Genomic DNA, 131,884 nt, shown 5'->3' with positions numbered 1-131,884 from the left:
TGTTTACGTTTTCCGGCTGTTCCTTCGCTTGCCGCACCAATCAATATTTGTAGGCGCCCTTAGGAACTCCCTCTCTTTACCATTGTGCTACATGGCGCCCGCGAAGGCCGAGAAGAAGCCGGCTGAGAAGGCACCGGCGGAAAAGAAGCCCAAGGCCGAGAAGAAGATCTCAAAGGAGGGAGGTGACAAAAAGAAGAAGAAGATCAAGAAGAGCACGGAGACTTACAAAATATACATTTTCAAGGTCTTGAAGCAGGTCCATCCTGATATCGGTATCTCCAGCAAGGCTATGGGAATCATGAATAGTTTCATCAACGATATATTTGAGAAGCTAGCTCAGGAGGCATCGCGATTGGCCAGGTATAACAAGAAGCCCACCATTACGTCCCGGGAAATTCAGACCGCTGTGCGTTTGGTGCTACCTGGGGAATTGGCTAAGCACGCTGTTTCCGAGGGTACCAAGGCGGTTACCAAATTCACTAGCTCTTAGTTTTGTAATTGGATCGTGTTCGAATTTGTTGATTCTGTGTTTGAGATCTAGGGTTTCATATGGAATCATTTTAATTAGATATTATTCTCTAGCCTAGGGTTATAAATTTGTTGTTCTGAACAGTTCTTAATGAAAGTCTAATTTAAAAGTCATTTTTCTCTTGAATGAGCATGCTTCTTTTTCTTTTTTCGGCGGCAAATTATATTAATGGGTTCCTCGGTCTCATTGCTGGATCTGTTGTGTCGGCGCTGGGACCGTTTTCATCTTTTGACATGACGAAACGAATCGGTCAATCTTTACTTTCCTTCCATTCACAGGGCGGTTCCCATTGTCTCAACATACATATCTCCTGAGGTAAAATATTCCTTCATTCAATTCCAGTGAATGCAAACCTCTTAAGAGATATGTTCGGGATAGCCAATTCGTTTAAAATGGTGAATTTATCAGAAACCCTGTGGGTGGTATCGTACATTATCGATTTTCCGGTTGATTACCAAATCATTTGATAGTCATCTGTATCTGGCTGGCTTTTAGCTTTAATTGAAGGCTGATAATTTGTACGATTTCTCTTCATGTGATGAGATTACTTTATGAACAGGAAATTTTGATTTCAGTTCATATTTATGATATGCCTCTAGTCGGCCGCTGACTCGGGCGATGTTGTTATTTCGGTTTCGTTGATGCCGAGGTTCCATTTTTGGCTTGGAACGAATGATCCTTAACTCGGTAAAAAGAAAAAATCTAGTGCTAGTTTATAAATATTGCACTAGATCTGTGAACTAGCTCTTATGTAGCAGTAATTCTTGTTAAGAAATTGACCCCTAAATGATAGGAGTAAGAAGCATCATAAAGCATTCTTTGCTATAGCTTATATTTCATGGTATTGACCCCTAATTATTGCCTTGATTAGAGTTTACAGCCTGCATGCAGAATACCAGATCGGAGTTTGTTTTTCCAGCAAAGCTAACGCTATATTCTACTTTATTTTAATCATTTGTTTTATTCCAGAATCATTATTATTACTTTAAAATTAGAATAAGGCATTAATCCTTTTTTTTTTTTTTATGCTTCTGAACTTCTTTGATTCTTGAAAATATGCAAGATTGTTAATGACTCACGAAAATAAAATTTATATAGTTTAAACTTTAAACTCTTAGTAGTTTTCTCATTGTTTATGCATTATCCGAGATAATTTTGTTAGTCCATTATTTTGGAAAGAAACTCACACTAGAATGTTGTAAACATCATTTTAGCATTTCTCTCATGACTATTGACTATACTGTGTTGAGAGTCCGAAACAGAACATGCAACCCTCCTTTCGGTTTTTCTTTTTTTAAATTTTTAAGGCTTTACCCAGCTTTTACTAAAAACGTGTATTCTTAATAAAGCTAATACAATTTTCTTCAAAATTTAAATTATAAGTTTTTATTTCTCAAACAGCAAAGTGATTTAAGTTTTATTATAAGGATGGATATTTTAAACAAATAAAAAAACTTGAGGAGTGTGAAAATTGTATTTATCCTTCCCGATATATAAATTTTAGTTTGCAATTCAATTCACACCTCATACCGTACGTTGCTACTCTAATTGACTTAATTGGCATGTCTTTTGAACATCTCGATCTTCATTGATCTCTCACAAGTAACCAATCACTCCAACCCATCGCTTACCAACTCATGTTCAGCCACACGATTCCTCACCTCACTTGCTCGGCCTCTTCAATTCCCAACGATTACATTCCTTTTGCCAGGATTCATTAACGCTGTGTTTGGCTCGATAGAGGGAAGGGGAGGGGAGGGATTTTAATCAAGGGAAGGGGAGGGAGGGAAAGGGAGGGTAGCTACAAAGGGAGGAGAGGGAGGAGGAAGGAAGGGAAGGGATTTTAATGATCTCCTGTTTGGATTGATTGGAGGAGAGGGGAGGGAGCAATTTTAATAATACCTTATTTTGTTCTAATAAAAAATTGACTATTTTAACCTTATAAAATTTAAATGAATTTTCTCATTTTTTTATTTTGTTAAGATATAACTGTATATATAATAAAATTCACCAATTTTGATTTACAAGACATAGTCACACACTTATAGTATATCAAGATAAAAAGTCACGAGTGATAGATTTTAATCAGAGAAAAGACCAAAAACCTCTTGGAATTAGAAGAAGAGAAAAAAAAAGTTTACAAAGTTTACAAATGCTCACTAATTTTGGAGACAATTATCTTAATAACCTCTTGTTAGATGCTAAAAAAAACTCTCTTATGTAGAAATGTTTACGACTAATTAGAGGTTAAAAAATCAAAAGGGTATATAAGGAATTAAAATATTATCTCTCATCTCCCCTTCAAAAAACCCCACTTTTGGAGGGGAGACTAGAAGAGAAGGGGAGGGGAGAAGAATCCCTCCCCTTTTTAAAAAACATTTTAACCAAACGAAGGAAGGGGAGGGGCTCCCCTCCCCTCCTAAAAAATTACACCAGCCAAACAAGGGGAGGGGAGCAACTCCCCTCCCCTCCCCTCCAAAAATCCCGTACCAAACATAGCGTAAGTGTCCTTTGATTTTGCCTTTCCCCAAAGTCTAACATGATACTGATTTCTTTTTCTTTTGCTCCCTTTCTCTCTTTTTATTTTTTTTTTGGGAATTACTTCACCCGGTATTTTAAATCAGTTCCTATATCACAAAAAACTGAAGAGGCTCAAATTAATTCGCATTCAGCCATCATAGGACCCCTGGGACAGCTAACCTACCACCAAGTATTTAACACTGTTACATGCCCAAAACTCAAACTCAAAACCTTTGATTAAGTTAAGACAACCCGTTACCAGCCTAAGCGCTTGTGGTTTTCTCTCCATTTTTTCCATCACAACACCGCATATTTTACCACCGAGTCCATGTAAATAGGAGAAATCTCTATCTTTAGCCAAATACTACTCCCGCTTTCAATATATTATTATTTTGAACAATTGATGGCTCAATTCCCAGCCACTTCCATAATTAGGAGATATCAATCCCTAGGGTCTATTGCCACATTATCAAAATTCAAAGAACCGGTTCTATTTGACATTCTTTGCTCTGCCAACAGATTTGCAATTAAACAGACACTTCAGATAGATTCAAGATCTGAATCCTCATTTTAAAACCAGTTAACACCAGCTCCCTATCTCCCTTGATACTCTGGACAAAATTCACAGAATTGAAAGATGGAACTTGAGCATCAAAGAGCTGTCATTTCATTTACTAGAAATAAAAACAAGGATAGTGACACCACGGTTACAATATCCCTACGAACCAAGATACAGGCTATCGACTACATACAGAGATTAATAATTCACAGAATTTATGCCTTCTTAGGCGACTTCGTGGCTTTGGATGGGGATTTAGTTTCCTTGACCGCCTTCTCATTCTTCTTAGGCAGCAAAACAGGATTTATGTTAGGCAACACACCACCATGGGCAATCGTTACTCCAGCTAGAAGCTTCCCTAATTCTTCATCGTTCCTCACCGCCAGAAGAACATGCCTCGGGATGATCCGGTTTTTCTTATTATCCCTAGCAGCATTGCCAGCCAGCTCCAGAACCTATAAAGGAATTAATTGAATTTATGAGATCATCATGCAAATCACTGAATTCAATCAAAGAATTCGATACTCCAATCGATAAAAAGAACCAAGCCATAAGCACTCCAATCATTGTTACCGCCTACACTCCATAAGTCAGAGACAAATTCAATTTTTGAGGTCTCCAATGAACCCTAAGACGGCATGAAGAAATTCAGAAAAAAGACGCTGAAGTAGAACAATAAGCATCGGCGAACAAACTGGATAGAATTGGAGTCCAATACTACCTCAGCGGCAAGGTATTCGAGAACGGCGGCAAGATAAACAGGAGCTCCAGTTCCGACACGTTGAGAGTACCTTCCTTTCTTCAGGTACCTGCCGATCCGTCCGACGGGAAACTGGAGGCCAGCTTTGACGGAGCGAGACACCGGCTTCTTCTTCGGACCACCTCCTCTCCTACCCCCGGCACCTTTCTTCAACTTTCCACCGGCGTCCATGAAGCGAAAATTAGATAATCACTCACACAACCCCAAGAAAGAAAAAGAAATAAGAAATTAATCTTCTAAGCTATTCTAAAAATCTGTGTAGGCTGGCTCAACTTATCAAGGCTGGCATTTATACTACGGATAGGGCCCTCGGGAGGGCGCATGCCGGTTTTGCGCCTGATTGATGGTAAGCCGTCGGATTTTAAAGGAATCTACGGTTTCGAATATAGGCACTGGCAGTCCGTGTGATGGATTGATGACCAATGGTGCTACGCCGCGTGTCCAAGGCCGATGAAACTTCATTAAAAAAAAAGAATATATAGATTTCTTTTCCTGCAAAAAAAGAACATAGAATGGATGGAGAATCCGAATCTCGGGTAATCAGTAGTACTTTTTTCGTACTTAATATAACACATATTTAACTAATTTGATTATATTAAAGAAATTAGGTAAGTTAGTTAATTATAAGAAACATGACACATTTTTCTTAAAACACCATAATCATTTTTCTTAATACCTCTTCTTCCTCTTTTACTTGATTATGGTTGAATGAGTATCTATAAGGGTAATTTAAAGAAAATTGATAAATATGATAAATGAATCTTATATTTAGGACCAAACCCAACTCAATAATTAGGTCTTATATTAAGGATCAGAGGAGTATTTAAGACAAATTTTAATTTTTAATTTAATTATTGCTTTAAACTATCATCTTTGGTTTTTTTAGGCTTAAGTATCCTCTTATTTAAGATAGTTCAAAACACTCCTAGACACTAAACATAAATATTTTTTTCAACAGAAATGTAAACTTTCTTTTAAATTTTTTTTTTGCATATGAACCTTTAAGCTTTTGCAATTGAACAATGCTCTACCTATTGGCAGTGCAACAAAAAGCATCTTCGAGCTTTTGCAATTCAACAATACTCCTTGAATTTACAAATAACTGAACTGAATTATGTAGACAAAAATGTTAAAAATCAATTAAAATTAATTAAATATAATTTTTTTTTATATAGAGTGAAAGGGTAGAGTACTAAAAAGATTAAGATTTATAAAAGGTCGGGGCTGTTTAGTTGAGCGGTAGAACTCATCCTCTCTTAACCAAAATCAAAAATCCCTGTTTTGATATGAAAGGCGTTAAATTCTTTGGCTAATTATCCTACCATTTGAGGTGCCTCCAAATTAGCGAATCCTGATTAGTCTAGGCCATTGACATACCTGAAAGATGGTTTGCCTAGGATGCTGGATGAGATCACTAAAAAAAAATCAGGAGGTATAAAAGTATTTATATTAATTTATTTTAATAATTTAAAACTATATAAGATAATTACGTTAAAAAAATTATCTCCTAAAGGATTTTTTTTCAACAACTGCTAGGCTTATCAAACAAGCTCAGGTGAGGAAAAAAAGCCCTATCAAAGAGGGCACATAGGCTTGAGTTGGGCGTGGGCGCCCACGTGCGAAGAGAGATGTGAAAAAGGATTAAGCTGACTTGTATAGCGGATAAATGGGAGCATTTGTTGGTATTTGGTTCTGTCGATGATTCTATGTTGTTGGGCTTTTAGCCCCATTTTGTTAAAAAGAAAAAAAAAAATTAATAGCAAGACTGGTCTTGACATGGATCAGGTCAAAAATATCCCCAAGAACGCACAGAAAGGCTGCAAGAGGGCACCATACGATTGAAACGTGTACGTTCCAGATTTGGTCTCATCGACAGACCATTGCTCCTACAATTTGATCATTGACCTAAAGATTCCTCTCGTATAAATAACAAATGTGAATCTATCTTTCCTCACCTTCATCCTAATCCAATTTCTGATCGCACTTTCCCGGGCTTCTCGTTCAGACACAGGGATGCCTGTTATCTAATTAGTATGATCCTTAATTTCTCAGTTTCCGAATCGATCCGGTTTTAGGCCTACAATTTGATTTGGAGGTTCAGTTATCTTCAATCCAAAGCTGGTTTGATAGTGAACGTGGAGAGGTTTTTTGATTTGTTGGCTTATGAATTAGGGTTTCGAAGAGCATATAATAATGCCTTCGGTACCCATTGAACTAATGCTAGGCCCTATCTTTCCTTCTTTGATCAATTTCCATGGCGGATCCTCCTCTCATCGTCTGAAACGTCTTGAAAAAGGTGATCGGCGTGGTAATCTTAGTTAACGATAGGATTTTCGTGTCTTTCATTTCTATTTTTTGGGTCTGTTTTGGTTCCCTTTTTGCGGACACCTGTTTTCGTTTCTTCTCGTTTTACGTTTGCTCGTACGAGCTGTAAGGGAATCCATCTAGAGATTGGGGATTGAGGGTCGATCTATTCAGTTTCTTGTCTTCGTGTCACTTTCGACATTTGTGAAAGCTTGCTGGGACGCTTTTATTCTGAGCGCTGTCGATCTGAAAGCCGTTGCTCAAGGTATAATTGCATATGCTCACTGTACTTATTTTGTTTGATTCAGAAATTTTTTTTTAAGGATTGTTGTGAGATAGACTAATTGCTGATTGTTCTCTGTATTGAAGCGACTATCCATTTTATCTGATTTTTACTTCACTAAGTGGTGTGATCGATTATGGATTCAGTGAGAACTTCCCGTTTTGTCTTCTCAACTGACCTGTTAAGTTATGGCTGTTGGATTTGTGATGTTTGTTAGTTGTTTTCACTTCTCACGTGCTGTATAAACTAGCACCTCAGAGCCCAGCCATTGTTTTCAATTTTCGTAGTTGAGAAAAAGGTTTCTTGTTCAGCCCGTTTACTGTCCAAAATTTTAAGAAAATCGGCATTTTTTATTTCTTCAGGAATTATAGACCTAATTATAAGATATTAGGCTTGGTCCAAGACAACACGGAGGTTTTACAAACTACGCAAATGCCTCATTAATAAACCTTCTTACTTCAGGATATTCGAGGTATATAAACTACCGGAGTCTGATGTTAGTCATGAATTATCTTGGAAAAATGAGACTCTAGAACCATTGTCCAAAAGTTATATTGAACAAGAGGCTGTGGCCCTTTATGTTCAGGTAGCACGGGAAACACAATGGAGTGCCCACTTGATTTTCTCCTCATCTCTTACGGCCATACTCAATATATTGCAGTTAACTGGCTAGTTGCTCTTTAGCGATCTGATAATTGGAGTATTCATGTGACTATGCATGTATAAGCATCTCGACATCCAATTTTACCGCCACATTGCTATTTAGTATTTTTTTCAATTTCCTTCCATTTGAAATTTTATGCTTATCACATTGATTACGCATATATTTATCCATGAAATCTCTATTATAGCTTGTGGTCTTGCTCACTATCATCCTACGACCATCCTCTACTATATTTTTATGGCCTTACCATCTTTAGCTCATTCATATCTTCCTAGTTATGGAGAAAAATATGCCTTGCTTGTTTGTGAAGCTTATAATGATATCTCACTATTTTTTTATTGCAGATCATTGGTAGTTATGTTGAGACCATTTGACTTCTTTTTCTTATTATAATAATTGGCCTTCTTTCTTTCCCTGTAGCACTTGATGCAATCGATGGATCTGCATTCTCCTCCTAATGCTGCGGATAACAACTATATAAGCTCCCTTGAAAGTAGTTTCAGTGACTCATTACGTATTCAAGATGACCAGAAATCAGAAATTCCACTGGAGGAGACTTGTAACTGTAATGTGGTGGAGCGTCTGCGTGGAGCTTTTGAACAGCAAGATGTGGAACTAAATAACAAGTGCTTGAACAGGTGTGCGACCTTTCCTCATCCGGGCATGATTTTACCTCCAAGCTCTTCGAATGCTGAAGATGGGAAGGCTAATGCGTCATTGCCAGAGTCCCTCTTTGAGCAGTCTGCACATCAAACCTATGCACGATCAATATCTCTGCCTGTAAGTTCTCAATGTTTTAATGTCCGCATATTATTTTGATCAAACAAAAGTTGTTTGAAATCTCTGTTACTCAATTTTCAATTTATTTTTATCTTATCCTTTGGCAATTGCTGAAGAAAATCCTAGCAGAGTGGAAGTGGACTATTTAATCTGCATACTATTTAGCGACTTTAGGCATTAAATCTGCATAGTCGCTTTCAGATGCCAACATGAATATCATTTATTGCTGTGTTGTACGTTTTGCATCTGCACTAGCATTTTTGAGTAATTTGACGCGTTGAAAATGGGAGTTGCACTCAGCAACGAACACTATTGTGTTGATCATGCGGGATTTGGGGTCATGTGTTGGTATCTCTGTTCAAGTGTTTTGAATGTTTTATTTTCTTGGAATTTGTACATGTTTCTAGCCAGAAAGAGGTAGTGTGGTCTATTTGAACAATATTTTGAGTATGATTTACCGTAGCACGGATGGTTACATGCTTTAAGCGGTTTTATCAACATTTTTGTTTGTGCCGGGATTAGGAAAGGTGTTATATTCTAACGGACAGGCGTGTATTCAGATTTCAGAATGACCTTGCTTTTTATTGCCTAATGACCTTCATTTTTTTGAAATGCCTTACATCAGACTCCTTTGAAGCCTGTGTCTGCAATGAAAGGTAGCCGTGAGAAGCAAGGGGGATCGCAAATGAAATTGACCGTGAAATGGGCCCCTGATGTGTATGATCCAGTGCCTACATCGTTATCTCATACTGTTAAAAACAGGAAACAGCAGAAATCCAGGAACAAGAAGAATGATAAGAAAAATGGAAAGAAAAGTCAGAAGGGAAATTCTTCTCGAGGGGCCAAGGATAAGAAGCAGCTTCGCAAAACCTCCGTGACTTCTGATTTGTGCTATAAGCTACCGGATTCTCGTGATAAGGTGATAGAAACTTCAACTGACTTTGATGCTCTTGATGTTAGTACGCAAGATTCCTATTGCGGAACTAGCTTCTTAAAGAATTCACTTACGAAAGTACACTTTTCAGTTGCCGAAGCCCTGTAAGTCATATCCGAGTTTTTGCTCTTATCTTCCTCATTGTGCATAAATAAATATTTTCTTTCGGTCAGCGTGTCCAAACATTGGATTGTATGTTAGTTCGGTTTTGTTTTCATGCATGAACTAAAACATTTTGTGCTATTTAGAAAGCAGCCTGCTTTGGATTTGCATATCATACTCAGCGTTGCTTTCAAAATTCTGCCACAACAGTGAGTGAACATGTTTCACATTGTGATTATTTTCCAACATCCCATAAAAGTTCGGACCAGCGTAATTAATGAGGCTATGCTAACTGATTACACGGTAAAGGAATCTCACTTCAGTCAATTCGTGCGCCACGCGCTTATCTTATAGCAGTTATCAATGGTTTAAATCACGAATATGAATTTTCTACATTTCTTCTGCATAAAGATTGTCTCGGACGTGGTCGAAGTTTCGAGGTGTTTTCTTAAGAAACATTCTACGTGAAGACAGCTAACACTAAACGATGGTTCTCAAAATATGCAATTCGGAAACCTTCAAAATCACTTTAAAAGAATAATTACGTCTGTCAAAATAAAGCTTATCTTATAAAATTAGTACGATACAAACAGTCCCTAAGTGAATTGGTCATCGACGTCATTAGCGTCACTTGTACGCGCGCCAAACTGCTAGTTCGAAGACAACTCTTCGTTTTGGCCGAAGTTCGCTAAACAATTTGAGTGCAACTGATTAGAGTATAATCCAAGGATATGAAAATAAACGTCTTCGCCTCTGCATTACCGAGACCCCAAACATCTGTGACATACGAGGCAAACGTAGTAAAATTGTCGTCTGAAAATTAATGTTAAGCACCGAAAGTGGACAAGATCGGCTCCGTCGTGTTACCCAGTTTAATTATAATTCATGACACATCCTCAGTGTTCTTAAGATTTTTTTTGGTTGCCTAAGGTCTCTCCCCAACGGAATAAGAAGAGATTAATCTCCTGAAATAGTGTCAGACACCATAGTGAGAATTTCTCCTAACAATATTTTTTCCATACACATCGGCTCAAAATTAAATTCAGGACATAATATTTAAAATGCCCAAACTCTTTCCACTTAGACCAAAAATTATTAGTCTCTTCTTAAGATTAATTCAACAGATTTTGGAGCATTTGCATACAAGTCAAAATATAGCATTTAAAAGGGGAAAATATTAACGAGAAACTACCAAAAGCAGCTCAATAAATCCAATATTTACGCATGTCAAGAGTTGTAATTGTTTTGTTGAAAATAAATCAATTCATTACAGAGCCTATTTGAAATGGGAGATATTAGGCCCATGCAAGCAAGGGCCGAAATTTTTATATCGGTCGAGCATGAGACATCATACCCAACGAGGTATATGTACAACTTACTATGGTTTGAAAGTTACAAAAACGGAGTTATGCATCTTGAACATAAATCAGTTCATCATGAAGCTACACACTAGAAAACTCATAATACAAAAAAGAATTTTAGCCAGCATGCATGCCAATTGGAACAAAAAATCGGGGTCAGCATGCGCTCTCTTTTCAACTTTCAAGTCACGTTGCGTTTTCCCCATCTTTCACCCTTTCTCTTCTATACTAGACGGTACATTAAGAACCAGAGACGGAGCTGGCTGCCTACCTAAAGCTCACAACCCCGACAGCTCTTCCCTCCTTTTTCCCTGTCAAACAGGGAATAAAAGAGAGAAAATAGCAGCAATTACAGCAAGGAATGCAGTCTAAATGAATAAATAATCAGCAGGTGGTCACAACACCAGACACGGGCTTACAGCATCATTCCATCGCCAGCTGCACTGTCTTCTCCAGCATCGAAGTCTTGTTAAAGAGGGTGAGCTGCACCTCTCTGAGATATTTGGATAACTGGCCAATATAAAATATTTGAAATGGTTAGCCACTAGTAAACATATGCCACTGTTTATTAAAGATCGAGCCCACCATAATGAGCATGTACTTTTATCAGGTTCAATATATGACTAAGAAACTAAAAATTGAGACATGTTTTAGTTGCGCCAATCCTCTGGCACAGGTACCTTTGACACACATAGTTTGAATGCAAACACACCAAGTGTTTTAATGTAGTCATACAACAGTGATTCACTACCCTAGCAAAAGATCTTAAAATCAAACATTCACGTCTGAGAAAACTCACAGCAGAACCTAATTTGAACGAGGCTGTCAATATCCATGTATGCAAATATTAAGGCATTTTTGTTGACTCCTTATTATCAAGTTATTCTACACCGACGACTCAAATTCATTACATTCTTAAGCAATCAGATGTTGACATCTACATTTCATGGCCTGTAAATGCAGAATTAATCTAACCTGGTCTTCAGTCAGCTTTCGGAAGCCTAATTTTCTAGTCCAAATGGATTCAGCATCCTCAGCTGCAGGAAGCACTAGCTTTTCCACCTTCAGGGAGAACAGCAGCTTCTCTATGCAAGAGAATAACACTTGAAAATAACCCTAAATAGAACGTGAAATAAGTTAATGAAAGATTATCTTTGCTATACATTTATTCCCTTTTAAAATCAAAGGAAGGTATTTTTGGCCCAAAAAAAAAAATATCAAAGGAAAGTGAAAGGATTGTTGAAGCAAGCAGCCAGTATAAAGCACTCATAATTCAGTGTTTTCAAAATTTGGATCAAGCGTGATTATGCAATGAAACGCTTACTTTCCCTTGATGTTCTCTACTTGTAGCAACCATTGGAAGCTCAGCAACATGACTTCCAAAAATCCTAAGCAGTCCAGCAGATACAACAACAGATCTGTGCAATGGGATACACCTTGATGTCACATACCCAATAGATGATGCCCTATCAGGAGGGAAAAACCCTTTTCCATAAAAAAATTGTAATAAAAAAAGCCACATACTTCACTATCAAAACAACACAATACATCCCACCAAACTCTTGGCCAGAAATATTTCTCCTGCAAAAAATTCAGAATGTTATTTATCAATAGATATGTCATAAGTGGGTCATGAAACCCAAGCATTGGTTGATATGAAATCTTATACAAACAATTGTAGTTTATGTGGCCCCAAAAATTAAACGAGGTGCTCACCCATAGACCATAACAGGAATCAGGTCACGACCAGAGACTGCAACAATGGGATCAAAACACTCCTGCAAATTCATAAATCGCAATATGAGAAAGGACTCGTCAAGACAAAAAGGTTATTCTCAAAACAAAGTTGCCATTATTGTTTATGCAAGACCCATTCTTTATTCTTAATTTGCCACTTTGACCAATTAAAATTATGCGCAGAAAATGAAGGAAAAGATTAAAATTAACATCCACAAAAGCAGTTCTATCAACTTAGAGAAGCTAATAATGTGCAACATGTGCAAATATGATATCATTGTGGCATGTGCCCATATGAAGTCAAATATAACAGCTGCAAAATTAGAAGCCACGGGAAATTTCAATGAGATAAACAAAACTCACTCGAAAAATTGCAGCAGCCCGAGAAAGTAATGGTAGATGTTCTGGATAACGACTTTTTCCGCTTAGAATTCGCCATTGGATATCATCAATGCCTCCTCCATCAATAGGTAAGCCCCTCTCCTCACGCTTCCTATTTATTAGGACTGACAAGGAAGCTGGTATAATCTCTGATCCAGCAGAAACTGAATTTTGCAGGGCCACATATATTCGATTGCAGTCATCACAACAAAACCACTTGTCCTTGGGCAATTCCTGAGGGAAAAAACAACATATAATTAAACGGAATTACAAGTATCATAAAAGAATTTGCTACAAGATTTGATACTTACTTCCAACTCACAGAGCCCACTGTCCCGCAAGCACCCAACATGATACTCCTTCTCACACTGGTTAATAACCAATAAGATGTTTACTGGACTTAAAAAACAAGACACCAAAATACAATAAAAGATTTCATCACGTATACACCATACCTGATCACAAATTATAACTGTTCGCTCATCAAATTTAGCGACACTAAAATCATGCTCCCTGTTCAGAAATCGTAAGAAATAAGACATGAATATAATCCCGTAAATACAGCTTCATAACATGAGGCATCGAAAAAATTTTATTCTACATCCGTCCTGCTACTACATTTATTTAATCGCATTGCTTTAACTACATGCTACTGAGCCACTAATCTCAACCAAGGACCAGTTGTATTCTTTCTCATTTCCTCAGAAAGGACAATGATGCTAGACATTGATTTAGTATTAGTCTTCTGACTGCTTTCTTAAAAACAGAACACATGGAGAGTAAGAGTAGAAAAATCACCCTAACATTACTAGAGCATGAGCTAATTTGTGAAAAGCATGAAAGACCAAAATATCACCTAAAGAAAACATAATGATTAAAATTAATTAGAGCTTCTTTGTCACCCTAACATCACTAGAGCATGAGCTAATTTGTGAAAACCATGAAAGACCAAAATATCACCTAAAGAATACATAACGATTAAAATTAATCAGACCTTCTTTGTGTACTAAATAAATCCTATGAAGAACAGTTAAGTTCACCTATGCCCACAACACAATGAGTGAAGCAACTCAGGCCAACCGTCAACATATTCCATCCCCTCATTGAAATTTGAAAACATAATAAAGCAACTTGAGATATGAAAAGATTAATAATCATGTCTCCACGGTGGCAAGCAAATTCCATAGATGCTCAAAGGCTATTTCAATAATTGCTTTAAGAAGAACAATACAATGACCTACCTACAAACGACACAACCACCCATTTCAAATTCTGGTGCTTTAACAACCCGGGTCAACCTTATCTTAATTGGCCTTGCTGTAGAAGATAATCTGCTGCAGCCAGCAATATCTCTACAAGTTTGACAAAGCCAACAGCTTTCAGGAGCACACTGTAAGCCTAAACAAACTGCAGTTGAAAAAGACGTATTAATTAATCAAATACAAAAACATGCTTAAGCAAGACATTTGAAGTCAAACAAGCGAACACGTTAAGATGCTGTCAAAGATATGCTGCCTTCTTCCCTGATTGTCAATTTATTTAATATACAAAAGGAGACAGGCGGAAAGGCTTATCTGTTATTTCCTTCCTAAGAAAACAAGTAGGAAAATTCTGATATTTACTTCAGGTACCATAAAATAGTGCCTTCAAGAACACCAAAATATGGATACACACACACACAACATATTTTCATACCACGACATTGGCCATTCCCAAAAGGATGCCTGAGGAAACAGAAACTGTAGATTTTAATTAAAAAAAAATAGATCACAGATAAAAAGTGAAGAAAATAAGATATGCATAGCAAACAAGAGAACACGCACTACGTGCCCAAAAAAAGTAAAAATATTGATGTTCTCCACCTGCATGAAAAGCCCTGGGGCATCCATTGCAAAGAATCAAGTCCCCTCCATCTCCACATACTGCACACATATCATCACTATCTCCCGTGGTAAGGTTTTGACCATTTGCTAATGAAAGGGCTATATCATGAAGTGTTAATCCGTTGGAAGTATATATATGGCGATACCTGGAAAAAGAAAAGGAGAATTAATAATTAAAAAAATAAACCAGTCCGTCAAGTTAACTATTTAGATGCTTAAGGGCTACTAACGGTTGACGTCGGGCAGCCATTCCAGCATGAGCTTCAAACTGTGAAGGGCTTATCTGTTCACAAAAAGATGTGAAATTTAAACCAATAGAAAATAATAAGTTTAAACTGGTATCTACATAGAAATTAATGTCCATCTTGCTCTCTTTATGAAACATGATTATCATACCTCTCTATCGCAACAACCACAAACTATACCATTTCCCTGTTTGTAACCTCCAAGTAGTTTCTGAAGCGCATATTAAACAGGTTAAACATTGAAAACAATAAAGATCGATAATAGAGAGCTATCAAGAACACAATATTAAAACACCTGTCCTTTGACATAGTATGCCAATTCAGCACCGTCTGGTAGTCCATTTGGCATAAAAAGTAGCCTATGCAAATCATTATCCCTGAAAAAGGAACAAATTTGTATTACAATTCACAGGGGATTCATAGCAAGCTATCACCTTTAAAAAAAAAAGGGAGGAAGAAGAAGAAGAAGAAGAAGAAACTAAAAGCCCAAAAAGAACCTTCTCTTATTGCAACCATCCGCAGTTTTCTTTTGCTGTAGACCTGAGTTAGAAGCATGGGAGCTTGATCTGCAAAATATATTTGCTATGGTCATCCACATTTCACTATCTAGTTGCCATTAAAAACTTATAAACCACTAAAGCAGATGTTGAACAACCAGCTATAAGGTTTGACTGATTACACACGCTAACATAAGCGCACAGAGCATGTGCATGTGCACACAAAGAAATGCACACTCGCAACTAAGAGAGAGAGACAGAGGGAGGCAGAACAAACTTTTTCACCACATGTTTCCTCTCGTCAGTTGCCTGCTTCACATAACTTTGCTGCTCAACAGGGCTCAGCACATCTGAACAGGACATGTAGCTCATACCATCTACAAATTCACTGAAGCAGCATATTTTAATAAAGGCAAGCAATTGTCAGCCAAATGTAACATAATCCATAGCTTCAATACAGAAAGAACAAAAATCTAGTCACTAAAATCTGGATGATACCACCAAACAAAAACTCACAACAAAATTGAGTTAAAAATCAACAATCTCATATATGTACGAATGTAGATTCTGTTTTAACTAATGCAATATGCCAAGTCCCAAACCTGAATGCACTGACGTCACAACTAGATAACTAATTATTTTATTATGGAAATGGCTGCTAATAGGTCTTGTTTTAAAAACACAAGCAACTGTATTCATTCACAAGCCTAATGAACTGAAGTCAAGCAACGACCCTAGCATAGATGAATTCGTGAGCTGTTATTTTTGCCAAAGAGGCTTTAATGAACATGGAATGCCCTTTCTGATTAAAATTTTAGCATGAAGCAAAACACTTTTTGTGAGAACAAAAATATAAAACAAGATCTGCCTTGTTTACCATATAATTTCTTGATTGAAAATAAGCCAACCACAAAAGAAAGAGGCAAACAAGATGAAGTAATCATCCTCTATGATAAAAGGGGATAAGACAAACAGCAAGAAAGGTTATACATTCATCCAAAAGAAAAAAAAATCTAGCATATACATATATATATATTGGATTATACTAAAATTTTCTTTCGTTTATTCATCTTTTACCTTATGTTTGTATGAGGCATGCCAACAAGCTTGGAGTTAAAATTCCTTTCTGCCTCAACCTGCCCATTGCTTTGCAAAAGACTTGCTGCAGAATCCATGAAAAGCAAGGGTAAGAAAAATCTAAGTCTAATTAACGACAATGGATAATAACTTCTACTATTGCCACAAAACATCTCCATGCCAATGCCTAAGGTTTCTTTCCATGAATGTTGCAGTATATACCAAATCTCTAGCTATTCCTGGATGCTTTATATTTGTAATGCCAACATTCTCCTCAAGGAACAGACCATGTTAGGTTTTAACTCCATATAACCAAAAGTTTGGAATCTTTAACATGTTCCGTCAAGTAAAAGACCTTTCAGCCAGTGTTGATAATGATGTCTTATGGCAGTCAATATCAACAAGCCCCATAACTACCATGTTACCATGGTAAACGGCATAGTGACCAACATATGGAAGAGGGAGGGAAACGAGATATTAGGCATACATATGAAAGAGGGATGGAAGGGTGACAGAACTAAATTAGAAGATTCTAAAACTACGACAGGAAAACCAGAGCTGGTTTGGATAGAGAATAACACAATGATAAAATTTTACACATATTCGACATAGACAGGTATGAATGGCAGCAGTAATTAAGCCAAACTGGTTGATTTGAAATTTAGATACCTGGCAACGAGAATATCCAGAGTATATAGCGTTTTGGACCAAATTATTGACCACTCAACCATATATTAATACAAAAAATAGTACATTTGCCCAGCATAAATATTCAATCACGTATTTTTTAACAAAAATTTTATTACCTTTCCAAACCTGGAAGGACTCTTCATTGACAGATGAACCAGCAACGTTCTTTATAACCTCGTCTAATAAGCTGAGTGGAGCAGTTTTTATCTCCTGTATAATACTATAAATTGGTTTTCCGTTTTCCAGGAATATGTGATTATTTGGATGCCTAGTCTTGGCACCAGCATGCTGCTCAAACTCGTACGCGCTTAGAACCTGTGCATATCATTAAATCATTTATCTGTATATATAGGACAAAAACTTCAATGATAACGTGAACTGATGATAGTAGCTTACTTTGGAGAAGCTGCACAACGAGCAGCCACACATATAGCCACCACCCTGAATAATCCCAGGCAGCTCAATCTGACAACAACTTCAGGATGTGAGAAACCTACCTTACACGAGAACTTTTTTTCTTCTTCTTGTTGTTTTCTAGAGAAGTCTAAATCCAGGACGAGTATATAAGAAAATATAAATGCATGCTCTACCTTTCCCGTGCTATGAGTATAAATGTACTTCACTCGAGCTCCATCAAGAATACCAGTTGCTAGCAGCTTTTTGACATTAGTAGGATAACAGCTAGGAACTACTTTCTTTGACATTTTCAGCTCCATATTTCGGGCGTACAAGTTAAAATCACCAGCTTGAACATATTCCATCCCACACGATCTTTCTAGCATCCCCGACTTGCAATCAGAACTTGGCTCTTCGTCGTAAGGATTCCTATTAGTACTAGCAAGTGACCGATAATCATAGTCCTCCTTCTTTTTACTGAACTTAAAAGTAATCTTTCTGATTCCAGATGTACTGGCATGCTTGGGAATTTCCAGTACAACACGGGACGTCATTTCAGCACTCCTGACACCCTTATCGTTCTGAGAAATAGTATTATGATCACCCCCTCCATCACTCAAGGTTTCATCCGAACTTGAATTCTCCACACAAGTAGACGTTACTTCTCCACACTCTGCTTGATTAGCATTTCCCAACTCGCTCGGCTGGCTACTAATATCTTGAAATGCTAATACATTCTCTTTCGAAGAAATATTGGGATTAGAAACCTCAGAGCGCACGTCATCGTTTGAGACTTCTTTTGCTTGCTTCTTATTTGGGGAGGGGTCAAGTTCAGTATCAGTAAGACATTGGTAGTCCCGCTTCAGGTCCGTTCTCGATATCTCATTGTTTTCATCTGTTCTATCTGCAGGTAATTCGACGCAAACTGCACCGTCTCCCATCAAAGAGTAAAACCCTCTAGGAACTCCAACGCGGTAGCTACCAGAAAAGTGATACTGATGCACAGCATTCAAGTAGGAAATCCAGAACAAGTTCTAATTCAATTGTGGCAGACTCAAATTTGTCTGAGTTTCCTTGAGCATGAAATCAAGCGATTGCCTGAGCATAAATAAAAAACATCAGAAATTAAGTTTGATGGACACAACCCGCTAGAGACACTGAGATCGATATGAAAACAACAACGACAGATTACAAGGTAAGGGAACGAAACATGTTCTGGAATGGGCTTTTTCGTAATCAACAAGCGCTTAACCGTTTTAATTCAATTTGGCAAAGATTAGGAAGGGAAAGACCTTCGTAAAATTATGAAGCAGGGAAGGACTGAGAATTAACCTACCTCTAGCCATGGACCAATCGAATTCATAAAATTCAAAACCAAAAAGACCTTCAAGCCAAAATAATCATGAAAATCTTGGATATCTTAACACCAACTCCAACCGCTATAAATCCAAATTTATATTTACAGATCTGAGATTCGTCAAGAGTACTGAAGTCTTTTATCCGATTAGATCTGAATGATAAAGGATGTAGTAGGGTTAGGGTTTGGTTTGTAACGCTCAGGGCGGCAACAAAACTTCAGACGAAAAGCTTGGTTCCCGGGCGAGATTTAACTTTTGGAAGGCTGAGAAGCGATGAGTTTCAATAAAATTCTGGAATAAAGCAAAATATAAAAATGTCGTCACGATCTTTTGGAAGGGACGAGAAAACAAATGGATAAACGTGATGGGACCCAGGTAACCACCCTGTAATATCACGCAACGTGGCTATACTGCGCTCCAACGACAGCCACCTTAGCCGTTTTTCTTGAGGTGTCACGGAAGCTACACGTGTAAATAAACTAAAAATCAATAAGCTGGATTATTTAAGTGAATTATTTCCCCGCAAATACGAAATTAAATATTAATATTTTATTATTTCGTGTACATTTCACAAAGCCATTCTGGGCTATGGTTACTGGTAAAGAAGAAAAATTGGAGAGAAAGAGGGTGTATTCCCCTACGCTGAAAAAAAAATAAGGAGAAATATTTAATTCAGACTTACAGGGCCTGCTTAGAACCTAGTCCAAAAAAAAAAAAACTCCAGAAAAATAAACTATTTCTGCAGGGCTATGATTTAATACCATCGTTTTTCCATGATAATATCCTCCCCAGAGTTCCATTCGGAAAAATGCAGTTGGGACATTATTTCTTTGGGAACAACCAGATCTATCCAGGTGGCAAATTTACAAGGTCAAACCTCCCCGAGTCTTGAAGCGGAAACGCGCAAATAAATCTTCGGAAAATTACCCAAAAAAACTTAAAAACGCAAGACTAATGAAGGGTAAATTATCATCATTCTTTGAGAAGAAACAAAATCTCCAATTTCTTGGGCTATTAACTTTTCAATCAGCGCCAAACGTCTTGTCGGGTTGTGATCGGACATCTTTCCATTTCAATCTCCTACTCTTCTCCGGCCATAATCTGGATCGCAGACTGTAAAGCTATGGCATCTCCAGTAGGGTCCCACGAGGAAAAGGCACCGCTTGTTTCAAATGCTCTGCCACATCCTCAAAAGCCCAAGGATTGCACCAGAGATGTTTATATTTTGAGCCTCTCATTTTTACTGATCTTTCTTGCCTATGGGGCTGCTCAGAATTTGCAGAGTACTTTAAACACTGTGAGTCTCTGTGAATTGTCATGCTCATCCACCATTTGGAAAGTCATTCTCATCCGGTGACATTTTTCAGTTGAAATTTGGTATTTTGTAACCCAAATTTGATTCTGATTTGGAGGTTTCTCACGGCTCTGTTGGATTGATTTCACGTCAGGAGCGAAATTTGGGCACAATTTCACTTGGGATATTGTATTCATCGTTCACATTATTCTCCCTGGTTTCTTCCTTGATAGTACGAGTATTTGGGTCAAACAATGCCTTGGTTCTTGGGACAACTGGTTATTGGGTTTTCGTAGCCGCAAATTTAAAGCCGAACTGGTAATATCTCGTTAATGGGTTGCCAAACTCAAATTCGTGCTCCTTGTCACAGACGCATTACTTTGGACGGTAAATGAAATAATAATAATATTAGCAGTGCAACACTCCTTATAAGACGTCGACAGTATAATTCATTTTAACACGTCTCAGACTATATAATACATGGGAATCACATATATTTTCAGGATAAAATCACGTATTTTTGGCAGTCACCTAAAAAATATGGTGATCAATAAGTCCTTTGTGAAAATTCATTAGTACAAGTAAAAATGGGGTAAAAGTAACTTCAACTTTAAGCTAACAAAAGCATTTGGCCAAAAATGTATTTGTGCAGGACAAAAGTTGAAAGAAGCGGCGTGAAAGAAGAAGTCGTAGTTATTATTTTATTGAGAGACAAAGTGTGCACTACACTGTTACATACCCTCAAATAAACATTCTTTTACTGCCTTCTGAATCAATTAACCAATTTTATATTCGTTTTGTTACTCAATTTTATTTTATCAATGCCGGCAGAAGAATAGATACATCAGTGGTTGTTTGAATTATAATTCATATTATATTGCAATTATAGATTTTAAGCATAGCCTTTACGACGCTTCATGGCTATGCATGCAGAAATAATGTTCAAGTTATTATGATTACTATTGAGTTGTTCTTACTTCTTCCTCCAGGCATACGATGGTCCCAGCCTCTTTGTATCTTGGGTTTAGTGCTTCAATAATATGGGTTGGACAGGTGTCGCATGTCAAGGTTGTAAGTTCCTTATTCTTCAAGGAGTCACGTTTGCTTTCGTTGATATTTGTTTGACCTTTCAGGGGACATATCTCACTTCTACTGCCCGCGATCATGCTAGATATTGGAATTTGCCTGAAGCAGCCGTAATCGGTCACTTCAATGGGATATTTTGGGCAATCTATGCTCTAAACCAGGTTATGATCCAACGTCTAGTCTAATACATTTGCCTTTTTTTTTCCCAGGGGAAAACAGATAAAGAAGTAACTCCTCTTGCAGATGAGTTTTAACATATAAAATATTGTTTTGCAGTTTGTTGGGAATCTTCTCACATTTGCTCTCCTGAAAAATGGACAAGTATGTCGTTTCTTGGGATAGTTTTTGTCCTAAACATCCTTCTGCCTCTTTTCTTCAATGGGTTCATAATTGTTAGAATGTTAGTATGTTCATCTCACTTATGGTCTTGGTGCTTCTGTAAAGTTTGCCTTCTTGTTTATTTGAATTTTACATATATCATTCATGCTCCTTAAAAAGATGTCAATAGTATATCACGTAAGAGATTTAAAGAACACGTAAAAGTGAGCTGGCTCTCCGCTTTTACCCTTAAAGAATAAATAAACACTCTGCTTCAAACACAAACACAACTGAGGATCTAAATATTTCACATAACTCACCGATTTTGTTCCTTGCCATTGTAGGATGGAACTACCAGCAACACAACTTCATTGTTCACTGTGTTTCTTTGTGTGATATCCTTAGGTGCAATATTAATGTGTTTCATGAGTCAAAGGAGTGGCAATAATATGGGAGATGATGAGCCATCAGATACTGGTGTTAGTGCTTATTCATCCTTAAAGTCTCTGTTTGAATCACTTGCTAGTGCGTTGTCTGATGTAAGGATGTTGTTGGTTGTGCCCCTAATCACTTATTCCGGACTACAACAAGCATTTGTGTGGTAATTTCTGATGCATACAAGGAATTTATTCTCATGTTCATGGTTCTCTATCTTCTGATCTTGTTTTACCTCATTATATCTTCTTTATTAAAGTAAATATGGTTGGTGTCTCAGGGCTGAATTTACAAAGCATATTGTGACCCCAGCACTTGGTGTTTCTGGTGTGGGTATTGCAATGGCAGTGTATGGGGCTTTTGACGGAATAGTAAGTATGAAAATGTAGGAATTTGTTGTTTTCTCCGTAGAGGCAGCCTAATGCTAGTTAATCGGGTGGGTACAAACAAATGCATGCATTTCTTTGGAGAAGGAGATGAATAACATAATGGTCGTACTTGACATATTAATATGTGTTCTTAACTAGATGTGTTTATTTTTGTAAACTATGTCAGAGTTCTTTGACTGCTGGCCGACTTACTTCTGGTCTCCCATCAATCACATCAATAGTTTGCGTTGGAGGTTTTGTCCAGGCAATTACATTCATCCTGCTTCTACTAGATATAAGGTTCATAATAAGCTCTGTTATTTACAGCTTTAAGTCTGTAACTATATGATGCCAATTCTGCTCATTGCTATTCATGACGCAGCATAGCTAGTGGAAGACTCAATACTCTATACCTACTTTTTATGGCCTCCTTGTTGGGGATTGGTGATGGAGTTTTAAACACACAACTAAATGCCTTGCTCGGAATGCTTTTTAAGCATGACACGGTAAAGCTTACAACATAGATACGCATGTTTTCTCTCCAAATGACAGATTGTGATATTTTATGTTTGATCATTTGTGGCCTCTTATATTCTGCAAAGCGGTATTGCTTTTACATATAGTCATTTGAAACATGCATATTAACCTCGAAGTATATGTTGGCATTGTTGGAGCAGGAAGGAGCATTTGCACAGTTGAAGATATGGCAGAGCGCTTCAATTGCTATGGTGTTCTTTCTGAGCCCACACGTCTCTTTGCAGGAAATGCTTCTAATTGTGATTACTTCCTTGTGTTTATCATTTGGCAGCTTTCTGTTCCTAACTCTTAAGGTAGCCAAGGAATGATTTTCCTCCACCAGTTAATGCAATTGCAAGCAACACTGAAGCTCGCGCGTCGTCCCCCGCGAATTGTGGAGAATTCAGTTTAAGATTAAAAATAGAAGAAACTTCATTTGTTTATTTGGTTTGCCAGTGACCTGTGTGGCACTGGATTGCTTTTAAAAGACATACAGGCACAAAGAACTGTGTTAACAGATTTACTTATAACGGAAAGTATGAAAATATTCAAGGGACATTACAGATACAGAAAACCAGGAATTGCGATTGTAACCATATGAGGTGTGTTATTCATAAGGAGGGTTGATAATTCAAGTGAAGCACTCGAATCTAAGTCCTGGAAAGTGAATTGATGACCGTGTTGCTGAAATCCCAGAGTTTGGTGGCTAGCACTTGGTTTCTGGCATATGAACTTGGTTTATGCTCATTGCAATCCTCAAAATATTCCCCACTCACGCCTTTCACTCTGGGGTGCAGAGCAGCATAGCATGTTGTGGCTGCTCCCTGCAACGTTAATCAAAACGAAGATATGTCACCACATGATATTAGTGCTTAAAATTACATAGATGAACATATTGAATTTACCTGTGGGACATTCTTCCATATGTAAAAGGTGAAAACTTTCAGGAGATCTGGCTCAAATTGGACAACAATGGCATTAGACGAAAATAAACACATATGGAAAAAGCAGCCACCCATCTAATTTGTAATACAGGAGACACAAACTTACGCATAAGAAAGGAAGAATGTCTCATGAGAGGAGTCATTATGACTCCTGGGTGGACTGAGTTGGCTGTAATGTTCACACCTTCTTCCTGCACATGATTTCAAGAACTCAAGAGTCAAATACACGAAAAATCGTTCAATCTCTTAACAGAAACTGCTTGGAAGATGGAACTGATAAAAACACTAACAACGTCACCTGTAGGCGGCGAGCTAGCTCATTTGAGTGCAGAATGTTAGCCAGCTTGGACTGCCCATACGCCTTCTTGTCACAGTAACTGAAAAGTAATGGCAATGGAAAAAAATTGGGTTCGTCATTTGAGTAGATTCTACAGGGCGGTTAATGTAATTAAGATGTTCTAATTACCACTGCCATGAGCAAAATTACTCATTTCTATTATCAGAGTGAAAATGAAACGTACCCAGTTCGATTGTTGATCTTGTCAAATCGAATCCCCTTTAAGTAAGTATAGTTATGGGCAACTGATGACAGATTCACGATCCTTCCCTCAATTCCACTGGCTTTTGCAGTTTGTTTCATCTTGTCAAGAAGAAGATTGGTCAAGAGGAAATGACCTGAGAAGTGAAAGGGAGAAGACAGCAATACGAATCAGAATGACTGAAAGCCATTGGCGGCGAGCATAATTTCTGAGACATTACCGATATGATTTGTTGCGAACTGCATCTCAATCCCATCCTGCGATAATTGGAAAGGGCAGAACATAACTCCAGCATTGTTTCTGAAAGGAAAGCCAATACTTAAGTTGGAAAGAAATCAAGTAGAAAATAAGAGAGAGTAATGAAAGTCACATTAAGATGTTGAGAGGAAGATCAAGAGCGATGAAGTTGTCAACAAATACTCTGACAGATTTGACCGAAGCCAGGTCGAGCTTCAGTATATCGATACGAGCAGACTGGTTTTGGTCGAGAATAAGCTTCTTTGCTTTCTTGCAAGCTTCCATATTCCTCGCAGCAATGATGACATGGACCTTTCGAAGAGCTAAAACTCTTGCTGTCTCTAAGCCAATTCCACTTGCTCCCCCTGCATTTACACCATTGTCATCCCTTGCACTTAGATTATTGGCTTCTTTTTTTTTTTTCTTTTTTTTTGGCTTGAAAAAAGGAAGATTACATTTACAATGAAACAGACCTGTGATAATGGCAGTGAGATTAGAGGCATCGATTCCTTGGGTGACCTTCTCTGCAGTTGAAGCAGAGCCAAACCCACTCGGACCTGCCCTCCCTGTGATCAATGAGACGACACCCACCATTGTCTCAGATTGCCCACCAGCACAAGCAAACTTCTCAAAGCTTTTCTTTGAGTAATGTCATGATAACTGTTTAAGACAACATCTATATATAGGCATGTCGGGGAAGTTTCAAGGAGGGCATCAATGAGTGAAAATACAAAGGGGAGAAGTTAAGAAGCAGAGTTAAGTTAGGTTATGGGAGCGTGTGTTCTGGTATCGGAATTCATTATCTGCGATATAGGGTAACATAGGCGTTATGAATTGGAGAATATACAAGACAGGTGTAGCTAGCGGTGGGGATTGGTAGTAAAATGGAAAGGTGGATCTTGCGGACAAAAATGATTTCCTCATCATTGAAGGCTGCTCAAATACCATCCCTCATTCCATGTGAAGGCACGGTGGGCATTAAATAGACATGCATGGTCTCGCTCTCAGTTTTGGGGTAAGTATGGGCTTTTGAGCGTCACTATCCAATCACACCATGCTCCTTGTAGTTATAATTGACACTGCCTTAGGATTCTAAACATATCATTATTTAAGCTCATCCTTTGTTACAAGCTACAGCAAGCGTCCTCATTTTCCTTTTTTGGCAGCTCTGTGCATGAGCTCGTCGCTTTGTTTCGGTGATTAGAATTAGCGAATATTTTGTAATTTTGGAGGTAAGGTTTCAGCATCTAAGTTCTTATGTATAAATTTTATTGGCACTGTTAACAGCCAGGGGTCCTTAGCTCAGTGGTAGAGCATTTGACTGCAGATCAAGAGGTCACCGGTTCGAACCCGGTAGGGCCCTTTTTTTTTTTCCTTTTTCTCCTGAAAGATCGATCATTCCAAGAAAAGATGGAATGGAGCTGTTTCCGAATTACCCCTCTGTGTTATGTTTTTTTTTTTTTTTGCCACATTGCTTGGGCTAGTTACTGGAGCTAAATTTCGATCTTGTTGAATAAAAGTGTCGGCATTTGTTTATTATGATTTTGGTGGGGTGTTTGAATAGACGGACATTAAACCGCATAACTTGCATCTTCATAAAAGCATATGATGGCGTGTTTGAAATTGAAGCAGATGCACGGCGGTCATTGGCCAGAAATAAAAATACACATGCAGTTTTGTGAAACTTATAATGTAGATTATAGAAATCTCCAGGTAGGAGTTTATTTTTATACAGATATGACATTGCATATTTAGACAGACGACTCGATGGCTGTGACAGCATCTGTTGTAATGACGGATCTCATTTCTCTAGCGACTTTTTTGAGGCCAGTCTCGTTTGAATCTGCCAGATCTTGGTCCTGCACAACCAGCACTGAGCACGTAATGCCCTGACCTACAGAACATAAGAGACCTCCAATGGGTCCCAACTCTGCGTGCTCCATCTGTGAATCTTTAAGCTTAGCCTCCATGGCCGATCCCACACACTCTTGGCTCTTCCCCACTATTACCAGCTCGTATTCCATTCCCTTCCCTATTGCTAGTACCTCTTCCGTCGTGTTGCTTTCGTTCTTTTGTATGACTTCCACTCTCCCATTCCACTTAGTTCTGAAATCCGTCATGGCCGCGTCATCCAGCTCCTATGATATATTCATCGCAATCAATTTTTATCGACAAGTTAGTCATAGGTTCTGCTTCTTGTTAGATTCATAATGACAAAAATATATTTATATTACCTTCTCCGTTTCCGCATCGGAATTGGTTGCTGGTGAGTTGTGGTTTGATCTGCTATCGCCAACGAAACTCACAACAGAGAGCTTTATTAAAGGATGTTCTGCCATACGACTTCCCAGTTCTAGAACCTTCCGACCATCTGGCCCACCGGTGAAAACTATGCAGACCCTCTTGGCAGCCCTGGTGGTACCGGCCTGCGCTGCTTGCTCCGGCCGTGGACCCAACCCACAACGGTGGACCAGAACTGAAACAGGGCATGGTGCGTACTGAAGCACTCTCTGATTCACTCTCTCCATCCCTGTCCTATGTTCTCTACTGCGTCTTTCGTTGAACCATGAGGATGGAGGAAGAGCGATCGGTGAGTTCGACGAGATGCATGACGTAGAGTTTGAGCTGAGACCTGGTAGTGGCTCGGATTGATTCGATGAAGTTGATGAGGGAGGGTATGTTACCTGGTCCGTGGATACATGCGAGAACACGAAGGTCCTCTTGCATGTCGGAGAGAGGTGGCAGCCGGCGAGTTTTCTGGCCGTGGCTGATCTTAGAAGCAACAGTTCGTGCGGGTTTATAAATGGCCATCACGGTTGGGGTGGTCATGAAGGTTGTGAACAGAGCCATGAGCACCAAGATGGTAAACATTTCGTCGTTAAGGACCTGCCTCGTCAAATAAACAATGGTCAAAGTCTTACAACATTATTCCAAAATACTTCAGTCCTTAACATAAGATCTATCTAACTAATTTGATTAGATTAAGGAAGATTAGGTAATTAGTTAATTATAAAAAATGTGGCATGTTTTTCCTAAAACACCATAATCATCTTTCTTAATACCCCCTCTCTCTTCTACTTAATTATGATTGAAAGGTAATTTAAAAAATTGATAAATATAATAAATAGGTCTTATATTTAAGATCAAAACTAACTCAACAATTGAGTCATATATTAAAGAGTTGAGGAGTAACGTATTATATAACACCAATAATTAACATGGATTATTATGTCTTCATCGTAGACAATGGGCTTGATCATTTCATAATTAATATCACGGACATTTCTAATTGAGAACTGTTGGGTTAATTTAATTAATTCTTCAATTCTGATCTACCATATCCCAATATAATCTCCGAAGACTGTATCTGCTTTGACAGAATCAGGGGACAAACTGTTATAATCACCTTGTCAATTGTTAATCAGTTGTAGCGTAGCATCTTTTTGGCACCAATTATTACATAAAATGCTATATATCCTCCCACAATCTGTGATGGCGTATCTTAACACAGAAGTGTGAACTCGGTGTCTTGAGTTTTAACTAAAGAGAGAGCATAAATTAGCATGGATCAAAGATTAAAGATATGCAGATTCAATTCTCTTTTCCTTCCACCTACAGCAGCGATTTTTTTTTGGGGGGGGGGGGGGGGAATAAGAATGAGAATTTAAGAAGCTGGTTGATAAAGACCTCCCGTTAATAGCATTTTGGGGATGATCAGTGCATTACTCATGGCATCTAGAATCCATAATGATAGTAATCAATTTTTAATGGAAAGGATGAAAATGACAGCACGCGCTGAAAATACAGTTTTCTGATGCCCATTACAAAAGCAAAAGCCCGCATGTTTGTTCTTTCATCTCATCTTTCACTATGCCCTTATCTTATTAATTTGTATATTAGTTACATGCCTATCCAAGACACTTAACTACAACCTCTGATTTTTAATATAAGGCTCCATTTGATTTTTTTTGATTTTAAATATAAGAGCCAATTCACTTTGTCTCTTATACATATTCATTTTCTTTTTCTAAGATAGTCCTTCTAATAATAATAATTCTAACCAATGAACTTGATTGGCAAGGATATTTTAAGAAATACAACACGAATTTATTACAAATAATTAATTTAGCTTATTTTCTTAATATATTCAAATTAGCCAATTTATTCTTATATTTAAGACCAAAGGTAGTATATAATATCTCGTCCATTTAACAGTCACTTTTCTACCCTCATAAGAACCCACCCACATATATAGTCACTTTTAAAAAGTTCAGTGTTATATATACAACTTATATTTACATCTGAACTTACACTTTTCATCCGAATAATATCATGAATTAAAAAGTTATCACAAGTCTAAAATATATTCCCAGGAATTAATACGTGGCAAAATAAAACATAAAATCTGTAGTTTCCCTGTCGGAGCTAGAAATATATTGCAAGTGTGTTAAATAATTAAATTGTAAAACTAATTATTCATCGTAATCAATTTACTAGAAATTCATCTATTTGTAAAAATATATATATAATTTTTATCTAAAAGAAATTTTTTTCATGTGAACCAGAAATAGTTAGGCTTGTAATAAGTACTGCATTTAAGAAATCCGAGCTTGTGCAATATGGGTGGAGAAAAGATACAAAATACTCCTCCTATCCTTAATATAGGACCTAATTGTTAAGTTGATTTTGATCCTAAATATAAGACCTATTTATCATATTTATTAATTTTTTTTAAATTACTTCTATGGATACTCCCTCAACTATAATCAAGTAGAAGAGGGAGGGAGGATATTAAGAAAGATGATTATGATATTTTGAGAAAAACATATTATATTTTTTTATAATTAACTAACTTATCTGACCTTAATCTAATTAAATTAGTTAAATAGTGACCTAATCTAATTAAATTAGTTATAGTCTTATATTATATATCCAACACAAAAACTCGTGTTAATATTAAAGGGGAAATAAAATTCTGGAGAGACAATTGTACTTGCATGTTTACCCATGGCAATTAATTAACGTACGTACCTTCTTTTCTCTGCCAATGTTGAGAACGATAAGCTCCACCAAGCCTTTGGTGTTCATCAGCACTCCAAGAGCCAACGATTCCCTGGCCGGAATCATCCACATCATCCCCACCAGAAAGGTCCCAAAAATCTTCCCTGCACTCGCCGTCGATATGATCACCAACAATAGCCCCCACGCCTCCACACTCTTCAGCTTCCCCACATCAGTCTTCAACCCGCTCGACGCAAAGTACAACGGAAGCAGCAAGCTCGACACAAAATCCTCAATCCTCTTCGTCACCCTCCCTGCAAATTCACCTCCTTTGGGTATTGTAAGCCCAAACACGAACCCCCCAAATATAGAATGTATCCCTATTAGATCGGTCACGAATCCTGAAAGCAACACTCCTCCAAGTGTTAAACATATATAGGCTTCATCTAGGACCTCGTGTTCTCGTGAACACTGGCGGGCCACCCAGCTCATCATCGGCCGGACGACGAGTAACATGAAGACGACGAAGGCAGCGCCGGACATGAGAACCCAGATGGATATTAACGGGCTTCTGTGGCCTCCACCGGCTAGAGCCACCGCGAGGGCCAGCAAGATCCACGCGGCGACGTCGTTGAAGGCTGCGGCTGCCATGGCGGTTTCGCCCACCTGGGTTGTTAGGAGTTTGAGTTCTGCTAGGATGCGGGCGAGCACAGGGAATGCGGTGATGGAGAGGGAGACTCCCATGAACACGAGGTGCAGGATGTAGCCGTTGAAATGGATGACCTTTTGGAGGAGGAAAGTGACTCCGACGCCGAACAGGAAGGGGAGGAATATTCCGGCAAGGGCGATGCTCAGAGCTTGCTTGCCGCTGCGGCGGATGCAGCGGAGGTCGAGCTCCAGGCCCACCAGAAACAGGAAGAAGAGGAGGCCAATGCTGGCGACAGATTCAAGTATTGGAGTGCTCCATGGTGGGAAGACTAAGTGCATGAAATCTTTGTTGTGACCGATGCCTGAGGGTCCAAGTAAAATTCCGCCCTGCAATATTGCACATAGTATAATATTACATATCAACATCGCGCGTGTGTGTGTGAGATACACACACATGATAATCAGATGAAATGAAGAGTCAAGTTAACGCACAAATCAGAACAATTATAGTATCACTAAGTCCTGATGCAGAAGTTAATTATATATTGTCATGCCGTCACTTAATTCTGACCAAGCTAATGATTGACTACCACAACAATTTGATTAGAAATGGACTAAGATTAAAATATATGGGGGCAGGGCGCGCGTATCTCTTTCAGTGCTATCGACAGAGTAAAACTGAAGGAAGAAATGAGTTACGGGGCAAAATGAAGGCTCACAAGAATCTCGGCTATGACTTTTGGCTGACGGAGGGGTTTGAGGAGGAAGGCGAGGAAGCGGCTGACGGAGATGACTAAGATGGTCTGAACAATCAACAATGGGAAAGCAAAGTTCAAAGGGTTATCGCCCTGCCAGGCTCCGTCCGAGGACGTTTTGACGGTGGTGATGTTGAGCGTCATGGCGGTGCAATATGTATGGATCAGTATGAACACTGGGGGAACTTAAAAGACAATATGGCCAGCTGGGCGAGGGTGGTTAGTAGTGAGGAGTGTTAGAGGAGTCGGGTTTTATAGTGGATGAGCTTGGGAGCATGCATGCCAAATAGTTGCGCAATATTCATCCAGTGGTGCTATTGTTGTGTGATACTATAATGCACAAAAATGGGAAAATGGTGGGGGAATAAAGAGAGGGCCACAAATATAAGGTAAATAAATAGATGCACCCAAAAGCTCGCCCATTTTTCTGGCGTATCATCACCCTGACATCAACATCAGCCAGAGAAAAGGAATGCACTGATCCACTTGCTTGGGATTAATCATATAACCTTCTTCTCATCTCCTTCCCAAGAGCAAGGTTGAAATTCTGAAAGCTCATGATGATGATGATAGATATGCTCGTATTTGGCAGCCTGAGTCTCCTATAATGATGGCAATATCCACAACTACTCAATCCAGATATACAAACACATTATGAGTGTTCAATTACTTCTTGCTTGCTTATATGCAGGAGGAGTGATATATTTTAAGTGGTCAATATTTAATGATAACTTATTTGTAAAAAAATTATTGGGAAAAAACGAGTTATAAATATCAATTCAAATAGTTGCAAATAATGATTATGTTTTTAATCTATTTGTTATTTGCATGGTTACTAGGATCGAAGTATGTTAAAATAGCTAGTGTGGATTATCACTGAGGACAATACTTAAATTAAGTTGCTTATATTCATTATATTAAGTTTTCCCATCATACGTAATCATGTGTTTTATTTTTGAAATAATAGCATTTAGTTATTGGAAAAATCGACATATATAATGGATATGAGCAATTTGGACCCTTTTTTTCAATTATTAATTATTGATAAGGTTTAATGCATGGAATCTATGAAAGGTTAGTCGCACACATGTAAAGACCACAGCGCAAATACGCAATCCTCTGAGGCAAGTGATTTTCTATTACGGTTCGATCATGATGGGGAAAAAAATACTAATTATAAGACAATTGACTTATTTGAGGAATTAAGGAAGTAAGTTAATTTTATTTATATAAATAAATCCTTGCTAATTAAGATGGCTAAAACTATCATTATTAGAAGGATTATCTGGAAAAATGCAAATATAAAGAAAAAATGGATTGGGTCTTATAATTAGGACCAAATAAAAAGTCAAATTGGGTCTTATAATAAGGACGAGAGTAAAACGAGAAACATGATCATTTTTCAGCCATCACTTTTCATAAGAGCCCCAATCACTCTTTTAAAGAGTAGTTTATGTGGAATATTAAGGGGCGAAGACGTGAAGTATATTGTAAAATTTATCTGTTAAACCTTGTGGGTTAGTCATGTTTAATTTAGGCAACTCTAAAAAGTTATCGTCATCTGTACGGACACTTTGATCATAAATGGCTTCTTAATTTTTAATTATGTGCCTTAAGTAATATACTGTCTAGAATCAAGCCATCCATATCATCATTGTTTATTTATTTATTTAATGTTTGTTCACTACCCAGATTGGACGGGTGATAAAATACTATCCACGATATGATAGAATATACACACATACACCCACACATTATTGATTTCTATTCATTAAATAATGGAAGTGCCTTAAGTGCCTGCTTCAATAGAAGCTACACATGCATCCATAGCCTATCCTATATAATAACCTTAAGTGCTTAATCTTAGAGCTAATTTTAATTTTAATTTTAATTTGGTCTTAAACATGAGACCTCGATTTACTTTATTTCTTATATTTATTCATTTTTTTCATGGTAGTGCTTGTAATTGTTGCTCATGTTGAATATGTCATCAAATGATAATTCTAGCCAATACACATGATTAGTAAAAATATTTTAGAAAAAACTTTTTAATCTAATCAAATTAGTCAGCCAGCTCTTATATTAAAGACCAGAGGTATTATTACAATTATAATTATTATAAGAGATCAATCCCCATTTCAACGGTCTCTAGCGTTTTCGTAGAGTCATATTAATAAAAATATCGATAAATAATCACCAGATTTGTGAACATATAAATCATTGTTTAACTTAAGATACGGTGCTCGAATTTAATATATGTGCGGTTGTTGGAGGTGGCCGTGGGTGGTGGCTGGTGCATGATTGTTTAGTTACAATATGCTTCCATATCAAGCAAAATGGCGGTCTGATTTCCACCAAGCCACACAGCCAGTGGACTATGGGTTTTTTTTTAACTGCAAATAAATTCCGACCATGAAGATGCAAGAAGAACACGACAAGAGTTGTCTTGTCAAAACAAAAGGGCAAAATCTTAATTATATAATTAGTATTAAAGTTTAGATACAATCAAACGCATTTTAAACCTGGCTATTTGTCCACATTCGACTAACAGTACCTTGTACGGAAACTTGAAGCATTGGACTGATGGTCCTCAGCTCCGGATATAGAAGTCTAGACAGCTAAGCATGCATGAAATATTTTGACTGGCAGTAGAATTCTCAATGTTCTTAATTTAACAGCGTTAATTAATGCCTTCGTTTAATTACTAACAGAGGCCGGATTTTTAAAAAAGAGACTAATTCATCATAACGTGACGAATTGGTATTTAAATACTAGGAGAAGAAGTACCAGCATTTAGTAATTAATAATACCTCAATACTATTGTCTTCATAAAAAAAAAATGCATGTGCTTATCAAAACGTCTTCGCTGGAATAGAAGCCACCCGTGGTTTAATTAGGAAAGTCGTTTGTTTCATAATAAGACTTTTTCTTGTTTAATTAGGGAATATTTAACAAGATCCAGTTTCTCTTCCCGCATGAGTACTATTTTAACAAAATTCCAAATAAAAAAAAAAAGAAATTTTTAGATTTTCCGGATCATGAATAGTTTTCCCTTGAATATTCCTCGTTAGAATTTTTTTATTTAATTACCAAGAGAAAGAAGTTAAATAGCCCATTAAAAATAAATTATTTTAAAATGGAGGGAAATCGACAATTTGATTGCGAACAAATCTAAAATCAATTTTGCCTTAGCATGAGTTTTTAAATCGCGATTAACTTTTTTTTTTTATAGATTTTCTTGAAGAATAGATGTGGATGATTTATATTTGAAAACAGAGGAAGTAATCGTTTGGATCGATGTTTCTTTGATGGATGACTGGATAGTGTGATGGAGAAATAGACTGCTAGTGCTTGCGTTTGATGGAGAGCATTCATAAGGTCAAGCCAATTCCAACTTCCATGGCATGGAATTCCATTCCCTGTAGTCATGTATGTTTCGGCAAAGAACAACAATATTGGACTGCCAAAATTCCAAATCACTACCTCATATGCGAACATATTCCTTTTCACGGGGCAAAAAAATAACCAAGCAAATGCGATTATGGTTAGTTTCAGCCATATGACTGAACAAGTCACTGGATTACATTTGTGCGCGCGCGCTAATTAAAATTCCAAGGAAGCACATGTTCCCTTTTTCCTCCCAGAAATTAAAAAAAAAAAAAAAGAATTGAAGAGGCTATGTTAGAATATAATGGTTGAAAATGTCAAAGTTTGGCACCTTTTTGTCGTGTTTGGTTAGGGGCATAAATGGGATGAATATGCTTTTGCTTTGGGCGAAGATATTGGTGTCAAAAAGAGCAGAGGAATATTTCGCAGCCACTAGGGCCGCGCCTTCGAGCCGTCCCCTGTTCAATTCCCTTAATTATACATATATATGCCTTCCCTCAATTCTCAACGCCACGCCAGAAGTGCTGATTGGTCCATCGGCCTTCTACCATTTTCTGTCCTCCCGTCATATCATATCTGTTCCTTTGTATTTTACATATCCAGGAATAAGTCCCTCCCAGTTACCCTTTAAATGTTCGAATCCCGTGTTTCTGCCTTTTCACGAAATACAGAGCTACATCACGCATCAGATATTTAATTGCCCAAAATTGTGGTCCAGAATTTGCATGGGCTCCTAAAATGAAAGTTTAATAATGCTCAAATTTCACTTGATAATAATATTGCGTATTAGATACTGTAGAGAGTAGGGGTGAGCAAAACCGAACCGTAACCGAAAACCGAACCGAACCGAATTGAATTTCGGTTTTTCGGTTCGGTTATTTCGGTTTTCAGTTACATATTCGGTTTTTCTTTTCTTAACAATTCGGTTTCGGTGTTCGGTTCGGTTAGTAGAAAAAAAATTTCGGTTATAACCGAAAAACCAAAATAAATATATTATATATTTATATTTAATAAATATTATTATAATAAATATATATGTGGGTTTATGTGAACTTTTTAAATATATTTATATTCAATAAATATAGTTATAATAAATATTATTATAATAAATCACATCGAATGTTGAAATATTTATTAATTATTGGTTATAATTGTGTTTTATTATTATTTTTAATTTAAAATCACTTTTCATATCTATAATTTCGGTTAATTCGATTTCGGTTAGTTCAGTTAATCGGTTTCGGTTCGGTGTCTAAAATTTACTATATTCGGTTATTCGATTATTTCGGTTAGTATCGATAACCGAACCGAAAAACCGAATGCTCACCCCTAATAGAGAGTACATTTTTTTTATAAGTTTTATATCATCGATAGAATAGTTGTATTCGGCAAAAAAAAGAGGGAACATAATATATGTATGTATGTATATGGATTCCTCGAGGGGCGGTGATGGTATTGATAAACCTGTTTTTGTATTAACAGATGTAAAAGCACTTCAGAGATGTAAAAGCACTTGAGAGAATAAAGTTATTTGAGGGTAAGGAGTGATGAAAACAAAACCATAGTTTTAATACTAATTTTATAATATATGAAATAAATATGTAAAAAAATCTATCTCGATGTATAAAAAAAATGTTTTTAGAAAACACTCTTGTCAATAACCAAATGCTATTCTTTTAAAATTCGGATTCTTCCACCTTCCTGACATGATTAAGCAGCATAAACAGGACAGGATAGAGATAAATTAAGTATAGGTATATTAAATTAATTAATATACAATTTATTAACTGTACACAAAATGACAAAATGATTGGCACAGGTATAAGTATTACGATACGGGGACCGTAATTTTGTACGGCGAATGAGAAAGTGTTGAAATTAGGAGCAAGTGCGGGTTAAGTTGCAGGAGGAAGCAAGGCAGTGAATGGGCAAGCTATACACACGTCTCTCAATCCCGTGTAGAGATTCTGGGGGATTTGGGCTTTCTTTCAGGAGCTTCATTATCTATGGCGAATCAATAATGGAGGTCCAACCAACAATTGTTGGTTCAAGTAGAAGGGATTTGAGTATCTTAGTTTGATCTTTAAGGTGGTGTGTATGGAACAAATATTATTGAGAAGGGTCCAGGCTGCGGTGTTTGAATATTTTGATAGATTAGTTTCTCATCGTTTGGGTGGGAGAACACTCTAAGCAACTAAAAAACATAATGATGGAGGTCCAGAGCTGTATTATTTGTATTTACAACTCCAGAGCTACTAAATGGTACCAACAATCTTCCCAATATACTGACCGCTACGTACAATGGCGTGCGAGTGTTGACTTGAGACTTGCATGCCGTTTAATTCATTACACTATATCATTGTGGTTTGCTACTGATGATTCTTTGGCATTACCGCTACTGGAAGAATCCTGATGGTGCTGGCCTTTCAGCTCGCCGGAGGACTTGGACAGGGGGGCCTCATCTGCCAGTGCCACGTCATGTTGCTGAACCACCAGCACTGAGGCCTCCACCCCGTTCCCCGACGACGCCAGAATGTCCCCTATCGGCCCTAACTCCGCGTGCTCCGCTTGCCTCTCCGCCAGCCCCGCCACCATCCTCGAAGGAAACCTCCCCTTCCCCACCACTATCAGATCGTAACCCCCGCCCCTCCCTATCGCCATCACTTCCTCCACTATGCTGCTCCCCACCTTCTCCACGTACACCGCCACTCCTTCCCATTTGCTTCTGAACTCCGCCACCGCCGCCTCATCCAACTCCTGCACCAGCCAACACATCAGATAATAAAAAATTAAAAAAAAATCAAATGTCAAGTATATTTCAATTCTAATAATAATTCCCTGGTTAATTATTGATCTCTCATGGGCTTCATTCTAATTTGGATTACCTGCTCCGTTTGACGGTTCATTTTGGCGGTGGAGAAGCTGTAGATATTGTCGCTGCTGTTCTTCGGTGAATGGCGGAGCACGAGTTCGCTACTTCTGGAGGCATCCCACTCCGGGTCAACGAACCTCACCACCGTAACCTTAACCACCGGATGTTCGGCCATTCTTGAGCCCAATTCCAAGGCCTCTCGATCATCGGGCCCACCAAAGAACACGATACAAACATTTTGGGCCATGCTTACATTTGGGCCTGGAGTTTTGTACCCGTCCCCAAACCCACGGTCCACCAGGACCCCCACAGAGCAAGGCGCGTTCCTCAGCACTCTCTGGTTCACGCCTCTCCACGCATGGCCCACATTCCCCATAATCTCGTGAGAATGACTCCTTTTGTCCTCATCCTCCTGCTCCACCTTCCTCCATTGCTTGTGGAAGGGCAAGATGATCATGGTCACCCTCTTTTCCTCGGCCACGTGGCAAATGTCCTCGTGCATGGTGGCCAGAGAGGAGATGGCGGTCGTTGGCCGAACGGAGACTCGGCCCAGTTGGCTATAGGCCTGGAAAGCCCCGGCCAGCGGGTCGTGCCAGTAGGCGCCGTGGTAATGGCTGAAGAAAGGGAAGCCATTCTTGCGAGCTCGTTGAGCCATGATAATGGAGGAAGAGCGTTCGGTGAGCTCCACGAGGTGCATGATGAAGAGCTTGAGGGAGGACTTCTTGGTGCTGCGAGTGGACTCGATGAGGCTGATGATGGAAGGGACGTTGCCGGGGCCATGGACGCAGGCGAGGACTCGGAGCTGATCGGAGACGTCGTTATTGGAGTCGGCGGTGAGGTCGCCGAGCTTGCGGTGGGTGCGGGAGGAGATGCCACGAGCGGGTTTGTAGATGGCCATGACTGTTGGAGTTGTGATGAAGGTGGTGAACAGAGCCATGAGGACTAAGATTGCGAACATCTCGTCGTTTAGAACCTGTGATGTGAACAAGGGACAGATCATGAGTTAGATGTTTGCCCTGCTATGTCATTTTGTCACTATTGTGCGAAAATGTTGGAAGGGGACTATGGGATTAGGATGTTGTCGTTTAGTGGAGATGAAGACTTGACCCTTCCTTATTTATTTTTTTAAAGAGAAAATAAAAGAAATTAGGCCATGAACGGCACCTGTTCTGTTCTCCGATGATTAATGAACATAGGCGTAAATCAGCTCCAGGAGAAAAAAAACAAAAATTGAACATAGACGTAAAGTCAAAGACGGAAAGAGCCTCACGGGGAACGAGGCGTATTAATTTTGTGTTTTGACTTTGCCACGTGAACCGCCCACTGGCATAGTGCCCTCCCTAGAACCTGGGCGCGCGACGTAGTTACAGCTCACTATAAGACTTCCTTTTGCTTTTTTTTTTTTCTGGCAAAATATAAGAAATGTTGGTGCTGGGATTGAATGAACTAAAATGACTATTTTTTTGACCCTTGACCATAACTATCCTTCAATAAACATAGAGATAAAGGAAAAAACGGTACTTAAATATTCAGACCACTCTTAAAAATTCCAACTACCTAGCCAAGATTAAAGAGGATAGTTAATAATCTAAAAGGCAACTTTTTAAATTCATCCCTGCTTAAGAGCATAAATTAAAAAAATGGTTCTTAAAAATTGTAAATAAAGGTCATTTTTTAAAGGCAAAAAAAAAAACCTCGGCAAGCTTTGTATGGGAAGCAACTAATATACATAAGATCATTAATTTATTTTCATAGATGACTAATATTTAGAACCAGAATATGTGAGCGAATGGGCTTTTGAATTTTCACTTCCAAATTTAATCTTAATCCATTCCACATTTTTTTTTCAAAAAAAAAAAATCAGTTCTGAATAGCAGGAATTAAGAGCGGGTTGAAACAAAGGATGCATAGACGATCCTCTTCCTCTATATGGGATGCTTTGAAAATGCAGACACCACCCAAAAAAAAAAAACCTAAGTATCAGACTTGTACGTCCTCTTCATCACTATTGAGCCAACTGAATTGTCTTATAATCATTCATTGCATATTTGTATGATCATTTACAATCTGTACATGACACAAAATTCATGTTGAGTGCGATGAGCAGAACAGAGCAAAGGAAAGCGTCAAAATACAGCAAAGGAAGCTGACCTTTTTTTCCTTCCCAATGTTGAGTACGATGAGCTCCACCAGTCCTTTGGTGTTCATGAGCACACCCAAAGTCAGAGCCTCTCTCGCCGGCATCCTACACAGTACTGCCACCACGAACGTGCCCAGTATCTTGCCGGCGCAGGCTGTCGATACCACCAGAACCAGAAGCCCCCATGCTTCTGCGCCTCTGATTTTCGCCACGTCCGTCTTCAATCCACTAGAAGCAAAATACAGAGGAAGAAGCAAGCCAGAAATAAAGTCCTCGATCCTTTCTATTAACCTGTCTGCGAAATCACCGCCCTTTGGAATGGTTAACCCGAACACAAAGGCCCCGAATATGGAGTGGATCCCAATGAGGTCCGTCATGAATCCTGAAATCATCACTCCTGCCAGTGTCAAGCAAATATAAACTTCGTCCACCGCGTCGTGCTCCGACGAGCACCTTCGGGCCACCCATTTCATTACAGGTCGGATCGCGACCATCATGAATATCACAAAACCAAGCCCCGATAGCAAGACCCAGACCGATACCAAAGGGCTCTTCTGGTTCCCGGCGTCCCCCGCGAGAGCGACGGCTAGCGCGAGCAAGATCCATGCTGCGACATCGTTGAATGCTGCGGCGGCCATTGCAGTCTCTCCAACGTGGGTGGTCAGCAGCTTGAGCTCGGCTAGGATACGAGCGAGCACAGGGAATGCGGTGATGGAAAGCGCGACGCCCATGAAGACAAGAAATTGAGCGAAACCGACCTTACCGGCTCCGTCGACGGTTTTCCGGATAATGATGGAAACGCCGAAGCCACAAACGAAAGGAAGGGAAATTCCGGCCACCGCAATGCTAAGAGCTCTTCGACCACAGCGGCGAATGGAGTTGAGGTCCAACTCGAGTCCAACGAGAAAGAGGAAGAAGAGAAGACCGATGCTGGCAACGGATTCAAGTATGGGAGTGCTCCATGAAGGGAACACACGGTGCATGTAGGTTTCGTTCCTTCCAAAAGCCGAGGGGCCCAGTACGATTCCTCCCTGTAGAAGAAAATAAAACAAAGTGATCAACAAATAATTTTGTGAGGAGAACATGAAGTTAGAGAGAGACAGAGACATACGACGATCTCAGCGATGACCTTGGGCTGGCGGAGGGGCTTGAGGAGGAAGGCGAGAGAGCGGCTAACGAGGAGGATCAAGGTTGTTTGGATGATGAGAAGCGGGAATGCGTAGTCCAAGGGATTATCGCCCTGCCAGGCTCCATCCGACGACGTTTTGATGGAGGTTATGTTGAAGGCCATGGCTATGCCTCTGCCTCAAGATTCAAGAAGAAGAAGACGACGACGACTTGTCAGAATAGCATGGAAAAGTGATCCTTTGATTTAAGAAGGCATTAAGGCGCGGCGTGTATTTATAGACGGTGGATGTTAATGCTCGCGCTCTTATACAGATTCTGGGTGTCAGCAATTAAGATACCTGACACTCAGCGTTACTTGGATTACCAATAGTAAAAATACCCCTCCAATTCACGATATGGGCTCTCTTTAAAATATATATATATATATATGTTATAATATATATTCGATTTGAAATTTTATCATTCGGTGACTTTCATTTATTTGCCATCTTTGGTCCTTGCACGTAATAGGTAAACCTGACCTTACCTATAGCAACATTTACATTTCCAAGTGAAAAAAGTATTTAATTTTTGTCCTTTCTTGATTAATTTTACCATAGAAAATATTATTGAGAGGTGTTTCCATCCCTAATCTGACTTCTATACAGTATATATGTGAAGGTAGATCCTCCCCGGCCGTATGCTCGATCCCATTTGTGTATTTATTAACTGTTTAATGTTAAATTAGATAGATTAAATAGAAAATTAGACGAATAGATGAGATTAAGTGCAGAGCGGAGTATGAAGAGAGAGTATGGAGAAGATTCAAATCCCACTACACACTGCCCTATTTGTGTTTTAATGCCTCTCAAGAGCGTGACTAGGTAACATTATCGTAATTTGCTCCTAAAACAGAAAGTGGAAGGCAGGAGGAAAGATGCTTCCATTAGCATATCAATGTATTTGAGCCAAAAGCACTAGCAAGGATTATTTTCCCCGCCTCCCGCTTTCTTTTCTCGGAACGCCTGCCTTTTCCTCCTGAAGGAGAATAATTGTTTATGCAGAGCCCATGGTTTTTATTTTTAAGACCAGTAATTAAGACGGATAATTATGTTTATTTTAAACGGCAGAGAAGTGGAGATGTTTCTGGCTGTTGACTTTGGGAGGTCCACTATGATGAGTTATGCATTTGGAAGAAGTAATGATGATGACTGAGACAATATAGTAGCCATTAAAACGAATCTATATATGTACTGTCTTGAGGTGTGAACCCGAGATATATAGAAGCAGTCAATTATTGGGAAGATATACTCCACACGCAAGGGAAAATAGAATGGATTTGGAGCATTGAGCTACGACAATAGAGAACGGAGTTTGAAATCAAATCAAATCAAATGAAAGCCGCCATTGTTGATGTCGCAGACTCCCCCAGTTGATTGGAAACCCTCCTCCACTTTTAAGAGAATTTTGAGGAGCTAATGCGCATTATACCCACAAATCTTAGGCGCGTGTGTCTCCTTTCTAATTAAGTTAACTTTTGATTAAATAGCCCTTCTCTCCTGTAAATTATGGACACACACAAATTTGACGACGTATCTATCATTAAAACTCACGACTTTAACTTTTTTTAAGAACCATGTATTTTGTATGTATGATGTGACCAGGATTGGGGCTGTAAAATGTTATGATGCATGACTAGAGATTATTAATATTTTTGTGACCAGTAGTAAGTCATGTTATGTAATTAAATATTATCCATTTGCCGGACCCTCCACAAAACAGTCCTTGTTATTAAACTGGATGATCGAATGGTTTTTGTAAAAGAAATAAAAATAATCATAATAAAGTAAGAATCTCGTCATGAATAGTCTCTATATAGAGTGCTCCAAAATGTTCCCTGCCTTCTTTAATTGATCATCTATAACTCTGTTGTAAAACATTGAACGCATTATTGACTTTGCTACCCTGAATTTGGAAGGATTTTAATAAGCCAGACATTTTTAGAAGGAATGATATTTGATTAATGAGTCGTTTTAATGTATACTGGATTATTCAGTTTGCATGCCAACAACAATCTCATGATCGATAATGAACGTAATTAAATTTGCACCTGTCTCCACGTGAACAGATTGAACAGTCTTTATTTTAATCTGCGTCATTTGATGTCAGGTCAACCCCACTACTTCCTCTCTTGCATACCACTTTGAGATCAACGCACGTCAGTTAAAAATCAAGCAAGATACAGGAACTTTAGCCGTCTACAACTCAATCGTATGAAATTTTACTTCACATATTATCTCTCATCAGATGCACGTCCCAGCTTTCAAATTCACGTAATTAATTAATTAATTATAGCAATAATTAAGGTAAACAATCACCAGGCTAATAAAATAAAACAAAAAAAGCAAAAATCACATTCTTTACGTCACACGATTCACTCATAAAACACCTGGCGACAAAAACATCAAAAAAAAAAAAGAGAGAAGGGAATGAGATACAAATACATACTCATCAGCATCAGGTCAGTCATCTCATATTAAAAGAGAGAATACTGTTAATTAATATATAAACACAAACGATTAATGCACCTTTTTTTTTTTTTAAAGACACACACACACACATATATTCGTCTTGCTAAAATGGAGGCTTTTGTCGTTTATACTCTGATATTCACCGGCTAGCAATCATAGTAGCTCATCAATATATCCAGTATATGTTTGTAAAAGGACACAGAATATGTGCCAATCAATACGGAGAGCATATAAAGGTTATCGGTGGAGGAACTTGCAATTGTCATCATCAAATGAAAGAAGCTCCATAAAGTTTGATCTGACAACCCCATTCTCTGTGATCTACAATTTTTCATCAATATGCAAGCGCAGCCACATATATCTATATAATCCCTGCCTTTTGGATATATATTGACCGATCAAGAAATATTACAACTTCAAATTAATTAAATTACCTCTCTATCACTATAGTTGCTATCCATCCTAAGCTATGACGTAGATTATGTTTATCCAACCCCATAATTTCATGTGCGTGCATATTTGTGTCGCCGCCAAACGATCGTTTCGCACAAAGCAGCCAAAATACATAATCCAGTTTGGGTAATATTTCATAAACAAAACTTCAACATCCATCCATCGTCACCATCATCGCTCTCAAAACCACTGTGCAAGCGTGCAAGCTGTATCTTTGCAGGGGGAGACGCGCACACACAACACCCACTTTTACGGCTTTTACTGGTGAAAAGAGGGAAGTGTCCGTGACAGAGGGGTTAACCACCATGGATGCTTTCACGAGCTTCCATTTTTTCCAGTAATTATCAACATGCAGATCAACATGTGTGTGTGTGTGTGTTTAGTCAACGCACTATCAAAATTAGTTGAGACTCACAAAAATCACTCGCTCCTTTCGCTATTTGCCTTTAAATTCCATCCATCAAAATGTGACCATACCCTACATATATATATATATATATATATATATACTCTCTCTTTCTTTCATATTTGTGTTCTTTTCTATAGTAAATATTGAATCATTAAAGAGACGTTTATGGCCGCTAATTGCTATAGCATGCAATGCAAGTGCCCCAACAAGGACGGTTCAGGAACCTTAACAACCCACTCTCTCTCATTTGCAGCTTTCACATTAATTTATTTGCATATAATAACATTTTATATGTGCGCATTGTCTGGAGGCGGTTTCCCTGAAATTTCATGAACACACTTTACCACCATAAAGCAACATCAGAATCATCAAAACTCTAGCCAGCTGTGTTGTGTTGGAAGGAAAACTTGCTACTTTTGTTTGGAGCAATCATAATGAATTGAATATATTTGATATGATTATTATAATTATTCATTGTGCCAAAATCCCCTCTCCACTTGTATATTACCTTCAGTCCTAATTATAAGAACTAATTGACTAATTTGATGAGATTAAAAAAATAAATTTAGTTATTTGTAATAAATACGTACTGTCTTTCCTAAAATATCCTTATTAATCAAGTTTATTGGCTAAAATTATCGTTATTAGATGGGCTATCTTGGAAAAAAATACATAAATATGAGAAACAAAGTGAGTTGGGGTCTTATAATTAGGACCAAAATAAAAGTCAAATGAGGTCTTATATTAAAAACCGGAGGTAGTATATAATTTACATGAAACGATTGTATCCTTAATTAATAAACCCTGATTCCAATTCTTGACGCCTTATCAATTGCATATACTACCTCTCTGGTTTTTAATATAAAATCTCGTTTGACCTTTAATTTGATTCTAAATATAAGATATTAATCTACTTTGTTTCTCATATTTATGTATTTTTTTCTTAAGGTAGTCCTTCTAATAATGATAGTTTTAACCAATATACTAAATTAGTAAGAAAAACAACACATTTTTATTACAAATAATTAACCAATTTAACTTATTTTCTTAATCTATACAAATTAGTTAACCAGCTTTTATATTTAAGACCGGAGGTAGTATAATCGATAAAACAAGTGAGCAGTTAATCAATGCCATATACAGTTGATTCGTTGAGCCTTGCCCGGCCCCCTCATTTTGATGATAAAGCGAAACCTAGTTGCAAGGATGCATGTATCGCATGTTTGACTTGCTATATGCAGCCAACCACTCCAAATCGTACGGACAGGGAGAAAATGGGTATTACATTAGCGTTCTAAAGTTATGCGATTCCACTGATCATATCGATGGAGTGCGCATATATAAATGTATATATATAATCTCTTACGAATATAACTCATATGATCGTTGCTGTTGACTTTGATGTTAGCGATAAGGCAATCGATTGCATCAGTTGAAGAGTTCAAGTGTACACCGACAAATGAAAAATGCAGCAAATTAGCTATCAACATATGTAGGGAGGAGAGAAGGGAAGAGGATGTTTTCAAAAGAGTGCATTGTGTAGCCAGCTAGGTATTCAGATTAGCATCAAGCTACTCTCGCTCCTTCATTCCCAGCCACATCTATGATTTAAAAATCTTATTACTACCTAGCTACCAAGTTTCCTCGCCAAGGGCAACAAAATCATGGGTGCATGTCACCCTGACAGAGATTATTTGTCATCTCTAGTGGTTCAGCGTGATCATCGAGGAGAGTTTTGTCCTGCTGCTCAATGAATCCTGAAATAAGACACTGGAAAACCAACGCTGGATTTGACTCCTGGATATGCTGTGGGGACAATGCATGTTTTTTAAGTCCAAAAAAAACAAAAAAACAAAAAAAGGCAAGGCAAAAGAGCCTTAAATCATATGCCTGCTAAGTCAATTGCCAAAAAAATTATACATTTATCATATTTCAAGTTCGATTAAAGAAGCTGATATTAAGAATGAAAAAAATGACATCTGATTTTAATGTTTCGAATTACAGGATGTTCCCATTTTTTCCCCCTCGTTATTTACAGTTCAGATCACCCTTGGTTTCGGCCCTCACAGAGACGATGCAGCAATGGGCCCAACCATCTACCTAATTCTGTGGAGATGTGTACTTTTGGGCCTAAATGTGGACTCAATTGTTGGCAACCCTATTCCTCGCAGACCGTCGAGACCTAACTTCTTTGGACCCCGCTTATGCTCCGTCGTCAAGACGGGGGCGGAAATGCGGCGGACGTAGTTCTTGCTTTTTACACTTACAGCACCACTGTTTTGGGGGGGGGGGGGGGAACGCAGTTCTCCTCCAAGGTCACCTCCAATGATGAATCACCGCCAGCAATTTCGGCTTTGGAGATCCACTCTGAGACGTAAACGTTTACGCTTCCTCACAGGAATCAATATGTTTCGTCGGAGTTTTACTGTGTCTCTCTTGATCGTAAAACAGCTTAATCGCACAATTTATGAAAGTACAAAAAAGCCCCTGCCAATCCTCCGCAAGCTGCTGCTTATTTGGATTGTGGTGTTCTAACCAATGAGACCGTTTGTATAAGCATTTTAAAAGTAATTTTACGTAATTTCTAAAATTTGAAAAGAATTTCGACTGTCCTCATCTAAAAATGCCCCCCCCCCCAAAGTGCCTGTGAAGAAACACCCCAAGACATCAAGGTTAGCGTCTTTTTATTTTGCATGTCTACAGCATCAAGCCTATTTGCTCGTGTCAGCCTCATTCTAATGTGTTGTTTACTGTTGTCTCTTGATGTTCTTTGGTTTCTTTCCGTGGTTCCAAAACAGGAAAACAGGACTATAGGATTATTCGAAACAACGTGCAATATCGCTGACACCGATTGGTTTAACGATCTAACAACTTCCTTCCACGCACGGCAAAGCCTAAAGTAAGCATTTAAACTTTAAAGTAGCAATATGATCAGGTCCTCCTCTGCCTCTCAGTTGAGCAGTCGCTTGCAGCAACTGTAGAGTGCAGTAATTCACACAAGAACCTTCAGTTCAGAACCAGCTAAAAATGTGCCAACAGATGCTTGCTGACCATATCATTCGCTTTTAATTTTGAACAAGATATACCAAACTGTTCGAATTCTTCAGCAAAATTGCACCCAAAAAACATTATATAACAGGTGTCATACCTACGTCTTTTTCAGATTCTACGAGGAAATATGATCTTTCTCACTTTTTAATTCCTCTTACGGAAGCTGTTCAGTTGTAATGTGACCATTTTCTTAATAACGTGACAGAAGCGGAAAATCCCAGGTTCCCTCAAACTTTCGTATCCTTAATCTGTAAAATAAGCATTTGATTCCCCGGGATGGATAATTCATTGTGCAGTGTTTAGTAGTACCTCTGGGCAGTTGATCCCAATTGTCCATGACACTAGTATCCACTTTCACAGTTCGTAACGCACTACATTTTCAAAAATCATACATAATCCATATGTAAATAAAAACCACTACAGTTTCAATTTAGTTAATTTAAATATGGCGCTGAAAAGAAGGCTTTTCAATATTCTGGCCACATACGAGGTATGGAAAATAGGAACACTAGAACACGGTGGGATGACGCCAAGAGGAATTGTTACATACAGCCCACCAACACAATTTTAAAAGAAAGAATTGAATAATTACGACTATATCAAGCGTCCAGCGCTATGCTGGAAAGGAATTTAATCCATCGATTTTGAAGGAAGCTAACGAAGGAAGTGAGAGGAATCAGAATTTCTTCATCATATAGCCATGCAACTGAATTAAAAGCAAATTTCCAATAGGTATTGTTGATTAGAGTTCAACAAATCCATAGCAGATATCCAAATAGCGAACAATACCCAATTCAGACATGATTTACAATGCTAGCAAATAATACACTAGAAAACCCTAAGCAAAAGGGAAATCAACCACCGAAACCATAGAGAGTCCTGCCCTGCCTCTTAAGTGCGTAGACGACATCCATGGCGGTGACCGTCTTTCTCCGAGCGTGCTCAGTGTAAGTAACAGCATCGCGAATCACATTCTCGAGGAAAATCTTCAACACACCACGAGTTTCCTCGTAGATGAGGCCGCTAATCCTCTTGACGCCTCCTCTTCTGGCCAAACGACGAATCGCCGGCTTCGTGATGCCCTGAATATTGTCACGCAGCACTTTCCTGTGCCTCTTGGCTCCTCCTTTTCCCAGTCCCTTTCCTCCTTTGCCACGACCCGACATCTTTCACTGCCAAATACTCTTAACTCCCAGGAACGATATTGCTAGTTGCCAGGACCTTCGAAACGCTGTGAAACCAAAGTGCGGGGACTGGGTTTATATGGAGGCCCGTTTTTGGGTTTCCAAGATGACTTGAGCGATCTGTGGCTGTTGGATTACACCGTCATCGACGGCATCGAATCACGATCCGCGTCATCTTCTATGGTTAATTTTAAACCCTCGATTGTCATCATTCAACGGTGACGATGTTTCTTCTTTTAATTTAATTGGCACCGCTCCCTTGTTACGGATCGCTCACGTGGCTAATACTTTTGTCGTTGATGGTTTCAAATCGACGGTCAGCTATGCAGGATACAATCAAATGGCATGGCGTTATTGTCCCTCAAAAAGCAAACTAGTGGGAAAATATTAATAAATTAACTAGAAATTAATTACAAAATTTTAGTTTTATTTTAGAACTACAGAAATTGCAAATACTCAGTAGAACGATAGGGCGTTTTTTTAAAGCTAACTGTTCAGGAAAAAAAAAATTGCGGCTTCCAGTATGTAGTCTGACAAGAATGAGTTGTTTTTCCACTAATGGATTTTCAGTTAAGTCTGTAGAGAGCTTTAATTAAGGAATGTCAATGGCATTTCAGTGCTATGTTTGCAAAAAAAAAAAAAAAAAAGGAAAAAAGGAAATTCCATTATCTATCCTTGCTTTTGATTTGTGCGCTCCAGTGCCATGTTTTGCGGTTACAGAACTCTGACTTTAAAAATGACTGGGCCGTATATTTATTTTCATTTTTTGAGTGAACTAGGCTGTATTTATTGAAGGTCTTCTCCCCGGCCACTTCCTACTGCGGGGTGTGGGGGTTTTACTTTCAGATGAACCTGTGTTTCTTGTGCATGATATTGCTTAATTAGCAGGCTAAGTCACTTCTAATACACTAATAATTCCTAGTGAAGTCTTATGGAGGGGGGTTTATTCTGAACGCAGAGCGTTGATCTTACAATAAATCTCGTTCAAGTTTATACGACTGGAGGGATTCTCCCATACAAGTAGTTGTTTGACCTCATTTTCAATCTTTATTGCTTCTCTCATCAAGCTCACGATGCAGAATCCCAAGCAGCTGTAGTGAAAAATCATCTGGCCTATAAGTATCTCTTCATCTTTGTTTGTCTCAATCATATTAGCTGCCTCCTCCAGGTGCTGGAGGAAAGAGCCTGTCATTCTATCAGCGTCCTCACTCGCACACGAGATCTTCGATGTGTCGCCATTTGCATGCCCTGATTCAACGTCACCGGGGATATTTTCACTCTTTAAATCTTGTTCGAGTTGGCTTAGTGACTTCATCCTGGTTATCTCCTCAAGGAGCCTCAGTGTAGGGGCAACTTTAGTCTGGAAAAGTTCTATGTTCTTCACCATGTGCTCTTGAAGCTCCCACAAATTTACTTCACCCTCCTCTGAAAATCGTGGGACGTGTTCTGTTGAGTATTCCACAAAATGCAAGAGATCTACCATCCTTGATAACGATTCCAGCATCTTACTGTAGCAGGCACCATGAAAAGGCAAGAACCAGAAACTTGGCTCCGACTTGGCATCTGATGAGAACTGTTCTAGTTGATTCACAAAACATTTCAGCTTCTTCCGTCTTTCTCGAAAAGTCTGGGAAGGTGACCGTGGCATCTGGTTCTCACCTTCAGGGGAAATGGTTATGGCATCAATGCAATCCTGAAGCGACCTCAAGCATTGGGATAGTTCAGATTTTGCCAGGGTTGCTGCTCTTGAGGGGTTCATAAGAATCTCGACTATCATGTAACAAATGAGTCCGATTGTGGCTTCGGTGATTCTAGCAATCGCAAACTGAGTAGGAGTGCCATAATGCTTCCTCCCCAGAATTAATAGGGCCCCTAAAACAGCTGAAATCCCACCAGCTTGCCCATACATCCTGCCATGCATCAGGAAACAAGAGAAAACAACCCACGGCAAAATAGGCAAGAGCCTTAAATCCACCGATCTCTCGAACAGGAAGCAACATAGGATGCCGTAGACTGACCCCATTGCCGTTCCTTGTCCTCGAGCATTAGCAGCCGTGAAGGTGGCCTGCCGTTCTGTGATGAAGCTGATGGCAATGGTAAGTCCTGACCAATACCCGTTTTCTTTGTTATATATCAAGCCAAGTAACACGGCAATGCCTAATGAAAGCGAGCACTTTATTGCAAATGCCAAATTCTGACTCTTGGGCAGCAGGTTCATCGCAAACTCTCGAATCTTCCAGGAGTTATATTGAACGGCATCAGTTTTCTCCGCCATGGGCTGTTCATTGTTTGTAATGTGTGAATCCTTTAGGAGAAGTTCCGCGCAGTAAATAAAGAAAGAAGTTGGGAGATCTTTACAAGCTTTGCAAAGGCTTTTTGGAGACCCTGAGAAACTGTTGGAAATTTCTTTCTTGCTGTCTGGAACTGTGGCTGTATCAGACAACGCAAAGCACTTGGCTTGCTGGTCTAACTTTTGAGTGATCCGACCCTTATAGTCGAGCAAAACACCTCTGAGTTCCTGATCGACGGCTTCAACGGGAAACGCAGAGCAATACGACAGAGCAATTTCCATTCCTCTCAGTGTTAACTCCATGTCTTGCAGATGTTCTTCCGGGTGCGCATAATAATTTGGATCGGAGATTGTCACTTGAGGCCTTTCCCAACGCATGCCGTCCTGTTTGGTTCAGAAGCTCGAAATGTTTAGCTCATCTGCCATCAACCGCCTAATCAATTGGACCTGATTTTATTCTTTTACGAGGAAGCTAGCTTACCAGTTTACATCTTATGCAATCGAGAAGCTTGGACCCTACTGTCGAGAGAGACTTGGCTTCAGTGAACCAATCCAGAGCACTTGCGTTGTCCAGAGCAGAAAGGGCCTGCAGGTTATGATTCAACCTCTCGGAGGCATGCGCAACGTACAATTTGTAGACATTCCGTATCTGAAATCAAAACAAAACGAAGATGATGCGTTATTGTTTCTGTTGTTTTGTTTTATGTGAATGAAATGGGATTGAACGCTCAATTAATATTTTTGACTTCACAGCAAAGCTTTTAATTTATTAGCCGCAACTAGAAGTCCATTATCTCCCAGGTCAATATAGGACAAAGCAAACAAATAGTGGAGGGACAAATACATATAATAACTAATAAATAATAAATATCCAGCGGGGCAATGCAATACCAAAGAAAGAAGTCGATTATGGTGGGTCCCCTCTTCTCAGTTGCTATGCTCATCTCCATTGGTTCCTAATATCTTTTCTCCTAACACGTACGCTCCTGTAGTCCTCTATAACCCCTTTCGATTTTTTATTTCCTGATGTGCGAGGCAGTTCTCGTCCTTTTATGATCTGTTCATCATCATCATCATCCTTTGCTAAATGCTCGACGGGTTTAAGAAAAGGTTGCTTTTAGTTACATCCATGTTTTAAAATATCAGTTGAAAGATTTCCCATAAGATTGTGCTTTTGATAAGTGATCTGCTTGTTAAGATGACAGCGAATATCATATATGAATAGTGACTTCTTCCTCAACATCCTTTACTTATAACACTGTCAGTGCCTCCTTAGTGCTATTATAAATCAGAAAATAGAAGCTTTAACCCAAAACCAAAAGCAAACAAATAGTGGCTTCTTCCTCATCATGCCCAGTGACGAAGACAGGCTCACCTAATAATCTCCCTCTCTCCCTCTCGACAGATTGAGACACGCAATAAAGACAAGGCGTTGGCTTTTTCAGTGCCACACAATCGTGTAAGAATTTGCTTTGCTAAATATAATAACTTTCCGGGGGGGAAAAAATGCGTTACAAATAGGACAGTGTTCAACGAATTAATGTTTATCAATTGTTGCTTTAAAAAATGTGTTCTACCTTTTCCCTGTAAATAAAAAAAATCTGAAAACTGCGAACTGATATGCATGAGTCGGAAAAAAGCTTAATTATCTGCCAACATCGGCATATATATCTCTCATCAGCATGAATCATTAACCTAACATCAACTAGATTATAGCGAATCAGCCACCACTAAAGGCATTATTTATCTGTTCACAACTTATTAATTCCCTCCCATCCTTCTCAATTATAAGAGAATATAATTTTGAGAGTCACTAATTATAAAAAATAAAAACTTTTTGTTAATTTGGTGTACTTATGAATATACTTTTCACGCTAATTATTAAAAAAGAGAATCGTAATCACAATGCACTCATCTTAATCTTTCCATGCAAGAAGAATTATTAGAGTTATTAAAAAATAATATTTTGATAGAGACTGAATTGGTTATTTGTTTCTTGTAAAAACTATACAGGGTTAAGGGAATAAAAGAGAGCGAGCTGATATATCTACCTGGAGACATGCAAGATGAGGATAAGGGAACAACATAGCGAGCACAGAAGCGAGCGCTCCAAGGGCAGTGCTGGAAGCGACATGAATGGGATGCGCCATCACCCCAGCATCTGCTCCATCTATCACTGTCTTCACATACACAATCACCAGCTGCCCAAACGCTATCCTCTTGCTCATCAAGTGGCTCGACTCTGGCATCGCCACCACCAGCGCCCCCACAGCCACTGCCCCCGCTGCCGCCGGCACAGTCAGGTTCGCCGGTCCTATCAACTGTAACCCAGCAATGGACAGGATCATTGCCTGTAGGCTTGCACAGAATACGTGCCAACAACCCCGCAGGGCGTCACCCAGCGTTGCATCCGACACTATGAGAATCGTGGTGACGTAAGAGAAGGCCGGGAACTTGAGGTAGCGGCGGAGGGGCGCCGGCCCGTAAAGGGAGGTGCAGCCCACTATGGTGCAAGCCAGGGTGGTTCGTAGAGCGGAGATCACACGAGCCCGCCATAACACTGCCCTGGCGTTAACAGCGGTGGTGGTTGGTTTTGACATGGTGAGAGATTATTTAATTCGAAATAGAGAAGGAGGTGTGGGAATGTGAGAAGGCTTGGGGTTGATAAGGAGATCAGTGAAGGCTTTTGTATATGTGCGCAATGGAAGCCGGCGGATATGCGGTTGATAATAGGGGAAGCTACGAGAACAAAGAAGTACTAGAATGAAGAAGCATGTGTAAGCTGGAGGGATGGTGCATTAACTCGATCATGTACGGCCGTATTTAAATGACCAACTGGTGTGTGTAAAACGCCCATTACCTTCCTGCTGGTTCCTCCACTTTGGAATAGCTAGAAGGTCTTTGAGATTAACTTATTTTTTGTAAAAAAAAGAAAAGAAAGAAAGAAAAGAAAATTTTCGAGTAGGATGGATGCATCTTTAATTTGATTAGTGGAAATAAAGGGAATTGTGGGGAATTAGCAGACGGTTGCCAGGAGAAGGAAGTGAATACGTCCGAGAAATTAGGTCAAATTAGTGGGATCCTCGTAAAGAGGGATATATGGGTTATCTGGTGACATCAGCAGCACTACTATTATTATCAGTGTTAAGAACACATGATTATTATATTACTAATTACCGCTTTCATATATGTGTGTGTGTGTGTGTGTGTTAACTAATAGTATATATGTGTACTCTAAGAATGGTTGTGGAGGAAAGTAATAGGGCGGGGCGGGCATTAGAATTTAGAAGAAAGACGTGAACGGTGAGCAACAATAGGCACAGAAAAGAGTGCAGAGGGGGAAGATATTTTGGGAGGAGGGAATTGAAGAAGGAGAGAGGACAGAAGGCGTGAGGGACAACAGAGCCACTTGTGAACCAACAACCAACAACAATCATTCTTCCACACCACCCCCAATATTCCTACACCTTGTTTTTTTGTTTTTTTCGGTCTGTGTTTGGTCCTGGCAAGCACAGAAACTATATATGTGTGCGTGCATGTGAATATATATACACACCCCACCATCGCATTCGCATATCGGTTGTTCTTGTTATGGTGCCATTTCATTAGCTCCCCTGGCCTCGTCCTCTGCACAGTGATCTTCTTGTTTGTTACTCCTTCGATCCTTAATGTATGACTTAAAATTGTTGAGTTGATTTTGGTCTTAAATATAACACCTGTTTCTTACATTTATTAATTTTTCTTAGATTACCCTTATGGATATTTCCTCAGCTATAATCAAGTAAAAGAGGAAGGGAAGATAGTAAGAAAGATGATTATGGTGTTTTAGGAAAAGCATGTCATGTTTTTTTATAATAATCTAACTTACCTAACTTTCTTAATATAATCAAATTAATTATATAAGTCTTATAGTAAACACCGGAAGAATATTTAAAAAAGAAGAAGAAAAAAGAAAAGAAAAACGAGGGAAACAACAAATTAAATAAAACAGGTTCATTATAGAGAATCACTGGGAAGATGTGTGTGAAAGCAAGTTTACCGGTAAAGCATGGAATAAAGAAATCTCTAGTTTAACTTGTACGTACGTGCTGTGGATGGGGCGGAGGGATGAGAGCATTGGAGGACAAATAGAAGTGGACCAGCACAATGGGCATGGCAAGTACAATACGCGCCATTTGGTGTGTGAGCGTGACACCCCAGATCTTTAAATGCTCCCTCCTTCAATGGGCCCGCCCCACCAACTTACGTGTCTTCCCCTCACTCTCCCTATTCCCTTCCATCTCCCGCGCTCCATACTGGCTACGCCCCTCTTTACTTTTTATTTTTTATTGCTACTTTCTGTAATTTTCATATCAGTCCTTTTTTACGACCCTTTCACGCCCGCTGCTCACTGTAATTTCTCTTGCGAGATTATATATAGAGTATTTATTTTAAAAATATATGCATTTCATAGCCATAATCCCCCCTCTCTTATTTAACCGGAAAAAAAAAAGCATACATGCATGTGTTGATGAGTGATCGGGGTTTTGATCAGTGATGATTTTAGGATCAAGAATATGGGCAAATTCTAGTTTAAAATAGTTTTGATCACTTTTTATTAGCCCGTGCGATGATAATTAATGAGTGTAGAATTATGTGATGTCATCGTATATTAGGTACCCTAACTTTCCCATACATCATTAAACAAAAAAAAAAAAAAACCATACTACTCGATCGTAAGGCGGGGGCGATGTGACTTGGTAAACCTTGAGATATACATATAGATATTATGCATTAAATTATTATTAATAATCCCTAACTCATAGCACTCGAAAAGGCGTAATTGTATATCCGGCTTGTATGGGTTGTATAGATAGGGCGGCAGAGATGATAATTTCAATTGGTGGGTATCTCGATTCGCCCTGTTTAGAGTTAGACGAGTGTAATCTTTGTTTCATGGGTCCAGAGGAATTCAGGTCCTTTTGGCATAACATGGGAAGGGATAATTAAAAAACGGCAGGGAACTTCATTGTCGTGTATATTTCTGGGAAGCCATCCTCTTTAGAAATCAACAAACTTATTATAATAATAACTTCTATTGATTGCGTACTATTAGCACTACATGAGAGAGTCTCATAATTGTGTGGTTTGCGTGTGAAATGTTTTGACCGACGATGCTCAGTGAAATCCCATGATGTGGAGCCGTCGGAGTCAGAGTCGTCCCCCCTCAAATGGGTGCATCGTTATGATTTTCACTTTAAGAAGCTTCACAGGTTTGTTATAGTTTTTCATCCCCTTAATAGATTAATAATATCCTATAATTAAATTCTCTCTTTATACAACACTGCCTCATAGGATATCTTACATACTGAAACACGAAACTTTGGAAACACTAGTTAACATTTTATTTGAACCGTAAGCAGTAACTCGCCTTGCTCACAAAACAGGTACACCCTCTCCGATCTGCCTCGTAATTACTATATTTCATAGTTGATGGATATTACGTGATTTTTAAGTCTCATGCATGCGAATTTTTAAACTATATTTCTCTGATTCTAAATATAAAATCATTTTTATAGTGTCAATTATACTATAAATTGAGTTTTATATTTAGGATCAGAGAAGTATTTATTTTCTAAGTGTCTCTACGCTCTGCCCAAATCAATATTATCTGCATAGTGCGGGGAAAGTGGGTGCACTCTTTTGAAAACTTTTGATTTAATAATATCATTACACTGCTTTCCTTAAAATCTCCGGTTAAGCAGAGACGAGGGTAATATCATGGTCTTCTGCTATTTGGGTTGCATGTTTCATTTCAGACCAGTTTTTGAAAGCTTTTCTGGGCAACAATCACTGGGATCAACTAAAAACAATTAAAGATGGCATGAAATTATTCCAAACCTGAAATTTGCATCCCTGCCGTGCATTACCAAAATGGGATAACTTTTTCAATTGTTAATTAGCTGCCTATGGAAAAACACTGATCCCGTACACACGTTTGGCAATATGTCATAACCAAAATGTGTCTGCGAAAGTCTCTGGATATATAGACGCCATGATATCAGGTGTGAAAAATACGTCTTGTCAGAAGTTACTCCTCCGGTCCTTAATATAATACTCAATTTTTGAATTGATTTTGGTCTTAAATATAAGATCCATTTCTCATATTTATCAGTTTTCTCTAAATTATTCCTATGGATACTCTCTCAACCATAATCAAATAGAAAAAAGAAAGAGGATGTTAAAAAAATGATTATGGTGTTTTAGAAAAAATACATCTTATTAAAAGTTATACATATATATTCCATATAGATGTACGTTAATGTTAATCATGGCTATAGAAACATATATATCCATCATGACAAAAAATCTAAGGTGCATGCGTACGCCTGGATCCACGTTTCATGTGATTCCAAACATGACTCCTGCAGACATGGTTTAGGGTAATGTCAGATACCACCCTTGCCAAGTTGTCCCCCAGACAATAAATATCTGCAAACTGTACGAGGCCATTTAAGGCAGACTCCGGAAGAACAGGTGCACTTTTTGTCTTTCGGGGGTTTTCTCAAACTGCGCGCGTCATCTTTGACACGGTGTTTTGTGTTTTTAGAAATATTTTTTTTAAAAAATGAGACAAATTCCTCTGCATGTTTATTTTGTAAATCATAAAAATATTTTTAAAACTATAGTTTAGTTTTTATCCAAACAATCCTTAAAAAAAAATCTTTTTTCTACGGCGATATTAATACATATTTGCTTATAATATCATATTTGACATGATTTTGAAAGCAAATTGACTTTTTGTCCAAAAACTACTGTATACTTGTTCCGGTTTTAATATAAGAGCTCATTTATTTTTTTATTTTAAATATAAGATCTAAATTTATTTTATCTCTTATATTTATCTTTTTTTTTTTCAAAATAGTCCTTATAATCATATGAGTCCTAGTTAATATACTTGATTACCAGAAATATTCTAGAAAATACAACTCTTATTCATTATAAATAATTAACGTAACTAATTTTCTTACTCTACTCAAATTAGTTAACTAGTTTTTATATTAAGATTGGAATAAGTATTTCATGATATTCTTTTCTATGCGAGTAAATTGTAGTGATTGTTTGAAAAACATATAGAAATACTACCCCTGCTTTTTATATCTAGAACAGGAGCTAGTAGAGTATAATTTTTGTTTATAATATATTCTGTGCATCCGCACCAAAAACAGATGAAGCTGGCGTTTATATAATGTTAAAAGAATTATAAATAAAAAAATTAAATTAAATTCAATGTCACACTTATTTAGGTAGGGTGGAGTAAGGTTGGGGAAAAAAAAGTTATTAGGCGAGGTTTTTCAGTCATTAATCAATTCAAAAATTTAATTATTAACAAAACACAATAATATCGTGTAATTTATATAGGCAATCATATCTCATAAAACAAGGCTTTACTGTTGATGTATTCATTTAGGTAGCCATGCAGATACCGGCTCCAACGCCAGAATAATTGGTTGCCTTCCCTCTGTTGTCCCGACCCTTGGACAACAGAAAAAGCCACATTTCACATCATTAATTCCTGACCTCCATTTTCGCTTTTGCCTAGAAACTATAGCACCTAGCTATTATCTAATGTTCGTTAACATACGCACACGCACGCAACAAATAGATGACATCAAATGTGGAAAATGTAGCTCCACCGAGTAGACTCTGAGGAGCAGATTTAAATGCGTTTAGATATGTGGTCGTACGAGTCATATGGCAAAACTAGTTAACTCTGCATGCTTTGGCTCCTTGGTTGGATTATGACTCGGATCCATCATTTTTGCTCTCTCCATATTTTGCTTCTTATTTTACATTATCTTCCCACCAACAAGCATTGCCCTCTCATTTTCTTCTCCTTTAACTTCTTGTCCTGCACTATGCTCTATCCATTTGTCACTAAAATAAAGTGCAAGTGTTGCGTCATACCCAATTTTATATTAGGCCTACAAAATTCAACTACACAACATAACATCAAAAAGCTGGTGGAAGAAGTAAGCCTCAATATTATATTATCAATGACCCAGTGTTCTGACCAGAATGCCGTCTTAGTTCCGTCCCTCGCGGCCATTAAAAAGATTAAGAGAGCATGTATAGTGGTCCTCGCACTATTTCCAAACAAGTAAGTTATCCTTTTCCTTTTTTATTCTTACGGCGAAGTATAAGCCCTTTTCCTCAACTGTTTTTTTCTCTAGGAGTTTGGAATCTTTTAAAAAGAGGTAAAATAAAGACTGAGAAGAATATTCAATAAGGTGACTGAATGAGACCTTTTGGTTAACAATCCATCTAAAGATTTGCTTGTTGACAGAGCATAATAACGTTGTGTGATCTATGTAATCGACTCTACATAGTGGGATGAAACTTGTTTTTTTTTTTTTTCCTTGGAAGTTCAAATGGAAGAAGAATGCAAACGGGGCAGAATATGACTTGGGCTCTTATTCCGGGCTCAATCTGATGGGCTTGGATTTTTTATGCTTGTTATAATCTGATGGGCTTCCCTCTGGGCCCAGTAATGGCTCACTAGACCGACTCCATCTAGAGTATCGAGGAAGAAAGTAAACGGAGCAGAATCTGTCGGGCGCGAATCCGATGGGCTTGTCTTTGGGTATAATAATAAGCTCAATTTTATGTTTTGAGGGCGTCAACAAATAATGCACGCGGCACTTCATCTCAAAATTACTCCTTTAATCCTATTTATAAAACAAAAAGAAAATATATTTGTTGTTCCTATTTTTACAATACTGAGAGATTTTTTTACATAGATTTGTAATTTTATTCTCAATTTATTATTGTGTTGATTTTATTTACATAAAGTATAATGCATATTAAATAAGGGTAAAATTAGAAAGTTATTGAATTTTAAATGAGAGTTAACGAAGTTTGAGGTTTTCTTTAGTTTGTATAAAACATATTAGAAGTGACTTATAAATAAAACTAAAGGCATAGGGTTTGCTCCCTAGTGACGGATTACTTGAGCCCCGGCTATTTTTACATATTGTTGGTAGGATTCAATTATCCAGCTAAGGCTCCGCCATGCTGCTCTGTTCCCGACATTAGGCTAGCTGCACCCAATCAAAAGCCAGCAAATTCTGGAAACAAAAATCGTTCTACAATAAACCCGTGATGCACTCATGCTTATTTTATTTACAATTAATAATCATTGATCAATAATTATGTGTATATACACTTTTTTTTAAAAAAAATTAATACTCCTCCGATCCTTAATATAAGACTCATTTAACTAATTTGATTAGGTTAAAAAAATTAGATAAGTTAATTAATTATAAAAAAAGTGACACATTTTTTCTAAAACACCATAATCATCTTTTTTAATACCCCCTCCCTCTTCTACTTGATTATGATTGAAAGAGCATCCATAGGAGTAATTTAAAAAAATTGATAAATATAAGAAATGAATCTTATATTTAGGATCAAAACTAACTCAAAAATCAAGTCTTATACTAAGTACCGGGTAGCTTATAAACAGCGATAACATTTACTAATAGATATAACTTGCTTTTCGCTCTGTGAAATTTATATATTCCTATTCATTTAAAAAATATTTATTTATATCAAACGTAATTTATCATCTCCAAGGTCTCGATGTCCACCGCAAGCTAACGGTATAGGATACAGCGCAACACGTATCAGTATTCTGATTTCAATTTTAGGGAAACGACTTTTGCAGGAGTAATTTTTATAGGATTTTTTAGATATGTTGAATTGTGGGAGAATTATTCATTTCTTAATATATAAAAATAAATAATATTTTTTGTTTGTGCTATGAAATCACAAATAAATGTCATGAAAATAAAAACTATAAACGACAATGACAAAAGAACAATTGAATAAAAATATCATAAATGAATAAATCAAGAAATGCATTTAAAATATAAATCAAATACTTTTTTTTTTTTTGGCCAGAATATAAATCAAATACCTGAAAAATTAGTCTTCTTCAGGTAAAAATTAGCCTCTGCAGGCCTATTTTATTTATACTGGGTATTTGAATTATACAACCGGAGTTGACGGCAACGACCATCAAAGAAAAGTCCGATGCGTAAATCACGAAATTTCGTGGACCCGAGCAGTTCCCAACAAGTGGGTGACAGAACATTCTAGAAGAAATCCTAACCCTAATACTATATAAGCTAACTGCTGCATTTTCACTCCTCCTCTCGCTCGCTCTGCTGTAGTTCGAAAACCAGTGGAGGCTGTGGCCTGTATCCTCTTAGATCTCTCTTCACCCGCCGACACTACATCTTGAAACGCTATGGCCGGAAAAGGAGAGGGTCCAGCCATTGGAATCGATCTCGGTACCACCTACTCATGCGTCGGAGTATGGCAGCATGACCGTGTTGAGATTATCGCCAACGACCAGGGTAACAGAACCACGCCTTCTTACGTGGCTTTCACCGACTCTGAGCGTTTGATCGGTGATGCCGCTAAGAACCAGGTCGCCATGAACCCCATCAACACCGTCTTTGGTATGATATGCTGACTGTCATGTTTGTAGATCTGACTGCCTCATCTGTAGATCCATGACTTTTTCTCTTAATCTTGTTATAGCATAGCATTTTTGGTTCAGTTTATCTTGTTGGCGCATATATTGCTGAATGCTTGATAAATTTTTTTACTCACATTGTAAATGTGGATCCGAGTTTTTAGATTTTCCCTCCTTTGCATCGTTTTCCTATTATGTGAAATAGACTTGGACAAGACGGCGATTATACATTGTCTTGATATTGTAATTTTTCCGAGGCGTATGTACATGTCCTTGTTTGCATTGTCTTTCTTAAAATTTCTGCTGATATTTTAATTCTGAATGACTGTAACGACTTAGCTGCGACATGATCAATCTATTGATGTTTCTTAGATGCCAAGAGGTTGATCGGTCGCAGATTCACTGATGCAACTGTTCAGAGTGACATTAAATTGTGGCCGTTTAAGGTCGTTGCTGGCCCTGGTGACAAGCCAATGATTGTAGTCGCCTACAAGGGTGAAGAAAAGCAATTTGCTGCAGAAGAGATCTCTTCTATGGTGCTTATGAAAATGCGTGAGATTGCTGAAGCCTACCTTGGATCCACAGTGAAGAATGCTGTTGTAACTGTCCCTGCTTACTTTAATGACTCTCAGCGTCAGGCCACCAAGGATGCTGGCGTCATTGCTGGTCTGAATGTTATGCGAATTATCAATGAGCCTACAGCTGCAGCCATTGCTTATGGTCTTGACAAGAAAGCAACCAGTGTTGGCGAGAAAAATGTCTTGATTTTTGATCTCGGTGGTGGTACCTTTGATGTCTCGTTACTCACAATTGAAGAGGGTATCTTTGAGGTGAAAGCCACAGCTGGAGACACTCATCTTGGCGGTGAGGATTTTGACAACAGGATGGTGAACCACTTTGTCCAGGAGTTCAAGAGGAAAAATAAGAAAGACATCAGTGGCAACCCCAGAGCACTTAGGAGGCTGAGAACGGCTTGTGAGAGAGCTAAGAGAACACTTTCTTCCACTGCCCAGACTACCATTGAAATTGATTCTTTGTATGAGGGAATTGATTTCTACTCAACCATTACTCGTGCTAGATTTGAGGAACTCAACATGGATCTCTTCAGGAAATGTATGGAACCAGTTGAAAAGTGTCTGAGAGATGCAAAGATGGACAAGAGAAGCGTCCATGATGTTGTCCTTGTAGGTGGTTCCACCAGAATTCCGAAGGTTCAACAACTTCTTCAGGATTTCTTTAATGGGAAAGAGCTCTGCAAGAGTATTAATCCTGATGAGGCTGTTGCATACGGTGCTGCAGTTCAGGCAGCCATCTTAAGTGGTGAGGGCAATGAGAAGGTGCAGGATCTCCTCCTTCTGGATGTCACCCCACTCTCGCTTGGTCTGGAAACTGCTGGTGGTGTGATGACCGTGTTAATCCCAAGGAACACTACCATCCCAACTAAGAAAGAGCAAGTTTTCTCTACATATTCTGACAATCAGCCTGGTGTGTTGATCCAGGTTTATGAAGGTGAGAGAACAAGGACTAGGGATAATAACTTGCTGGGTAAATTTGAACTCTCAGGTATTCCTCCTGCTCCTCGGGGCGTTCCACAAATTACCGTGTGCTTTGACATTGACGCCAATGGTATCTTGAATGTCTCTGCTGAGGATAAGACTACTGGCCAGAAGAACAAGATCACTATCACCAACGACAAGGGAAGACTATCAAAGGAGGAGATTGAAAAGATGGTTCAAGAGGCCGAGAAGTATAAATCTGAGGATGAAGAGCACAAGAAAAAGGTTGAGGCGAAGAATGCATTGGAGAACTACGCCTACAACATGAGGAATACTGTGAAGGACGAGAAGATTGGGGGAAAACTCGATCCAGCTGACAAGAAGAAGATCGAGGACGCTATTGAGCAAGCCATCCAGTGGCTAGACAGTAACCAGCTTGCAGAGGCGGATGAGTTTGAGGACAAAATGAAGGAATTGGAAAGCATTTGCAACCCTATCATCGCCAAGATGTACCAGGGCGGTGCTGGTCCTGACATGGGTGGGCCAATGGATGATGATGTCCCATCTGGTGGAAGCGGTGCTGCTGGCCCCAAGATTGAGGAAGTCGACTAAGTGCTGTTCTACGGGGTTTCATCTTGCATGCTTTATTTTCCCAGCCACGTTTTCCAAACGCAATGTCCTTATTTTCAATGTTCTAGTTATTATTTGGACTGAGGCAGAATATGCTTTTGGTAGTATCTGCATTTTACGTTTTTGTTTTCATCTGTGAAGATGTCGAATCGTGTTAAACGAATTTTGTCGAAATATTATGCTACATTATAAGTTTGACCTTCAATTTACAGTATTTCTGCTCGGTGGTTTCGAGAGAATCGTTATCACACTTGAATGGCTTGTTAATTTTAATCTGTTTTGCATGAACAATTTAAGTACGCAATGTAAGCTGGAGGCAGTTTCGTATAATGGGACAACATGCTAGATGTCGCAAGGTTGGATCATTTTTTCATTTTTCCATATTAGCTCATCTTTGTTTTAGATCCACTGGCGGCTTTCTCTTGATTCACTTCTCAATACGCCATAGTTTGATTATTCATGACTATTGAAATTTTAACATGAAGTATTACTACGGCTCAGCCAAGGGAAGGTTGAGAGTTTTAATAATGCATGTCCAATTGTCTATAGCTAAACATACATACATGCAAACCTGTTTTATTAGTAATTAAAATATCATCAGATTGATTGATTTAAATAGATTAAAAAAATTAATTATAATAATTTACAGGCTATTTATAATAAGTGTTATTATTTTTAAAATATCTATATAGTTACGGGCTACTTTAAAAAAAATAGATAAATAAAAAATAAATAAATAAAAAGATAGTGAATTAAGATTTTATGTTTAGGATCAAATTAAATGTCAAATTATCTATTATATTAAAAATTATAAGTAATACTGGAGAAGAATCCTTTGGTTCAGCGAAGTCAGAAGGCAAGGCTTTTCGGTAAAGAACGAGAAGATTTAATGTTGAAAAAAAAAAAACCGTGATTGGCAATACATAAATTTGTAGAGCTTCACTCGGGAAACATACGAGAGAGAGGCTGGAGGAATTTAAAAAGTTAGCATTGTTTATGCCGTTCAGACTTCAGACCACTTTTCAAGAGATGTTCTCACGGGTAAAACTTGGAACTAACATGCCGGGGAGCAAGCGGTCACTATGTGTAAGGCCCAACCATGTGTGACTCATACCCAAAAGAAAAGTTAACAGTCCAGCAAGACGTCATCCTTGACCCAGGGCAAATTATTTCGCACTCTAAAGGGTCGCTACCCACTAAAAAGATTAAAAGAGTACTCCTTAATAATTGGTTGCCCGCATTGACCAAGGAATTATTCACGGTGCGCTGGGACCGTACAAATGTACAATTTTTACGTGAGGCCCGTCGCCAAAATCCTCATTCCACCAATCATAAAGCTATCTTTGTCATCTTTTGCCTCTTCGTCAACAAATCAAATCTCACCCTTGGTCTCCTGGCCGTTGGGTGTTTCAACAACTGAGTTAATTTTTACCTAGATTCCCACATATTTCAACCGGGGAAAACTATTACAGCACTATGATTACGCACTACCCCACTAATGCCATAACTAAGAAGGACAACACGGTACACATACACAAGGTTCCACATCTCCATAGTAGCCCTTTAATTTTGGGACCCAAATTTTCCTGTGCTTGTTTCTGCAGCTATGACAAAATTAACCCTATTCTTTATTCAGAGAATCAAATCTCATATAATAGCATATAATGATAACAAACACCCAAAAAAAAAAAATCTCATCAAATGAATGCTCTAAAAAGTGATAGTTTCAAGTACAGCATGTACGTATTGTTTGGGGGTGGAGGGTTACAGAGTGAGTGGACTCGAAATCATTCTGAGGGGGGACTCTTATCCTATCGGAAAGTCATTCTATACTTGAAGATGGATCAGAGTGACAAAAGAAAAATGAATCAGATATTAAAGGACAACACAAAATATAGGATAACAATTATCGCGAAGGAAATCATCTTTAAATATCAATCCAGATAAGTGTATAATTAAGAATGGTGAGAACTGGATGATAAAAGATTAGTAGTCATTACACAATGAATGCCAATGAATGCAAGGGGAAAAAGGCAATTAGTGAGGAAAAGGCTGAAGACAAAAATGAGACGCCTTTAAATATAAATTACACCGTATCATACAATGTTAGTAAAACAATGATATAAGGACCATGGTGGCGACAATCCAAACAACTTTAACGAAATGCATATTTCAAGTTAACATAAAATCATTACCACCCAGTTGAGGGCGACGGCAGACTCGAACTTCGTGCTCTTCAGGTCCATCACGAAGTTTCGGCACCGTGATCTCCAGCACTGATCCTGGCTCATCATAGTATGCTTCTAGCTTGCCATCTTCTGGAATCCGAGTAGAAAGTGGAATCTCTCGAACAAACTCACCAGGAGGGCAGTGCTCTGAAGATGGATCTGCAAGCTTGAATGTCCTATCCTGTCTCTTGATAAATGGTTTCCCAGACATGCTCACACAAGTAACCTTTATGATACCATGAGTAAAAGTATTCCTCCAAGAAACTTTCACGCTCGGGAGATCAACAAAGGGCAGACTGATAATAATTAAGTAGCCCCGTTCATCCTCATAAATAGTTTTTGCAGCCGTAACAGGTCCATAGGCATTTCTCATTACTCCACTGAAATTACTCAACCATTGTGGTTCACTTGGGTGAATTTCCATATCTGGAATCCGATCCGAAGGAGGATTAACAACCAAGTGACAATCATCATCATTAGCATGGGGGAAGAAATCTTTCCTCCTCTTGCTGTTAGGGGATAGATCCATTGCATCGCCATTACTGTGGTTAGAAGGATGAGTTGACAAGTTAAGCCCAGATCCATTAAGCAGTTTCTTTGGGTGTGCATTTGAAGCACCCTTGATTGTGGAATGATGCTTCTCAAGCTCGAAGTCTGTACTGGGAAGAGTCCTCCATGAACTAAAATCACTTGCTTCAGGTGGGATTGTGAAATTGAAATCCCTGCCAGTAAGTTCCATCCACCTTTTCCGCTCATCCTCATCAATTCCCGCAAGGTTAGGGGATGAAACAACCTCAATGCCATGCAAACATTGGGGATTTGATAGGCCTCTATAATGTTTTCGTTGCATCCTGTGAGATCGAACAAAGCCTCTATCGACACTAAATGGAAAAGGGGGCTCCCCTTGGCGAGAATGGCCATTCATGTAACTTCTCAATTGCATCTTGCCCAATGCATTTTCCGGCCTCTCCTTGAAAACCCACATGTACATGTTTTCCATGTCATGTTGAACCATGAAAACATCAAGCTTAAGATCAGATTTATCGAACCCTGAAACACCGCTGCTGTTCCGAACTATCTTAGCCTTGGATTTTTCATTCAATGCAGGCTTAAAATAGAAAGTGAAGAAAAACCATGCTCCCCATATACTATCAACTCGTTTTGAGCACTTCTTTCCACCTTTAGGAATGGGGTTGAGGAAACTCTCAGTCTCATACACTTGAGTGCCAAGGCCAACATCTAATATATCGCACGGGTCAGAATTCCACAACGGTGGAGGCGGGCTGCGCTCTGTTGACAGGGGCAAATTGATATCCGGCGGACGGGAAAGTATGACTTGCCGATTCATCTCCAAATCCAGTTCCTCGTGAGAAGATGCGCTTGAATCCATAGACAAGAGCGTGGATGGGTGATGATTCTCCATTGACAATGATGTGAGAAGAGAATCGCCCATCTCACCTCATCTCGTTGACGAGAATCATTGCTGGTTGATTCAATGTTGCCACCCCAAAAACAATCCAACAAAACAAGCTTATAAACACCTTCGTCATATTAATCCCCTCTATACTTCTCCATTAAATCTCAAAACTTATAAATCAGATAACAAAGTCCTCACGCACACTCAGGGAAATATTTTTAAAAGCCCGTCACTATAAGACTCAAAACATAAACTGTGTATTTACCCACAAATAATTTAAATTACATACTGAACAAATTCTATAGGAAAAGACAGAGAAGAAAGATGAATAGACATATACAAGGTATAAAGTCTCTTTAATCTCCACCCATTAAAAGAGAAAGGAAAAGATCTCGAAAATGCTCAGGGGAAATTAAGCGTTGCCCTAACCCAAAGATCTCCAAAAATCCTCCAAACTCAGGCGGGAAGCACTCAATCAAAACCATCAAATCCACAAAAGCATGTAAACTATATAACTTTTCGCAAAGAGAAAGGTTTAACAATTATAAGAAATTGATGGTTAGCGACAGAGAGACCCGACAAGAAAATCAAAAGGGATCTTCAAAGAGTACCTTTGGGTGTAAGCATATGAGAATCGAGAACAAGAAGAATAGGAAGAAGAACTTGCGCAGCCAACGAGGACGCTGTTCTCCATCATAAAATCGAAAACCATATCCTCGACTCCAGACTTTGCCCTCTACTCTTTTTTTGGGGGGGTGGGGGGTGGGGGGACGAAAAAGTAAACAATCTCCTCCTTCGTAGACTCGTCAAACGAGAACACTGAAGAGGACCCTGTAGGGAATTAGCGGAGAGTTTGCAGAGGCGGGGAAGCTGTCTCATTATAACGACAGGTTTTTGGGGTTAAGACCTTCACTGGATACCACCCGCTCGCGCCACCGTTTGTTAACGGTGATGGTGCATTTCCCTGTCTGATTTTTGTTGGTATTGCTCGTTTGTAACTACTTATAACGCCCTGTTTGGCTTGGGCTATTCCCCCTAGGCTTTAATAGTCTTGGGCACCGAGGGTTTCTGAGTAAGGTATCAAGTCAGGGCATCATGGACTTGGATTTTTATCACTATCCTTCCCTTCCTCTTTCTTTCTGTTACCCTCTTTTTTCTTTCACAATGGTTAGATTAAAATTTCAATAGTTTAATTTAACATCTAATAAAAATAATGTTATAAAAAAGTAAATAAGTAAATTTAAACTGTTCAAATCTAGTTTGAACAGTTCATTACTGTAATAAAAAATTGTGTTGTGATAATAGTCTGCAGCTGTGAATTGATTAGATCAGATTTTAACAGTTTTAATTTATTTATCTATTTTTTACAATGATATTTATCTTTATAAAATGTTATAAAATATTAAAGTTGAACCATTGGAGTTTTGTTCCCATGATTGTGAAGAAAAAAAGAGGATAGTGGAGAGGAAGATAATGCAAAAGGTCGCGGAGAGAATCCGAGTCCATGCAGTAATACTGCTTATCCTAACCTAGTTTGCATCCACTTCTACTATAATATTATCTTCATTTCTTAATATAAGAGCCAGCTGACTAATTTAAGTATATTAAGAAAACTAATTAAGTCAGTTATTTATAATAAATAGATGTTTTTACTAAAATGTTCATACTAATCAAGTGTATTAGCTAGAACTACTATTATTGCAAAAACTATTTTGAAAAAAATAGATAAATATGAGAGACAAAGTAGATTGAAATTTTATATTTATGACCAAAACAAAAATCAAATAAGCTCTTATATTAAAAACCAGAGATAATACTCACTTAAGGATAATTGACATAATCTGCCTTTAATCAAACCAGAACAAGAAAATATTGCAAGTTTTTCTTTCTGCTTCGTGGAGTTATTTTCGTTTTAAATTCATTATTACGTGAGGAAAATGCGTATTTAAATGCTTGAGTCTCATAAGTCAGAACATTACCAACCATGTGTCTTAAAACTATAATTTGTTTACTTATGCAGAATTGGAGTCCTTAAATCCTTGCATCTCACTCTATCCGTTGAACTCGAACCAAACACATTTGTTTGGGGGGGGGGTAATTGAAGTGTCTTTTGTGTGCATATACACTTTCCACTCACAACTCCAGGTTCAAATTTTAAAGGTTTGGTTGGTGCCTAAATACAGCGTGATAGTTCTTCACCAAAAAAATTAAGAATACAGCGTGATAGTTATGCTTTTTATTCTCTTTTTTATTTTTCATTCCTAACCCCCCGGGACTCAAGCTGCTGGCATGTTTTTAATTATGAAACAGTACTTCATCGTAAATGATAATTTCAATGAATGGTAAGTTGAAAAGTCATATATTTTTACAGATTTAAAAATATTAATTTTATTAGCAGGCTTTATGCCATAGTAATTAGAATCGAAGTTAGAGACAGCATACACACTTGGTGGTGTGTGGGGTTTGGAGGCTGCAATTTGTTTTGGAAAACGGCTGATACTGGGAACGAGTTGGAAGAATGGGAGTGGAGGATTGGAAGGAGAAGATGACGTGTCGACATTAGCCGTTACTTAGTTGTCGGGATGTGGCTACCAGTGCCCTTTCCCCCACATGGAATTTTGGCCTTACTTTACGGAAAGTTTGCTTAAAAAAATTAAATACAAAAATTCTTACAAATAAAAAATATTCTACTTATTTAATTACTAAATTATCTTTTTTTTAAAAAATATGTATTGATAATTAAAAGAATATCAACAACTTAAAGTATAACGATCAATAACTATCGTGATAAATTCTAATAACATAGTTTCTTTAACATATTACAAAGATTTAATGCATAGATCATTAATACTTGCTGTGATAATTATTAATTATTATATTTTAAATTATTAATGACTATTTTTTAATTTCAATGCATATTTTAAAAAAAACGATGACACTTTCGCAGCTAAGTAAGTGGGCCCCTTAAAATTTTAAATTAACTTGACAACTCTAAGGGATTTTTTTTAATATAATTTTGAGGCAATTTTTCCCTACGATATTGCCGCTGCCGCCTTCTCTCTCTCTCTCTGGTCAACACACATCCCTGCCATCCGCTTACCCCTGCCCCTGCCTTCTTATCCGAATGTCCCCACGTACACTTCAAATACGGACAACTAAGATTTATTCAGAATTAGCAATTAGTTTTTAAAAATAACTTTTTTATTCACTGGGGTCAACTCTAATTATCACCGCATATCTAATTCTCATCGCGCGTGTTCATGCGCGTACGCGTTCTTCTCTGGAGCAGAAAGTTTATTCTGATGCGGACACTGCTATCCACAGCGCCACCTCTCATGTAAGCTAATTCTAAGGGGTTTCAGCCAAACATGGTTATTAGATTAAAAGCTGGACCAGGGCTGGAGGGATGAAGTTAATTTTTTTGAAAAAAATATTTATTAAACCAGAATTCATAAAGTCCCGCTGATATAATTTCACCCCGTACTTGCCTTTGAAAAGGGTAGTTAATATCGGCCGGAGCTCAGATCTCGTCGACAAATGGTCTCTTCCTAACCTAACGATCGAAAATCAGGATAAGCTGTATACACGGGGAACCAAAATTAATTACGAAGCTCAGGTGGACCTAAGCCATATAGGCCTCCACGCCCAATATAAGGGACGGAAGATGCCATCAATTTTCATTTTAAAAGAAATAAAATGAGAAAAAATTGTTAATTTGTTTTTTTATATGTTTTCTACAAGTGAAACTATACCTAAAAAATAAAACTGCACCTGAGAAAAAAATTAAAGTTATCAGATTTTAATCCAACGGTTCTTATTATGAGACGATTATGCATCCTACCCACATCCTTTTTCGCGGTATGCAGAAATTTCTGTGCTCCAATTCCTATTACTGTTGCTGCTGCCTCTTTTATTTCTTCCTCCGCATCACCCCCCTCCTCCCCTTTCCATTCTGGGCGTCACAAATTTAAATGTTTAGGCGAATCCGCCAATCAGCGTTATTAGTGATTGTTGGCCGAGTAAGAATATGCGATAATACATTAATAATCATCATTTGAGCATGGACTCAAAATAATAGAAAAGTGACTGTTTCTCAGCGATATGGCTTCGTCCTGCGCATATATTTTCAAAAGAGGCGCATTGTCATATGTATGATAATGCAGCCATTCAGGGAATCGAGTGCTCTTTTGATTGGTTGGTGTGACTCAACACCCATTGGTCGAAAAATAAAACACGACGGTGAGGGAGTTGATGTCAACAATTAATAGTGTATGTAAGGGATAGACCAAGGGATGTTTTGAGTAAGATCAAAACTATAGTTTTCAGAAGTGCTTTTTACGGTATACGAAACAAATATATGAAAGAGTTTGTCTCAATTTACAGAAAAATACTTTTAAAAAATGATTATTAGGGTATTTAAACACTCCCGAGTTGTTAACCGGCAGTGAGTTTTACACACACACATGAGTATGTGTGCGTACGTGTCATATACGGAGAAAGAGAAGTAATTGAACAGCGAGACCAGCTAGCGTTTTGTGTGAAGCGTGAACACATCATGGAAAGCAGCGTTACGTTGCAGATTCCTGCGCCCACACGCTGCAGATTTATATTACTATTGAATAATAATTACTCCTCCGGTTTTTAATATAGGACTCATTTAACTAATTTGATTAGATTGAAAAAATTAGGTAAGTTAGTTAAGTATAAGAAATGTGACACGTTTTTCCTAAAATACCATAATCATCTTTCTTAATATTCTCTTTCCCTCTTCTACTTAATTATCATTAAGGGAGTATCTATAGGGTTAATTTAGAGAAAATTGATAAATATGAGAAATGAGTCTTATATTTAGGACCAAGACCAATTCAAGAATTGAGTCCTATATTAAAGACAAGAGGAGAAGTATATATTTTCATTATAACACGAGGATATATATATAGAGAGAGAGAGACTGGGAATATATAGAAAGTAGTAATTAATATTAACTGTAGAGCTCGTACGAAAATCTGTGCTTTTGACTGGTAAGGTGGTGGCACAATTAACATGCATGATGCGAGATAGAGGAGTGATGAGAGCCCACATCCAGGGGCCACTCAGTTTCCCACCCCTCTTTTTTTTAATTTCATTTCCCTGCCTGCGTAGCTTCTTTGCACTCATACACGCATCTACTTTATTATATATTAACATACATCATCAACTCATTTGCATAGTTTGATGATGTGTGCAGTGTGTGTGCGTGGTTAATTCTTCTTAAGCCATATATATATATATATATATATATAGGGGATATCATATATATGGATAGATATTAGCAATTTAAATATACACATTAACATCAAGGGCCCCGTCTCTTCACTTCACATTCACGATTATTAAGTAGTGTATGTTGAACAAGGAGGCACATAGAGGAAGGGAAGGTGGTACCCGCGTGTATATATATATATATGCCTTACTCTCTCGTCCAGTGTCATGCATCAGGATTTAATTTAAAGTTATTTGTGTCCTCACTGTAAACGTCATTATATTGTTATATAAACCCACTTGTATAAACTGTAGTTGTTTGTGCGCACAACTATCTCCGTAAAATTGACTCACTCTGTACAAACTGAAACAAGAGTTGCTAACTATAGAAAAGTAGAAAACCACGCCCATATATATATATATATATATGCGCACAACACACACATACATATATACATATATATACATATATATATTATGCGCGCGCGCGCCCCGGGGGAACACACGCACGAATGTGTGTATGGGAAAGAGAAAGTGGAATACTATGAGACAGGCTTTTGCGGAAGCAGCATGCGCACTACATGCTGCACCCAGACGCTATGCTGGTCCAGGTTAGGTTTCAATACTGAGTATGCAGTTTGATTATCATCATCATTATTCATATATGTGCGTGTAAATATATACTACCTGAAGACCTCATTTATAGATTATAAATAAGATCTTGTAAATAGAACCGAATGTAGTATTAATTAAACACAAAGGATTAACCAATAAAAATTAGATCTAATAAAATAGACTAGTCTTTTATAACATGACGAACTGATAGTTAAATTCTCTGAAAAATATGCTTATTCAGTGTTCCATGATACCTCAAACATAATTACTCTTAATTCAAAAAATATCTGTATGTACCTGGGGGGGGAAGGGACTGGCCGCATCCGCACATGTGATATAGGGAGAAAGACTGGGAGGAGGAGTGACAGCCAGGACACAGGTGGCACCCAGGGGAGGTGTACTGATGGCATATCACATCCATCCGGTGTTCAGTGGTCCCCCCACGCCCAAGGCAGGATAATATTATATAATTTTATTTAATTAATTCGGATGCGTGCGTTCACTGTCATAGATTCTGCCCTTCTCCTGGTTTAATATTACTTCCCGTTCTTGATATAAAACCTGTTTAACTTTTATTTTAGTTTTAAATATAAAATTTTAATCTATTTTGTCTCTCATATTTACACATTTTTTTTTTAAATAGCCCTTCTAACAATGATTATTCTAGTTAATATACTTGATTAGTAAGGATATTTTAGGAAAGACAACACCTATTTAGGACAAATAACTAACTCAACTTACTTTTTTAATCTCTTCAAATTAGTCAACTGGTTAGTACTATGATTATACAACTTCATCAGCTCATTTGTCTAGTCCAGCTTTAGATATATATGCCATTAACTCTTCTTAATTCATAGATAGCTATTTTCCCTTCCCCCCGCTCCCTCCTCCCTTTTTTTTTGGGTGGTTAAATAGAAGGCAAGGCGGAAGAAAACCCGAATGTCGCTTTTGTTCATAAAAATGAATCTAGTCACGTCATAACATCGTAGGCCCCGCCTCCGTTAGTAATAAAGGGGGTCATAACTGGTAGCCAAAAGGGAAGTTGGGAAGGGGTAAAACAACTGAGGCCCCTTTAGTTAGATTGCACATTCTCTTGGCAATGTCATGAAATCTGTTCTTCATCATCATGTCATGTTCAAATGATGTAACAAATTGTGAAATGACTCTTTTTACCCTTCTAAAACAATCTCGACCGCTTCTTTTCCCCGCTGGCGACCTGCAATCAAAGGATCAAATTGAAGATGGGTGGGTCGGGGAGGTCTACACACGAGCTGGCTTCGTTGCTGACGGCATGGAATTTCAAAAACCAAAAAAGAGAAGCCCTGGATCGTGGAGGAAGATCCGGCTTCGTCGTGGAGATCCGGGTGCAGATAATTGGGCCATAATGAGGCCGGAGCCGGACCGTCTGGCAACTGAGCCGTGTTCTGTACTCTTGTCGTACCTTTTTAGTGCGCCAATCGGGCTCAAGCAATGTACTCCTCCTGTCCTTAATATATAATCCAATTAGTGAGTTGGTTTTGGTCCTAAATATAAGACGCATTTCTCATATTTATCAATTATCTCTAAATTACCCCTATGGATACTCTTTCAACTATAATCAAGTAGAAGAGAAAGATGGGGTATTAAGAAATATGATTATGGTATTTTAGGAAAAACGTGTCACATTTCTTATAATTAACTAACTTATCTAACTTCCTTAATATAATTAAATTAGTTAAATGAGTCTTATATTAAGAACCGAAGGAGTATTTTCACTATTAGTATCTACTAGTGCTCTAGGAGGCAATAAGCAGCCAATGCTATTGCTTCCTTACTGATATTCTCCTTAGTTTAAATGAAAACGGATAACAAAATAAATTAAATTTATATAAGTCAATGTATTTTAAATGATCAGCGTATAAATAAATCGATACTCCATCGGGGATCTAATAACTTTTCTAAAAAAGAATAGTATTTGGGGAACAAAAAAAAAAAAGAGTATGAGATGATACCGTAGAATACATGGTGGTCAGCCAGGTGGTTGATTTGATATAATTATTTCGTAGTCTCCTGCAAATCGCTCTTTCTTATCACTTGCAAGTCACATAGCTCTTTTTCAAATACTGATTCCATGTTGTTGTCTTCTGCTAATCTTGCCAAACCTTGTTTTTGGATGCCCATGGAGAGCAGGCTTGGGCTAGCCAGTGTTCTCATAAATTTCACCTCCGGGCTGCCCCGAAACCAAACCCACCACCCTCTTTCTTCTCCTCCCGCTCTGTTGTTTGTTAATTCTTTTCTGCTTCAGTTATACTACCTCTGTTTTCATATATATATATATATATGGTCCAGCACGGCGTGATCTCTCAAGCTATGGAGCTCCCTGAAACTTAGTCTTGCTTTGGGTTTTATCGCTTTCTCTTGTTATAAACACACACACACACACAGAGTCCAGCACGGCCAAAAATAAAATTAAAGTCTAATTAAAAAACTGATACCAACATCGAAGTTGGAATCCGCGCTAACGAAAATTTATGAGGCCGTGGCCCTTAGACAGCTAGAAGCTAGATCGACACTTTAATTAAAGGTGCTTTTATGGGTGATAACTGATGAGATTCAAAATCCAGCAAGCAAAGTTAAGCCTTCTTAATTGTTCAGTTCTACTTAAACCCCATTGCGGTTGTATGTAGGTGCATGCGTATGCTCTTATTGTTGGCTAAAAATGATCTCTTCAGCCCTTAATTCCACAGAACTTTAATCAACTAGCAATTAAATTCAGTAGTACTATGGCATCAGGTTAATCAATCATATCACTCACACATCCACGCTCCGCAATACCCACTAAAGCTCATTTACTATGCTCAACTGTTCCTCGCCCACCATTCTTTCTTTTCACCCTATAAATACATCCTCCCATTCCTATGCTTTATACCACATAACATAGAAACTAGAGTAAGGAAGTAATTATATATAAGCAGTGCTTGAGATGGGTAAGTGGTGTATCGTGGTGCTGGTTTTTGTTCTGGCTGTGGCCGCCGCCGGGAATGTACCAAACGAGGCGGCTGGTGTCAAGGACCAGAAGAACTCTCTCTCCTATGGCGGCATTGGTGGTTTTACTGGAAATGGTTTCGGAGGTATTGGTTCCGGAATCGGCGGATACCGCGGATTTGGTAGCATCGGTGGAATTGGCCGTGTCGGAGATGCAGGCGGCCTCCTTGGCGGTCGCGTTGGCGCCGCCGGCGTTCTTCCTCACCCTTGAACCCATGCAATGCAAGGCGATATAATAGTACCTTTAGTCTCTCTTTGTCTGCGTTCAGAAATAAATAATATAGTCTGCGTGTGTTGTTGATCATCCGCATAGACTAGAGGGAGTAAGGAGAAGCAACGTATTTTCGTATGAACAGTACTTTGCTTTAATATTTTACGTTTCACTACTACATATGCATGCACGACGTGTTTCTCGTTTCAATATGAACGTCGAAGTAATTAATGATCTTGTGTGTGTTTTTATATATATGCTTCGGGCTTATTTTAATTTATATATCTCTCTCGAGTCTCTACTCTCCTCCTCGATGCACTACTCAACAGAAGTATCAAAACTAATAATAAGATCCTATTAGATTTACTGATGTATATACTTAATTACCCTAATCTGTACCTCCTCCTACTTTCAAAACAATCCAAAAACTAACATATCTGGAAAACGCTCGTTTGGTCTCCGGCTAACTAGCATAAAAAGTTTAGTTTGACACGCATGCATAAATGCCGAAAGCTGAGTGATAGATAACGCACACAATCACACACAGGGAAACATATCTAGGATTTTTTTTTTAGCGTCCGATCTTTATTTGGTAAATTTAATGAACATACAGTACGCGGGGGATATTAATTCCTAGAGGGCCGAGTGATGCTCATTCCTATTTCGTCACGTCCCCCAATATAATGTTTCCCGCACCAAGAAATCATACTCTAACCATCGTCCCATCAACGTCTGGAAGCCCTTCTGTGTTGCTTTGTGTTTGATACAAAGGGGAAATTCTAGTGCTCCACGGCTGTATAATTATTCTAAATAAGACAGGACTAATCACGTCTGCTCAAGTTATTATATGGATGTATATTTAGCTTAATTAAACCCCGTGGTGTGAATGAAAAGAGAATATCGAAGATTAGCCTTGGTATCTGCACAACGGCAGAGGAGGTGAAATCATAATAAAAACTCTGTCTGAAATGAAGCTATTGCGGGTGGGTTGCTGAAGTTACTTATTGAATAAGAGAATTGAACAAGAGAACATATTCGAAAGTGAAGGGCTAAGCTAACATATAATATAGCTCGAGACTTGATATAGCCTCTAGAATGTCTCAAACATGAAACATAACTAATCGTGGTCATCGTGTCTTGAATACGATCTCGTCTCAAGTCAGTCTGGTCAACAATTTCGTTTCCCCCAGAAATGGAAGCACAGGAAAATTAGCAGCTGGGACTAAGCAATGTTCTAAAGGATGATATGCAGGTCAAGCTTCTCTGTTCCCCGCCTGCCCAGAACCAAGCCTACCACGCTCTTTCCTTCTCCCTTCCCACTTTGTAACTGGCCTGCACCACAGAATTAAACGACCCAAAAAAACAGATTGAAAGTTCAGAGCACCCTGCGGGATTCACACTGTCCTAAAATTGGTGTAAGCACTCTTGTGTATTTTTCTTTATCTATTTTTTCCCCAATTATACAATCCAGCACACCAAATAAGGAAGGTTCATTAAAAACTTACTTATACCAATAACCTCGGAAGTTGGAATCTGTGCGTATGGTAATTTATGAGGCTGTAGCCTGTAAAGCGAAATGTTAGATTGGCACTTGAATATATGGTGGCATTTTTATGGGTGATAGCTGATGAGATCCAACCCTTCTTAATTGTTCGGTTCTCTTTAACCCTTGTTATAGTAGTGTGTAGGTGTATGCTAGCTCTTGTGGTTGCTCAAATGTTCCCTTCAGCCCTTAATTCCAAAGAACTTTAACCAACCAACAATTAAATTCATGAGTAGTACAGCATTGGGTGCGCAACTGTTCCTCCCCCACCACTCTCTTTTTTTGACCCTATAAAAAGATGGATCATGCAAGTTCATAGCACCAGATAGACTAGAGGGAGACTCAGGTAAAGAATCAGTTAATTAAGCAGCGTTTGAGAGAGACCATGGGTAAGTGGCGTATTATGGTGGTTCTTGTTCTGGCTGTGGTGGCCAGTGCTAGGAATGTGCCAAACGAGGCTAATGGTGTGAAGGACGAGAAGACTTTTCTCGGCTATGGCGGCTATGGTGGCGGCGGTGGGGGCTTTTCGGGAGGCGGTTTTGGAGATGCCGGTGCTGGAGCTGGCCGTGTAGGTGGACTCCACGGTGTGGGAGCTGCAGGCGGCGTCATTGGCCCCGGCATAGGCGCGGGGCTTCTTCCTCACCCTTGAACACTCATGCATGAAGATATAATTAATATCTCTGGTCTCGGTTGTTCCCCCTGGGAAAGAAATAATATATATATATATATATATATATATCAGTTTGCGTGTGTTGCTTCTATATAATCCAAATCGCTAAAAATAAAGTAGCGTGTTTTGTTAATATTATTAGTGTTTTTCATATTTGAATAATAATACGTTTCACCACGATGCATGCACGACGTGTGGTGATCTCATATATCAGTTTGAAGTAATCAAGATCAATCTGGTGTGTGTTTTTATACATGTTTCGTGCTTATTTTTGCTGTCATCTTTAATTTGATGCTTTCAACAGAAATATTCTTTCTACTGATACAATTAACGTAGGAGAGCTTTGCTGCTCCAGCCTTCAGAACTTCAGATATATGGAAAACGGTCGTTAATTTGGTTGTTCGGCCAACTTATACGGCAAACAAACGAAGAACTTAATTAGCACGCCATTCATTTTTGCTGCGCGGCTTGAGAAGTAAATTCTTGGGGTCCGGCCATTATTTGGTAAATCTAAGCAACAGAACAGGGGATGTTAGTTCCTACGGTGGCCGATCGAGTGCTTCTTATATGTCATCACGAACCACCTTCGCTCAATCTGCACCACTAATGGTACTAGTGTAATATAATAATATAATTAATATATGTCCTCGGATTCTCTCGTCACCTCTAACAGGCCATCTCATGAAAATCAAAGAGGGGCAAGCGATTCTGTCAGAAAATGGAAAGAACTTGCATATAAGTTTACTAAAAAGCTCAGGATCTAAGGAGCGAGGAGTGAAATAACAAACGCAACGTGCATACGCGGCTGAGTAGATTCAAGAAGGGGCGGGTCCGAAAATCTTAAACATGTTGGAAATTAAATGAAGGGGTTAACAGTGTGTAGCCTCTGGGTGGTCCTAAACACGAAACATAGCAGTGATTATATGATTAGTAAACGGGTGTGGAGTAAGGAGGGAGTATAGGGTACCAAGGAAGGCCTTTAATGAGCAGTTAAGGTTTTTTAAATTAATGCTGGTTTGGTGTAAGCTTTGCAGATCTTCTGATTAAGAAAATGGTCCTCTGCTTTAATATCGCTTTGGTTCTCTGCTTTCAGCTTTCCTGTTTACTACAATTAACGTAGGAGCTTTTTAATATTCAAAATATTATTTTTATTGTAGGTTATGTATCCATTAAAAAAAAGTTTTTAACAAAACAAAAGCAGAAAAAATCAAATTTGGTTAATCCATATTTGATGAGCATTATAATAGTTATGATTGCGATGTGCAGCAAAACTAGGATATTCCTTAATTTACTTTCCAGTTTCTAGTGATCAATTTATATTTAAACTTCATGTTACAATCCTCTTATATATTGTGATTTTTTTAGTTTGAAATATTTGGTTTTAATTTATGTTTCGAATTGTAAAACAGTAATGTTATATTTAAAATTTTTTATAATATCTTTTAAACATCGACTTTGTAAAAACCAAAAAAAATAGTTAGGAAAAGTTCTCTAGATATATATATTTTAAAATTAAAGAAGAAACATAAATTATTCCAATAAAATTTTAAAAATAATTCATTCATAATTGTGTTGGCTAAAAATACATAAGAAATTAAAAAGAGTTTACATTGCAAATTTTTTTTATGAAATATAATTTTTTCGTAACTCAATATCATATAAATAAACTTTTTGAATCATTCAAGTACACGTGGATATGCAGTGCAGGATGAACTCGGGGAGCCAGCATGCTTAACCCGCTTTTTAAATTAGTTTTTTTAAGAAGAAAAGTAAAAGAAATTGAAACCCTCAAGCAGGTAACCTTCCCGGGCTTCCCCTGTCATCTTTGCCGCCTCTTTCCTCTCCGTCTCTCCTTTTGCTCCGGCGACCAGCACCACCCTCCTCACCTTCGCCCTCGACTCCCACTGTTGCTCTGGTCTTGGTCCTTCGAGCTCGAATTCTTCCACTATTTCCGTGTCTCTTCACCTTATTGGATATCTCTAGTTAAATGGGTCCTCGACAATGTCAAGTTTGCAATGAGACTCAATCAAAGTACAAGTGCCCTTCATGTTATACACCTTAGTAAGTAATACTCTGTTCTTTATTTCTGATTAGAGACGGTATAACTTAAACCCACTCTTTTTTCAAATTATTGAAAATTATTACTCCCTAATTTGATTTTATCTATTGTATTTCCAGCTGCTCTCTGGCCTGTTTTAAGAAACACAAAGGTATGAAATTATTTCATGGTACTTTATGGGTGTTCTCTCATTGATTGTTTGCTTGCTGTCTGTTTAATTTTCCGCACACGGATCAGTTAGAGGAGTGAATTTTGTATCATATCAGATTAGCACCGTTGCTTCTGAGATTTTTCGTAGTAATATTGAACACTTAAACAGATCTGTGCTTGCTTCAATGTTGCAGAAATTCCATGTGTCAAGCCACCACCTTCAGAGCTAAAAACGAGTAAGAGTTTCCTCGACTTGTATGACTGCTGGAATTGCCAAGATGTTTTCTGTAATCTTTATGCGGTGTGATGAATTTTCCTTCTCAACCCTTTCCGCGAGGAATAATAAAGTTTGGAGTTTTACTAAGATGGGTCCAATGATAATACTACATGTTTGTTCTCATTTTATACTTTATAATAAGGATTCTGTTTTCTCCAGCTTCTTTATCTACCTTGGGGCATTTTCAGTTTAGTATCATGCCAAATTGAGTGACTCAAGTGGCTTGCTCTCACCTTGTAGAATTTTTTACAATTTTCTTGGAGGTCTTTCCTTTCCCCTTTTATCTCCCAACTCTGACACCTTGCTTTCGCCTCCCTGATTTTGGGTTTCAATACTCAATGTACGGTGGTAGACAAATCGTCTAGTCTCATTTTTCCCCCCCAAAAACCTTTCTTAGTTTTATATTTGTAAATACTATTAAACAGATCAAATTTTTGTTAATGGAATAATATGCTCCTGGACCTGCAACATTATTTTTACCGTCAGGCCAGTGCAATCTACGTCGTTAAATTTGCTTCAAACTAGCTTTTACACAGCAATTCGTTGCTCTTAGGGGCTATCATGAATTGATGTTTGTTTCTGTATATTCGTCAGCTACCATTGCAGAGTCTCATGTACAAAAGCCAATAGTTGTTGATGAACCCAGCGAGGTACTGCAAAAATCCCAACTAGATGCCATAGGTATGATATTTAGAAATTTGCACTTGGAACCCCTTCCCCCTTACCACGCATTTGCATTTTTGCGTTTGTATTGACCTTCCTTACCCTCAATGATTGGGAAGATCTGCTATACGAGCATACAATGATACACAGTATATATGGTATATCGTTTTAATTCTAGTTTATTTGCAATGATCTGTTATTACTATCTTTGTTATTGTTCAAGCATTTTTTCCCTACAGGCAGGGTAACCGTTGGTTAATCTATTCTTTTGTTTTATCAAGTGATTATATTCTTTTTGCAGCTTCTTCCAGTAAGATTCGCAGTGCTTTGAAGGATAAAGCCCTTCAAGGACTAATTTGCAGGATCGATTGTTCCCCAGATGCTGAGAATGTAAGTTGTCAATCTTTACTCAGACGCTCTTTTCTAAAATTTCACGCTTTATCTATGCCTGTGGGCTGTTGAGTGGCTAATCCAGCATCTTCAATCAGACTATGGTCCTTAAATTAAGTACGCTAAAGTTTGAGCTAAAGAGATATTTCATTTGAAAATTTGCGGCTCTGACCAGGTACTTGATAAAGCCATGACGGAGGAACCAATGCGATTGTTTGTGGAAGAGGTAATGCGATCCACTGTTACTCATATTTAGGTTGACTCACATTGAATAATCTGAGTTTTCCGATGCCCTTAATCTTATTCTTACTCTTTTAATCTGGTTTGCAGATTCTGTCAGTAATCAATCCATAAGTTCGAGCAACTGTTTCTGGTAGGATAATATGTGGTAGATAGTTACGTACGCGTTCCAGATGGGAGCCTCCAGATTATGCCAGTTGTTAACCAATGTTGGTTTTTTTAATGATCTATGCGGCCTCCCATGACTTAGCCTTGGATCATATTTATCGTCTTTATTGGGCATGGTCGTAGGAGTATCTGCAAAATTAGTTCAGAGTTTGACAAGAGTGTAGATGGGAATAGAATCCCCAAATTTGTTATAAGTAGATTTTTGGCTTCTATAGATGTGTCGAGGTGTATCTATAACTATAATTCTGACATTGATCACCCTGTTAATCGTTTTGTAGATTACGATTTTCAAAATACCATGGTATGTAATGATTCCTTTTTTACATGTGCGTATGCATGGATGCATGTGTTTCTTATGGGCGTCTCAAGATTTTTCCCTCAGTCGGCATTTGAATGATACAAGGATGCCTAATAAAATCCTATTAAAACTGAAATCAGATCATCCACGGGCATCAATGAATGATGATGATAACATCGCAAAGAAGGAAGAAAAATGAAATTGAGTCATGCAAAATAGTATTATACTATTATTTGGTTGAAGATTTTCATTTATAATTCCCCCAGTTCAATGACCGGACAAATTGTGGGAATTGTTGCTTGAAACAATAATCTGGAACAAATATAAGAATGTTGAGATCACGCTGCAGAGAAGAGCCTGCATTTCCGCGACAGGGCAATGCATCCATCTACCTGGTTCCCCCTCTAGAAGCCAAAGAACAGAGCATGAAAATTTAATGAGGGATTAGGAGAGGGTAAAAAATAGCCTATTTTTGCTAGCCCGGTGTGCTTACATGTCGATCAGCTTGCTACTGAGAACTGGTAAACATTTTGTCCTCGAACGCAAAACTTGGCAGCTGTGATTGAAAATAAGACCTACAATTTCACAAGATCATAGTTAATGGCGGTCATTTTTATTTCACGCTATGTAAGTCATTCAGTACTTACAATATTAGAGCTGCTGGTATCAGCAAGGTTTGATCAGCTCTTGAATGGAACCATGAGAAAATCATCCATTTTCTGCATTGCGTCCAGAAAAATCAAAATGCTTTAGACGATGGAATGGGATTATAATGACTGAAGCATAGAAGAAGACGATACACTTAAGTTCTCTCATTAATATCAGATCCCACTTTCATTAATGCAGTAAACCACAAGAACCTTGTGTTATTATGTGCCGGGGAAGTCTGTGACACAATTATACAGTCAGCCCCGTTGCCCCTCAATAATTCTTGTCCTTTTATTTCCACAGCAAGAAGCTAAGTCTTGAAGAATACAAAGTATTCACCTGGCTGATGATTTTCTGGATTCTCACGGGCCCTACTGGTACCTGGCTTGCCGATATCTGGTTGCATCATTGTCTGATTCTGAACAAGGAAATGAACCTTAAATAAGCGGTCCTCCCGCAGTTACACTCATTCAACATTCTTTGGCCAAAAAAATAAAGATTCAGCATTGATTTTCTTCTGACACTACTGAACAAGATCCGGAACTCGAGTTGATTTTTTTCTAATTTCGCCAGGGCTACTATCACAGACCCCTAATTGTTACGCCAGATATGAAGTAAATAATTTATTCTATCTGCCATCAGCCTTGAAAACCAGCAGAGTTATTAGACATTGAACATCAGAGGACAAATTTACCTGCATTAAATGGCACTGAATCTGGTGGGGACCAAGGTATTGGTGATAAGCTTGAGTGAGGTTTGGGATCCGTGAGTGAATAGGATCAGATGAAGTCAGCGAGGGAAGCATGTTATCTGGCTTGTTTGCTGCTTGCATGCTGGATAAATCAGGTGCAGCAACATGGAAAGGAGGAGGCACAGAAAAGGACCTTGGTCCCATATAAGCGGGAACTGCGGTGGCGGCCGCGATATTAGTAAACGGCATCACTGGTCTGTTCATTCCCATTTCCATGCCCACCATGCCCATTCCCATTGCTGGCATGTACTGCTGCATTCCTGGGTACATCATGGGTAACATTCCATATCCCATGGACATCATCTGCATAAAGTCAACTCCATTCTTGCTCTCATCAGAAATCATGCTATTCGAGTATAACACATGATGGTATATGAGTGTAATAACGCATTCACGGACTCACAGATGAAGCTACCTGAACTTGTAACTGCAATGACTTCAAGTATTCAATTGCTTCATCCAGCATTGAAGCTTTGTCAGACTGTAATTAAGGGGGAAAAAATGACGATATTAGAGAAACTGCAATGAAGAACAAATGCATTTAAAATATTGTTCCTTGTGATGTCAACAAGAAAGCAGGGAGAAGATCAAAACAGCCTGATGACCTTATTGCACCGAGGAATAAGTTCTTGTAAAGCTCTCATCTTTTCCTTAATCCTATCTCGACGTCTCTGCAAAATAATGCAAGTTGGAAGCTTTCAGCCTGGGAGAAACACAGCAGAGGGAAATCATTCATTTTTGGAAGTAATGTACAGTACCCTCTCCGATAGATTATGGACCTCCGCAGCACGGGATCTCTTCGTTGATTTCGATCCGCGAGCTTGTTTTCTTGCCTCCGCAGATTCGTAATCCAAATCCTTTTTGCAGCCACCCAAATGGACATAGGTAAGAACCCCACGGAAACACGGAAAAGCCAAACAGGCAACAGAAAGCAGAAAACAAGAAAGAACCTAAAGTTTGATGATGAATAAGCAATCTGCCTTCAGCCTGGGCTAACTAACATATAGAGGAATTGACGAGCTCAAGTGCATCGGAAACCAGTACGAGTGTACAGCATAATATTCTGGCCAAGAAAGAAGTACAACTTTTTCATGCAATATGTATCTCCTACACTAAAGAGGTCAAATACTGATACATTTTATAAAGCCTCTCATGAAGCCATTTATCATGGACTGCTGGGGGTATCCCTGTGACTCCTACCATCACAATGTTTAAAATCTTCGAATCACATAAATTCGCTTTCGTGTAAAAATAGCTCAAGTGCTTCTGCGTTTTTTAGGTCCACAAAAACTAATTTTTTTTTTTTTCCGAAAGCGTTCAATTCAATTGCAGAGCAGGGGTTAATCCACGTCATCAACTTCGGCCTTTACAAGCCGGGGGAGTTTGGGAGTGAGCGAGTGACAGAAACTGAAAATAAAATAAAATAAAAGGAACCTTCAAAATGAAAACATTCACTCACCTCGATGTGACACTCTGAGTCATCGGCTTCCCGCCCCTTCCGCTTCCGATCCTCCGCCGGCGACCTGTCAGACAGTTCTGCACTCCTAGTTGACCCTCCGGGCGACGAAGTTGCCGTCATCTCACACGCCATCACCTCCGTTCCTCCACCGGCTGTCGTAGTCGAAGGCCCTGCAATCCCTGTAGTACTCGTGCTCCCTCGACAGGCGGCTCCTTTGGTTGGCTCCGCCGTGCTTCTCACGGCGTCCGAGACTCTGGGAGTCGCCACGACTGCAAGAGTGTCGCATGAATCCACCGCCGTCGATTCCCTAGCCGCGGTCCTTGACCTCGATGGCCCTGATTCAACTCTGGCATTGTGTTTCGAGAAGTGCTCGGATTCTTGCATCTTAGCCTGTGGCCCCCATGTCGGAGGTATAGGGGGCGTAGGAGTAGCTAATGACGTCGAAGGCTGCCCGAACTCCGTCACCTGAGGTGCTCTGACATTGGTTTGCATGGTGGCACTGTTGTTGACGGCGGTGTGTGGCGAGTAGAGGAGGTCCGCACTGAAATTGTGATCCAGGGGAGAATCGTCGACGATGGGGCAGTGAAGCCAGGAAGCCATTTCGTCTTCTTGCACGAACAGATGTTGGTTGCTGTAGTTTTCCGCTTGGGGTGAGGGTCCAATCTCAATCTCCGTCGCCGTAGACGGCCCCGAAGCAGTCACATCTCCGGACGGCTTGGGCGGCGGAGGTTTTCTGAGAGTCCGATGGTTTAAGCTGGGCAAAGCGACGGGGCCGTTTTGCCAGAAGAGTTCCATGATTCCATCGTCTGGCCTGGCACAAAGAGGTCCACATGAAAGCAAGCTCACAGCGAAGAAAGTTAAAAGAGATATAAGAGCTTTAGAAAAGCTTACAGGAAGGGTCTGTTAAGGGGAGTGGGGGCAGAAGGCAGGGGCATGGGGTATTCATCATGACGATCCATTTGAAGCTGGAAATCTGGGACACCGTGATTCATAATTCGGCCGTTGAGCTAAAAGGAAAAGGGAATTCCGAGAGAGAGAGAGTGAAGAAGAAACCCATGAAGCTAAAATAAACGACAACTTACAGCGGCAGCAAAGCTGTGGAGTATTTGTGGAAGAGAGGTGGGCAGGAATTGAATGTCTGGAGAAGAAAAGAGGAGATAGCGGGTGTCGAGGGAGTAATAGTGGTGCTTGCCTTTTGCGTTAATGTGGTTGGGAGAAGCCGGGAGGCTCTGGTAACTGTTGCCCAAAAACACGAAGCAAACAAACATACATCTCTCGCTCTCGTAGAGGACGAAAGCCTTTCTTAACTCTTTTGTAGGACTTCCATCCACCTCGCTTCTTCTTGTCTCTGTTTAAACCCCCCACTTTTCCTGCACTTCCACGCTCAATTCATACGCAGTCTAATGGTACCTGCTTAATCCCATGTTGCTATGCCTCCGCCTACTACTCATTTTCTCTGCTTTGTTAATACTATGAAGTGCGTCTTGTGGGCCCTCTCTCCTTGTTTCCTTGTCTGGTGCGCCCTTCCCCTCCCCCAAGAAACGAGATGAAATGACAATTGAGGACTCGGCTGCAATTTTCTGTTAAGAAAAATGTATGGCCTCTGGTTCCACTTCCTCGTATGAGCAGAGTATACATGACATAAATGTCAAGACCCGCGTTAGTAATGGGTGGGGTTTAACGTTTTCTGGGAGAATCTTGTTCCTTTAATTTCTTATTTTCCAATGACGTCGTGCTGTGTCTGCCATCAAAATAGAGAACCTCTATGCCACGCTCATCATTTTCTAATCTCTGCCTGTCAGATATATATAAGCCCTCTGGTTTCTCCATACATCCATCTTCTCCATTCTCAACATCCCAGCTTTTCCTCTACCAATATTCTCACTTCTTGTCTCTGCATGGCTTAAGTGTTCAACACATGTGCCTTTTCAAGTTTCAACTCTCAACCATTCGTTCAAGTAATTAAACAGCCGGTCCATTTCTTTGTTTTTAGCGGAGTACTAACTCCGATCTTAATTATAAAAGCCAGTTAACTAATTTGAATAGATTAAGAAAGTAAGTTGAGTTAGTTATTTGTCCTAAATAAATATTGTCTTTCCTAAAATATTATTGCTAATCAAGTGTATTGATTATAACTCTTATTATTAGAAGGGCTACTTTGGAAATAAATGTATAAATATAAGAGACAAAATTGATTGGGATCTTATATTTAGGATTAAAATAAAAATCAAATAGAGTCTTATATTAAGAATCAGAGGTAGTATTTGGCATAACCACCGGTTTAAGTAACAAAAATAATATGAGTTTATTAGTTAATAAGCTTTTTTTTTTACAAGCATGTTTTTTGACACTATCGCAACTGATAACTTGTCAGCAGTTACTAAGCATTTTTATTGCTGTAATTACATTATTCTGCTGCTGTTGTCTTTTCACTCGGACTGGAATTTGTTCCGGTTGGGATGTGGCTTCACGGTCTTGACCCCTTGTTTTTTTAAACAATGTGATTGATCCTTTTTTTCCCAAAAAAAAAAAAAGAAGAGCCTTTGAATTCTGTTGAAAACTTATCAACGTGATGATCGAGGAGAACAAAGCGTGGTACGTGCAAATAGCGTAAAAGTCTAAAATTTGTCTACTTTTTGTCTGTGACGTAGGCACGCGTGTTTGTGTAAACTAGCGGTCCTCATTTTGCCGAGCTCGTCCCCTCTAAGCACACCACGAGAGCACATCCGTCTGACGATGTACTCAGGATAATCCAATGTATCAATTAAAACCGAAATAATTTCTACTTTCTGTAAGGATTTCGAATCTGGGAATGAACTCATGAAGCCACCAGTTTGTGGATAAGAGACTGAAAAGCAACTTTCAATGTTAAATTAATTCGTGCTTCTTTGTTTTCTTTTCTCCTCTTGTTTATCTTTAATCAAATACCGGTACTTTCTGTTTGGCACAATCATTCTGGACGAAGCTAATTAATTACCTGCGGACGATGGTGGGTTTTACACTTTTGCTCCAAAAAGGTTGAGTGGAAAACGGCAATTAACGATAAACCGTCCCAACAAATATAATTAGAAGCATAATGCATGATCCCAATTTATATATCTTCCATTGACGTAAGCTTCCAATGTGAAAAATATACTCTTTTGTACTTAAGGCTGTTGAGTGCTCTGAAACGTGGTTTCAGAAGCACTTTTCCGCAAAAAGGTAACCTCCTCCACATATTTACTTCGTAATTCGTAAAAGCACTTCTGAAACCATGGTTTGGTTTCTATCCATCCCTTAATCTATGACTTAATTAAAAAATTAATATTTATCTTATATATAAGATCTAATCCATATGTTTATTATTATTTTTAAATTAACCCTATTGATGTTCCTTCAACAATAATTAAATAAGAGAAAAGAGAAATAATTAAGAAAAATAATTAAACGTTACAGAAAAAACACACAATGTTAAATAATTTAATTAGCATCATTAGTATATTCAATTTAGTTTATTAGGTTTTATATTAATATTTATGCAAGCATGTTGAAATTTTTTCAGAGAACAATTAAGATAAGGGTCGAGTCAAATCATTAGACGCGAAAGCCCGACCAGACTAAAAAATGAAGAGATAGAGCTGCGACAAGACCATGTTTGATAGTGGATGAAATGTATAGCATCAAACAGGGTGTGACCATTATATTCCGATTCCAACCTAATAATCCACATGCTGTGAATTGCATATGATTGTGGGCAATATGCAGCGGATTTTGTCGCAGCGTTGAGATGATCCATCTGCATGTGACTCGTCGAACTTACTGTTTAGAATAGCGTTGCTTCTGATTATAATGCCCCGACATGGATGTCCAATCAATGGATCGATCATAGATGATTATATATGACCACACACAACATTATCAATCGTAACATGCTTGCATAAATAATTTCACCTCTACTCTTCATTATAAGATTTTATTTGTAAACTATAAACGAGATCTTATGATTAAAATAAGATATTCCATTGAAATGTGGTGGGATAAAAAATGCTAGGCTATATCAGCTCTGTCAAGAAAGGTTAAGGGGGTGTTTGGTAACTTTTAAAAAAGTGTTTTAAAAAGTATTTTTCATAAAACAAAACAAATCCATCCATATATTTACTTTATAAACTATAAAAACATTTTTAAAATTATAATTTGGTTTATATCCAAATACTTTTTAAATACATAACTCATTCCCACTATATAACATCAGGTGATTAAATGGAGGGAAAAAGTTAGGGCGTCAGTGACAACTGACTCTCTAAAGATTAGTAAACATGGATAACTTTTATAATGCTCATGGAATGAGATCATGTGCGTTACAGGTAATGATGTATGGCTAGATATGACGCACTGAAAGGACTCCTAACTAGACCATCATCATCAATGGTCATTTCCGGACAACTTTTTGAATGTTAATCCATAAGTAAACGAAATATTCATATATAATATAAGTTACATATAATCTGTTCCGGTCAAAAAAAAAAAGAAAAAAAGTTACATATAATCTGTCATTTGGACATATTCCATTATTTATGCAAATTTAATAATGACAGATGAGGGGACTAATTCACTACTCCCTTCGTTTCTTATTATAAGAGACAAATAACCGAAGTACGTTGATAAAAAAAATAGTTAAAATTAGTTGAGAATAATTAATGTATAAAAAGTATAATTTTTTTCCAAAAATACCCTCATTAATAAGGAGAGAGCATGAGAGATAACAATTAATTTATTAAAAGAAAGAGAAGTGGGAGGGAGAGAGAGTGTGAGCTGGAGATAATAAATATGGGTAAAATAGTAAATCAACACAAAAAAATAGAGACAACTTGTAAGTGTCTCTTATATATAGAAACATGCCATAGTCATCTATAATAAGGAATGGAGGGAGTAGTTTATTAGTCAGTGGAGCTTCCGTCTGTACATAATATTCCAAAACACTTATGTGAGTTCATAGTCTAATAAATCAATTTATTCACAACAAGAACTCGTGAGATGATTAGAAAGGGAAAGAAGTAAGGAGTAAGCAATGGTTTAGGATTTATGTAAGCGGTGAGAATGTTGTGGTGGGCACTATAATGCAGTGATTTGAAACGGTGCAAGTGGAGAGGCGGAAGCTGCGAGGCAAACAGGGTACGGTGGGGCCCGCAATTAAGAGGGAGTAGATAAGTGACTGGCGTACCCCGAAGGGAGGGTCCCACATGATGTGAGGGGGTTCTGACTTCTGATTGGAGAACGAAGGCCCAAACGTGGTTGACTTGACTTTTTCCCTCTAAAATATAGGTATGGTAACGTTGAAGATAATTTTATTCGAGACACTGTCAGACGCTAAATATAGACATCTCTCCCAGTAGAGATTTGAATTTTGGTGTGTCACGTTATGAGAAATTAGTTTCTTCTGCTAGATCCAACCTTATTGGTGACTTGATACTGTTCTCTCCGTAAAAATGAGGAATGTTTCTGCCACATGCCCTGTCTAGCTGGGAATAAAAAGGCCCAATCGAATGAACCCTCTGTAAATCTCTCTCTCTCTGTTTTTGTTGTTGTTGTTGCCAACCTCACTCTCTCATTTCATTCATTTATCTGTAATATTTTTCTGTCCCCCAATCACCAATTATCCCTTTGCTTTTACATTGTTTTAGTTTTTGCGTGAATTTTGAGTTGACTGTCCTGTTTCACATGAATCTAAAAGAGCATTAGAAGCTAATCCTTGCTTAGCCAACGCATCAGCTAAAGGGACAAACCCCATTTAAAATTTTAAACGGATGTACCGATCCGCTAAATATATCCGACTCTTCTTGCCCTGATTTTGGGCCTTTACTTTTCTCTTTGGCTACTACAGGCCAGCCTATTACCTCACCTGGGCCCCCACAGATTTTCCCTGCCTATTTTCATTTTCTTTTTTGTTGCCAAATAACAAAAAACCTCTCAAAGTCATTTCCTTCGTAAAGTTCCTTCTTCCTCGCACGCTTCATGTTTATCACAGAAAAAGAAAGAAAAAGGTTATTTTCGCAAGTTTCGCCATGAAAACAGACATGTCCTTTAAACTCATAAACTGCACTTCAATATTTTACTTTGAAACCCAATTCTCTGCCCTTTTCCCCCCCTGCACTTGTGAATTTGTTTTATTATTTTTTTTAAAAGAAAAATCTGCACTCTTGACCAATGATGTTAAGCTTGAAACCTTGAGAGTCAGAAACAGAAAAGGAATATAGCAACGTACGACCAGTTCCCGATCACCATTCTTTTCCCTTTCCCTCTCCCACCGTGACTATTGGGTGCCACTTGAAGAACTCTACTTTAAGTTATACTCGAAACCTTAAATTCCAATGGCAAAATAGTCCCCCCCCCCCCCCCAAAAAAAATTTACAAGTGCCTTTTACGATCTCTTCTGCTCTTATTTATAATCATTTTACAAGGTTCAGAACCGAAATTAATTTTTTTTTCAAGGTATGCTTGATATATAAATATTATTGTGTAATTATGATAGAAGACTTCAGGATTATTAAGATTGTTATGATAATTTATTGCATTTAACTAAAAATCGTTTTTTGAGAAAAATAAAGCATTTTTATCTACACCAACTAATTCTAGTTAACTTTTTTTTTTAAACAAAAAAACTATGTGAACTAGTTAAATGTGTTTTATAAACGGGGAAAAATAGAAAAGGAGGGAGTGAATTTTCATTAAAATGCACTCATCCCGGATATTGCGTCTCATTAATTTAAGTGGTAATTGAGAGACCCCATAACAATCCACAAATGACTACAGTACAACCTCACAAACCCCGAAAACGTTTTTGAAAAAATAAGAGAAGTACAAAAATACCTCCTTAAATTGGGGGTCACACTTGCAAATATAGTTTTTTAAACATTTTAAAAACATAATCATGAAAATAAGTCTCTTTAACATTGCCATTGCTTTTAGATGTGAAAGTTTGAAACGTACCTGCGTAATATATGCTATGGAAAAGTTGGAAGCGCCGTGTGTAAAAGAAAATACTAGAGTCAAGAGTAAAACAGACAAAGCGCGAAACTTAAAGTTCCAAATTTAGAAGCTGAAGGTGACTTAGCAGCAGGTTTTTTTTTTTTTGGGGCTTCCACCAAACAAACCCTACTATATAACAGGTGGATATAGGACAACAGTAACAAGTGTGGAAAAGTGTAAACTTAAAGAATGATCAAAGAGGGTTGATACTGCGAACAAGTGAAGAGAGGTCAGGAGAAGTTAAGGGTTTGTGAAGGAAGAGATCGATGCCAGCTTTCATGAATTCTTCAAGTCTTGCTTCTTCGCTTCTTGCTGATACGCCTGCGATCTTGCTTCTGATCCCCATTGCTCGAAGACCCCTCGTCGCCTTCATTTTCCCCAACATGCAATAACAGATTCAAGAACCTACCCACACTTTAATTAATGATCCAAATCCAAAGATATAAGGGTTAGTCTGTTGCACACGTAATTACCTCGATGCCGTTCATGATGGGCATGTCCAAGTCCATGAGAATTAGATCAAAACTTCGGCCTGCTCTGTGAATGTTGATGGCTTCCTGGCCATTTTCGACAGTCTCGACGTTTGTCACTCCAACGCTGTTCAGCATTCTCTCATGGATCCTCCTCAGCATTTCTTGATCGTCAACAACCAGTGCCCTCAACTCTCTTCTTGGCGAAGAATTACCTTCCATTCTCTCTCTCTATCTCTCTCTCTCTACACACACACAATCATTATATATATGTTATATATATACGTACATACGTCGTACGGTGGTGTGTGAGTTAGTGTCTTGATGTACGTACGTGGGTGGCACTTGAAGAGGATAAAGGAATAAGGCTGTGGCTTGCACTGACCTGAACAGACAAGAACGAACTTGTTTCTTTAGAATCTCTTTGGACAGAGCAAAACCAGTGGAAGAGGATGAGGATGATGTGTGTATGATGAGAGGAGCTGGAAACACAAGGGATATATAGACACATAATAATGGGGCTCAAGAAAGGCGAAGGAAATTAAAGAAGAGCAAGAAATTAAAGAAGTGAGAGTACGATATATCAATATTGGATTTTGTGGGAAGGATCTTTGGATTTGGTTGAAAATCTGAATAAATCTGAGGGAGAGCGATGTTTTCCAGAAATGGGCTTATTCCTATCGTGAGTAAACTTAGAGGGCATCTTTCCCGTTTCGTATGAGGCAGCTAGACACGATATTTCAAGAATATATTTTTTGGGGTCCTTTTGATCCTTTTGCACGCAAATTAAACCACTAAATCAAAAATCTTTTTTTTTTTTTTACCTTCTTTTAAGCTTACCCTCATCTTCCCCTGGCCATCCATAGCTTCACACTCAAAACAGGCACACTTTTACCCTATTGCTTCACCTGCTTGTTTCGGTACTTTCATAACCTACGTGCTTGGTGCGTGCAAGCTATTTCACTTCCCATGCCTTTAATTTCAGTTTCCTTCTACTCTCATCTTTTCCAATTTAACTAAATTATACTTAATAATGTTCTTATTCCTTCAATAATGTCCTCGGGATCCGTCAGTGTTTGATTTTACACATTTTTTCCCTTAAAATAGTGTAATAAATGCAGTTAAATAAATTTTCTCTTAAAAATAACAACACACACACACATGCAACAAGTTAATTAATTCCCTTATATAGCACTAGAAAACAGGTTTTTACATTGAATAGTTGAAACCTAATAACTTACAGTCAATAATCTATCATTTCTGCAGTAATATAATATCTCCCTTAACATTTGAGACTAATTTCATTTAAGTATATAATGACATACATTGTGCAAAAAATTGATTTCATTGATAATATACTCTTCTTTATTTATTTTCACACACACACACACAAATGGACTCAAGTAGTTCCCTTCCTCTTTAATTTAATTCTAACATGGAAAATTTCTCTCTTCTGTGGAAAAACAATAGTTATTGTTACTTTACTTTTGTTAAAAAGTTATTCTTACTATATGCATTGAACCCATATAGCATCTTTTAATTATGAAAAATTTTCAGCCAGTGAGCTGTTCTTAATTTGTCAATATTGTTAAAAAGAAAATAATAAAGCTTAAGAGGCAACCAAAAAAAGGACATTCACTGTAATTACGCGATGTACAAGTCCTTATCCTTTCTTTATCAACAAATTAAAGCATGGTATGTTAATCGTCTAATATGCACCTCTCACCGCCTTCTCTTGTGTTCACACATGCACATGTACACAAAATTCTCTATCAAATGAAGTAATATCTGAACTATTAATTAAGATAATGTTAATCATCTAGAAGATTAACAAATTATAATTATATTAAATTTAAATGTAAGCTTTTAGTTTGGATTTAGGGTTAACTCATTGGAATGATAATCCAACGCTTCTTGTCAAACAATAATGCCCTCCACACCTGGTCGCCATAAATGACCTCAAAACACTTTTTCATTTTTGGATCACAACAAAAATGTACTAATCACCATCACAGGTCGGGAAAAAGTTCCAAATTCGAGTTCTTCCCAAGAACAGACTCTACATTTAGGTTTGAATATGGTATGGTTTAACCAAAAAAATAAAAAGAATTTGTACGTATTTTAATTGGTTCGTTGGAAAATTTACTGTTTTAAGTAGGAAAAAAGAAGGGTGAAATTTTCATAATTATGAAATGATTTAATCCATTACATCTTAAGAAATTCTAAAAAATATTTTTCTGCTGATATTCTTTTTGTATGACTAGTACATTGAGTACAGCCTATATGCATTCCAAATTGAGTCGAAATTCGATAAAATTAAATATGTCGCAGTTCAAATAAAGGGAAATTAATTAAAAAAATAGTTTATTTCTTTCTTCTGGATTCTCCTGAGCTTTTACATTGGCATCTTGCAAAATGCAAGCAGGAGCATTAAATTTTGCAGTGTGCTTTTGTGACCCGTGAACACATTGATCACTGATCAAATATAGGTGACTGTGTAATAGGTGACTATGTTTATCAATGTTGACAAATAATCTACGTTCTTACCAATTCCCATATTTTTGTTAAAAAGGATAAGGATTTTGGCAGACACATGACAGTATGATGTTTTTCTTTTAGAAACACAACTATTCCGCCATTAACCTTAGCATGACTGGCTAGAGCTGATTTTCGTATCATGATATCATCTTTTTGCTGCTCAGTGACTATATCTTGCTCCATATTCAACGTTCGTCAAAGTTTCACTTTGACGTGGTTGGTTAATTTTATCTTGATTCTCACAAAACCTAATATCTTTACAAGTTTAGACTTGCAGAATTTCAATTCCTTACCTAAAAAGTATAAAAGAGATCTTCATTTGACCCTGACGAGGGACACACTACTATCAATCTGGGGCACCCTGACCGAAGTTGATGAGAAGAACAATAACAAGGTAAAACTTTCAGAACTTGCAATGATGAGTCTTGATCATCTCTCGCGTACTCAAATGAATTCAATTTTACGAACTTTCACTCCAAAGTCCAAAGCCATTTCATACAAGGGAATATTTTTTCTCCATGTAAATTACAATTACTGGGCAGGACGTCCCCACCACCCAGCACTCTACAAATCCAACATTGGCAGGGAAAAAGGGAGTAAAAATATATGGAATGAAGAAAAACAAAACCAACCTGTAAAACTCATGCACACGATATACAGGAATACACAATAACCAAACAAGACAATATCTGAAACTGAAAATTTTTTTCCCTTGATGCTGCGAATCATTCGGTGGCGTCAATTGGCGTGCCTGTCCTGGCCTGTGAGATTCGATTTGCATAAATGGTGACCAACTTCAACTGCGTGCTATTAAGACCTTCGAGGTATGGCAAGAATGCTTTCCCGAGCATGATGTAAATATCCACTAGGCAGAACACAACTGTCTGTACCATCCAACGCGTAGCATATGCAGTGAGAATAATGTTAAAGACAATATATACACAGAGGGGAGAAGCGCACCAGAAAAATGCCGAAACTTACATGCAACATGAGTAAAACCAATCCCTCAATGCTCCCAGACAATAATATTTTTAGATAGAGACAACTTTATTTAATATCGACCTTGTGTATATTATTAGCAAGTCACCTTGAAGGGCCGCAAAAATTAAGAAGCTCAGTTTATGAACTTAAAAGGATCATAGAGACTCATAAAGCAGATGACTAGTCATATTTTTTCAACATCAAGGAAGATGCAAAGCACGTTTATGTGGCTCAAGTATACAGAACCACAATACGAAATAAACTTACTAGCACAAGTATAATCCTTGCATCCATCCCAATGAGGTTTCATAGTACACTTAAAACTAATTGAATTCCAATTCGCCATAACAACAAAACATTTAATGGTACTCCTTGATGACAGAGCTTTTTTTATCGCCTAATAGGATGTATAGAGGACCAAAAAAGACTGATTGCATACAGAGACCTAATACCTTACGAACATCTGCACTCTGATTTCCAAAAGCATCAAAAAGAGGAGGCAGAAAGGAGGGTAACTGAGCCATCAATTCCTCCCGAGAAAGCCGGCCAACAAGCTGAACACAGGAATAGCACGTGTCAAACAAAATAATTATCAATATGAAATGATGGAATTAGATTCAGATGGAATTTTTCATATGAAACTGTCACTTGGTGCAACTGCAATGCTGATAAAAGGTTGCCAGAAACAATTACCTTCGTCAAGCAATTTATGCAAGTAACAAGATTTTTCTCATCTTCAGTAACCAGTAAAGGGACGATTACCTGAATCGTTCCAAACTCAGCCATCAGCATGCACTTAACTAAGCAAGTCTTTCTTTCTCTCAAACACAAGGAATCCCATGAAAAGAAAAATTAAGGAATACATACACTTAAACATCTGAATGGATCACACTGAGACAAAACAGTAGTCAGGCAGTGATCAGCTTCATTTGAGACCTAAACAAAGAATTAAAGAGGCTGAGAATAAGAAAATTTTCAAGAAAGAAAATTTTAATGAAATAGCACCTTGGGAACAGTATCCTTTGTAACATGAAGCAGCTTTTCAATTACAATCTCAACGGACTCTTCCATGGCATCTTTCTGGGAGGAAAAAGAAACTTTCGTGTCAAATTGTCAGTCCCAAAAAATGCCCAAGAGCTAATGTGTACAGCTACAAGTATTGCAGGAATTTCACTTTTCACTGAGTAGCAACTACGGAAAATATCCTATCCTAATCAAAACAAAACACTCAAGCTAATCTTAATCACATAGAAATGTTATCCAAAAGATAACCAGAAGAACTATCAGGTCTTAAATTTTTTTTTTAAAAAAAAAAAATCGACAACATAATCAAAAATATATTTAGTTTCCAACCAGAATAATCAAGCAAGAGAACAGCACAGGACTAAAAAATTATATGAAAGAAATAAGAACCTGGTTTTTTAACATTTCAGCTACAACAGAGAGGGCAAGCTCTCTAACTGGGGAGTCTGAATCATCCAACACTTCAAGCACAACTGTCAGAATCTGATTGAAGAACTGCAAGATCACCAGGAAACTATCATTTCATCAAGTGAACAAATCCAAAATTATCGTTTGATGTGGTCAAACATAAGAAAACAGATTTTTTTTTTAACTGATTAAACATAAATATCTGTCAATCTACGTTCATGGCATCAAAAAGTTAGTAAAAAAATCACAAAATAGACAGACTAGCTCTTTCCTTCCAAAATAGTTACCGGAGATTTACATGAAACTTGGAGACAGGGAGGAGATCAGGTAATCAAATATCCAATCAATCAAGCGTACCTTTGTCCAAATAGAACGATCATTTTCTGTAGAGACTTCAATTAACTGTTGAAGTGCAGTCCGCTTGCTTGAAATGAGACTTCCATCACCCCCACAGCATATCTACCACAAAGCAACAGTTGCATATTATCAATAGACAAAAGCTAAAGCATATACGATCTATTACGTGCCTGTAGGCAATAATTAGCTTTTGTCCTCTGATATCTGCATTTTTTTCAGTGACGTTAGAATCTGGCTTGGCAGAGCCATAGCACACTAATTCAATGCTTTTGGTGAGTTTTGGATTAGACCCACCTGGTTAGATCACTTTCTTACCATTCTTTCCGGATTTTTAGAAAGGCAACCATACATAAGTTTTATGGAACTGCACTTTTTTCTGGTGTTTGGCATCTTTAGAAGAAGTTTAGTCCTGTTTCAGCCATTACATCTTTCATGGAAATTATTTTTTGGTATTTTCAGGAGGTTCCTTTATCTTTCTGCAAAGGCATACAGCCATTATTTAGTACTCATTAATTCTTTTCCCTGCTTTATTTTCCTACTCAACAATGTCCGCAGATTGGTAAATATTTATCTTCCCTCCTTGCACAGACTCTTAATAGATTCTAATTTCTAATCTAAAAATTTTACAACGTCAACTCATATTAATAGCATAACTAACCAGATGAAGAATTTGAGGAATGCCCGGCTCTGAATCATTCGAGTTATTCTTCACAGCTTCAGTTGAGTGATGATCAAGGTTCAACTCAGAAGGATCTTTTTCATGTCCAAAGCCTACATTTAAATTCAACTGTTCTAAGGACGTCCGACCAATAACATCCAGATGAGGAGTTGATAGACCCTCAAAGTCCATGCTACTATCTGAATGTCTGAGTTGACCATTATGAGAGCCAAAGTTTTGGTCCATTGAATTGACTGCATATTTTGAACCACGAATACCATTAGTAGAATCAGTTTCCTGATTCTGATAAGAATGTTCCTGATTTTCACCAGAGGCTGCTTGGTAAAAACTGGCTTTAACCAGAGTTGAATCATGGGAACTCCATTTCCTACCACCATCACCATCAAGCGAACCAGCAGAATACCTTCCAAGGTAGTTAGCTTTCCTAGAGAAACTAACATATCCATCTTCAGAGGATGTTCCAACCTCAGATGGATCATATGAAGACTTAGGGCGTTGTCGCTCCTTCTTGCTCTGCAAATAGCTCATTAGGTCCACTTCTATGCGAGGAGTATATTGTTTAAGGGCTCGTCTCAATGAATTTTGCTCTTCAACTGACAAACTAAGGATAAAATTCAGAAGTGCAGCTGAATCAAAGTGAGAGTACACTGATATAATGCACGTAATGGCTGCTTCTCTAAGTTTTGTATTTTTGTCATGAACCAAAGGTGTTAACTTGGCAAGCCATGATTTCAGAATGCCAGTATTGGCAGCACCCTCTGGATTCAGTGAATGCTTGCTGAAGGAACTGATTGCAAACTCAATAACAGCCAATTTTGCCTTAGGAGACCTTTGCTCATCAAGTGAACGTAGTAATGCGGGTAAAAGAGAATCTATACTGTAAGTTTTGCTAACGACTTCCAATGTCATTGAGCATGTTTGCCTGACAAGTTCTTTTGGGTCGATTAACCGAGAAAACACATGGGGTAATATTCTTTCCATGTAACTCTCAAAGGGCTTTCGGCATGCTGGAATAATATCTGCAAGTGTTGAAAGAGCAGCTTGAGCAACTTTATGGTGAGGATCGTCCAAGTGCTGAAAAAACAACTTCATCACCTTTTCAAAATTCTGGACCACTTCCTGAATACCCTTTGGACCTTGCTGTAACAGGGTGTGAAGATAATTAAAAGCAGCCACCCTAGCAGACCAGTTAGAACCTGAACTAAGCCCTTCACTCAGAGCTTCAGGGAGAGATACTGGTCCATCTGCATGATTTGACACCACTCCAAGAGAAAGTTGGCTATCATCAGAACTTCTCCTCCGGCCAGCAGAGATACGCCCTGCTACATTCTTTCTCACCAGTGGCCTCTGGAAACTAGGCACATAACTATTCTGTGAAACCCTAAAGCTTTCTTCTCTAAAAGGAGCATCCAAATACTGCCTATCAATCCGGTGGTTCATAGCCCACCTTGCCTCCCTATTGTCGCCATTGTCATCAATGGAATTTCTTTCTTGTGATCTTTCAAAAGCCCTTTTACTAGAGTATGATGGAATTGTTGATGAAGGCTCAATGCTAGCATTACCATTATATGATACCTTACTGGAGTTTTTGGAAGCTTGAATTTGTGAAATTATGTCAGACAGACCCAAGCCACCATTTCGGTTACTACCTTTATTGACACCAGATACAATTGATTCTGTTGTATAAGAGTTGGTCAGATTATTAGATGCTGGGACAGCAGCAGGGAATGGAGGATCACGAGATGATGGAGGGTCAACTCCTGCACTAGGGGCAATAAGATAAAAATTTAGCCATTCACAAATAGCTTCAAATTACACCAACAGCAAGATCAACCATATAATATAATCAAGGGAAAAAGATTGTTGACAGACAAAATTATTTGGTACCTAGATCCAAACTGGATGACCGGAGAGCAGAATTATGCTTATTAGACAAATCCAAGCCTCTGAGCATGCTTTCAATTGCAGTGACCTTCTGTTTGCTAGAATGTAACACACTTTCCAAACTACGTTCTGCTCCTTTACCAAGTGATTTTGCCTGGGAAAGAAGTAAACCAGACGAGACAGATATCCCTGAGGATAAACTTGAACTCCTGTCCATGGCGACAATAGCAGAAGTTCCATATCCAGGTAGCTTAGAAGAAGCAGATGTCTGGGTAGTTAATGACGCCAGTGCACCTCTGTCACGAATGGAAGGTGAAGCATGGCGCCTATGAACTCCTCCATCCTCTTCATTTATTAACTGCAAGTTACAATCGCTTTTAAAAAAATGGCTAAGCAACAAAATAAAGAACAAATAACACCTGATTTAACGGATATACCCTCTGAATAACTGGATCAAAGGATGAAAATAGGCGACGGGAACGTTCAGGCCATGTTTTTGCAAATAGTCTATAACACATCCGTGCAGTAGACCGTACCTATCAAGTACAAAATTGTAATTATTTTCACAGGATAAATGAACATGGTATCAATAAATACGAATGGCTGAAAACTCTCTGTCTAAATGACTAAATTTAGGTAAACAAAAAGGACAAGCTTTTAAAAAATAAGAATGATTACATTCTATATATTAACCTAACAGCAAATTATAAGAGAACCTCTCAGATATATTAGCAACCAAAATTGTACAATGAAAAATAAGGATCAAATAATTATGTCAATCTTTGGCCCAAAAAAAAAAAAAAGTATGTCAATCTATTCAACCAAAAGGAAAAAAAAGGATGATGATGATAAGCCCTCGTCCCTAAATTTAATATCAACTCGTAGACTAACAGATGCATGCATGTAAGACTAGTAACATGTAACAAATTGGGTTGATACTCACCCTAATGACCATGGTCACAAGAAAGCGTTGGGTTTCTACAAAACTAATTATAGCATTATTCATTGTTTCGTTGTTGAGTGATTCAAGTTAACAAATGTCTTTTGAAACCATCTGAAAGATCCAATTTCTTGTCTGATTATAAACCATAAAAGCAGCTTTGCCTATGCATTCAAAGATTTATTAGTAAATGCACTCAAATGTTTATACATAAAACTAACCCATTATTAGAACTTAGAAGGACTTCTAAATTTCCGCATCATTTCCACCATCCACCAACTTACATATTTTCCAAGAATTAAAAATTCTAACCAAAACCCTTGCTTTCACTATCCGCAACTTCAACTGCCAGACACCTACTAGGTTACAAGCTTATGCATAACAGCTACTTCATTATTGGTCCAGTTAGGAGAAAACGGAAGACTACAAGATTATTCAGGAAATTACCAATTACTGGCGTAAGTCATAAATTCTTAATGGCTCAGAAAGAAGAGCACGATAGAAAAGCATGTCAAAGCTAACATATATGATGAACCATTCATATCTAGCCAAACTTTAAATGACTTTAAACTATGAAAGCTACCTCACTCATTGCGTCTGAAACACAACACCTTATCAGATCCTCATATAAATCAGCTGATCGCTGTATTTCTGGTTCATCAGGCCATTGCTCCAATATCAAAAGAGCATACTCACAACACCTGCAACATGAAAGGCATAAATCAAAGACCAAAGGTCCCACATTTTTATCCCAGAGAGCAGGCAAGTCATACCTTGCACGAAGTACTGCACTGCGATCCTTTTTTGCACTATCAGCTATACAAGGAAGCACCCGGGCAACTTTGCAGTTACGCAACATCTGGAAAGTAGAGGACCAAGGTTAAAAACAGCATAACGCAGAGGGAGAAAGGCTGCAGAAAATTAAATAAGATTGCAATACCGTCTTTATGCAGTTATCTGCAGACTCAGCAATTACCAGTACAGTGATCACAACAAGCTTAAAAAGGATCTGATGCACAGATAAAAAGTGATTAATGATAAACACTGTTTGTTAGAGCACCATAATCACGCTAATCAAAGGAGAAAGTTAAACTTACAGGTATGAACATTTCAGCACAAACTTCAAAATCACCTAGGAGTTCTTTTGACAAAAAGCATAATAAATGGCAAGCCTAGAGCAAAAAAAAAATCAAATCAAAAAGAAAAAAAATATGTATCATAATAAGATTTTGACACACACACACACACACTTCCTTAAAAGGGAAAAAATCAATATGCAAAAAATATTATCAGAAAAGGAGATGTTAAGACACCTGCTTCACAATGCTAGACCTTCGATCTGATAATTGAGTGCTTAAAGGCCCCATAAGTTGCTTCAGGAGTCCTCGAAAACATGGATAGTTAGAAGCACCTAATAAGGAAAGTACTCAAAAGATGTCCAATATTTGTGACAATCACAAAAATAAATATATCTAATGAAGCACACAGATGAACAAAAGAAGTGCAATTATCGTTTGGAACTGCCACATAAACTCTGGTCCTTTTTGGAACTTGGACCATATAAAAAGTACCTCAATATACACTCCAAATTGATAGACAGGTGGCACTCGGTAAATTAGAAATTCTTGTACCCTATAAACACTTCTCTTTTACTTCTTATTGTTTGCCAAAGATCTTTCCTTTGATCATTTCCACAATTATTTCATTCCATAGTCAAGTTGACAAAAACTACTGCACTTCACTAGTTGAAGATAAAGATCACCATATGAGTTTTCTTCACACTGATCTCATCGCATCAGATATATTCTACAGTTGCAAGTTTCATCGCCCATCTAGACTTGGAATGCCCATTAGAAATCCCAATAAAGTAACTCTTATGATACCCAAGTGCAAGAACAGATACTATACATATGCTCATTGAACTGCATCATAAGCGTATGATACCACTCCTGAACATACTACTGTAAAGGAGATTTGGAATACCAACCTCCCAAAATAAGACCTTCAACTCTCTGCATAGCAGCAATACGAATTGACCAGTCCTTTTCTGGTACAAGGGTAGATGCAATCTTATCAATTTCCCTGATTAGCTCCTTCTCTGAGTACACCTTGATAGAATCTATGGGTTTCTCTGTGACATCGACGTTTCCTGCTCATAAATCATAATTGAATATAACGTAAGAGCAGTTTTTAGTAATGAAAGTATCCAAGCATAATAAATTTACCAAAGAACAGAAGCATGGGGTAGCAAGATGATCAGATTACACCTAATATATTAACAGGATAAAACTAGGAAATATCTTTGATGAAGGACTTCCCAGGCGATTCTCTCTTTCAATCATGTGATTTTTCTCCCTAATTTCATTATACTCCTATCACCATAACCATCTCATATTTTTACACATTTAGCAGCATCTCATGCCCCATTTTAATATTCCTCACTCAAGATGTGGAGAAGAAATTCTCTTTCATTTACCAACTAAAATTGGTCAGAACCCACGACCAAATGGATTCAAAGTAGGGATCCCAATGATTATCGAAGAAAAACATGCAGGATTATCCCAAGATAACATGAAAGCTCCACAGAAATTGGAGAAAAAAGTATAATTGTTGCACTCAGTGCTAGGTTAATGATATGAAACGAGGAAACTCAAACTTTGTAATGCCCCCCCCCCCCAAAAAAAAAAAAAGACCATCGCAACTGCCAAATAATAACAATAAGAATATAATGCAATTACAGAGTAAGTGTGACTGTGAGAGAGTTAGAATAAATAGTTTTAGTTATTCACATTTCCAGTGTTTTTATATTTATCCTATTCATCTATTCTTGCCAAGCGTTCATATATAATGTAGCATATGTTTATTTCTCTTATTTCTGATATGCTTCATGCCATAAGATCATATCACTGTGGATATCTATTCTTTAATACACACATATTCAAAGCTCCCTCGCTGTGATAGAGTTCGAGCCTTATTTGCATACATTCTCAAATCTTCCCTATTCTTCACTACTAAGAGAGATGGCAAATATATGGCTTAAGAAAGCAATACCTGAAATTTACATTATTAGTTTATTACCATACTAGAGCGGAAATACTAATGATCCAAGAATTACAGACAATCTAACCTGCAAAAATGGAGTTTTCCCTTGATGAACTCTTGGTTTTTGGGCTGCTTTTCTTGGAAGTAAGGCTTAAAGGTTTAATTTCTCCAGCAACAAAGCCACTGGGTATGCCATCAGAGGAATGTACTTTTGGTTGAATGCCCTCTAGCCTAGCATTAATATCTTTCACCTAAAACCATAGTAATTTAACCAAAAAAACAAAAATAGTGAACAGTCATACTTTTTGCAAGATAATGGAGAAGAGGATCAATAAGTCCAAATCATGTTGCGTGTGTTAAGTAACAACCATATCAGATAGTTGATTCTCTATTTAGTAATTACCAAAGAAGAAGGAAGGTTGTGGCGCTGAAGTTCATCACGAAATTGAGGACCAGCTTGTGCATACATCTCCTGGCAAGAGAAAATATTAAAAATTAAAAGCTAATCACATCAGCTTTTAATTTTATCAGTGATGGTCCATGTTTAACATAATTCAGGCATCAAATCACACCCTCTCAACTAGACCCACCACCATTATCCCACTTTTCAATCTTCAGAAGCAACGTGTTAAATGATACTATAAGGGACATAGGCATACATGGATTCATATAGAAAGAGCAACTTTCTGATATAAGCTGCAAACCGCGCACAACATTAGCACTTCTTTCTTTTTCTCCTTTTCCACACATAATCAAATCAACTATTAATATCCCCCACCCTGGCGGGTTTTTTCCCATGTTTATTCTTTTTTTTTTTTTGGTGAAAGAAAGTTTAAGTGAGTTAGGTCCTGGGAACTCACCAAAGGTAGGGCATGCCTCCAAACTTAGAAAGCATTTATAGAAGTACTTACAGATCGCCTACTAATAAGGTCCTCACATCAGCAATGAGATTCGAACTCAACCTTGTGAGTTATTAACCGACTCCCCAACTAGACCAACTCTTGTTGATTTTCCATGTTTATTCTATTTCACGCTAATTGATGTAAGCTTCATATGTATTCTACACCTTAAAACATGAAAAGACTGAAAAAGTGGGAAAGCTGACCTCAATGCACAAAATAGCTGCTTCCCTAACACCAGGATTTGGATCATTTAGCAACTGCAAAACCTGACAATTGATCAAAATGAAAAGGGTAAGTATCACATCCTAAAATAGTAAACCGTCTAATAATACTTGCTGCTCATTCCTATAAGTCAATAAACATACTGAAGGAAGAATAGCACGTTGAAGGGTAAGCTCAATTGATGCAAATAGACCAATTGCAGATGTGACCGTTCGAGCAAACTCCTCTCTAACTCTCCAGCTTCTGTGTGTCCAAGCAAAGAATCCTGCTCTTTCAACAATTATTGTAGGGGAAGAAACCTAAAGACCAAATGAAACCAATATCTCCAATTGAAAGAATATCTAAAGGTATCCAGAAAGCATCAGTTTCAAAACTGAAACGAAATAAGCCTAAAGTAGTAGTTAAAATTATTATTCATGTAACAAATTTCATGTACATTCTGATATACAAGAAAATACTACAAATCATGGATGCATTAGCCTTCAGGGTTTGCCCTAACAGAATGCTGACATTGACTCGAGAAACAACTATAGAAATAAATATATTCCAAACTTCATTTCACATAGATTTGTCAAAGTTCAACTATATCTGTTTGTTGGCAAAACACTCAGCAGTGAGCACAGAGTACCAAGTAAGAGTTTGCAACAGACCAAGCATAACCTTATTAACAATAAACTGTACTAATAGCTTCAAGCTCAAATTGTCAATCATTAGAGACCTATCTTTATCCATCAGTCATTTGAAAAAGAATGACTCACCTATTGCGATTTATATGTACAATATTGTTAACAAAACAAAGTGAATAACCACAAAATTTCATCAAATACCAGAAAAATCTCCTCCACCAAGGTAAAGATAATTTGCATGTGAGAGAGATCGAAAAGGATTAAAGCACGTAGACCAACATTAATTTATGAAATAATACGGGGACATGGACCACAAACATTCAGCTCATTGAAAATCACCAACAATGGTAATTGCCAACAAGCTTGCATGTGGCAAAGCTCACAAGCAGCACGATAAAATACTCTAAATTTTATATTTAGACGTTTTAAGACCATCAAAAGTGTACTCCCTCCGTCTTTTATTGTAAGATCTAATTTTTTGAATAAGTTTGTCCCTTTTTATAAGATTCCTTTCGAGTTTGTTTGAACATTTAATGCACTAAACCCTATTTTACCCTTAGTTTAATGCATTTACTATATTCTTTTTCTTCATTTACCTCACCATTACTCTCTCACATCTACCTATTTATATATAGGGGTATATTCGGAAAAAATCTACATTTGCTACATATTAATTGCTTTTAACTAATTTTAACTGTTTTTTTAAATCGTGTAATTTAGTTAAAAGGACCTTATAATAAGGGACAGAGTAGTAGACCACAATACTCGTTGGCTCATCATCACTTGATTAGGTTTCAGCTTCACTGGAACAAGATTAAATATAGGAGTTGGGAGAGCCACAATTTAAAATGCCACAACAGCAAATATCTAGAAAGTCATGATGAGAGAGCGGAAGATTCATTAAGAATTGCTAGGATGGCAGTATTCAGCCAAAAAGCTTCCTCTTCGTAGAATCAAAGTTTATTTCTACGCTTACCCAATTTCTTACCCTTAACTCTTGTTACTTACTCTATTGGCCATGGTCAAACTGTTGTTACTTAATATTTAAAAAGAATGCACCAATAAGAGATCCTTTTTCATTTTCTTTGCTTGGATTTTCTACTTTGCAGCAACTGACATGGCTTATGAACTTGTAAGAACTTATAAAATAGCTTGTATTTTGACACTACAAGAGGACTGGAATCATCAGGATGGGATTGAACATTGAAGTGCCCATCTTTCGGGAGATATGAGATGGGAGCTGTAGCTTGCCAGCACGTTGAATGCTGGTGTTACGGTCCTTTTACCGTTGTACCAAGCACATCTATTCGCATTAGGTACCTCAGATATAGAATAATCCATATGATTGGATAAAGACGGCAGTGTGCCCACTTGCCTCTAAATTTTCTAACTTATCCGGTAAATGCTCGGTGCATCGAATGCATGTATCACTGTAAGTCCAAAAAGATGCATAAAATTATTTCACTCTAGGAATTGCCACACTAAAACTTCGAGCTCAACTAGGATTAAAGTTCTTTAAGCATGCAGCGATAGGGAGTAAGCAGGCAGCGATGATGATAAAACAAAGATAAGTACCTCCATAAGAGTTAGCAAGAGTCTTCTAGCGGCGTCACGAACTGGCTGTTTGCCATCGCCTAGGCGGTCAACGACGGCGGGAAAAAGCGCATCGAAATGAAGTTTGAAATGATCGCCGGATAGAACGGCGGCAGAGGCCAAAGCTTGAAGAGCACCCTCAGAGACCCTGAAGTTGTTATCTTTCAAAAGATCCAAGCAACAGTCAACAAGGGAAGTAACCTCAGATAAAGTAAGGCTCTTTCTCGAAGCTTCCAATAGTTGATAAAGGCGCTCCACACCGGCCATCCTCTCCTTAGTGTCCTTGGAGCGCGCAAGCTCCAGCACTTGCTCCATTGCTGAATTCCAGAGAGAGGTTGGATCTGGCGGAGTGAGTTCAGATCTAGATGAAGGGTTAATGGATTCGATGTCGACTCAGGATGTAGGGAGTGGCATACTGAGAGAATGCAAGAGCAAAACAGAGTGAAAAAAGGGCAAACAGGAGTGAGAGAATGAGAGGACGGGGCTTGAACTTGAAGAACGAGAGTGTGTGGGTGGGTGCTATGAAAGGAAAATGTAGGAAGAGACTCAGAGAGAGAGAGGGGGGGGGGGGAGGGAGGGGGAGGTGACGAGTAGTACCGCGAAGTGCAGAGGAGCCGTCAAATTCGAAGAGGTTTTCGGGGGAGAGAGCGCGTCACAGTCGGGGGGGGGGGGTGATGGCGACTGGCGAGAGAGAGAGAGTCTCAGAGAGATGACAGGGCAAAATCGACGGGCAAGAGAAGACGATGATGGAATGAGACGTTGAAGATTTAACCATTCTTTTGCGCCAAATTTACGAGGTATACCACTGTTCGCTCCTCAACGCCCCTTGCAGTCAAAGACTCGAGAAATAAAAATGTGGAAATCTATGTTTGAAAAAAAAGTTTATAAAATAATTCTATATTTTTCAGGAAATAATTTTAATTTTTACATCACATTCAGAACATCATTTGGAAAAAAAAAAAGCTGAGATTATTTTTGGCCAACCCAACCAAAACCGTGTGTCGTATATACGGTGCCTTCACCATGTATATTGTAGCGGTGGAACAACTCGGATCACTCTTGAAAGAATAGCTTCTGAAGAATAGATTTTGTGAAAAAATTATTATAATAAAATAAGAGTGTTTGGATAGTTGTTATCAGAATCATTTTTTATATATACAAATTACTAAAAAAGAAACAAGTTAATATGATAATTATATAAAACATAGATTTTATAATATATTTTAATTTGAAAGAGTAAAATTGTTAATAATATATTTTTTACTAACATAATTAATAATACATAAGATAATGTAATTAATAAATCATTAATGTGTGTGTATATTTATAAGATATAAGATTAAATATGTTTATAAAAAATAATTGAGGGGTGTTAAAGTCATATTATTGTTAAGATCTACTCTAAGAGACACAATCATACTTTCCAATTTGAATCAGAAACTGAATGAATTCACTTCTCTTGAAACTATGATTTTGGTTCAAATCATGGTTTCAAATTATTTCTTGTTGTTTGGCTCACTCTTTTCCCAAACCATGGTCTGGAATGATACCCAAACACCCCTAAGTTGAATTTTCATTTAAAAGAAACCATTGTTCATCGTTGTAGTAATGTCTATCATTATTTTTTTTCCGACTTTGGCCAGACAAAAATGTCTCTATCTACTGGTTAAAAAAAAAAATGTCTCTGTCTGTACGTTCTAAATACATCGTCCAGAGAAGGAACCAAAGTACTGGCCAACGTTCTGACTTGGCAAGTGCTTTTGGTTCATTGAAGATTCAGAGTCCCCTCATTATTATTCTCTCGTACTCTTCTCATCCCTCGTTAAAGTTTATGGGGCCTCCAAATAAGAATTTCATCGGAAACACCTTGTTTCACGTTCCAAATTTTAATAAAATTTCATAATTTTAGTTAAAGCACTGCAAAATCAAGCGCACAAACTAGTGATAAATCATTTTCGTCTCCATAGGAATTCACATCATACACTTCTCTGAATTTATGCACTTGGGTCGCAGAATTATAAGCCTTTCGATTACATTACATGCCCCAAAAAAAAAATACAAAATAAAAACAGTTATGGGGTTGGGGAACAGAGACTGTTTTTTGTGGCTATAGCCGACATCCAATCACCAACAAAATTTGATTATACAGTCTCACCTAATTCTCTGAACTGAAATTTTAACCCCAACGCGGGTACATTGAACTGAAATATCCAGAACTTAACATTGGAATTGGATTCCCCTAAATGACCAGAGCTTCACGTCAAATCATTAACTGGGTTAATAACAATTAAAAAAAAAAAGTCCTGTAGTGATGGATATTCCACAAGCAATCGTTTGTAGTTTGAGATTAGAGCCTGATTGCACACAAAGAAACGTTCCGTAGTTTCCAGCACGTTTAATTCATCAGAATGCTTTCGTATTAATTGCCAGAACCGAAAGCATAGTGACTTGCCTTCAAGCCTGAAATGGATAGAGATAATAACGACGGTTAACTAATTAAGCATGGAATCCCTTGATTATCTTTGCTCGAGTCATGCGGGTTTGTTGAACAGAGCTTTTGATGAGACTAAACTTGAAAGCAAAATTTTTCTATGGAGCGTAGACTTGAAATTAAGGTAAGTTAATCGTAGTAATTAATTTATGGATCATTCTATAATAAACTGGCTGTAGTTTCCCGCATTACTTGGACAATTTCGTACAGATCACCCCCCTAATTAGAAGTCGAGATAATTGAAAGAAGTTTTTGGTTTTTTGGTAAATAATTATAAGAAGTTGTCGCTGCTGTTTATTTCATTTATTTATTTAAGGCTATCATTTAACTTTAAATCACTACTATCATTTCCAAAAATAATGATGGTCCCAGGACATTTTGCATATCCAAGTAATGATGAAGGCTAAGCTTAAAAATGCAAACGAGATGAGTTAATCAATAGCTTTAAATTGTTCGTTCACGGGTCCTTCACAAGCATTATTGCTTTGTTATATGGTTTGGTCCACCTTGTTTTGCGATTAGATGGGACACGAAAAATATAGCGTAATTTCACGACAAAGCCTAATCAACAACCCTGGACAAAAGCTCAACATAAACAAATGAAGGAGGAAACAGTTGTCCCCTTCTGCTTTTGCTTCATCACGTCAGGTTCCTTTTCATATGAAAATACCATGCAAGTCCAATTAAGTGGATGATGAGAAATTTGGGATGAGTCCCAGTCTGGAAATTTGAGATATTTCGAATTTAATTCTTCTTTTTTTCTCCTACACTAAAAAACAAGTCAGAAACATTCAAAGGCATCATCAAAATACTACTTGCATACTTAGATAATTTCATCTAACTTTAACCAAAAGAACCACAAGAATTATTATATAAAATTATGAGCAGTAACATCATTCCAATCCGTTATATTCGATGAGCCAATTCTGTCCATCTCTTTATGGGTAGGATTAGATATCTTGTCTGTTTCCATCTTTTCTATCACCATCCACCATGATTTAGATTGTTATGACACAACATATTTGTCTGTGTAGTAGCGCATTATCTAATCAAAAGGTTCATTGAAAATATGATACACTACGGAGAAAAAGCGATCTCATTTAGTCAAAACAAAAGACAACAGATCTGCTCAAGATTGAAATCCACATAATAAAATTGCTTCAAACTTTGTCGTATATTTTGCAGGCAATATACAAGAAATAGTGTCAACATGCATTGTGATCCAGGAAGTAGAAGAAGAACATGCCTTGTAACCTGAATTCAGAGCATGTGAGATCTGTTGTCTAGGGATCATCGTCATAGGGTGCAACTAACGCTGACGATGATGGAAGAATCAAGATATGCTTTCCATTACGTACAAACTCAGCATGAAGTGAAGCATGATCCGGCTCATACTTCCAAATATGTCCCGAAAGGTCCAAATGTTCAAGATTACCTAAAGCATAAGACACAAATCTGAAGGTGACAGGCAGAATTCAACGCAAAAAGACAATTTCCAAACTACCTCCCAATCAGATCAAGTGATTAGTGTGTAATAGCGTGAGGATATCCGAATTCTATTTCAAACTTTTTAGCAGCGGTGGTATTTTCTGATTTAACTAGCATTTTAACAGGTTTTAAGCAATGCAATAATGCACACATGGGGCAATTCATATGACAGAGGGCACAAGTTTTGTAAACATGCCTGCTATTGCTATGGCTGGGACGTTAAATTACATTTTATTTTCAAGCTATAATCACTAAGTTGCAATTGCAAACTTAGACTTGCAAGCTTACATATTCAATAAATATGTGCTTAAAATCAGTTGGATATGTCAAGGCCCCAAAAGGTGGAAAAAATAAAATCAGTCGGATATGTCAGGTATAGTCCAGATTCCAATGAAAACCTGAAGTCCACGTGGCAATCAGATGATGGATTGGATGAAACCAGGTTGAAAGATGAGTTAGATTAGATATTTATGGTGACTATAATACATTGCCATTAGTATCCCAGTGATTACAAATGGGAGTTCAGCAGCCATGTTGTAGCAACTAATCAACTTAATGATCGAGAGGACATAAATTACAAGAAACAGTTACAATAGAAATACCTCTTGCAAGTCTCAATGCAGCGCAAATGATGGTCAAGCATTCTGTTGGCATAAGATTCATTGCAGCATTCACTTTGGTTAGTTGAGGAGCGTGTGACAAGAGCTTTGTTAAAAACATAGCGGTTTCAATCCCACCACGGTTTTTGCTGAACAAATAGACTAACGTGTCATTTTCTTCCATAAGCTAAATCAGACAACAGAGGAAACAGAATTTAATGCATAACTCCAAACCTTATATTAATTTTCACAAGCTCAAGCTCTCCCTTCATTAGGTCTCGAAGCTTTTGAAAACCAGATGGACCCAATCCAATGCCTCCAACATTAAGTGCTTTAACACATGTGCTGATATATTTTGCTAAAGCCCCCGCTACTTCACTAAATGCCAAAAATCAATTAAAACAAAAATAGAGAGAGGGTTTGAGTAATAATAAGAGAATTTGCTTGCCTGCAAACGAACCTTCCTAGGAAATTGTCAGCAACAGAAAGTGACTTCAATCGTCCTTCAAAGGTAGAAATGGCAGGAAGAAGATGACTCACACCGTCACAGGACAGCTCACAGTTCTCCAATTTCAAATCAGCCAAGGAAGAGCGTGATTCATATGCTTTGTCGAAAAAGGGAATCAAACTCCTGCAAGATTGATAAAAGAAAGTGAGAGACCAAAAATATCTTTAAAGTATATACAACTAGATAACAAAAACACAATTTACATGACTCCTTCATCCTCAATGGGATTGTCACTTAAATCCAGATCCTCCAAGTTCGGCATTTGAGTGAGAGCACATCTAAGACTTTCAATATCATCTTTCCGTAAATTATTTCCCCTGCAACCAAATTAGAAATTTCATGTTCATCAAGTATGGATTAAAACTGGAGAGCAGCTGTTGTAATTTTATTGCCTATGTCCTACAGCAGCTCACGTAACACTTATAAAAATGGAACTGATGCCATGCAACATACATGAACAAGAAGAATTTTATAGAAACCTTCATTCATCTTCAGTAACAAGTCAGCTGTTCACCACAGCCAATAGAAACTGGTAACAGAAGAATTCCCATATCAAACCGAAAGAACGAAATTACATTTTAGAAGGGTGCTACCTGAGATTGAGTACGCGCAGCAGTTGCAAGGACTTCCCAGTTCCAAAAGATGGATAGGAGTCACTCAAAGGCCTCCGTTTAAAGTCAGAGAGCCATCCTGCAATCTACAAGTTTGTGAAACTTCACAGCAGGTTGATATTAATAAGTCAAAACACAAAAATATTAGGATGAAAAACTCACATTATTATCAGAAAGGTCAAGGATGGATATGCTAGAAGAAAGATTAAGAAGAGTAAGAAAAAGAGCTCTTGCAAAATTCCGGCCAAGGTTGTTGTCAGAGAATTTTAATGAGCATAATGACCTGACAGTCACAGAAGCATTTAAAAAAAATTACCAGAGAGAAAAATTTACCAATTTTTTCCAATCACATCAGATTTTGCGTAGTGAAACTTAGTAGACTTCTTGTAATCAATTGAGACTTAGACTAAGCAATAACCCGTTTTAGAGAAAAACAATTGCCAATACAAACCTTGCTGAAGACAGAAAAGACACAAGTCCACTAGGCAATGAAATTGTTCCTGATTCCCGAAAGCTTGATGAATTGATGGAGAAGTGCTGTAACCCATGTCTTTGGACACCATTCAAAGCTAGAGCACCACATATTGCATTAACAGAATCTGAGGAGAGTGAGCAGTGAACAAATTCCAGCGATGATAATGTTTTACTATGTCGAGTGAGAAGTTTGCATAATCCATCAATCTGTGAAATGGTGTGTATGAAAACATCAATCCCAAGGTAACAAGTGGGCAATAAACCCATAAAGAGAAACATAGAATCTATTATATTTGCTAAGTATAACATAATTAACACATCAAAAGAGGAGGTGCTTCAGCGCATGGCGTGAAAATTGAAGCTTTCAACTCTTTTCTGCTTTGACAATCTACATCCTCAATAGGCCCCCATATATATAAGTCATCAAGATGGATTACAGTGAGAAAGGATAAAATTTACAAAAAAAAAAGAAGAAGAAAACAAGTGAACCCAATGCAGTTAACTAGTTGTAAGCTAACTACTCTATTCATATTAAGCCCAGCCAATCTTATTTAATTGTTGGCAGTATTACGAGATGAGCAAAACTGAAACAAAAAATTGATCATTTAAGTGGGCATTGTGCATATATTACATCCATTATACATAAGAAGCAAACTTACTTGATCTTTGGATCTGATGCACCTTAGTGTGACTTGTTGCAGCTTGCATTCTCTCAACAAATTCTACAAATCACAACGCATGAATACGTTCAGCTCATATAATAAAGGTACAAGCAATAAATTGAAGACCTCATCTCCATCATTTGTGTGTTTTCTAACAAGTAAAATGCAGGAAAGGATGTTTCTCTTTTCATTGAAAAATTTGGCATAACCATTTGCCAAAATAATGTCTACAACTCCAAGAAGATGAATACCAAAGAGAACGTAGACTGAGGAATGAATAAATTTCAAGCTAGATTAAAAAAAAAAAAAATACAAGGACCAAACTTCAGAAGAGCATGTTGATTTGATAAAAACAATATTTTTCATGAAATTCTAGAAAACACCACTTACACTAGTTTCTGCAGTACATAAAACATTTTGAAGCCTCAGATATCTGCATCAATACAAATACAAAGTAACATAAGAAACAAAAGACTCATTCAATAAAGCATGCGGTAATACATAACATCCCCTCCAAAACAGTTATAATCATGAAGGATTATCACTGCATAGTGCAGACAAAGACCAACTTTAACCCTCAATTATGGTACAGTGGACGTTAGTTAGTAAACCGGGCCCAAACTGACTAACTATTCAAGATGTGAGCAGAAAGTATTCCATCCAAGAACACATATGAAACACATGGCTCTATCATTTCATTCATTAGTCTTGTTAAATAACAAGCTATCTGGTCCCTCAAGTTTCAAACCACAAGTTTTGGTCCCTGTAAGAGCAAAATGGTGCAAGTTTTTATTAGATTACATGGACTAATGTTTTAAATGAAAAGCAACTTGAGAGACCAAAACCTATGATTTGAAACTTAAAAGACCAAAACCAAAATAAAAGTAAACTTAAAGGACCAAAATTTATATTAACCCTTTCAAAAAAGAGACACCCCTTTATGAGTTATAATACACAATAACATTGTAACATCTTACCTTGCATAGTGGCCAAATTGTTGACAATGGTATGAAAGTTTTGCATGGTCAAAAGTTGAATGATCAGGATGTCCCAAAATACCGACATGTTTCAATATGATCTCTGCAAGGAAGAGGGGTAGAAGGTGAAAAGCTAAGGCATGAAAGAAGCAGGAATATACAAAGGTTGTAAATGCTACTAGAGCAGATTATAAGAAACTTGATTTTCTTAAAAGCTCAATTCTCAGGAAATCACATGATAGATATACATTATTTACAAAAGTAAAACTTGAAAGATTGGTGCAAAATGGAAAGTGGAGCAATTCCAAAAAGCTTTCAATGACGCAATCACTTTTTTTGTCGTTACTCCAGGTCATCCTAGACTTTTATCGATTTCTAAAGGATTATAGATATCTTTTCAGGTTAAAAAAATAAATAAATTTATGTCCTCACTCCTCACAAATAGAAATAATAGCAGCCAATAATATCATTTCAGGTGAAATTTAATATTGTGTATCACCAGTGAACACTGAAGAGATCAATGACTGAGGTCAAGCTAGAAGGAAATTAAACACAAATTTGAGCGAGTGAGTGTCAGAGGGGGCAACTTATCATAATACCAGGGATCAGTACGTCACCAATATATCCTTTAAAAGATGGGACTAGTGCCATTTCTGCTGCTTCATCGAGACAGCTGTTATTTCATGTAGATTTTAGAAAATGAGTTCTGAATGACGCCATCGTCATATGATTAGCAATTCAGCATTAAAAAAAGGCGTATTTCATTACTTTTGCAAGTGTGTCTCCCAATATGCTTGCTGCCAGTCAGTTGGTTGGGTCTGCTCAGCAAGATCAGGCCATCGTAACTTAAAGAACACCTGCCAAGCATTATCTATATTCCCATCCCTGTAATAACAAGATTCCTTGCATATAAAGAAAAATACTTTCAAATGTTACATGCACCAATGAGGAGTATAAAATATATTCCTACCTTCCACGTTTTCTCTTGTTTGTTGAGTGATCGATAGAATACCCCTCCGATTGTTGACCATCAAGTGGCCTGTTTCAATAAGAATATGACCGTGACCCAACCGGTATGAGAAACTGAGAGTACATAAAGGAACCAACAATAGTTGTTAAGAGTTTAATTCCAAAAATCATGAGGAGAGACATGAAAACTTTAGCATTGACAATAGCATCATCAATGCCATTGATAAATTTTCATGGGTACGCACGCAACACGATGCGCAAGACAAAACTAAAATATAGTCAGTGCATAAAATGACACAATCCTCTGCAAGAAGGAGCTTATCTTCAAAATTTTTGTATATGTATAGACCAGGTAGATAAACAGCGGTTTGCAATGTCGAATAAAGAAGTCTAAAACAAGCCAGCTAATACAACATAGTAAGAACTAATTAGACCGCTGGATGATTGGGTATATACGTATCGAGAAAAATGAACATAATATTTGTAGTCAATGTGAGAACTCAACATACATTTCATTCTGCAACTTCCACAATCCGAAGGGAGGCAAACACATAATTAGGGCGTGCAACAACTCAGAAGGGAGTAAATAGACAGGTGGTAGAACACCATCCCCTGCAATCATTTTGCACTATTTTTTAAAACTTCCCGACTTTAAACGATCAAATCAAAATGCTAAACATTTTTTCATCCAGGAGAAATATGAAAAAGATAGCATAATTATAGAAAAGCACTAGCCTTGGATGATCTCTTTCTTGAGGACGTCCAAGCACAGAGATACCAAAGATGGAACCTCTACCATTTCAACAATCAGTAATACAATGAATACCCCGTGCAAGTATCCGATTAGTACGCGCGCGCCCTGATGTCAGTAATAACCGTAAATTAGGGGGGAAATAAAGGCATAAAGCTCTGCAAATCAACACGAACACAATGTAACGCATGCGGATGAAAGGAAATAACACTAGAGCCAGGGGGTTAGTGATGGTTACTCTGCCTGCGACAGGGAGTCAAATTACTGTCATTTCCTCTTCAGCTCTAAACCGCGAAGAGTAATATTTCCTGTCGGCAAGAACCGCGAAGATGAACCATGTCTTTTTTTTTTTTTTTTTGCCCGGGGGGGGGGGGTTTGGTTTTGCAAAAGGTCAAAAAAAACAGTAAGGGCGCACATTTTCTCGAAAAAAATTTCACCCTTTTTCATTAAACAAATGGTACTCACTTTGATCTCACTGTAACAGGTTTCATAGAAGCTTTTTGGTTGTACAAAAGAATATTTGAATGGAAACAAATTATAATTTTAAAAATAATTTTACAGTATATAAAATAAATACATGAGGAAAATTTTGTTTCAATTTATATGAAAATATTTTGTTAAGTGTTTTTAAGGATTAACAAACACCCCTGAGTTAGATGATGTGTTGCTGTAATGCTGTTATTTAATGGTTGAATATTTTTATTTCTAAGTCTTTTTGACAAGCCCTTTGAAAGCTGTGAGAATTATGCCTTCATCTTGTAATTTACAGAGATGTGAATGGGATATTGAGCTATTTTTTACAATCTTCCCCATATAATAGTTGACTTTTTTGAGAATGCATAATTTAATTAAAAATATCTTACAGCAAGTCCAGTGAGATGGAGCAAAAGAGGGAGAAGAAGCAAAAATGCACAATGGTATAGGAAAAGAGGAAGAAGAAGCAGAAGAACAAGCAGCACAAGATCCCAATCTCACATGCTTCATACAGAAGCAATATAGCAGGCTTCCCGAATAAAACTATGCCCTCTAGAAAACCATAATAACATGTTCTTCATTATTTTTTTAAATTTTTCTTAGTTTATGAACTAAATTTTTAAACCATAATTTCAATTTATCAATAAAACGACACTTTACAATAAATTAGAAAATAACTTTTGGGATGATTCATATTAAAAATTGTCAGAAAATTTCACTACCACACAAAAGGAATAAATATTTTTCCGATAAAAAAGACTATAATTTTAATTTATCTGAATTAATTTTTAATGTTATTAAAATTGTATAATTTCTCACTTTTATTTGGTATTTAATTGTAATAATTTTTGTTGTCATCTTAATTTAATAAAAAGTTATAATTATATTTATTTTTATAAAATCATATTCATACTATGCCCTCACAAACTCATATTTTTGGGCCCGCCTCCCACGCCAGATACGGATAAAGGTGAATAAAATTCTTGAAATTATTCGGGAAACTCAAAAACAGTCGGAATGTAATATTTGTTTTTTTCCGGAAGGGAAAACTACGAAACCAATCTGGCCATTCGATTATCTGAAGAAATTCTTGTCGAGGGAATCGTCCATGAGATAAGGTCGGTGTTTTCCCTCCAAATCGCTGAAGACCCAGACGCCGAACCATGCGTCGCAATTGTTGCCATGCGTTCTTAGCTTTCCTTCTTAAATTCTTAAATTTTCTTCATGCTTTCGTGGGGGTTTCAATTCTCCTCTACTCGATATGGATGATCAATCAATGGAACCATCACATTCCTGTTCAACCTTCGCCGGCTAGTTCTCCAACTTCTTCCTCCCCATCTATCTCCTCTAATTCTCGCCCCAACTGGGGTTCTGCACAATTCACCCCTTTAAATCTTGCCGCCGACACGGTTTCCAGATTCGATGGTGGACTTCTCCTCGATTTCAGTTCCTGCAAGCTTCCCACACCTTGGTAACTTTTGCAGATCGTCTATTGTCCCCTTCTTAATTATTTGAATTGAGAGAATCAAATACTGAGATTTAGTTTTATGATTCGGGACCATATGCAAGTGGCAGGACAGAACTAAGCTTAATTGTTATTTTTTCTGATTATTCTTTATTGCCATTTTACTGGAGGATAGGGTATTATCTCGTATAATATGATTAGTATATAATTGAATGAGTTTAAAAATGGAAGGATTAAAAGCGAGTGATGTATGGATGCATGTATGGTCCCTTGATAGAGTATCTATTTGCACACCTCCTCCACCTCTCTAATTTTCATGTATCTTTAAGTCATCATTAATCTGCTATTATTCAGTGAGGATCTTAAATTCTTAATATTTGGTGGTTATTAATGCAATTTTCTTTTTTCAATTTTTCCGTGTATCCATTGCCGGCAGGTTCATCTACTCTTTTATGGGGTTGGGTATAGTGTTGTGCTGCATTACTTTCTTGGGTTGCATTGCAGCTGAAGTTATTCATAGTTGCTGCTTGTGCTTTGTATCCCACTCAAAGTGAAATTATTTGTTTTCCCGTTTCAGTTTGGTTTAGAATTGATTCTCATTTTACTCTGAAAGATATTTTATGTGCAATCCTTAGATGTTTCATTTTCAGTTATTTAATCTTCATTCCCAGTTTATTCCTTGACTTTCTCCACTGCCAGTACACGATACTCATTTCAGTAGTCCTCTTACTAGAGGCTGCTCTGGTGGGACTCATTGCAATTGACCATCACTGGGAAGAGGTTCTTTCTTTCTTTCCCCACTCACGTTAACATGTTAACTCCATCTAACAGTTGTATCCCTTCGTAAACTTTAAAATATGTAAATTCTTGCCATTACAGGATTTTCCATATGATCCAACTGGTGAACTTGATAGCCTTCGGGCATTCATTGCAGATAATATAGATATATGTAAATGGATTGGCCTTGCCGTGCTTATAATCCAGGTATATTCTGCTGCAATTTTGGTGACGGGCTCTGGCTATCTTTCATGACTTATCCATGATAAATGAATAAATTACATACACTAGCCCCTTCATGTTCATGTGCAGTATATTCTGTCCTCATCTTCTGAGTTGGGGATTTTTCACCCAGCATTCATAGAAATCTGGAATTGTTTGAATTGTTCAAATTCAAAGGCCTTTCTGCATGTTACTGGAAGTTTATATCTGGTCAATCATAGGGTTTAGGATGAAGGAGATCTTATCAGGTAGAGCGTATGATTCAAATGGATGTCTGTGGTTCCATCCTCACATAGATTTTAGTTCATTTGTTTTTTTATGCACTGGATGTGTGCGCCAAATCAGCTAGATTGGTTATGATTGCCTCTATTCCTTGGCATCAGAATCTCGCATATAGTCAAATTTGTAGAGCCTCATAAAATGCCATCATGGAGTCCCTTGTGTAAATTGATTTTAGCAATTGCCTATGTTCCATTATTCTAATTGCTCACTTGTCTGGCGTTAACCTCAGGCTTTATCTCTTCTACTGGCATTAATTCTGCGAGCCACAATTTCTCCTCAGAAAGCAGATTTTGATAATGAGGATGACTATGATGTTGGTGGTAGGAACTGGGAACCCCAACTGAATCATCCATCTGGCCAGCCATCTGGATCTACCAAGAGTCAAAACAAAGGAATCATCTCAAACATCTGGAACTCACGGCTAAGAGATAAGGTATGCTGGTGAGACATGTAGTATTAATTAATTTTAATTAATTATATGAATTCAAATCATCACAATAATATTAAGTGTATCTGTTGTAATGAAATGGTTACTTTATAGTTCACTTGAACACTTTGAATTGATTAGGAACAAAACCAGTGATTATGTTCTACCAATATTTCTAAGAATTGGAGCGCAGATATAATCCTTCTGTTGTGACCCTAAACACCCACCTATCTATGGACTTATGGAATAAAAACATCTGGAGTAGTTTCTTCCATATTTATTCTTGGAAGGCATACCTGTGTAATAGAAGATGACCTTGATCTTGCTGCCTCGTTACTCTAGTGTCTAGGCCTTGCAAACAATTAGTTATTAGTCAATACTTGTAAAAACTACGACTGAGCTTTGCTGATACTGTTGGTTATTGCAGTCCCCTTTTGCCTTTTTGTTAATATACACTTGATTGATTGCTTCAATTATGCAGTATGGATTAAACTCTGGTGACAAGTACAGCTTACCAGTTCAGAACTCCTTACTGGGCAGTAATTCCAGGCAGTGAGATCTCTTCAGGCCCACGAGCAATTCTGTATCATATGTATATGCGTATATCTTTGGTTTCAGCATTTTCTTTTCAGTTGTCTCATTTGTATTTTAGAAAATCTACATGCATAAATGTATTTTATCGCCACTTCCTTTTGACCCCCCACCGCGGGGCCCTTAATAAGTATCAGAATGTTGTGTATAGAATCAGAATTCGGCCATTCAGCACCTCTCACATACATATTCATTTATAGACTTAGATACTTCTACTGCCTGAAAATCAAGTTCTGGAGTAGATCGACATTGATGTAATTTAGATATTTTTATGAAATAAATTTGTCGTCAATAAATGGTAAATATGACAATTATATGGAACTAGTCTAAAGTTTGTGGGTTTTTTTGCTTTGGCCTTCAAAATCTGATGCTATAATGTTTGCGCTAGCGTTGTGTCTTTCTGTGCGAAGGCCTCCAGGACAGAAATTCTCACAGATAACATTTTCCTAGCGAATAAAAAATCTTCTAAAGGGATAAGAAGCAGAAGCTTCCCCGTATACATGAAAAATTTTATGTTTAAGAATTGAAATTGCGCAAAAAGTACGCTACAAAGAATTCAAAAAATTATAGTAATTCATAAGATCTGAAGATACCATTAAATATTAAGAAAGTTATTAAAACTTGTACTATCCAAGACTTATTTTAGATTCCTATTGATTATAATCTTTTAGAACGTTAATGCAAACATTTTTTTTGAATTAGTGATAAATTTAATTTTTATTGGAAAATATACAATTTCTTAAACTTTCTGAGTTCGATCATAAAATTTGTCCATTTTAAGACCCTCTGTGTGTGTGTGTGTGTGTGTCGCTTTTTTATATGTTCGACAATGACATAACGAGATAAAGAAAATCACAGTTCCTTTCATGGACCCTGCTCACTCTATCGGTTCCGCCTGCAGATTTAAGATCTCAAGAACGAACTCAAGTTAATTATTCTCCTCAAGTCCAAAGCACTGTCACGGGATTTCTAGATTGAATCTATTTCAATTTAATTTGAAGCTGTAGATTCCACAATTTTGGCTCCTTCTTGAGCATTCTCACAGGGACCAGACACATGTCGTTGGTTGCTCCTCTTCGGGAATATTCTTCCTCACAGAAATGTATACCCACCATTTTTCCCCCCTTCATTTTGAAAAACGCTGTCCTGTTCTCCTTCATACCTTAGCTGCCAAGAATCTCATCCTAATTTACGTGGGTATTTAGCTATGTGTTTCTCCTTGTCCATTCTCATTTGAAAAACGACACATGCTTCTAAAATTGCAGGCACACAATCCAAGTTGACTACCTTGTTCACAAGGCTTCAACTATTATCCTTTCAGCTTTCAGGGTTTCATCTTATCGAACGCAATTAATAATTGTCATCTATCTGTTCTCTCCTCTGAAGAAGCCCGCTTGTTAAACAAATGAAGAAATATTAACAGCGAAGCAAAAGATTATAAATTAGTATGAAAGTCTACGTACAATCTTTGTTTGGACCACAAATTGTTCTTACCAAATACGGCTAACGACTGTCCATGTGCTGTTGTAAGAGAATCTTATGCAGACTCTAGTTATATAAAGATGGAAAGGCTAATTAATACATTACTTTGAGCACCACTTGTGTATGGTATGCGTTTGTTTTTAAAGCTCAGGTTCTTAATGGAAATTATACTTTGTAGATTCGTCTTTGAAACTGGTACGATATCTACCAGAACAAGGTGGTGTGCATGAAGGTGATAAGGTTGGCCATCCATCCAGCTTTTCAATAACGCTCCAGGGAGAGACACAAGACAGGACAGCGACAGGATCAGGTAAGAAAAAGCAATTGCAATGTTATGAGGAGAGAAAATCACATAATACACCATCAAATAGTACAAAGAATAAATAGAAACTCAATTAGTGTATGACAGTACAGTGAATTTAATCATCAGCAACTGCTGAAACGTCAAGTTTCTGGAGTTGGTAATCATTCCTAATAATTTAAATTAAATTATTTGTCCTTCAATATATGTTTCCTCTTTCGTTCCCCAATGTGTGTGTGTGTGTGTAAACATCAAAGTGAAATAGGATAGTGAATAGTCCATGCCAATTTGACGGAATGTACAGCACACAAAGCTGTGCCAAGATTTGGACCACAGGCGCACGTTATAACTATTGCAAGTCGAGCGTTCAAAAGACGATAGGGCATTCATTCTCTATTCTCTAAGGAGTCGCATTTATCAAACCTTCAAAACTGAATTCGTCGTTAGATTTTCACTTATTGCCATGTCCTTCACTCCTTGTTTTATTTTTTTCTTTTTGGGTATTTTTCACTTATTGCAATGTTGCCATCGTGTCTTGATATCGAGATTGGTTCTTCAGCTGTTAAAGCACGACCGCTAACCCCACCTTATTTCTTTTTCCTATTTTTGCATCCTTTTGTTTTGTGATGCCATGCAAGCAAAACCTAAATCCTATCTCTTCCAAATGGCAACTTTTGTCATCATAGATGCAAACTTTTCTCCACGATTAAGTTTTCATCATTCCTACAATGTTTATGCGAGCAACAAGGGACTCCAAAGGCACCTATATTAACTAGAGATATAACATCAGCTAAACTACATCTTGATACAATTTTGTAAGCATTAATAAATCAGCCAAGCAGGGCAACATGTTGATCGTCAAATACACAAATAATAGATACTTTGTAAAAAAGGATTGCCAAGACTTGTTATTAGACCCTACCAGTCAAATCAACAACAGCCTCCTCTACAAGCTCTTCCAGCAACTTCCCTTCTATTTCCATGCCTAGAATATCAAGCTCCAATCCCCCTAGCTCAAACCATCCCTTCCCCACAACCTCCTCCCTAACAACCATTTCTATTATCATGCTGTTGCTGTCCCCACCATCCCCCCAATCAAATTTCATCCCACTAGATGTCATTTCCTTCACTCGGGACAAAACGAGGTCCATCAGTGGGGGAGATGAGCCCTCTTGCTGCCTGCATATCCTTCTCATTAGGCACTTTTCTGATCCGTAACCACCAATTTCCATTAACACAGCACTGACACAGTCAAATATAAGCATCCGAGTTGATCTTTGCTGCCTTCGTTTGGTCTCCTGGAGAGGCTCTTTGTTGTTCAGATTGGCATATTTGTCCCTCAATGATGGATCCAATGGGCTCTCGGGGGCATACCATCTTGAGTAAAATGAGTCTGACAGCACTTGATCATCAAGGCCGGCCACTGATAGTAGCTTCTGGACCAACACAAGACAGTCTCGTTCCTCTGCCACTGGATCGAGGGAAGTCATCAATGGTTTTAGTGAATACGAACTTGCTACCTCTGCACAAGAACCATCCCATGAGAGGGTCCGGGCTATTGATTCTATAGGTGGTGATTTGTCAATTAAATTAGACTTCAAGTGTCCCTGTGTTCCTGCATAATGAATGGAAATCAGACCATATAAGAATAATATATCTATCGACCAATAACAACGAACAGGAACTTCAGTTATTCAGTATAGCTAGGATGACAGTGAGAAGGTGGAGTAGAAGCTTTACCCAACTGTCCAGCCTTCATGCAGTCAGAGGATGCTCGAGCCGCATTATCATCTTCAAATGGAGGTTCTAAAACTGAAATTGGACTTGGCTGGTCCTGGATTTGGTTTGGTATGCCCAGAGCACCAGGTTTTGACACAGTCAATCCAGGCTGTGAAAACAAACACTGTCTAAGGAAATTGCAGTATATTGTTTATGAATTTTCAGCACAGATAAAATGTTCCATTTATATTGTCCGAGGATAAACACACTCAATTCATTTTAGAATCTGCAATATAATTCAAAGATGTTGTGCTTTACTCAATACCAAGTCTAAGATGACAAATGAAGTTGGAGGAAGCATAAAATTGTTCCAAGATTGTGAAAGAATAATTAATATTTAGTGCATTCCTAATTCTGTTTTTCTGTGTTTCATTTCTTCTTTCCCCTTAATTTGCGATGGAAAGGAGGATTAAAGAGAATCGGACTATGAAGAAAGTGCCTGGTTAAGAGTAAACGAGTGACCTAAAGATGTCATTAGCAACGGAAAGCAACTTTTGCACATGCAACATAATAATATATTTAAATATGCAGAATGATGCTAGCCAATACCTCTAGAGAAATTAGGCCTTTTTGTCCCTTAGGGACTGAATCTGATGAAGATTTAGTTGATGCTTCACATAGATAATGATGAGAATGGTCTCCAGAGCCGCCACTGTTGAAGCCCTGAGACAAATCATCTCCATGGATCCCAGGAAAATTTGATGGAGATTTTGACGTTTCAAACATAGTAGATTGGGATTCGTTTTTAGATTCAGATAGACTAGATCTTTCCTTACTCGACCTTTTGTTCCTTGAGAAGAGCAAACTTGAAACTTTCCCTTTAAATGATGATTTTGAGCTCTTTGACTTTGCCAGTTCCTTCGGAATAGCTGTATAGCCAACCTCTGAATTGCAAGCTTCAACATTGAATCCAGTTTCATAGACATTAGAAGATACAGGACGGACTTTGACCTGGAAAGATTTTTGGGAGAATCGCCCAGGTGTTCTTCACTGAAATTACTTTTCCAGGAACAAGATTCTCTCGGTTCTTGGTCTTTGATAATAACCTCAACCTGAGAAATTGCAGATTTCTTCATGTCAGATAAAGCAAGCATCTCGCCTAAGGTAGAGCTTCTCCGTGCTTGACTTCGTTCCTGAGGATTCATATTTGATGCCATCATGGCCCATCTTTCAGAAAGTCGTTTCTTTGCCTCTCTGCATACTGAGGATTCCAGAGATTTGGATGCACGACCAAAGGATGATGAAGAATAAGGGCTACCAGTACGATTGATGTAATCCCAAGAATGCCTAGGAGATGGAGACATAAATTCTGAATCACTATCATTCCCTGCTGCATACTCATTTTCTGATTGATTAAATGAGCTCTCATCACCAGTATAGCCATTGGAAAAGACTGTCGAATACAAAGTTTCATCTCTTTGAAGGCCCCTAGGAATTTCTTGCATTTGCTCCGTGACCTCTTGTGCTGTCTTTCTTGATTCTAGTACATCATTTTCATGTTCCTGATAGAGACTTCCAATTTGCAGATCTTGAGATGAGGATGACGTTGGAGTAACCACGGCCTTACTCTCATGTGTCTTCCCAAAGCTAGGCTTCAATACTACTATTCGAGTAGGTTGAACTGGATACTCGTCAACCCTTTGACTGGCCAGAGAGTATCCATGATTCCTTTTGTCCCATACAGCAGCTTGCCCAACATAAGTTGGTTTCTTGACTGGTTTATCATTCTTTTCCTTATAAGGAGATTTGTCATTGTCAATCATCTTTGAAGGTTTCAGAACAGTAATACGTTTTGTCTCAGGTGGTGGTGTTGGCTGAAATTCACAAAGATTTTGAGAAGCCAGAAACTTGAGTAATAAATCTTTATTGGAACTTAAAACTTCCAAGGCGTCTTCAACTTCCTTGGACTGGCACGTCTTCTCATCTGAAGACAGATGTTTTGCTTCCATAATTTTGTGACTTTGATTTCGCCTTCCTCTCTCTGGCGTCTTCTCTCTTACATGGCTGGTGCTCCTAGATTGACGCCATACTTCATAAATATCCTTGTAACCAACCTGTCCTGTGGTGTCATGAACTTCATGTACCATTTGCTTGTCCATATAACTATCTTCCAGCTGCCAATGTCTGGATGGTTTTTCTGAACGATCACACTTGTGTTGCGTATAATCTTTACTATGGCTTTTTTGCACAGCTAGATAAGGATCTTCGAGAGGAAGGGCCTCAAGGCCCATTAATTTGGCAACTACATTTGGTGGGCTGCGCTTAGAGTCAATGTCTTTTGACATTTCTTGGTCTATGAGCATCTTGATTGGCGTCCCGTTTATTCTGTTCTTTGAAAATGTTCTAGTTAAGTCGGAAATAATCTGCAAAATCCACCGTGAAAATAAAACTGAAATCAGTATAGCAAAGCATATGATAGAACTAGGAAGCAAAGATTACATGTAACTGCCAGTATCATTTCAATTGTGTTTTCTTTTAGGGTCATAATATAATGACAACAAAGATGAATACACCCAATTTACCACTTTATCTTCAATCTGATCACCAAAAGGAGGACTCAAGATCCTTGTAACATCAGATTGGCTCCTTGAAAGTGACGCTGCAAGTCAACAAAGCACAAATCAGTGACATGTTGAATACTATGATAGCATAAAAGGAGACATAACAGAAAGGAAATCACCATCATGATGCGGCTTATCTGTGAGTAGCCTGTTTCCAGTTACACCTGCAGACAAATCAAAGAGGTTTGCCATTCTTCCCAGGCATCCTGGAAAAGGTTTCTCAATATTGTGAATCTGTTTGTTCCGCACCCCGTTCATTTCAACAGCTGCTGTGATAGAGCTCCAACATTAACCTCTATGCACCATACCTAAGAGAATGACAGTTTTTTGGGCAGATAAGATATAATATTAAAAGACAACGCAGGTGAGCGAAAAATCAAGAATCAAATGCTTCTTCAACAAGACAGTGAACATAATCTACAACGCAAAAAGAGCAACGCGTTCCTAGGTCTGACTCCGGCCACACACAAAAAAAAAAAACTCCAAGTATAAATTGCACAGTGTGATTCAATCTAAAGCCTCACTGTCATGGCCTGAGCTAACAACAAAAACACGGAGAGAAAAACGAAGAAGGAAAGTCTGATAAAAGTTTTATGAAGCACAATAAACCATATTTGTTTAAAATGGGCAGTGAAAGATTACGCCGTTATTCACTTTAATAATTACATCAAGTCATGCGTGAAAGTAGAACTAAGGAATCAGGAGCAAAAGCGTCCGTTCAGATTTGGAAAATTGAAAAGAAATATTGAAGACGGCGATCAGAGACTTAAAACACCTGCATTCAGCATTCGCCATGAGTCGTACCAACTAAGTGAAACCACAACAGTTTCTAAGGCCGAAAACCCCAGCACATGAAGCAAGACCACAGTTAACTTAGAAGCATGGTTAGAAGTGAAACGGCCTCCAAGTACTAAAATTAGCCCCTCCTCTCCCGAAAAATAAAATATTTTAGCATCGCCGACAGTAAAATTAAATCATGACTGTTTGAAGCAAATCGATACCCAAAAAGTGGTATCTTGGTTCAAAAACAGATTCGGAAAAAGCTGCGGCTGCAGCAAGAGAAAAGGCCAATCTAGAAAGAGAAAGTAGAAGGAATGAGTTTGGAGTGGCAGCAAAAAGCAAGAGCTTCGATAATAGCGAGATCGAAGGCAGGCAAAAGGAACCGGGCAAAGAGAAATTTCTGAAAATGCGGAAGCTCGCAGGCCATAAAAGTGATAATAGTATACAAGAACCTACCTGGGGAGCAACGATCGAAAGGGAGAAGGGACATTCCGGCGGCAACGTCGCCGGAACTCAGGCAATGCGACAGCGAGATCTGACGCGGCGAGAGAATCGGCGAGTCCGTGAAACAGAGTGATGGCTGGTAAAGGGTGCCTTCGCTCAGCTATGCCTCTCTGTCATCGCCTATCTCTCTGTGGGATCTGCGGAATTTATCAGTTCGGGGTTGAGAGAGAAAGAGCGAAGGAGGGAGGGAAGGGGAGAGAACCAAAATTTATGACAGTTGGGTTACCCTCTGTTTCTCGCTCAGTTAAAATTAAATATCAGATTATATATATATATATGGTTAACAGGGAAAAAAACCTTTATGATTATTAAAATATTAGTATAGTATTACATCCTATCTTAAATATAAGAGCTGATCGAATAATTTAAATAAATTAAAAAATAAGTTAAATTAATTATTTATAATAAATAGGTGTTGTCTTTCTTAAAATATTCTTACTAATCAATTTATTAACTAAAATTACTATTATTAGAAGGACTATCTTTAAAAAAATATATAAATATGAAAAATAAAATGAATTGGAAAAGTTTTATATTAAGAACCAGAAGTAGAATAAACATAAAGATGCCCATGTCTTTATATAAAATTATATATTTATATTATATAGTATATCTTATGAAGTAAATCAAATTAACATAACCAGAAAAAAAATTTGCTCATGATTTATAAATATTTAATTTTCTGTAAAATGCACTGAAGCTTGATTTTTTTTGGTGGCAAAAAATGTGAAGCTTGATTTCACAATAATATAAATTTGGCATTCAAATTTTCATTAACGCTGACAGACAAAATACAGGAATTGTTGTGTAAGCATTGGGCAGCATTTCACATTCAGTATGTGCTGCGATGTGAAAAAAGTAAATAAAAACAAAAGCTGGCGTTTCCCAATTATTTGAATATGATGAAAGTCGGATCAGTCTCTATTGTTTGATTGGAAAATACCTTCTATTATTTATTTATTTACTTATTCTATTTCATTCGCGCGAGCTTCCTGATACTTGAGGCCTACCCTCGTGGGCCATACTTATTTAATGCAGTTTGAAATAATAGGCAAAATTCTTCATGATTTTCTGCATGCAAATACTCATTATTACAAAGCCCCGCTTTTGTTGATTGCATTGCATCACCATTTACTGTTATCTCCAATCCTAATTATAAGACCCAGTTGATTTATTTGAAGAGATTAAGGAAATAAGTCGAGTTAGTTATTTGTAATAAATAAGTGTTGTCATTCCTAAAATATCCTTGCTAATTAAGTATATTAGCTAGAACTATCATTATTAGAAGGATTATCTTGGAAAAAAATGCATAAATATGAGAGACAAAATGGATAGGAGTCTTATAATTAGGACCAAATAAAAAGTCAAACGGAATCTTATAATAAGAACCGGAGGCAGTATCATTTATGACTCGATCCGAACATCACCCACATTACCACCAACCAGGGGGAAAAAAAAAACTCCGGCATTTTCATTGTGCTCACACGTGTAAAAGAGCGTCCCGCAACATACTCCGGTTGGCCGAACAGAGCAAGACAAAGTCAGGAGAAAATCACGCATGCATGATAACAAAATAATATTGGAGTCTTCATTAAAAGAGTTACCTATATTACAGTATTTTAAATACAATTATCTTTAATAATAGAAGAATATGTATATATAAAAAATTTAGAAAAAATCTCAAGAGACCCAGAAAATGTAATTTTTTTAAAACAAAGTTGGTAGTCCGTTTTATTTTAATTAGGTTGAACTGGTAGGCTTGGAGTATGAGGTGCTCGAGTGGGAAATTAATTATTATATTGAGCGTGAAGCCTGGTCTTTAGTTTCTGTCTTACGCAGAAGCTTCCCTCTCGTTATTGCCGTTTGATTCAAGAGTCCTCGTCCCCAACGCGTTTTTTACGGTGAAGATTATTCAGCGACATAATCCTCTGTCTCTGCTTGCAATATCCATTTTTACACTTATTATTATCAAGTTGTGTGATAAGAACACGATACGGATATATTTTTTAATAATTTCATAAACTCATTAAATTTATTGAAAGATGCTCGTACATATGGCGCGTGCTTTGAAGGAAGTCTGACAAAAGATACGACTTCGGTATTTAATATAAAATCTTGTTTGATTTTTATTTTGATATTAAATATAAGATCTCAATCTACTTTGTCTCTCGTATTTATACATTTTTTTCTAAAGTAGCCACTCTACCAATGATAGTTCTAGTTAATACATTTGATTAGTAAAGATATTTTAGGAAACACAATACCTATTTAGGACAAATAACTAACTCAACTTACTTCTTTAATATCTTCAAATTAATCAATCAGCTCTTATAATTAGGACAATAGGTAATATTATAATTACAACGGTTATTTAATATTGATTATTCTCACATGGCTGGAACGAAACAGTAACTGTATTATCGATGCATCATATACTTCACGCCCCACATATTTTTTATATCTCACATCGATGCATGTAATTGATTGAATATACGCGAGTATTTAAATGTCTCTGAAAAATAATTTTACTCTCAGAATAAAAGAGAACAATAATATTAAACATGTAATGTGAAATAGACAAAATAATAAAAGAAAGGAGTTAAGATCTTTGAAGCAACAAGGCGTTTTTGTTTTTCTTAGGCTTCCTATCCTATGCCATTGACATTGCACGTCGCGACACAAAAGGCAATATTCAACCATCGTTTTATTAGACC

The 131,884-nt window shown here is 37.8% G+C and overlaps 19 protein-coding genes, 1 non-coding gene and 2 pseudogenes across 28 annotated transcripts; 9 read left to right on the top strand and 13 right to left on the bottom strand.

Moving 5' to 3' along the window:
• The first annotated feature begins 8 nt into the window (after positions 1–8).
• On the top strand, positions 9–655 carry LOC114723562 (probable histone H2B.3). The gene has a single exon (XM_028909761.1). It carries the CDS (start codon positions 92–94, stop codon positions 488–490), a length of 399 nt encoding a protein of 132 aa, XP_028765594.1. The 5' UTR covers positions 9–91; the 3' UTR covers positions 491–655.
• Positions 656–3,679: 3,024 nt separating this feature from the next.
• Positions 3,680–4,615, bottom strand: LOC114723537 (histone H2A). The gene is made up of 2 exons (XM_028909723.1): positions 4,330–4,615; positions 3,680–4,063 (listed from the first exon to the last, which is right to left on the bottom strand). The coding sequence occupies exons 1-2, from the start codon at positions 4,537–4,539 to the stop codon at positions 3,824–3,826; spliced, it is 450 nt and encodes a 149-aa protein (XP_028765556.1). The 5' UTR covers positions 4,540–4,615; the 3' UTR covers positions 3,680–3,823.
• A 2,082-nt stretch (positions 4,616–6,697) lies between these two features.
• LOC114723563 (uncharacterized) lies at positions 6,698–9,610 on the top strand. The gene is made up of 3 exons (XM_028909762.1): positions 6,698–6,937; positions 8,040–8,399; positions 9,025–9,610. Exons 2-3 carry the CDS (start codon positions 8,046–8,048, stop codon positions 9,439–9,441), a joined length of 771 nt encoding a protein of 256 aa, XP_028765595.1. The 5' UTR covers positions 6,698–6,937; positions 8,040–8,045; the 3' UTR covers positions 9,442–9,610.
• A 1,031-nt stretch (positions 9,611–10,641) lies between these two features.
• On the bottom strand, positions 10,642–19,330 carry LOC114723545 (uncharacterized). Of its 2 annotated transcripts, XM_028909734.1 has the most exons (21): positions 19,039–19,330; positions 17,897–18,800; positions 17,703–17,771; positions 17,423–17,621; positions 16,617–16,701; positions 15,817–15,927; positions 15,540–15,608; positions 15,338–15,419; positions 15,194–15,253; positions 15,028–15,080; positions 14,777–14,943; positions 14,156–14,321; positions 13,370–13,427; positions 13,226–13,282; positions 12,897–13,148; positions 12,513–12,574; positions 12,321–12,377; positions 12,121–12,214; positions 11,772–11,912; positions 11,216–11,306; positions 10,642–11,107 (listed from the first exon to the last, which is right to left on the bottom strand). In XM_028909734.1, the coding sequence occupies exons 2-20, from the start codon at positions 18,641–18,643 to the stop codon at positions 11,220–11,222; spliced, it is 2,616 nt and encodes an 871-aa protein (XP_028765567.1). In that variant the 5' UTR covers positions 18,644–18,800; positions 19,039–19,330; the 3' UTR covers positions 10,642–11,107; positions 11,216–11,219. The 2 variants fall into 2 exon arrangements, with proteins under 2 accessions (XP_028765567.1, XP_028765566.1); XM_028909733.1 differs by having other exon boundaries at positions 10,642–11,306.
• Positions 19,331–20,183: 853 nt separating this feature from the next.
• On the top strand, positions 20,184–23,505 carry LOC114723547 (UNC93-like protein 3). The gene is made up of 10 exons (XM_028909737.1): positions 20,184–20,357; positions 20,509–20,672; positions 21,344–21,407; positions 21,488–21,601; positions 21,717–21,761; positions 22,103–22,359; positions 22,474–22,564; positions 22,749–22,861; positions 22,944–23,067; positions 23,239–23,505. The coding sequence occupies exons 1-10, from the start codon at positions 20,184–20,186 to the stop codon at positions 23,404–23,406; spliced, it is 1,314 nt and encodes a 437-aa protein (XP_028765570.1). The 3' UTR covers positions 23,407–23,505.
• A 91-nt stretch (positions 23,506–23,596) lies between these two features.
• On the bottom strand, positions 23,597–25,535 carry LOC114723546 (short-chain dehydrogenase TIC 32, chloroplastic). The gene is made up of 8 exons (XM_028909736.1): positions 25,271–25,535; positions 24,931–25,162; positions 24,781–24,860; positions 24,543–24,696; positions 24,320–24,398; positions 24,128–24,212; positions 23,983–24,029; positions 23,597–23,901 (listed from the first exon to the last, which is right to left on the bottom strand). The coding sequence occupies exons 1-8, from the start codon at positions 25,389–25,391 to the stop codon at positions 23,728–23,730; spliced, it is 972 nt and encodes a 323-aa protein (XP_028765569.1). The 5' UTR covers positions 25,392–25,535; the 3' UTR covers positions 23,597–23,727.
• A 553-nt stretch (positions 25,536–26,088) lies between these two features.
• On the top strand, positions 26,089–26,160 carry TRNAC-GCA (transfer RNA cysteine (anticodon GCA)). Its single transcript has one exon. It is a non-coding gene; the product is annotated as a tRNA-Cys (tRNA).
• Positions 26,161–26,471: 311 nt separating this feature from the next.
• Positions 26,472–31,450, bottom strand: LOC114723542 (cation/H(+) antiporter 20-like; annotated as a pseudogene).
• A 5,391-nt stretch (positions 31,451–36,841) lies between these two features.
• LOC114723558 (cation/H(+) antiporter 20-like) lies at positions 36,842–40,972 on the bottom strand. The gene is made up of 4 exons (XM_028909756.1): positions 40,712–40,972; positions 39,612–40,631; positions 37,474–38,433; positions 36,842–37,345 (listed from the first exon to the last, which is right to left on the bottom strand). Exons 1-4 carry the CDS (start codon positions 40,889–40,891, stop codon positions 36,935–36,937), a joined length of 2,571 nt encoding a protein of 856 aa, XP_028765589.1. The 5' UTR covers positions 40,892–40,972; the 3' UTR covers positions 36,842–36,934.
• A 6,846-nt stretch (positions 40,973–47,818) lies between these two features.
• On the bottom strand, positions 47,819–48,377 carry LOC114723559 (histone H4). The gene has a single exon (XM_028909757.1). It carries the CDS (start codon positions 48,315–48,317, stop codon positions 48,006–48,008), a length of 312 nt encoding a protein of 103 aa, XP_028765590.1. The 5' UTR covers positions 48,318–48,377; the 3' UTR covers positions 47,819–48,005.
• Positions 48,378–49,201: 824 nt separating this feature from the next.
• On the bottom strand, positions 49,202–53,225 carry LOC114723569 (uncharacterized). The gene is made up of 3 exons (XM_028909767.1): positions 52,677–53,225; positions 51,107–51,274; positions 49,202–51,009 (listed from the first exon to the last, which is right to left on the bottom strand). Exons 1-3 carry the CDS (start codon positions 53,223–53,225, stop codon positions 49,279–49,281), a joined length of 2,448 nt encoding a protein of 815 aa, XP_028765600.1. The 3' UTR covers positions 49,202–49,278.
• Positions 53,226–60,819: 7,594 nt separating this feature from the next.
• Positions 60,820–63,447, top strand: LOC114723544 (heat shock cognate 70 kDa protein 2). The gene is made up of 2 exons (XM_028909732.1): positions 60,820–61,130; positions 61,520–63,447. The coding sequence occupies exons 1-2, from the start codon at positions 60,917–60,919 to the stop codon at positions 63,253–63,255; spliced, it is 1,950 nt and encodes a 649-aa protein (XP_028765565.1). The 5' UTR covers positions 60,820–60,916; the 3' UTR covers positions 63,256–63,447.
• Positions 63,448–65,179: 1,732 nt separating this feature from the next.
• LOC114723556 (uncharacterized) lies at positions 65,180–67,663 on the bottom strand. Its single transcript, XM_028909755.1, has 2 exons — positions 67,530–67,663; positions 65,180–66,984 (listed from the first exon to the last, which is right to left on the bottom strand). The coding sequence occupies exon 2, from the start codon at positions 66,952–66,954 to the stop codon at positions 65,446–65,448; it is 1,509 nt and encodes a 502-aa protein (XP_028765588.1). The 5' UTR covers positions 66,955–66,984; positions 67,530–67,663; the 3' UTR covers positions 65,180–65,445.
• Positions 67,664–75,736: 8,073 nt separating this feature from the next.
• LOC114723568 (glycine-rich cell wall structural protein 1-like) lies at positions 75,737–76,009 on the top strand. Its single transcript, XM_028909766.1, has one exon. It carries the CDS (start codon positions 75,737–75,739, stop codon positions 76,007–76,009), a length of 273 nt encoding a protein of 90 aa, XP_028765599.1.
• Positions 76,010–77,937: 1,928 nt separating this feature from the next.
• On the top strand, positions 77,938–78,201 carry LOC114723566 (glycine-rich cell wall structural protein-like). The gene has a single exon (XM_028909765.1). The coding sequence runs from the start codon at positions 77,938–77,940 to the stop codon at positions 78,199–78,201; it is 264 nt and encodes an 87-aa protein (XP_028765598.1).
• Positions 78,202–80,016: 1,815 nt separating this feature from the next.
• On the top strand, positions 80,017–82,494 carry LOC114723572 (zinc finger HIT domain-containing protein 3-like). The gene is made up of 7 exons (XM_028909771.1): positions 80,017–80,283; positions 80,401–80,432; positions 80,626–80,667; positions 81,303–81,389; positions 81,673–81,761; positions 81,937–81,987; positions 82,092–82,494. Exons 1-7 carry the CDS (start codon positions 80,210–80,212, stop codon positions 82,113–82,115), a joined length of 399 nt encoding a protein of 132 aa, XP_028765604.1. The 5' UTR covers positions 80,017–80,209; the 3' UTR covers positions 82,116–82,494.
• A 194-nt stretch (positions 82,495–82,688) lies between these two features.
• On the bottom strand, positions 82,689–86,736 carry LOC114723541 (transcription factor PIF1). 4 transcript variants are annotated; one of them, XR_003738251.1, is made up of 11 exons: positions 86,408–86,736; positions 86,217–86,298; positions 85,326–86,131; positions 84,625–84,723; positions 84,472–84,537; positions 84,282–84,347; positions 83,810–84,169; positions 83,328–83,533; positions 83,115–83,186; positions 82,961–83,042; positions 82,689–82,871 (listed from the first exon to the last, which is right to left on the bottom strand). XR_003738251.1 is itself a non-coding variant. In XM_028909731.1 (9 exons), exons 1-9 carry the CDS (start codon positions 86,591–86,593, stop codon positions 83,176–83,178), a joined length of 1,755 nt encoding a protein of 584 aa, XP_028765564.1. In that variant the 5' UTR covers positions 86,594–86,735; the 3' UTR covers positions 83,062–83,175. The 4 variants fall into 4 exon arrangements, 1 of the variants encoding a protein (XP_028765564.1); XR_003738252.1 differs by lacking the exon at positions 82,689–82,871 and having other exon boundaries at positions 82,929–83,042; positions 83,455–83,533; positions 86,408–86,735; XM_028909731.1 differs by lacking the exons at positions 82,689–82,871; positions 82,961–83,042 and having other exon boundaries at positions 83,062–83,186; positions 83,455–83,533; positions 86,408–86,735.
• A 5,787-nt stretch (positions 86,737–92,523) lies between these two features.
• On the bottom strand, positions 92,524–93,022 carry LOC114723565 (two-component response regulator 24-like). Its single transcript, XM_028909764.1, has 2 exons — positions 92,804–93,022; positions 92,524–92,697 (listed from the first exon to the last, which is right to left on the bottom strand). Exons 1-2 carry the CDS (start codon positions 93,020–93,022, stop codon positions 92,524–92,526), a joined length of 393 nt encoding a protein of 130 aa, XP_028765597.1.
• A 2,741-nt stretch (positions 93,023–95,763) lies between these two features.
• Positions 95,764–108,605, bottom strand: LOC114723552 (CLIP-associated protein). Its single transcript, XM_028909746.1, has 21 exons — positions 107,978–108,605; positions 105,920–106,075; positions 105,758–105,820; positions 105,056–105,124; positions 104,738–104,903; positions 103,598–103,759; positions 102,924–103,021; positions 102,708–102,782; positions 102,551–102,619; positions 102,384–102,469; positions 102,194–102,311; positions 101,108–101,206; positions 100,674–101,028; positions 98,766–100,546; positions 98,108–98,209; positions 97,733–97,837; positions 97,325–97,399; positions 97,187–97,255; positions 97,013–97,081; positions 96,772–96,873; positions 95,764–96,222 (listed from the first exon to the last, which is right to left on the bottom strand). Exons 1-21 carry the CDS (start codon positions 108,308–108,310, stop codon positions 96,064–96,066), a joined length of 4,311 nt encoding a protein of 1,436 aa, XP_028765579.1. The 5' UTR covers positions 108,311–108,605; the 3' UTR covers positions 95,764–96,063.
• Positions 108,606–111,548: 2,943 nt separating this feature from the next.
• LOC114723540 (protein NLRC3) lies at positions 111,549–117,830 on the bottom strand. Of its 4 annotated transcripts, none has more exons than XM_028909727.1 (17): positions 117,764–117,830; positions 117,510–117,633; positions 117,284–117,386; positions 116,776–116,844; positions 116,574–116,690; positions 116,405–116,478; positions 115,806–115,908; positions 115,219–115,261; positions 114,826–114,888; positions 114,144–114,373; positions 113,855–113,975; positions 113,675–113,778; positions 113,285–113,398; positions 113,022–113,204; positions 112,808–112,951; positions 112,577–112,722; positions 111,549–111,921 (listed from the first exon to the last, which is right to left on the bottom strand). In XM_028909727.1, exons 2-17 carry the CDS (start codon positions 117,571–117,573, stop codon positions 111,770–111,772), a joined length of 1,830 nt encoding a protein of 609 aa, XP_028765560.1. In that variant the 5' UTR covers positions 117,574–117,633; positions 117,764–117,830; the 3' UTR covers positions 111,549–111,769. The 4 variants fall into 4 exon arrangements, with proteins under 4 accessions (XP_028765560.1, XP_028765561.1, XP_028765562.1 ...); XM_028909728.1 differs by having other exon boundaries at positions 113,034–113,204; XM_028909729.1 differs by having other exon boundaries at positions 116,423–116,478.
• A 1,174-nt stretch (positions 117,831–119,004) lies between these two features.
• On the top strand, positions 119,005–122,074 carry LOC114723539 (tetraspanin-18). Of its 2 annotated transcripts, none has more exons than XM_028909726.1 (6): positions 119,005–119,470; positions 119,901–120,000; positions 120,164–120,244; positions 120,344–120,448; positions 120,975–121,186; positions 121,654–122,074. In XM_028909726.1, exons 1-6 carry the CDS (start codon positions 119,163–119,165, stop codon positions 121,661–121,663), a joined length of 816 nt encoding a protein of 271 aa, XP_028765559.1. In that variant the 5' UTR covers positions 119,005–119,162; the 3' UTR covers positions 121,664–122,074. The 2 variants fall into 2 exon arrangements, with proteins under 2 accessions (XP_028765559.1, XP_028765557.1); XM_028909724.1 differs by having other exon boundaries at positions 119,007–119,470; positions 120,975–121,178.
• A 2,155-nt stretch (positions 122,075–124,229) lies between these two features.
• LOC114723538 (uncharacterized) lies at positions 124,230–129,353 on the bottom strand (annotated as a pseudogene).
• Between the last annotated feature and the right edge of the window lie 2,531 nt (positions 129,354–131,884).

The sequence above is a fragment of the Neltuma alba genome, unplaced genomic scaffold (assembly GCF_004799145.2).
Source record: "Neltuma alba isolate B1F8T4 unplaced genomic scaffold, ASM479914v2 tig00012145_pilon, whole genome shotgun sequence".
NCBI classification, from domain to species: domain Eukaryota; kingdom Viridiplantae; phylum Streptophyta; class Magnoliopsida; order Fabales; family Fabaceae; genus Neltuma; species Neltuma alba.
The sequence above is the reverse complement of the archived record's forward strand: the minus strand, read 5'-3'. Positions and strand labels throughout refer to the sequence as shown.

Coding starts and splice junctions, on each gene's coding strand:
- LOC114723559 (XM_028909757.1), bottom strand. CDS start 48,317: ATGTCGGGTCGTGGCAAAGGAGGAAAGGGACTGGGAAAAGGAGGAGCC.
- LOC114723556 (XM_028909755.1), bottom strand. CDS start 66,954: ATGGGCGATTCTCTTCTCACATCATTGTCAATGGAGAATCATCACCCA.
- LOC114723547 (XM_028909737.1), top strand. CDS start 20,184: ATGGCATCTCCAGTAGGGTCCCACGAGGAAAAGGCACCGCTTGTTTCA. Junction 21,408..21,487: donor CAATAATATGGGTTGGACAG/GTGTCGCATGTC, acceptor TTGACCTTTCAG/GGGACATATCTCACTTCTAC. Junction 21,762..22,102: donor CTCTCCTGAAAAATGGACAA/GTATGTCGTTTC, acceptor TTGCCATTGTAG/GATGGAACTACCAGCAACAC.
- LOC114723545 (XM_028909733.1), bottom strand. CDS start 18,643: ATGGGAGACGGTGCAGTTTGCGTCGAATTACCTGCAGATAGAACAGAT. Junction 15,254..15,337: donor CATACTATGTCAAAGGACAG/GTGTTTTAATAT, acceptor TATGCGCTTCAG/AAACTACTTGGAGGTTACAA. Junction 13,283..13,369: donor CAGTTATAATTTGTGATCAG/GTATGGTGTATA, acceptor GTTATTAACCAG/TGTGAGAAGGAGTATCATGT.
- LOC114723572 (XM_028909771.1), top strand. CDS start 80,210: ATGGGTCCTCGACAATGTCAAGTTTGCAATGAGACTCAATCAAAGTAC. Junction 80,284..80,400: donor CCTTCATGTTATACACCTTA/GTAAGTAATACT, acceptor TTGTATTTCCAG/CTGCTCTCTGGCCTGTTTTA. Junction 81,988..82,091: donor TGCGATTGTTTGTGGAAGAG/GTAATGCGATCC, acceptor TCTGGTTTGCAG/ATTCTGTCAGTAATCAATCC.
- LOC114723540 (XM_028909727.1), bottom strand. CDS start 117,573: ATGGTAGAGGTTCCATCTTTGGTATCTCTGTGCTTGGACGTCCTCAAG. Junction 116,479..116,573: donor TGGGAGACACACTTGCAAAA/GTAATGAAATAC, acceptor ATGAAATAACAG/CTGTCTCGATGAAGCAGCAG. Junction 113,399..113,674: donor CTGCGCGTACTCAATCTCAG/GTAGCACCCTTC, acceptor ATTTGGTTGCAG/GGGAAATAATTTACGGAAAG.
- LOC114723539 (XM_028909724.1), top strand. CDS start 119,163: ATGCGTCGCAATTGTTGCCATGCGTTCTTAGCTTTCCTTCTTAAATTC. Junction 119,471..119,900: donor TGCAAGCTTCCCACACCTTG/GTAACTTTTGCA, acceptor CATTGCCGGCAG/GTTCATCTACTCTTTTATGG. Junction 120,001..120,163: donor ATAGTTGCTGCTTGTGCTTT/GTATCCCACTCA, acceptor CTCCACTGCCAG/TACACGATACTCATTTCAGT.
- LOC114723546 (XM_028909736.1), bottom strand. CDS start 25,391: ATGGTGGGTGTCGTCTCATTGATCACAGGGAGGGCAGGTCCGAGTGGG. Junction 25,163..25,270: donor TCTCACTGCCATTATCACAG/GTCTGTTTCATT, acceptor GTGTAAATGCAG/GGGGAGCAAGTGGAATTGGC. Junction 24,213..24,319: donor AGCTAGCTCGCCGCCTACAG/GTGACGTTGTTA, acceptor AATCATGTGCAG/GAAGAAGGTGTGAACATTAC.
- LOC114723569 (XM_028909767.1), bottom strand. CDS start 53,225: ATGTCAAAACCAACCACCACCGCTGTTAACGCCAGGGCAGTGTTATGG. Junction 51,275..52,676: donor CTCATCTTGCATGTCTCCAG/GTAGATATATCA, acceptor TTTTGATTTCAG/ATACGGAATGTCTACAAATT. Junction 51,010..51,106: donor ATTGCATAAGATGTAAACTG/GTAAGCTAGCTT, acceptor TGAACCAAACAG/GACGGCATGCGTTGGGAAAG.
- LOC114723558 (XM_028909756.1), bottom strand. CDS start 40,891: ATGGCCTTCAACATAACCTCCATCAAAACGTCGTCGGATGGAGCCTGG. Junction 40,632..40,711: donor AGGTCATCGCTGAGATCGTC/GTATGTCTCTGT, acceptor TTTCTTCTACAG/GGAGGAATCGTACTGGGCCC. Junction 37,346..37,473: donor TGAACCGTCAAACGGAGCAG/GTAATCCAAATT, acceptor TGGCTGGTGCAG/GAGTTGGATGAGGCGGCGGT.
- LOC114723566 (XM_028909765.1), top strand. CDS start 77,938: ATGGGTAAGTGGCGTATTATGGTGGTTCTTGTTCTGGCTGTGGTGGCC.
- LOC114723537 (XM_028909723.1), bottom strand. CDS start 4,539: ATGGACGCCGGTGGAAAGTTGAAGAAAGGTGCCGGGGGTAGGAGAGGA. Junction 4,064..4,329: donor TCGAATACCTTGCCGCTGAG/GTAGTATTGGAC, acceptor ATTCCTTTATAG/GTTCTGGAGCTGGCTGGCAA.
- LOC114723562 (XM_028909761.1), top strand. CDS start 92: ATGGCGCCCGCGAAGGCCGAGAAGAAGCCGGCTGAGAAGGCACCGGCG.
- LOC114723552 (XM_028909746.1), bottom strand. CDS start 108,310: ATGGAGCAAGTGCTGGAGCTTGCGCGCTCCAAGGACACTAAGGAGAGG. Junction 102,783..102,923: donor GGTCTAGCATTGTGAAGCAG/GTGTCTTAACAT, acceptor TTTTTGCTCTAG/GCTTGCCATTTATTATGCTT. Junction 100,547..100,673: donor GTCATCCAGTTTGGATCTAG/GTACCAAATAAT, acceptor CCCCTAGTGCAG/GAGTTGACCCTCCATCATCT.
- LOC114723565 (XM_028909764.1), bottom strand. CDS start 93,022: ATGGAAGGTAATTCTTCGCCAAGAAGAGAGTTGAGGGCACTGGTTGTT. Junction 92,698..92,803: donor CCATCATGAACGGCATCGAG/GTAATTACGTGT, acceptor GGGAAAATGAAG/GCGACGAGGGGTCTTCGAGC.
- LOC114723563 (XM_028909762.1), top strand. CDS start 8,046: ATGCAATCGATGGATCTGCATTCTCCTCCTAATGCTGCGGATAACAAC. Junction 8,400..9,024: donor CACGATCAATATCTCTGCCT/GTAAGTTCTCAA, acceptor GCCTTACATCAG/ACTCCTTTGAAGCCTGTGTC.
- LOC114723544 (XM_028909732.1), top strand. CDS start 60,917: ATGGCCGGAAAAGGAGAGGGTCCAGCCATTGGAATCGATCTCGGTACC. Junction 61,131..61,519: donor CCCCATCAACACCGTCTTTG/GTATGATATGCT, acceptor GATGTTTCTTAG/ATGCCAAGAGGTTGATCGGT.
- LOC114723568 (XM_028909766.1), top strand. CDS start 75,737: ATGGGTAAGTGGTGTATCGTGGTGCTGGTTTTTGTTCTGGCTGTGGCC.
- LOC114723541 (XM_028909731.1), bottom strand. CDS start 86,593: ATGTTTGTTTGCTTCGTGTTTTTGGGCAACAGTTACCAGAGCCTCCCG. Junction 84,724..85,325: donor ACTCAGAGTGTCACATCGAG/GTGAGTGAATGT, acceptor GGCTGCAAAAAG/GATTTGGATTACGAATCTGC. Junction 84,170..84,281: donor CATTGCAGTTACAAGTTCAG/GTAGCTTCATCT, acceptor GACTTTATGCAG/ATGATGTCCATGGGATATGG.